General features: G+C 46.0%; 1 long non-coding RNA gene across 1 annotated transcript; it reads right to left on the bottom strand.

The window, feature by feature from the left end:
* Positions 1-22,586: 22,586 nt before the first annotated feature.
* LOC137549579 (uncharacterized) lies at positions 22,587-99,183 on the bottom strand. Its single transcript, XR_011026832.1, has 3 exons — positions 98,884-99,183; positions 86,697-86,788; positions 22,587-22,797 (listed from the first exon to the last, which is right to left on the bottom strand). It is a non-coding gene; the product is annotated as an uncharacterized lncRNA (long non-coding RNA).
* Between the last annotated feature and the right edge of the window lie 44,996 nt (positions 99,184-144,179).

The raw sequence follows: 144,179 nt of genomic DNA, 5'->3' as shown, positions 1-144,179 counted from the left end.
TTAAAACCGGCGCCCAGAAGGGACTTTTAAAACCGGTATCAATGAGTGACAATTAAAGCCGGCGCCCAGAAAGGACTATTAAAGCCGGCGCCCAGAAGGGACTTTTAAAACCGGCATCCATGAGTGACTATTAAAACCGGCGCCCAGCAGGGACTTTTAAAACCGGTATCCATGAGTGACAATTAAAACCGGCGCCCAGAAGGGACTTTTAAAACCGGTATCCATGAGTGACAATTAAAACCGGCGCCCAGAAGGGACTTTTAAAACCGGTATCCATGAGTGACAATTAAAGCCGGCGCCCAGAAGGGACTTTTAAAGCCGGTGCCCAGAAGGGACTTTTAATGCCGGCGCCCAGAAGGGACTTTTAAAACCGGCGCCCAGAAGGGACTGTAAAAACCGGCATCTATGAGTGACAATTAAAACCGGCGCCCAGAAGGGACTTTTAAAGCCGGCGCCCAGAAGGGACTTTTAAAGCCGGCGCCTAGAAGGGACTTTTAAAGCCGGCGCCCAGAAGGGACTTTTAAAACCGGTATCCTTGAGTGACAATTAAAGCCGGCGCCCAGAAGCGACTTTTAAAACCGGTATCCATGAGTGACAATTAAAGCCGGCGCCCAGAAGGGACTTTTAAAGCCGGCGCACAGAAGGGACCTTTAAAGACGGCGCCCAGAAGGGACTGTTAAAGCCGGCGCCCAGAAGGGACTTTTAAAACCGGTATCCATGAGTGACTTTGAAAGCCGGCGCCCACAAGGGACTTTTAAAACCGGCATCCATGAGTGACTATTAAAACCGGCGCCCAGCAGGGACTTTAAAAACCGGCATCCATGAGTGACAATTAAAACCGGCGCCCAGAAGGGACTTTTAAAGCCGGCGCCCAGAAGGGACTTTTAAAGCCGGCGCCCAGAAGGGACTTTTAAAGCCGGCGCCCAGAAGGGACTTTTAAAGCCGGCGCCCAGAAGGGACTTTTAAAGCCGGCGCCCAGAAGGGACTTTTAAAGCCGGCGCCCAGAAGGGACTTTTAAAGCCGGCGCCCAGAAGGGACTTTTAAAGCCGGCGCCCAGAAGGGACTTTTAATGCCGGCGCCCAGAAGGGACTTTTAAAGCCGGCGCCCAGAAGGGCCTTTTAAAACCGGCGCCCACAAGGGACTTTTAAAGCCGGCGCCCAGCAGGGACTTTTAAAACCGGTATCCATGAGTGACAATTAAAACCGGCGCCCAGAAGGGACTTTTAAAACCGGTATCCATGAGTGACAAAGCCGGCGCCCAGAAGGGACTTTTAAAGCCGGCGCCCAGAAAGGGACTTTTAAAGCCGGCGCCCAGAAGGGACTTTTAAAGCCGGCGCCCAGAAGGGACTTTTAAAGCCGGCGCCCAGAAGGGCCTTTTAAAACCGGCATCCATGAGTGACTATTAAAACCGGCGCCCAGCAGGGACTTTTAAAACCGGTATCCATGAGTGACAATTAAAACCGGCGCCCAGAAGGGACTTTTAAAACCGGTATCCATGAGTGACAATTAAAACCGGCGCCCAGAAGGGACTTTTAAAACCGGTATCCATGAGTGACAATTAAAGCCGGCGCCCAGAAAGGACTATTAAAGCCGGCGCCCAGAAGGGACTTTTAAAACCGGCATCCATGAGTGACTATTAAAACCGGCGCCCAGCAGGGACTTTTAAAACCGGTATCCATGAGTGACAATTAAAACCGGCGCCCAGAAGGGACTTTTAAAACCGGTATCCATGAGTGACAATTAAAACCGGCGCCCAGAAGGGACTTTTAAAACCGGTATCCATGAGTGACAATTAAAGCCGGCGCCCAGAAGGGACTTTTAAAGCCGGTGCCCAGAAGGGACTTTTAATGCCGGCGCCCAGAAGGGACTGTAAAAACCGGCATCTATGAGTGACAATTAAAACCGGCGCCCAGAAGGGACTTTTAAAGCCGGCGCCCAGAAGGGACTTTTAAAGCCGGCGCCTAGAAGGGACTTTTAAAGCCGGCGCCCAGAAGGGACTTTTAAAGCCGGCGCCCAGAAGGGACTTTTAAAACCGGCGCCCACAAGGGACTTTTAAAGCCGGCGCCCAGCAGGGACTTTTAAAACCAGCATCCATGAGTGACTATTAAAACCGGCGCCCAGAAGGGACTTTTAAAACCGGCGCCCAGAAGGGACTTTTAAAACCGGTATCCTTGAGTGACAATTAAAGCCGGCGCCCAGAAGCGACTTTTAAAACCGGTATCCATGAGTGACAATTAAAGCCGGCGCCCAGAAGGGACTTTTAAAGCCGGCGCACAGAAGGGACCTTTAAAGACGGCGCCCAGAAGGGACTGTTAAAGCCGGCGCCCAGAAGGGACTGTTAAAGCCGGCGCCCAGAAGGGACTTTTAAAACCGGTATCCATGAGTGACTTTGAAAGCCGGCGCCCACAAGGGACTTTTAAAACCGGCATCCATGAGTGACTATTAAAACCGGCGCCCAGCAGGGACTTTAAAAACCGGCATCCATGAGTGACAATTAAAACCGGCATCCATGAGTGACAACTAAAACCGGCGCCCAGAAGGGACTTTTCAAACCGGCATCCATAAGTGACTATTAAAACCGGCGCCTAGAAGGGACTTTTAAAACCGGCATCCATGAGTGACTATTGAAACCGGCGCCCAGAAGGGACTTTTAAAGCCGGCGCCCAGAAGGGACTTTTAAAGCCGGGCGCCCAGCAGGGACTTTTAAAACCGGCATCCATGAGTGACTATTAAAACCGGCGCCCAGCAGAGACTTTTACCGGCATCCATGAGTGACAATTAAAAACGGCGCCCAGAAGGGACTTTTAAAACAGGTATCCATGAGTGACAATAAAAACCGGCGCCCAGAAGGGACTTTTAAAACCGGTATCCATGAGTGACAATTAAAGCCGGCGCCCAGAAGGGACTTTTAAAGCTGGCGCCCAGAAGGGACCTTTAAAACCGGCATCCATGAGTGACTATTAAAACCGGCGCCCAGCAGGGACTTTTAAAACCGGTATCCATGAGTGACAATTAAAACCGGCGCCCAGAAGGGACTTTTAAAACCGGTATCCATGAGTGACAATTAAAACCGGTGCCCAGAAGGGACTTTTAAAACCGGTATCCATGAGTGACAATTAAAGCCGGCGCCCAGAAAGGACTTTTAAAGCCGGCGCCCAGAAGGGACTTTTAAAACCGGCATCCATGAGTGACTATTAAAGCCAGCGCCCAGCAGGGACTTTTAAAACCGGTATCCATGAGTGACAATTAAAACCGGCGCCCAGAAGGGACTTTTAAAACCGGCATCCATGAGTGACTATTAAAACCGGCGCCCAGCAGGGACTTTTAAAACCGGTATCCATGAGTGACAATTAAAGCCGGCGCCCAAAAAGGACTTTTAAAGCCGGCGCCCACAAGGGACTTTTAAAGCCGGCGCCCACAAGACACTTTTAAAGCCGGCGCCCACAAGGGACTTTTAAAGCCGGCGCCCACAAGGGACTTTTAAAGCCGGCGCCCACAAGGGACTTTTAAAGCCGGCGCCCACAAGGGACTTTTAAAGCCGGCGCCCACAAGGGACTTTTAAAGCCGGCGCCCACAAGGGACTTTTAAAGCCGGCGCCCAGCAGGGACTTTCAAAACCGGCATCCATGAGTGACTATTAAAACTGGCGCCCAGCAGGGACTTTAAAAACCGGCATCCATGAGTGACAATTAAAACCGGCGCCCAGAAGGGACTTTTAAAACCGGTATCCATGAGTGACAATTAAAGCCGGCGCCCAAAAGGGACTTTTAAAGCCGGCGCCCACAAGGGACTTTTAAAGCCGGCGCCCACAAGAGACTTTTAAAGCCGGCGCCCACAAGGGACTTTTAAAGCCGGCGCCCACAAGGGACTTTTAAAGCCGGCGCCCACAAGGGACTTTTAAAGCCGGCGCCCACAAGGGACTTTTAAAGCCGGCGCCCACAAGGGACTTTTAAAGCCGGCGCCCACAAGGGACTTTTAAAGCCGGCGCCCACAAGGGACTTTTAAAGCCGGCGCCCAGCAGGGACTTTCAAAACCGGCATCCATGAGTGACTATTAAAACTGGCGCCCAGCAGGGACTTTTAAAACCGGTATCCATGAGTGACTTTGAAAGCCGGCGCCCACAAGGGACTTTTAAAACCGGCATCCATGAGTGACTATTAAAACCGGCGCCCAGCAGGGACTTTAAAAACCGGCATCCATGAGTGACAATTAAAACCGGCATCCATGAGTGACAACTAAAACCGGCGCCCAGAAGGGACTTTTCAAACCGGCATCCATAAGTGAGTATTAAAACCGGCGCCTAGAAGGGACTTTTAAAACCGGCATCCATGAGTGACTATTGAAACCGGCGCCCAGAAGGGACTTTTAAAGCCGGCGCCCAGAAGGGACTTTTAAAGCCGGCGCCCAGCAGGGACTTTTAAAACCGGCATCCATGAGTGACTATTAAAACCGGCGCCCAGCAGAGACTTTTACCGGCATCCATGAGTGACAATTAAAAACGGCGCCCAGAAGGGACTTTTAAAACACGTATCCATGAGTGACAATAAAAACCGGCGCCCAGAAGGGACTTTTAAAACCGGTATCCATGAGTGACAATTAAAGCCGGCGCCCAGAAGGGACTTTTAAAGCTGGCGCCCAGAAGGGACCTTTAAAACCGGCATCCATGAGTGACTATTAAAACCGGCGCCCAGCAGGGACTTTTAAAACCGGTATCCATGAGTGACAATTAAAACCGGCGCCCAGAAGGGACTTTTAAAACCGGTATCCATGAGTGACAATTAAAACCGGTGCCCAGAAGGGACTTTTAAAACCGGTATCCATGAGTGACAATTAAAACCGGCACCCAGAAGGGACTTTTAAAACCGGCATCCATGAGGGACTATTAAAACCGGCGCCAAGCAGGGACTTTTAAAACCGGTATCCATGAGTGACAATTAAAACCGGCGCCCAGAAGGGACTTTTAAAACCGGTATCCATGAGTGACAATTAAAGCCGGCGCCAAGAAGGGACTTTTAAAACCGGCGCCCAGCAGGGACTTTTAAAACCGGTCTCCATGAGTGAAAATTAAAGCCGGCGCCCAGAAGGGACTTTTAAAGCAGGCGCCCAGAAGGGACTTTTAAAGCCGGCGCCCAGAAGGGACTTTTAAAGCCGGCGCCCAGAAGGGACTTTTAAAGCCGGCGCCCAGAAGGGACATTTAAAGCCGGCGCCCAGAAGGGACATTTAAAGCCGGCGCCCAGAAGGGACTTTTAAAGCCGGCGCCCAGAAGGGACTTTTAAAGCCGGCGCCCAGAAGGGACTTTTAAAGCCGGCGCCCAGAAGGGACTTTTAAAGCCGGCGCCCAGAAGGGACTTTTAAAGCCGGCGCCCACAAGGGACTTTTAAAACCGGCGCCCACAAGGGACTTTTAAAGCCGGCGCCCAGCAGGGACTTTTAAAACCAGCATCCATGAGTGACTATTAAAACCGGCATCCATGAGTGACTATTAAAACCGGCGCCCAGCAGGGACTTTTAAAACCAGCATCCATGAGTGACTATTAAAACCGGCATCCATGAGTGACAATTAAAACCGGCGCCTAGAAGGGACTTTTAAAACCGGTATCCATGAATGACAATTAAAGCCGGCGCCCAGAAGGGACTTTTAAAGCCGGCGCCCAGAAGGGACTTTTAAAGCCGGCGCCCACAAGGGACTTTTAAAGCCGGCGCCCACAAGGGACTTTTAAAGCCGGCGCCCACAAGGGACTTTTAAAGCCGGCGCCCACAAGGGACTTTTAAAGCCGGCGCCCACAAGAGACTTTTAAAGCCGGCGCCCACAAGGGACTTTTAAAGCCGGCGCCCACAAGGGACTTTTAAAGCCGGCGCCCACAAGGGACTTTTAAAGCCGGCGCCCACAAGGGACTTTTAAAGCCGGCGCCCACAAGGGACTTTTAAAGCCGGCGCCCACAAGGGACTTTTAAAGCCGGCGCCCACAAGGGACTTTTAAAGCCGGCGCCCACAAGGGACTTTTAAAGCCGGCGCCCACAAGGGACTTTTAAAGCCGGCGCCCAGCAGGGACTTTCAAAACCGGCATCCATGAGTGACTATAAAAACTGGCGCCCAGCAGGGACTTTAAAAACCGGCATCCATGAGTGACAATTAAAACCGGCGCCCAGAAGGGACTTTTAAAGCCGGCGCCCAGAAGGGACCTTTAAAGCCGGCGCCCAGAAGGGACTTTTAAAGCCGGCGCCCAGAAGGGACTTTTTAAACCCGCGCCCAGAAGGGACTTTTTAAACCGGCATCCATGAGTGACTATTAAAACCGGCATCCATGAGTGACTATTAAAACCGGCGCCCAGCAGGGACTTTTAAAACCAGCATCCATGAGTGACAATTAAAACCGGCGCCCAGAAGGGACTTTTAAAACCGGTATCCATGAATGACAATTGAAGCCGGCGCCCAGAAGGGACTTTTAAAACCGGCGCCCAGAAGGGACTTTTAAAGCCGGCGCCCAGAAGGGACTTTTAAAGCCGGCGCCCAGAAGGGACTTTTTAAACCTGCGCCCAGGAGGGACTTTTAAAACCGGTATCCATGAGTGAATTTTAAAGCCGGCGCCCAGAAGGGACTTTTAAAACCGGCATCCATGAGTGACTATTAAAACCGGCATCCATGAGTGACTATTAAAACCGGCGCCCAGCAGGGACTTTTAAAACCAGCATCCATGAGTGACAATTAAAACCGGCGCCCAGAAGGGACTTTTAAAACCGGTATCCATGAATGACAATTAAAGCCGGCGCCCAGAAGGGACTTTTAAAACCGGCGCCCAGAAGGGACTTTTAAAACCGGCGCCCAGAAGGGACTTTTAAAACCGGCGCCCAGAAGGGACTTTTAAAACCGGCGCCCAGAAGGGACTTTTAAAACCGGCGCCCAGAAGGGACTTTTAAAACCGGCGCCCAGAAGGGACTTTTAAAACCGGCGCCCAGAAGGGACTTTTAAAACCGGCGCCCAGAAGGGACTTTTAAAGCCGGCGCCCAGAAGGGACTTTTAAAGCCGGCGCCCAGAAGGGACTTTTAAAGCCGGCGCCCAGAAGGGACTTTTAAAGCCGGCGCCCAGAAGGGACTTTTAAAGCCGGCGCCCAGAAGGGACTTTTAAAGCCGGCGCCCAGAAGGGACTTTTAAAGCCGGCGCCCAGAAGGGACTTTTAAAGCCGGCGCCCAGAAGGGACTTTTAAAGCCGGCGCCCAGAAGGGACTTTTAAAGCCGGCGCCCAGAAGGGACTTTTAAAGCAGGCGCCCAGAAGGGACTTTTAAAACCGGCGCCCACAAGGGACTTTTAAAGCCGGCGCCCAGCAGGGACTTTTAAAACCAGCATCCATGAGTGACTATTAAAACCGGCATCCATGAGTGACTATTAAAACCGGCGCCCAGCAGGGACTTTTAAAACCAGCATCCATGAGTGACAATTAAAACCGGCGCCCAGAAGGGACTTTTAAAACCGGTATCCATGAATGACAATTAAAGCCGGCGCCCAGAAGGGACTTTTAAAGCCGGCGCCCAGAAGGGACTTTTAAAGCCGGCGCCCACAAGGGACTTTTAAAGCCGGCGCCCACAAGGGACTTTTAAAGCCGGCGCCCACAAGGGACTTTTAAAGCCGGCGCCCACAAGGGACTTTTAAAGCCGGCGCCCAGAAGGGACTTTTAAAGCCGGCGCCCAGAAGGGACTTTTAAAGCCGGCGCCCAGAAGGGACTTTTAAAGCCGGCGCCCACAAGGGACTTTTAAAGCCGGCGCCCACAAGGGACTTTTAAAGCCGGCGCCCACAAGGGACTTTTAAAGCCGGCGCCCACAAGGGACTTTTAAAGCCGGCGCCCACAAGGGACTTTTAAAGCCGGCGCTCACAAGGGACTTTTAAAGCCGGCGCCCAGCAGGGACTTTTAAAGCCGGCGCCCAGCAGGGACTTTCAAAACCGGCATCCATGAGTGACTATTAAAACTGGCGCCCAGCAGGGACTTTCAAAAACCGGCATCCATGAGTGACAATTAAAACCGGCGCCCAGAAGGGACTTTTAAAGCCGGCGCCCATAAGGGACCTTTAAAGCCGGCGCCCAGAAGGGACTTTTAAAGCCGGCGCCCAGAAGGGACTTTTAAAGCCGGCGCCCAGAAGGGACTTTTAAAGCCGGCGCCCAGAAGGGACTTTTAAAGCCGGCGCCCAGAAGGGACTTTTAAAGCCGGCGCCCAGAAGGGACTTTTAAAGCCGGCGCCCAGAAGGGACTTTTAAAACCGGCGCCCAGAAGGGACTTTTAAAACCGGCGCCCAGAAGGGACTTTTAAAACCGGCGCCCAGAAGGGACTTTTAAAGCCGGCGCCCAGAAGGAACTTTTAAAGCCGGCGCCCAGAAGGGACTTTTAATGCCGGCGCCCAGAAGGGACTTTTAAAACTGGCGCCTAGAAGGGACTGTTAAAGCCGGCGCCCAGAAGGGACTTTTAAAACCGGCGCCCGGAAGGGACTTTTAAAACCGGCATCCATGAGTGACTTTGAAAGCCGGCGCCCAGAAGGGACTTTTAAAGCCGGCGCCAAGAAGGGACTTTTAAAACCGGCGCCCAGCAGGGACTTTTAAAGCCGGCGCCCAGAAGGGACTTTTAAAGCCGGCGCCCAGAAGGGACTTTTAAAGCCGGCGCCCAGAAGGGACTTTTAAAGCGGGTGCCCAGAAGGGACTTTTAAAGCCGGCGCCCAGAAGGGACTTTTAAAGCCGGCGCCCAGAAGGGACTTTTAAAGCCGGCGCCCAGAAGGGACTTTTAAAGCCGGCGCCCAGAAGGGACTTTTAAAGCCAGCGCCCAGAAGGGACTTTTAAAGCCGGCGCCCAGAAGGGACTTTTAAAGCCGGCGCCCAGAAGGGACTTTTAAAACCGGCATCCATGAGTGACTATTGAAACCGGCGCCCAGCAGGGATTTTTAAAGCCAGCATCCATGAGTGACAATTAAAACCGGCGCCCAGAAGGGACACTTCTCACGTGTACCACTTTGTATTGGTCTTTCAAGTGGAATTATGTAGTATTGCAAGTAAACTGACCACATGTAGTTTAGATTATTTTGGAAGCCCCAAATACTACATAGAGATTGTCAAATTGGACAATATTCTATAATCAAGATTGCATGGCCATTTTTAGACTAGTGTGGACAATAAATATAACTTTGTAACCCGTGTCATCTCTCCGAACCATTACGTTTTAGCTGTGGTTTTAGCTGCCTATTTTAGAGGCATAATTATCTATATGCTGTACTAGTGTGTTTTAATTCAGAGTAAAGTCGGGACCAGATGACCAAGCAGACGGATTGAGGGGATCAGGTGTCTTGATTGTGCCTCCGGTTCATAAAAAGCATACAATTCAAGATAAGTAGAAAGGAGAGAATCCGTCCACCAATCTGCAGTTCCCAGTCAATCACCTTTATTGTATCCTCAATCCAACTGACATTGCATAGCCTATAATTGCATTTGTATACTATGTAATGTCAGTGAATCGGATTGAGAATGTAATAAAGGTTAATCAACTGGGAACTGCATATTGGTGCCTGGATTCTATCATTTCTACCTATCTTGAATTGTTTGTACTAGTGTGTGCAAAATCATTTTGGTGTGCATTGTATAAAGATAAATAAAAATGTCACCCCCCTTGCAAAGTTAGTGCTGACTTGTTCATCACTGCTGTGCACTTACCTCTATCTGCTGCACTCCTACCTTCGTGACTGTGATGTCCGTTTATACTGCAGCTGTCATACATTTAACAGTCCTAAAATTTCACCGACTGAAGGTAGCCACACACTAGGCAATCAGGTTGTACAATTTTATATATTCTTACCAACATCCAGGTACTAAAACAGGGGTAGAGAACCTATGGCTCGGGAGCCAGATTTGGCTCTTTTGATGGCTACATCTGGCTCACAGACAAATCATTAGGGGTTGATTCACTAAGGTACGCTGCTCAAGCAGCGCTGCTTAGTGTGGCAGCACAAGTAAAATTTTCAAAGTAGCTGTAGCGTGCACTATTAACTTACTCACGCTCCCCCCAAAACGAACGGCTACTCCAATTGTCCCTCTCTGGACCATGTCAGGTCCAGTGACTTTGTAGGACGAGATCCCCACACTTTGATTGGCCCAATAGGCTGTCTATCACTTGACAGGCAGCATACTGGGCCAAAGTACGGGGATCTCGTCCTACAAAGTGAATCAACCCCCAAGTCGGCTAGTTAATTGTACAAGCTGTTAGTCGGTATTTCTCCTCTCTGACTCTCGGGGAAATTGCTGATGTTGCTAAAACCCAAGACAAGCTGAAGATGTGTCTGACATTTCCGCTACCCGGCGGAGCAACTGTATACACATCACCATGGCAAAAAGAACGTGAGCCCTACTGTCCCAGTTTGAAACACATTGTATGGCTCTCACAGAATTACATTTTAAAATATGTGGCGTTTATAGCTCTTTCAGCCAAAAAGGTTCCTGACCACTGTACTATAACATCAATAGATTCACTGTGACTTGGATATATTTTTCAGCTATGTCCCTTATAATACATAACAGTGGTAGGATTGGTGGTTGATTGTACAGTCAGATTGTATTGTGTGTGAGCACCTTAACACTATGTGGCACTGATGCACTGCACACCCCTCTACTTCTTCCTGACACTTTAGCCTTCACAACCCAAAGCCCGGCTGAGAAGGCATAACAGTCAAAAAGATTGAGAGCAGTGTATTGGCTAGAGGTGGCAAGTTAACCAATTCATGCCAGAAGACTGTTCCCGTTCAAACTTTAGGCTGGTTTCACAGTGGGACGTTACAGGCGCACGTTAGAGCAGCCTGTAACGCACCCCACCGCACAGCAATGAAAAATCAATGGGCTGTTCACAGTGCCCACGTTGCGTTACTTAGTAACGCTGCGCCATAAGACAATGTACTGCATGCAGTGCTTTATAAGCGGCAGAGCCGCATTAGACTGCTTGCACATGCTCAGTAATGTTCGGGAGGAGCGGAGAGCGGCCAGGCACATGGCTAATTAATATTCACTGCACTCAGTGACGTGCAGTGTTTACTTCCTGGAGCGGCCGCTCTTTGCGGCGATTGGCCGGGCGGGACCACGTGATGCCGCATGCGTCCAAGAGTACGCATCACGGACGCCAGAGTGAGCTGCACAACGCGACTCACTCTGACGTCCACATCAGAGAGCACCAGGCGTTGCGTTAGGGGCACGTTATGCGACCATAACGTCCCCTAAAATGCAACGTCCTACTGTGAAACCAGCCTTAATGTACACCTTAACAGAGGGACATGGAGGCTGCCACATTTATTTCCTATTAAACAATACCAGCTGCCTGGCAATCCTGGCCATCTCTCTGGCTGCAGTAATGTCTGAATCCCACACCTGAAACAAACATGTAGCTCAGGGGTCAGGAACCTTTTTAGCTGAGAGAGCCATAAACGCCGCATATTTTAAAATGTAATTCTGTGAGGGCCATACAATACGTTTCAAACTGGCAAAGTGTGCACGCGCAGCAGAGGGCTCACATCCCTGTTGCCATGGTGATGTCTATACAGTTGATCCGCCGGGCAGCGGAAGTGTCAGCCACGTCTTTAGCTTCTCTTGGGTTTCAGCAACATCAGCAATTTCCCTGAAAGCCAGACAGGAAAAATACCAACTAACACCTTGTACAATAAGGTAGTTGATTTGGGAGTTGTGTTATGGAAAGAGAGGTGAGGCGAAGCCAGCACTGCAATTGGGATTTTTTATTGAAAAAGTGTGATAAAACCACTTACAGTCAGCATGCCGTCAGATGCAAACCGGGTGGAGTGGGCGCCAGGTCTTTGTCCCCCCTGCAGACGTCCGTTTCGCGCTAACAGCGCTTGTTCACCGTACAGCCTGTGCACACTATTTAAAGGGACCCACATCTTTACAGCCTATAGCTAATTACAGTCAAGTCCAGTCTCCTGCTGCAGTTCAAAAGAGTGCTGGTACTCCACTTTCCTTGCTTTGAACTGATTTGGGAGTTGATTCACTTTGTAGAACAAGATCCCTGCACTTTGGCCAAATAGGCTGCCTGTCAAGTGGCTAAAAAGTCTATGGCTAAAAAGTATTTGAGGCAGAGCATCAGCAGGACAGCTGGGCAATGTGCATTGTTTAAAAGTAAATAAATATATCAGTCTCCATATGCCTCTTACTCCTTATTGTTTAGTTATCTCATACGCAAACTCACATTTCAGCTCATACCTCCCCACAGGATAAAATGATCCCCTTAAATCATCTCTTTGAAATATTACCATTATGTATTTTTTTCCTTTAGACAAGATAATAAACCACACAACAAAGAAATAATTTCACAAATCAAATAAAATTAGCATACATAGTTTCAAAAATAATGAAAAGATTGTTTTAAAAAAATAGGGTAAATAGCTCCACATAATGGGATCGATTCAATAATGCATGAGAACTTATCACAGCAGTTATCATGCGAGCCACTGTGCACAAAGTTTTGCGGGTGAACGGCGTTACTCCGTGTGATACGCAAAGGTTTGTGCAAACGCACGTGATCGCACGCAAACCTTGACGTACCACGCAAAATAACGGCGTTTGCGCGCGGCGGCTCGTGTGATAACTGCTGTGATAGCAGTTGTCACGTATTCGTGAATCAAGCCTCATGTGTGATATTTGTTCTCAGCAATGGAACTGGAACAGGAACACTTGAAAGCCATTGCCTGTAATAAATTGGCTATGCAAAGAAAATAATAATCCAAACCCATTACCTCCTTAAAGGGAACCTAAACTGAGAAGGATGTGGATTTTTTCCTTTTAAAATATTACCAGTTGTCTGACTCTCCTGCTGATCATGTGTCTCTAGTCATTTTAGCCACAGCCCCTCAACAAGCATGCAAATAAGGTGCTCTGACTGAAGTCAGACTGGATTAGCTGCATGCTTGTTTCAGGTGTGTGATTCAGCCACTACTGCAGCAAGCCGATCAGCAGGACTGCCAGGTAACTGGTATTGTTTAAAAGGAAACATCCATATCCCTCTCAGTTAAGGTTCCCTTTAACCTCCTTGGCGTTCTATTAAGATCGCCAGGGCGGGAGGGTTTTTTTTAAATTAAAAAAAAAACTATTTCATGCAGCCAACTGAAAGTTGGCTGCATGAAAGCCCACTAGAGGGCGCTCCTGTAGCGTACTTCCGATCGCCTCCGGCGATCAGAATTAACAAGGAAGGCCGCAATGAGCAGCCTCCCTTGTTTCGCTTACCTCGTCGCCATAGCGACGAGCGGAGTGACGTCATCCGCCTCCGATCCAGCCCTTAGGGCTGGCCGGAACTGATTGGTCCAGCTGCGCAGGGCTCGGCGGCTGGGGGGACCCTCTTTCGCCGTTGTTTGCGGCGGATCGACGCAGAGCGGCGGCGATCAGGTAGCACACGCGGCTGGCAAAGTGCCGGCTGCGTGCTGCTTTTTACTTGATAAAAAATCGGCCCAGCAGGGCCTGGGCGGCGACCTCCGGCGGTAATGGACGTAACAATGCGTCCATACCGCTAAGGAGGTTAAGCTAGACCAAAGCAGTGTACACAACTTCAGTGTGACCCATAAAGAGAGTGCTTAATTATTTAGACTGCAGGCAAAAAGTGCTATACTCCCCAAAAATCTATAATATTACTATACAGTATAGTTATAAAACAGTGCAACTTCACTTATAGGGAGTTGGGCGTTTTTAAAAATAAAAAACAGATACTCACCTAAGGAGAGGGAAGGCTTAGGGTCCGATAAAGCATTCCCATTCTCCTCCCGGTGTCTGCATTCCCCCGCAGGCTCCCCCGTTAGCAGTCCACGACCAACTCACTTCCGGGTTGGGGAGAATTCGGCAGTCTTCGGAAGTACTTGGGCTTCCGAAGATGGGCCGCTCCGTAGTGCCCACGCCCAAGCACCTTCTCTCAAGAACTTGTACGTGCGTAGTACAGAGCTGCCAGTCTTTGGATTCCCGAGCGCTTCCGAAGACAGACGAAGTCTCCTGCGGAAGATTCAAATGGAGAAGCCTGCGGGGGAACGAAAAAACCGGAAGGAAAACAAGGAGGCTCTATAGGACCCAGAGCCTTCCTTTCCTAAGGTGAGTATCTTATTTCTAAAAACACTACAGATTAACTTTAAAAATAGATTTTCTATTTTTGCTTGTTTTAACAGAAATCATGTTACAGGAATACTAATGTAAACTAAACTATTGCAATACACCCGATCACTCCCTATCTGCGCCCAGTCCACTCCTGCGTCGATCACATCTGCATCCCTGCTCACCTGTCCCGCCGCTAGGTACAGCCTGAAGGCCAGCAGAAGCATGGGGCTCTCCATAGGCTGCAGGCGGCCAATTATCCTCAACAGGGACAATTTTTATTGGTCCAACATGAACCAATGAGAATTCTCCCTGTTGCTGAGGATTCCTTGGTCTTTTGCAGCCCAATGAAGATCCCCTGGCCACAGGGCTGTTTAGATAGGACAGAGCAGCGAGGGAAGGGCGACGGGACACGTGAATATGACGTCACGGTAAAATGGGCGATGCAGATGTGACGAGTAGCCTAGTGAGAAAGGACAGTGTCCATTATCATAGGCTTTCATTGGAAACCTTTTCCTGGCCGGTAAATGCGCCAAGTTGGGGCTCTGCTTTCCGTCTCGCGTTCTGCGGCACACAGATCAGTGTAGTAAATCAAGTGTGAACCGGCCCTTGCCTGGCTGTTGTGCCAATCCTCTATCTTTCCATGTTTTCTGAATAAGGAAAACTCTTTCCAAGTATGCAGTTTAGGTCTTAAAGGATCATTCCAGTGAAAAAAGTAGGCAGTTAAAATCTGACAGAACTAACAGGTTTTGAAATACTCTGAGGGATTCTCAGGATTTTGTTTGTTTTCTAAGGGCTCATTCCCACTATGTGCTGCGCCGTCAGTTTTGACGCAACGCACATAGTGTACGATCCACATGGCAACATGAAAGTCCATAGACTTTCATGTTACCATTCACACTACAGGTGTGCGTTCCCATGCGTTACGATGTAACGCTTCTGGGGACATAAAATCGCACAACGAACACGTTTCCCGATGGGTACGGCTGCCGGCGTCTGCACTCTAGCGCTCCCCGACGTGCATTCCATGCGTTGACTGTGCGATGGCAACGCAAGCACGAAGTCGTGTTCGTGCTTGCGTTGTGTAGTGTGAATGAGCCCTAAAGCATTCACTAAATAGCAGTTTAACTGCCAACATAGTAAGATGCCAGCCAGGCCTCCTATATGTCTGCACACTATTTTGTCAGTTAGACTTAGCAACTGCCCTTCAGGAAATGCTGTTGAAAACAAACGAAAAAAAACTATGAGAATCAATGTTGCTAACTCATACCTTTAAATACGGACACTTATGAATTATATATGTCTTGCGGCTAGTTAGATGCAGTTTAGGCACAGATTATCTGTGAGAAACCCCAGAACCTGTATAACTTAGATGTGTCAGTATTTAAAGGGACACTTAAGTAAAAGAAAAAATGAGTTTTACTCACCTGGGGCTTCCAATAGCCCCCTGCAGCTGTCCGGTGCCCTCGCCATCTCCCTCCGATCCACCTGGCCCCGCCGGCAGCCACTTCCTGTTTCGGTGACAGGAGCTGACAGGCTGGGGACGCGAGTGATTCTTCGCGTTCCCAGACACATTAGCACCCTCTATGCTGCTATATGGTATATGATATATGCTATAGCAGCATAGATGGCGCTATTGTGGCAAGGAACGCGAAGAATCACTCGCGTCCCCAGCCTGTCAGCTCCTGTCACCGAAACAGGAAGTGGCTGCCGGCGGGGCCAGGAGGATCGGAGGGAGATGGCGAGGGCACCGGACAGCTGCAGGGGGCTATTGGAAGCCCCAGGTGAGTAAAACTCATTTTTTTTTGTTTGACTTAAGTGTCCCTTTAAAGGGATGAGTTGGCAACCCTGCTGAGAATCCCCCATGAAGAGATGGACTAGTATACAGCTTGACGGTTCTGACTGGTTACCTGCTTACTTTTCTCTAGAGTGGTCCTTTAAGACTAAAAGGCGGTAATGTGGGTGCCGTCATAGACCACAATGTTAACTGTAGCTATAGCAGCACCCAGTGTGTAATCAGTATTGGCCACGGTGCAAGTCACTTTAAAGCACACCTGAAGTGAGGAATATGGGGGCTGACATTTATTTCTTTTCAAAACGATGCAAACTGCCTGTCGGTCCTATTCATCTGCCTGTAAGCTCTGGTCAACACTGAAAATCGCTGCAAACTAATTGCAATTTTGAGGATATAGCCTTTGCGATTCTTATTCAAGTTAACGAGAATGACTGCAAATTGTTACATGCAGCGTTTTTAAAAACACAAACGCAGCTTAAATGCAGCCAGTGTGGATCAGCCCTAACACTTTTAGCCATAAACCCTGATCAGGGACCCAGATCAGGTGGTTTTGACACTAATGTGACCAGCTAAGGTTTGTGAATCTTAGAAGATGAAAAAAGACACAGGGACACCGGGAGCCCGATATCGTGTAATATCGTCTGGTAGGAGTTGAAGATGTATATATTGAAGTACAGATATACTCACAAGTGTGGGTTGCAATCCAAGCAACCACTGTTTTGCGCAGGTGAGGAAGTACCGTCCTCACTCGGCCTTTGAGTAGTGGGTCGGGTGGTCGCAGCTCCAAAAATAAAAACTTTTGTCTTTACCTCAACTGAGGTTCGAGACTAAGTAGTCCCTTCTATGAGGGGGCTACTCTGACTATAGGAGGAAGGGGTTGGAGGCACCCAAGATATGAATGCTATTATAAATAGGTAAGAGGTTCTTACCTTAAGAGATTCATGCAATTTTTTTCGTATAAAATAGTAGACTTTAATATGCACATTCAAACAACGCGTTTCGCAGATACAATCCGCTTCATCATGTCAAATTACAGTGCCTTCAAAGAAAATTTGACAGGAGCTCAGACACAAATATATAAATACACCATCAGCGTAGAGGCACCCGCGAATAAATGATGGCCTTTTTGGGTTTATATAATTATCCCTTTTATAGTTATTCCTTTTATGAACTTTTACCTTTCAGGGATGGTATATTCCAATTGAAACACGTTTGTTTAACCACTTCCCGACCGCCGTATAGACAATTGGCGGCCGGGAAGTGGACCCCGCAAGGACCGCCGTATTGACAAATGGTGGCGGTCCTTTTACGGGCATGGGCAGCGCGTTCGCGTCATTCGTGACGCGATCGGCCACTGACGACTGGCTCCGCCCACCTCGCGCTGTAACCCGCCGCCCGTTCGGAAGCGCCGGCGGGTTACTAGCACCCGGATCGCTGCATACAAAGTGTATAATACACTTTGTAATGTTTACAAAGTGTATTATACAGGCTGCCTCCTGCCCTGGTGGTCCCAGTGTCCGAGGGACCACCAGGGCAGGCTGCAGCCACCCTAGGCTGCACCCAAGCACACCGATCCCCCCCCCCCCGCCCCAGATCGCCCAAAGCACCCCTCAGACCCCCCCCTGCCCACCCCCCAGGCCCCTGTTTGCACCCAATCACCCCCCTAATCACCCATCAATCACTCCCTGTCACTATCTGTCAACGCTATTTTTTTTAATCCCCCCCTGCCCCCTCCTGATAACCCCCTACCCCTCAGATTCTCCCCAGACCCCCCCCCCTGCGTGTACTGTATGCATCTATCCCCCTGATCACCTGTCAATCACCCGTCAATTACCCGTCAATCACCCATCAATCACTTCCTGTCACTGCCACCCATCAATCACCCCCTGTCACTGCCACCCATCAATCAGCCCCTAACCTGCCCCTTGCGGGCAATCTGATTACCCACCCACACCAATAGATCGCCCGCAGATCGGACGTCAGATCACCTCCCAAGTGCAGTGTTTACATTTGTTCTCTACCCTAAACACCCACTAATTACCCATCAATCACCCCGTCACTGCTAGCTATCAGATTAGACCCCTATCTGCCCCTAGGGCACTCAATCACCCGCCCACACCCTCAGAACGCCCTCAGACCCCAGCCCTGATCACCTCGCCAGTGCATTGCTTGCATCTATTCCCCCCTCTAATCACACCTTGAGACACCCATCAATCACCTCCTGTCACCCCCTAGCACACCTACCCATCAGATCAGGCCCTAATTTGCCCCGTGTGGGCTCCTGATCACTCGGCCAAACCCTCAGATCCCCCTCAGACCCCCTTCCGATCACCTCCCCAGTGCATTGATTGCATCTATTTTCCCCTCTAACCAGCCCCTGAAACACCCATCAATCACCTCCTGTCACCCCTCTAGCACTCCTATCCATCAGATCAGGCCCAATACAACCTGTCATCTAAAAGGCCACCCTGCTTATGACCGGTTCCACAAAATTCGCCCCCTCATAGACCACCTGTCATCAAAATTTGCAGATGCTTATACCCCTGAACAGTCATTTTTGAGACATTTGGTTTCCAGACTACTCACGGTTTTGGGCCCGTAAAATGCCAGGGCGGTATAGGAACCCCAGAAACGGACCCCATTTTAGAAAAAAAGACACCCCAATGTATTCTGTTAGGTGTATGACGAGTTCATAGAAGATTATATTTTTTGTCAAAAGTTAGCGGAAATTGATTTTTATTGTTTTTTTTTTTTTCACAAAGTGTCATTTTTTCACTAACAGGTTTATGGCGAGTTCATAGAAGATTTTATTTTTTGTCACAAGTTAGTGAAAAATGACACTTTGTGAAAAAAAAACAATAAAAATCAATTTCCGCTAACTTTTGACAAAAAATAAAATCTTCTATGAACTCGCCATACACCTAACGGAATACCTTGGGGTGTCTTCTTTCTAAAATGGGGTCACTTTTTTAAAGGCCCTAAACCGTGAGGAGTAGTCTAGAAAACAAATGCCTCAAAATGACCTGTGAATAGGACGCTGGGCCCCTTAGCGCACCTAGGCTGCAAAAAAGTGTCACGCAGTAGTATAATGTGTTTTGGGGTGTATTTTTACACATACCCATGCTGGGTGGGAGAAATCTCTCTGTAAATGGACAATTGTGTGTAAAAAAAAAATCAAACAATTGTCATTTACAGAGATATTTCTTCCACCCAGCATGGGTATGTGTAAAAATAAACCCCAAAACACATTATACTACTTCTCCTGAGTACGGCGGTACCACATGTGTGGCACTTTTTTACACCCTAAGTACGCTAAGGGGCCCAAAGTCCAATGAGCACCTTTAGGATTTCACAGGCCATTTTGCAACATTTGGTTTCAAGACTACTCCTCACGGTTTAGGGCCCCTAAAATGCCAGGGCAGTATAGGAACCCCACAAATGACCCCATTCTAGAAAGAAGACACCCAAAGGTATTCCATTAGGAGTATGGTGAGTTCATAGAAGATTTTATTTTTTGTCAAGAGTTAGCGGAAAATGACACTTTGTGAAAAAAAACAATTAAAATCAATTTCCGCTAACTTGTGACAAAAAAATAAAAACTTCTATGAACTCACCATACTCCTGACGGAATACCTTGGGGTGTCTTCTTTCTAAAATGGGGTCATTAGTGGGGTTCCTATACTGCCCTGGCATTTTAGGGGCCCTAAACCGTGAGGAGTAGTCTTGAAACAAAAATGACCTGTGAAATCCTAAAGGTACTCATTGGACTTTGGGCCCCTTAGCGCAGTTAGGGTACAAAAAAGTGCCACACGTGGTATCGCCGTACTCAGGAGAAGTAGTATAATGTGTTTTGGGGTGTATTTTTACACATACCCATGCTGAGTGGGAGAAATAGCTCTGTAAATGGACAATTGTGTGTAAAAAAAAAAATCAAAAAATTGTCATTTACAGAGATATTTCTCCCACCCAGCATGGGTATGTGTATAAATACACCCCAAAACACATACTACTTCTCCTGAGTACGGCAATACCACATGTGTTGCACTTTTTTGCGCTAAGGGGCCCAAAGTCCAATGAGCACCTTTAGGCTTTACAGGGGTGCTTACAATTTAGCACCCCCCAAAATGTCAGGACAGTAAACACACCCCACAAATGACCCCATTTTGGAAAGTAGACACTTCAAGGTATTCAGAGTGGGGCATGGTGAGTCCGTGGCAGATTTCATTTTTTTTTGTCGCAAGTTAGAAGAAATGGAAACTTTTTTTTTTTTTGTCACAAAGTGTCATTTTCCGCTTACTTGTGACAAAAAATAATATCTTCTATGAACTCACTATGCCTCTCAGTGAATACTTTGGGATGTCTTCTTTCCAAAATGGGGTCATTTGGGGGGTATTTATACTATCCTGGAATTCTAGCCCCTCATGAAACATGTCAGGTGCTCAGAAAAGTAAGAGATGCTGGAAAATGGGAAAATTCACTTTTTGCACCATAGTTTGTAAACGCTATAACTTTTACCCAATAAATATAGGCTGAATGGGTTATTTTTTTTATTAAAAACGTGATTGTCCACATTTTTCGCGCTGCATGTATACAGAAATTTTACTTTATTTGAAAAATGTCAGCACAGAAAGTTAAAAAAATCATTTTTTTGACAAAATTCATGTCTTTTTTGATGAATATAATAAAAAGTAAAAATCGCAGCAGCAATCAAATAGCACCAAAAGAAAGCTTTATTAGTGACAAGAAAAGGAGCCAAAATTCATTTAGGTGGTAGGTTGTATGAGCGAGCAATAAACCGTGAAAGCTGCAGTGGTCTGAATGGAAAACGTGCCTGGTCCTTAAGGGGGGTAAAGCCTACGGTCCTCAAGTTGTTAACATTTGTAAACGATATTTTATGCTGTGTATTTATATATTTGTGTCTGAGCTCCTGTCAAATTTTCTTTGAAGGCACTGTAATTTGACCTGATGAAGCGGATTGTATCCACGAAACGCGTTGTCTGAAAGTGCATATTAAAGTCTACTATTTTATACGGAAAAAAAAAATCGCATGAACTTCTTAAGGTAAGAACCTCTTACCTATTTATAATAATAGCATTTATATCTTGGGCACCTCCAACCCCTTCCTCCAGCTAAGGTTTGTGCTTCTTTCAAGAGTACAATTCAGTCACCACTGCAAGCCAAAGAGATCAGCAGGACTGCCAGGGAACTGATATGGTATAGAAGAAAATATGGCTACCCCTACATGCCTTTAACCCCCCCTGGCGGTCTAAAAAATTCCGCCAGGAGGCAGCGCAGCAGTTTTTGTTTTTTTTAAATCATGCCTACTGGTACTGATTGGCCAGGCAGCGCACTGGGTCTGGGGAGGGGGGGGGGGGGGGGGCGACAGATAGCGGCGATCGAGCGCGGGGCGGCGGCGATCGGTGTGCTGACGCATCTAGCGAAGTGCTAGCTGCGTGCAGCAAAAAAAAAAATTAAGCAAATCGGCCCAGCAGGGCCTGAGAAAACCTCCTGAGCGGCTTACTCCTACGTTCGGGGTTACCGCCAAGGAGGTTAACATCAAGTTTCATTTAAAAGATTCCAGAGCTGAATGAAAAGGCAAAAAAAAGGGGGAGCAGGCAAGTATATGGAGTAGTCCTGACGCCCACCTCTCCCGTTTTTCCTCCATCCCCCTTTTATTCTGCAAATGCCCCCTGCTGCCACTTCCTGCACAGGCACTGGCCCAGCTGTGCGCATCCTTGATCACGAGTCCGTGGCTGAAAGCACTCTGCACATGCACACAATGTCACAAGTACGTTTTGCGCATGCGCAGAGCACTCCTGGCCACGGGAACACAATCAAGGACGCGCGCGCTGACGGGCCAGCGCAGTAATGCCCGACCGACCAGGAAGTAGGTGCGTGGGGCATTTGTAGAAGAAAGGAGGAGGACAGAGAAGGCAGAGTGGTGGGCATCAGGACTATGCCATATACATGCCTGCTCCCACCGTTTTTGCCTTTTCAGTCTGGTGTACTTTAACAGTAGAAAAGAGTTTGCAATTTTAATATCAGTGAGAAGTTTAAAAGAGGTATATTATAAGAGTGACAAGGACCAAGAGCTTGTAATTGACATCAATAAGCCATGCATACGACAAAAGACTACAGTCTATTATATTGTTAAAACAAGCCTGAAGAACTTACACATACTATCAGAGGGTGAATCAAAGCAGAAGACTTTAAAAAATGATTATGTCAGTGACTGATGAGGTGTAAAAAAAAAAAAAAAAAGGCTTGCAATCTTTTAAGAGTAAGGGGAGGTGAGCAACATTTAATAAAATACTAATTTTCTGTGTTAATGCAAACTTGAGAAATGCAAGCAGCTTGAAATTGCGTCAATAAAATGCAGCTGGCCTAATGCTAAGTTGCATGTAATTTGTGGCAAATTTGCCTTTGCTCGATCATTTAACACGTCTGATCATCTTATAGGTGCCTATACATCTAGTGATGTACGGGCAGATCAACTAAAACCAGGGTTGCCACCTCGTCCCTTTAAATACCGGCAAATGTAAGTTATAAAGGTTCTTGGGCTACTAACACAATCCATGTCTAAACTGCATCTAACTAGCCACAAGGCATGTATAAATCATGTGTCAGTATTTAAAGGCATGAGGTGGCAACCCTAAGACAGATCTCTCTCTGATCGGAGAGGGATCCAACGGCTACACATACACCGCAGGCAGACATCTGATCAATTTCAGCAAGAAATCTCTTGTAAAACTGCCTTGTGATGTCACATCCACTGCTTCAAAATGTCAATGCCCGTGCATTATAATCTCACCTGTTCCTGCTGCCATGACTGTCCACCTGCTCCTGGTCTCCTCCATTCTCTCCCCCGAGTGCCACAAGCAAGCATGACTGCATCTCATCCCAAAATGTCATATGCTCCTTTAAGAAAGAGATGGAGGACTGTTAACATTCACCTGTAACAACTTAAAAATACAGAATTCTTTACTTAGCAAGCAAACGAGGAAATCCAGTGAAGCACATGTATTACATATAAGGCCCGGTTCACACTGCCTTTTTAAGCCAAACGGATCCAGTACAGCGGATCTGGTCTCCGCTTCACCGGATCTGGATGGCTTGTGCCCACTGGCAATTGGATCTGTGAAAATGGATCTGATCACCAAATATTCGGATCGGTTTTCATGCCGTTTGCCAGGTGAGGGAGGGTGCAGCAGCTGGGTGGGTGGGTGAGCAAGCGTTATAAAATACCTGAAGCAGACAGTAGAGAGGGTTTCAGGCTTCCATCTTCTTCTGCGTCATGTGGTCAAATGCCACGGAAAAAAGACAGAAGCCTGAAACCGTCTCTACCGCCGGCTTCAGGAATCTGTACGTTTTAACCCTCGCTCATCCACCCATCCGAAGGCCTGGTTCACATCCCCTCATATCCCCCCTCCCCCCACCAGACCACCCACCCACCGTGAATTATGCCCCTTAACGGTCCGTTTCTTCACTAGTGTGAAGAAACGTTCTGTTCTCCCATTACCCCCAATGCAGAGCTTAAACCTTCCATTCCCGGTCCAGAAAAATAGGTTCTGCAGCATTTTTGGGTCCGTTCTACAGGATGTAGGTAACGGATCCATTCAAGCAGATGGATGAGAACGGATTCATAGGTTAGCATTGTATTCATTCGCATCCGTTCCGTTTGTACAGTATCTGTTCGCTTTTTAACACTAATATGAACCGGGCCTAAGAGGTAGATCATGAAATGCAGATATTGTCCACAATCGAAAAAATAGATATATATCACAAGTACAGATATTCCCAATGTCAAGCAGAAAACACCAATTAAGGGCAAAATATCATTGATATACAACTAACAGCGGCAGGCAGATAACAATGGCCTTCATATTAGTGTGGAGGGTACGGTATAACACGGTATAACACCATGCAGCATCCACACTGCATGCAGTGCTTTGCTACAAAATGTATGTGTTAACAGGGGAGCAGGAAAAAATGTCGCACAGCTCCACCAGAACATTATGGCGCCGTCAATTCAATGTAAAACGCTAATTAGCGTTTTGAAATTGTAACAGTGTTTAGTGCAGCGGTATAGGACTTAACTGAGGTTATATTTTGTGCAAGATGCAGTTCGAATCTAGTCAATGATCATTTTTTTTTAATTATTTTAATTTGATTCATGCGCTGCTATCTGAGCATTAATAAAAGATTAGTTTAACCTTTTCGGGACCGCCTCTATGAGATCCTACGCCGCACTTGTGGCTGTTCTAGCCTGATGCGGCGTAGGATCTACGCCGGCCCGCAATTTCCGCTCCCGACGCGATCGTGCGCACTCGGAGGAGGAGATTTAGGGCCTGTACACACTGCTGCGCTTGCGCTGCGCTTTTCAAATCGCATGCGCTTTTTAATCGCAAGGTCTTTTGAAAAATAATGAAAATCGCGGAGACCTGTACACACTGCTGCGATGCGCTTTTCCTATTCTCATGAAGGCTTGCGCTTTTAAAAATCGCATGCGATTTTAAAAGCGCAGCAGTGTGTACAGGCCCTAAGCTGTCATAAGACAGCCGACATCTCCCCCGAGTGATCAGCAGCCATCACGTATGGCTGCTGATCACATGATCACTACGATCGCCGTCGGATCGTAGTGATCAGTTTGACAGCTGTGGTGGCAGGGGGGAGAAAGAAGAGGATCCACTCACCTCCCTGCCGTTCCAGCGACGATCGGCGCCCCCTCCGCTCTGGTCGGCATCTCCGCTCCGTCTGACGTCATCAAGCCGCGACCCGGAACTGATCGTCAGACAGAACAGAGATGCTGGCTGGAGAAGAGGGTTCTGTGCGGCTTATCGCTGGAGCCTGGAAGGTAAGTGAAGGCTGCTGGCAGGAGGGGGGGGGCCAGGCCACCATGGGGGGACACAAATCCAGGCAGCCACAGACGGGATCCGGCCGCCTGACCCCCCCAAGCGCGCGCACCCCCTTCCCGCGCAAAATGCCTGGTCCTTAAGGGGGGAGGGGGGGGGGGTAGGTGACCGGTCCCGAAAAGGTTAAAAAAAATACTTTTTACGAAGTCAAAGTTTTGTGTTTTTAATATCCCTGCTGCATAACATACAGTATGCAAAGAAAGTGGGAAGGCAGAATAAAGATGAGTTTGCAGCCAGTAACTCAGTGTCTCCTCCTTGCATACGATATTCAGCTGGGATATCAATAACACAAAACGTTTACTTCATAAAAAAGTATATTTCAACTAATCTTTTATCAATGCACAAATAGCAGTGGTATCTCTATCAATTAAAGAAAAGAAAAAAAAGTAGCGTGCACTGATTCGAACCTGCAAAATTTCCTTTAAAGACCCGTACTTTACCAGTAGGCTATCATTTCTTCTTGTAAACCTGGCTTAACAATGCTTAGACATCCTTTTATAACTCTATGCTGAAAAGCATCATCTACTGGTTATAAATTTGACTATAATACCACAGGCTTATTAAAACGGAAAATTACGTTAAGTCTAAAACGCTAAATAGCGTTTTAAGGGGCATTCCAAACCGTGCGCCATTTTTTCCAGGCGCCGCTTTTGACTGTATGCATTAACAGTGACAGCAAAGCATACTTTTTGATTGTAAGCTTCACTGTATCCAAAGCAACCTGCGGTGACTGCCCTGCACCGCTTTCCCATGGGTGCTGTCACAGGGAAGGCAATGGCAATCCCTAGCCTAAAACTGAATACACAAATAGGAACTGTTCAGTACAAACAATTTCAATGACAAGCACATGAAGGTACTTTCTAGTGGAAAGGCAAAAAGGAAAGGGTAGAATTGTAGTGAAAGGCTTCCTCAGGCCCCTGCAGTACTCGCACCTGATCATTTCACCTGTATGGCCCCCTTTTATGTTCTTCCATCTTCATCTCCCCTGATGCTCGTTCTGTGACCCAGCATCAAGCTCGTACTCAAATAATATGTCACCAGGTCATTGAGAAGAGACATCAGGGAAGTGAAGATGGAAGGATCATGCTGGCTGGACAGGAGTGGCGAGCGCACTGCACTGTGAGTACTCTGTATGGGCACCGAGGGAGCAATATTAACTGGGTGGGGTGAACTGGGGGTCCATCACTGGCTCTGGGACCCCAGACAATTACATATTGCCATTCCCCATCTCCTTTCCTGTGAGATCTTCCGTCCAGACTGATAGATCAATTTCGGAGCAAAATTTATCAAACTTACGATCAGGTGGACATGTTGGGGCATCGATCCCCAGCAGATTCAATTACAGTGATTGAATCTGCCAGGGAAAAGAGATTAGTGTATGGGTACCTTAAAGGGGCACTACAGCAAAAAACTAAAATTTAAAATATGTACAAACATATACAAATAAAAAGTACATTTTTTTCCCAGAGTAAAATGAGCCATAAATTACTTTTCTCCTATGTTGCTGTCACTTACAGTGGGTAGTACAAAATCTGACAGAAGTGACAGGTTTTGGACTAGTCCATCTCTTTATAGGGGATTTTCAGGGATATATTTATTTTCAAAAGCACTCAGTGAATGGCAGTTGCTCTGTCCAACTGCCAAAAAAACTGTGTAGGGAGCAGGGAAGCTGGCCAGCATCATTGTTTAAATCCTTTTTCAGGAATATCTTTATAAAGAATAAAAGCCTTGCTGAGAATCCCCTATGAAGAGATAGACTAGTCCAAAACCTGTCACTTCTGTCAGATTCCTACTGCCTACTGTAAGTGACAGCAACATAGGAGAAAAGTAATTTATGGCTCATTTTACTCTGGAAAAAACGTACTTTTTATTTGTCTATGTTTGCACATATTTTAAATTTTACAATTTTTCGCCGTAGTGCCCCTTTAAGACAAGCAGTTAACTGACAAAAAACAATGACAGATAATTCTAAAAGGAAGTAAATACCAATACACATCACAGCACTATTACCAATGACAAGCAGGCGCAAAGGAAGTAACGCAGATTTACCAATGACAAGCAGGCTGCAAAGGAACACCAACATTACAGTGACAAGCAACCAGCAAAGGCGTGCATATACAGTAGCAAGAACAAGTATATGAACCCTTTTGGAATTCTATGGATTTCTGCACAAATTAGTCATAAAATGTGATCTGATCATCTAAGTCACAATAGACAATCACAGTCTGCTTAAACTAATACACACAAATAATTAAATAGTTTATATATAAGGAGTTCAGCGCTACACCACAACCCAACTGGATTCCAAAAGAGTCCAAAAACAGCCGAAAATGGCGTGCACTACCACTTTCTCCTCAGCTCAGGACGCCGCTAACATGTAAGGCGGGTTACTGATGCGGAAACCGCTGAACCACGAGGGCAGAGCGGCGTCCTGAGCTGAGGAGATAGTGGTAGTGCACGCCATTTTCGGCTACAGCAGAAGGACTACAAGTGCCAGCCGGGCCCAACAGAACGGGGGAAAGAAGAAAATTTGTAAGTGCAAATCTGTTTTATATATAAATAAATGTCACTGGTTTTACACTATGTGAGGCATTTGCTTTGAGGTAATTTCTGTATGGAGATCGGCTTTTAACCACCCTGGCGTTCTATTAAGATCGCCAGGGCGGCTGCGGGAGGGTTTTTTTTAAATAAAAAAAAAAACTATTTCATGCAGCCAACTGAAAGTTGGCTGCATGAAAGTCCACTAGAGGGCGCTCCGGAGGCGTTCTTCTGATCGCCTCCGGCGGCCAGAAGTGACACGGAAGGCCACAATGAGCGGCCTTCCGTGTTTTGCTTACTTCGTCGCCATGGCGACGAGCGGAGTGACGTCATGGACGTCAGCCGACGTCCTGACGTCAGCCGCCTCCGATCCAGCCCTTAGCGCTGGCCGGAACTATTTGTTCCGGCTGCGCAGGGCTCAGGCGGCTGGGGGGACCCTCTTTCGCCGCTGCTAGCGGCGGATCGCCGCAGAGCAGCGGCGATCAGGCAGCACACGCGGCTGACAAAGTGCCGGCTGCGTGTGCTGCTTTTTATATCATCAAAATCGGCCCAGCAGGGCCTGAGCGGCAGCCATCGGCGGTGATGCTAAGATGGTTAATGTGAAGGGGAAGACAAAGGGAATCTGGAATCTGGTGGTGACATACAGCAGATCGCTGTGGTGGGGGACGGCCCGAAGTGTCCCAAAGCGCTATTAGACCTGAGAGAAGGTATTTTTTTCTGGTGAGTGTCTGTTCACCGGGTGCTGGAGGAGGATAGAGGAAGTTAAGAAGCTGTCATACTGTGACCCCTCTGCAGATGTGGACTATACTTTTGCTGTCTCTTTATGTGGATGTTGCTCATATAGATAAGTTATGTAGCGCCGCCTTCTTTTTGTGTACAAATAATTAAATGTTTCAATGGTAGCAATGAAATAATTATCAGGCACTGATGTGATATGCTGGCCACACAACTAGCCATATATGCGATTCAATAAATTCATCAAATGAAAATTGGTGCCGTAACAAGCCTGCTCGATCAAGGACTTCACTGATTTTGGGTTGAAAAATCTCAGTCCGACATAGTTGATCGAGTGTGTGATGATAATGGCGTGCGACATTGCGATGACCAACGAAGACGGCGGACCCTGGCTGCCGTTTCCCAAATATAAATCTGACCCGTGCCCATGCAATGTGAACCTCACCTGCCTCAGCTGCTGCGACTCGATCTCCATTGTCTCCCCTGAGTGCCGCCAGCCGTGTGTGTGACATCACACGCAACGCCACGCTGTAGCTGCGTGTGACCACAGTGGTCAGGGAGGCAGCAGAGGAGACCGGGAAAAGCTGGACAATGACGGCAGCTGGAGCAGGTGAGATGCATGGGCACCAAAGGGGCACATGAACATTTGAGGAGACAGCAGAGGAGGTTGATAGGCAGCAGATGCAGCATCACGTCATAAGGTGGATTCCCCAGATATTCACTCTGATATTCATCGGGAATCGGCCTGCAGTGTATGGGCAGCCAATAGATAGTCACGAGAGATGATCAACAATGTGTTCATTTTTCAACTCCTATAGCAAAGTGCATGATGTTTAGAATTCAGCGACTGTGGTAACAACTGCATTTGATATGCCAGATTGCAAGATTAATAAAAATTGCAAAACATGCAACAAACACAGAAGTTTGTGACGGTGACTGCAGGCAGCAATAGTGGATGGCAAGTAGCGAGGGTTCCAAAATCTACTGACATAGGTTAGGTTTATCATGAAAACTGTCAGCAGCGTACTGACACGGTGACTGCAGATGTGAGAACGGGTATAAAGGTGGCCACATGACACCCATCAAAAAAATCTACAGGGTATGACATTTCTATGGATACACCATTTTATGTGAATGGTGAAGTTAACAAACAAAACCACCGCTATTGGTCGGACACTAACTCACATTGGATAGATCCCTCCAAGACTGTTGGAACAAAAACATTGATGGTATGGTGTGGTATATGGGGTGTATCCATAGATAAGGTGTATACATATAAATGGCCCACCCTGTACAATATATCCTACACCATTCAATATTCAGACAAATATACCATAATTTCCACCACAGCCAATAGACAAATCTAAAAAATAAGGAAAATTCAGATTGCTCAGTTCAAAAAAAAAATGTAATAGTTACATACAACTGATTGTTTTTAAATAGAAAAAACATTAACACATTGCCATGGCAATAGCTGATGCATCATTCAGAAATACACCTGAACTGCGCGGCTGCCACAAGCCAAAAAATGATGACATCAGTAACTGACAGAATTTTGGGGCAGTATCGTCAACACATTCCGCGCTATAAAGGCACTGCAGGGACACATAGGTAATTGTATAAATATATCCATTTATTTAAAAAAAAAAAAAACCGGTGAGGGAAACTATATTAAATATTCTTGTATGAAGCAATAGGTACAAGCGTTTTCAAATCCAGTTTCCTCTCCCATTAAGATCCATAAGATCCACAACTTGCAAAAAAAATTTATAGAAAAAACAGCATCTCGTGAAAATTTTAGTGATATCAGCAGGTAGTGATGACACAGTCATACAGCATTAACGACCAGACAGTGGCAGGCAAGTAGTGATACACTAAAGGTGGCCATACATCAGGCAACTTGGCAGCCGATTGACCATCCAATACGATTATTATAATCGAATTGGATGAAAATCGTTGCCGTCAAGTGCATGCCCGACCATAAACAAATATTGAATCAGAAAGTCAATCGGCCCACAAAATAACCTGATTTATGGCCACCTTAACATGTAATAACAGAAGGCAGATGGTGACATTGACGGCAGTAATAGGAGGGTATTAGCAGGACAATATTTGTAAACAAACTGCAAACCAGAGTGTCTTCATGTGCTTCAATAATTTTGATTTACAGCCTGCAAAACATTATATGAAACATGGTTCACACTACATCTAAAATTCTAAAACCAATGCTTAAACATGTGAGCTCTACTGGTTTCCCACTGTCCTCATCATGGTACAACACCGCCTTGATCGCCCAGCACTTTTGTTCTCTCCACAAGGCCACACACATTACAATCTTTACAGCAAAACATTCAAAATGTTTGGGGGAACTTGTTTAATCATGTTCCTTTCTCTTTACTCACAAATTCAATGTGTGTGGCCTTGTGGAGAGAACAAAAGTATTCTCCAATGCTAAGGGTACCAGGTCTTTTGAGATTAGGGATAATATGAATTGTAATTCAGAAAGAGTGGTGTACTGTATTAAATGCCCGTGCAATTTACTGTATATCGGGAAAATGAAACGACGTTTGGGCACCCGCATTGGGGAGCATGTGAAAAATATAGAAAAGGCAGAGAAAGATAGCCCGCTGGGGACACATTTTGCACGTTTCCACAATAGAGATCCCACAACGCTAAGATTTAAAGGTATTATAAAACAAAAATTGTCCCATAGAGGAGGAGATATTGAAAACTATCTATACAAAATTGAAGCAACCTAGATCTACCGTCTGGGGACTAGAATACCAGACGGCTTGAACTCAGACTTAAATATGGTGTATTTTTTTGAAATAAGGATGGGGATATAGTGAAAAACAGGAGAAAATGGGCTTACTATATATTGCTGAGAAAAAGGACTTGATATGCTGGGGGGAAAGTTAAGTTGTCTGATGCCCTTAGTTCAGCTGAAACAAAGATGGTATCTTGTGAAACAGGGAGGAGCCAGGAAGCCGTGAATAATGGCCTCTATAAGGAGGCATTGCTGCAGTTAGAGCCATACCCCACACACTTTGAGAAAGCCCCGTGGGCGGGGCGAAACGCATCAGTGGGCGGGGTTAGGCTGACGCATGTGAGCGCTCACTACCCGGGACGCCGGGCTGCACCAACTACCTCCGCATGAGAGATGCTATGTGACCGGAGCAGGAAGCGTGGGAGGTGATGCGACATTAGCATCGGGCGGCTGTAGCCAAGGAAAAGCCCTGAGCGTAGCTCCCTCTGAAACCCGCAGAGTCTGCAGGAAAGGTCGTGAGTAATACAATAGCACATGGGAACCATTACACACGGAAGTATACAGTGCAATAGAGAATGTGATAGATTCCGCTGAGCTGTGTGAGAAGTAATGGACTGTAATCTTACGCTGGCTAGCATAGTGAACTGCAATTGGGAAATCTGACTTGCGGAAACGTGGAGATGCAAAAAGAAAGTGATTGAAGTTACTTAAGTGGCTATATCCCCATTGTAATGCAGGCTTGATAGGTCAATTAAATCAGAGGAAAGCTAAGGACTAGCTGGTCGCAGCAGAAGAAGAATCAAGTGTCATCTTGCAGCGGCAGTGCACTGCAGCTGGAGTGTGGATGAGGAGGCCTCTTGGTGTGCGCTGGGTGGAGGGCCCACATATGTCCAGACATGATTGGATACACCGATTGATTAGCATAGGCTTTATGCTGGGCGATCAAGGCGGTGTGGTACCATGATGGGGACAGTGGAAAACCAGTAGAGCTTACATGTTTAAGCATTGGTTTTAGAATTTTAGATGTAGTGTGAACCATGTTTCGTATAATGTTTTGCAGGCTGTAAATCAAAATTATTGAAGCACATGAAGACACTCTGGTTTGCAGTTTGTTTACGAATATTGTTCAGGGTACCTGAGTGTCTCCCCACATGGGTGGTGCGCAATTCAACATGAGGCCACCAAAAATTGTTTGGTAATTGATATTAACAGGACAAGCTAATACTAATGATTTGCCAAAATAAGTGACATGCCAAAACTACCACATAAAAAGCAAACACCAAGAGTAATTATCAATGTGGCATTAATTTTACACAAGTCTTATTGCCCATATAATCAACCATATCTCAACCACCTATAAGTAAAAGTGTTTTCTGGTACATACCTATAATCTATCACACTGAACTTCACTCAAAATTACCAAATGTATTCTGTATTAGGGCCTATTTCCACTACATGCGGATTCTGGATGCAGAAAACTGACTCCAATAAACGCCTATGGGAAACCTTAACCTGCATCAGAAAAATTGCGTTTAGTGGAAACAGGTACATAGACATTTATTGGAGTCAGTTTTTCTGCATCCAGAATCCGCGTGTAGTGGAAATAGGCCCTAACAGGGCTGTGGAATCGGTACAGGATTCCACCGACTCAGACTCAAATTTGCATATGATTGAAAGTATGTAGCATGAAATGCACCTCTTTACTGCCAACGCTTAGGAATTTTAAAATACAACTGAAGTGAGAAGGATATTTATTCATATTTATTCCCTTTTAAACAATACCAGTTTCCTAGCTAGCACGCTGATCTTCTGCCTCTAATACTTTTAGTCATAGACTAAAACTAGTCCTTGGTAAGAGTACTTGCAGAAGACAGGAACAAAGAACATATATCAGGCCCTAGGCAATGTGACTGTGTGTACATGTAAGTGATGTGCAGGTACTCTGCAGGAGAATTAGGCTATTCTTCCTCTATTAGACATTCTTCATGTACAATCTGAACCAGGTTTATGGGTGACAGGCAACACCTCTGTGTTCAATGTGCACAACATTCTCAGTGGATTCCCTGCAGTGCATATGTAGAGTATAGTACTACTGTGTAACAAAGTAAACCTGAGACAGATGAAATGAAAGTTTTATACATACATGGGGCTTTCTCCAGCCCCCTTCAGGCTAATCAGTCCCTCGCTGTCCTCCTCCGTCACCTGGATTTTCTGCCATGGTTCCAGAGACTGTGAGCCAGTCGGGCGTAGTGCGCATGCACACACTCCGCCACTGGGAGCGTACTACACCTGCGCAGCACTATTGCGCAGGTGCAGAATGTTCCTGGCAGTAGGAGCGGCCGGACTGCGCTGACTGGCTAAATTGCCGGGACTCATAGCAGAAGATCCAGGTGGCGGAGGACGACAGCGACTGGATTAGCCTGATGGGAGCTGGAGGTAGCCCCAGGTATGTATAAAATTTCTCTTTTCATCCGTCTCGGTACCCTTTAATTCGTAGTCCTCAAACCAAATTTTAACATATCAAATTATTTACAAAGATTTTTTATTTTTATTTTATATTATGTTGTTTTATGTTAGAGTCAAATCGATTTAAACCTGTGTGCAGCAAACTATCTTGCTCATATCAAAGCCAACAAAAGTCTCACGGTGTCTTTTCAGACCTTACTACAGCCAATCAGTCTTATACAGTGTTATTAGACTGAAACCAGAAAAGTCAAACGGCACTATTCGTGGGATCGCTGCTTCATCTATACAAAATTCAAATGATGTACAATGCTGAGCTGCGCAGGAATTACGGAATTACGCTATGGGCAACAAACTTTGTGTTTTGTAGGGGCCTGTGGGGAGCCCCACAAAGTTTGTTGCCCATAGCGTAATTCCAGAACAAATTTCCACAAACACCCTGGTGACAGTGAGAAAGTGCAGCATGCGTGACTCCTCTCCCCAGTTTAGTTTGCACTCACCAGATTATAGTAGGGGACTGTGGACAGCTCTGCATTGTACATCATATCAAATTATTTGATTTCATGAGTAAAGGGAGTGCATACATTTGCATAAACCAGAATAAACGCAGATTTCCGTCTCCTTGACCATCTCTATTAGTGACACAGCTACACATCAGGCTTTATTCTTACAGCATAGATGTTATTTAGAGGTATATATATATTACAGATTCCTGTGTACACATCATATATACTGTACAGTCACAATCAGATATGTTTATGACTTTAAAAATATGGGGACTACTTTATTGACAATCATAAAACATTCCCATCCAGGACTCGACCCACAAACAGAGCTGTGCTTAGTTCACAAAAATGAAATAAACCAATCAAAACATAGTTACCTGTGCTGCTTCAATAAAGTAGTCAATCAACAATGCAGGGTAGTTCACCAGCCTCAGGATGTTACCATGCAGATCTCGGGGAGTCCTACTGGGATGAGGGGTCCATCACACCTCTCAATTTCAAAGTCCACAATCATAAAACATTCCCATCCAGGACTCGACCCACAAACAGATGTGATCTTAATCACTGGTATTTATTCCATTTTTGCAGAAATATGTACAGTATAACAAAACAGCACGACGTTTCGGGCATAGGCCCTTTATCAAGTGCTCAAACTTCTGATATGAGCAATGCAACATATAGAGACACAATTTAACACACCACACCCAGCAATTGGGGGGCGGGTACATACTTAGTTACTAGTTAACCCTTTAAAGGGTAAAGAGCTGCTACCTGTTAAAGGAAACATCTGAGACTAAAGTCTTCATTCAAGCCACCAGGTGATTGAGTCCCCAAACACTCCATCCAGTAGGCCTCACGTCTAAGGAGCATGTTTCTGTGGGACTTGCCCTCCTGGAAGGATTCAACTTCCAATATCTGCCATCTTAGTTGGCTCACGCTATGTCTTGACTCAACAAAATGTCGCGCCAGGGGGGACACTGTATTTATATCCTCTCCCCTATCCCTGGCTTTCTTCAAGACCTGGATGTTACTTTTGTGTTCATTGAGCCTAATCTTAATTTCCCTTGTAGACTGACCCACGTACCCCAGGCCACAGGGGCACTTGATGTAATAAACTACCCCCTTAGTGTCGCATGTGGCAAAATCTCTCAGTGTGATGGATGCTCCTGTACGGGGATGATGAACCTCTGGGCCCTTAATGATGTTATTACAATGCTGGCAGTGGAGGCACGGAAATGTACCTGTCTTAGGGGGACCCAGAAACCCAGGGCTGTGGAGTCGGTCCAAAAATCCACCGACTCCGACTCCTCAGTTTAGGATTCCACCGACTCGACTCCTCGACTCCGACTCCTCTAATTTGCATATTACAATTTTGTTGATTAAAAGTATGTAACATGAAATTCGTCTCTTAACTGCCAACGCTTAGGAATTTTACAAGACAACTGAAGTGAGAAGGATATGCAGACTACTATATTTATTCCCTTTAGACTAAAACTAGTCCTTGGTAAGAGTACTTGTAAAAGGTACAAACCGGAACAAAGAACATCTATCAGGCCCTAGGCAATGTAAGTGTGGGTACATGTAAGAATGATGTGCAGGTACTCTGCAGGGGAATGAGGAGATTGTAAACAGACAACACCTCTGTGTTCAATGTGCACAGCATTCTCAGTGGATTCCCTGCAGCTCTGTGGGGAGTGCATATGTAGAGTATAGTACTACTGTGTAACAAAGTAAACCTGAGACAGATGAAATTAAAGTTTTATACATACCTGGGGCTTCCTCCAGCCGCCTTCAGGATAATCAGTCCCTCGCTGTCCTCCTCCGCCACCTGGATCTTCTGCTATGAGTCCAGGTACTTGAGCCAGTCGGGCGTAGTGCGCATGCACACACTCCGCCGCCAGGAGCATACTACACCTGCGCAGCACTATTGCGCAGGTACAGAATGTTCCTGGCTCTGGGAGCGGCATGCGGCTGGACTGCGCTGACTGGCTGAATTACCAGGACTCATAGCAGAAGATCCGGGTGGTGGAGGACAGCGAGGGACTGATTAGCCTGAAGGGGGCTGGAGGAAGCCCCAGGTATGTATAAAACTTTACTTTTCATCCGTCTCAGTTACCCTTTAATTTGTAGTCACTAAACCAAATTTTAACAACATATCAAATTATTTGATTTCATCAGCAAAGGGAGTGCATACATTTGCATAAATCAGCATCAGTGCAGAATTATTTCCATCTCATTGACCATCTCTATTAGTGACACAGCTACACATCAGGCTTTATTCTTACAGCATAGATGTTATTTAGTATATATAAGAGATTCCTGTGTACACATCATATATACAGTCACAATCAGATATGATCATCTGACCTTAAAAATACGGGGACTGCTTTATTGAAGCAGCACAAGTAACTCATTTTGATTGGTTTATTTCATTTTTGTGGACTAAGCACAGCTATTACTGTATATATACTGTATATATACATTATTTTTAATGCCTATTATCTGAGAAATAGAACATTTTATCATATTTTCTATTTTAATTACAGTTACAAATTCATTAGGAGTCGGAGTCGGTGCATTTTTTCCCGACTCCGACTCCAGCCACCCAAAATTGCCCGACTCCACGACTCCGACTCCACGACTCCGACTCCACAGCCCTGCAGAAACCTCTACTCCATTTTAAATTTTAAGGTACCTACGGTAGCTAACATTGTGATGTCTGATTTTGTAATACAGTACATTCTGGGTGGGGGGGGGGCCCACTGGCATCCTGGGATACTGTAGATTTATAGAGGATTTATTTTTTGGTTGGACAGGAAGTGAGAGAGAATTGCGCATGTTTTTTGATGCCCTAAATCAGAAACACAGTACCTTAAAATGTAAAATGGAGTATGGTGACAGCAGCTTACACTTCCTTGACATTGAGATCAGGAAGGGAGAACATGGTTTCGAAACCGATCTTTATAGAAAAGAAACTGATAAGAATGGCTTTCTTTTGGCCAGCAGCTGTCACCCTAGGCCATTGGTGAATGGGCTCCCTAAGAGCCAATATATTAGGGCAAGGAGGATTACCTCCACGGATAATTTATGCCACAAACAGGCGCAGCTCCTTACTGAGGATTTCGTGAGTAGAGGGTACAGCAGGAAGCGATGTGAGGAATTAGCATTGGAGGTAGCAGGGATGACCAGAGAAATGTTGAGACAATATAAAACTGTTGAATGTGATCAAACAGATGAAGTAAATTTTATCACCACATATTGCAGAGAGTCGGCAATATTAAGAGACATAATGTTGAAATTCTGGCCGGTGATTGAGATGGATCCACAAATTGCTCCAATCTGTAGAGCCCCACCTAGATTTGTGTATAGGAAAGCAAAGTCACTAAGAGACCATTTGGTAAGGGCTGACATCGGTAGGACTGGGGGTGTAGTCCAGAGGTTTCTGGGTCCCCCTAAGACAGGTACATTTCCGTGCCTCCACTGCCAGCATTGTAATAACATCATTAAGGGCCCAGAGGTACATCATCCCCGTACAGGAGCATCCATCACACTGAGAGATTTTGCCAGATGTGACACTAAGGGGGTAGTTTATTACATCAAGTGCCCCTGTGGCCTGGGGTACGTGGGTCAGGCCACAAGGGAAATTAAGATTAGGCTCAATGAACACAAAAGTAACATCCAGGTCTTGAAGAAAGCCAGGGATAGGGGAGAGGATATAAACACAGTGTCCCCCCCTGGCGCGACATTTTGTTGAGTCAAGACATAGCGTGAGCCAACTAAGATGGCAGATATTGGAAGTTGTATCCTTCCAGGAGGGCAAGTCCCACAGAAACATGCTCCTTAGACGTGAGGCCTACTGGATGGAGTGTTTGGGGACTCAATCACCTGGTGGCTTGAATGAAGACTTTAGTCTCAGATGTTTCCTTTAACAGGTAGCAGCTCTTTACCCTTGAAAGGGTTAACTAGTAACTAAGTATGTACCCGCCCCCCAATTGCTGGGTGTGGTGTGTTAAATTGTGTCTCTATATGTTGCATTGCTCATATCAGAAGTTTGAGCACTTGATAAAGGGCCTATGCCCGAAACGTCGTGCTGTTTTGTTATACTGTACATATTTCTGCAAAAATGGAATAAATACCAGTGATTAAGATCACATCTGTTTGTGGGTCGAGTCCTGGATGGGAATGTTTTATGATTGTGGACTTTGAAATTGAGAGGGGTGATGGACCCCTCATCCCAGTAGGACTCCCCGAGATCTGCATGGTAACATCCTGAGGCTGGTGAACTACCCTGCATTGTTGATTGACTACTTTATTGAAGCAGCACAGGTAACTATGTTTTGATTGGTTTATTTCATTTTTGTGAACTAAGCACAGCTATTACTGTATATATAAATTATTTATGATGACTATTATCTGAGAAATAGAACATTTTATCATAATTTCTATTTTAATTACAGTTTAAATTCAATAGGAGTCGGAGTCGGTGCATTTTTTCCCAACTCCAGGCACCCAAAATTACCCCAACTCCACATCCCTGGTTCAATGTGCACAGCATTCTCTGTGAGGAGTGCATTTTCTCCCAACTCCAACTCTTTTGGCCAGCCTACGCTCATACATCCATGCAGCAATACCAGGGCTGTGGAGTCGGAGTCGAGGAGTTGGAGCAATTTTTGGGTACCTGGAGTCGGAGTCGAGAAAAAATGCACCGACCGACTCCTAGTGGGCTTGATTCACTAAGACAAATAGCATGTCTTATCAGAGATAACACGCCTTATCAAAGTTAACATGCCTTATCAGAGTAGCACAGCGAGCGCTACGAACCCACAGGGGCTCAGGGCAGGACGAGTGGAGCTCTCGTCATTGCCAATTAGCAGGCATAAGTTCCTAGCGCTCGCTATGCTACTCTGATAAGGCTAGTTAACTTTGATAAGGAGCGTTATCTCTGATAAGGCGTGTTAACTCGGATAAGGCATGCTATTTGTCTTAGTGAATCCAGCCCAGTGAATTTAAACTGTAATTAAAATAGAAAATATGATAAAATGTTCAATTTCTCAGATAATAATCATAAATTATATATACAGTAATAGCTGTGCTTAGACCGCAAAAATGAAATAAACCAATCAAAAATAGTTATTTGTGGTGCTTCAATAAAGCAGTCCACGTATTTTTAAAGTGAGATATACATATCTGATTGTGACTGTATATATGATGTGTACACAAGAATCTTTTATATATACTAAATAACATATGCTGTAAGAATAAAGCCTGATGTGTAGTTGTGTCACTAATAGAGATGGTCAATGAGATGCAATTAATTCTGCGTTGATGCTGGTTTATGCAAATTCATGCACCACTTTTGCTTATGAAATCAAATAATTTGATATGTTGTTGTAGGTATAGGTATAGATGTAGTACATTCCTGGTGGCGGAGTGTGTGCATGCGCACTGCGCTCGACTGGCTCAAGAGCCTGGACCCATAGCAGAAGATCAAGGTGGCAGAGGACAGCGAGGGACTGACTAGTTTGAAGGTGGCTGGAGGAAGCCCCAGCTATGTACAAAACTTTCATCTGTCTCAGGTTTACATTAAGTTACACAGTAGCACTATATGCTACATATGCACTCCTCACAGAGAATGTTGTGCACATTGAACCAGGGCTGTGGAGTCGGAGTCGGGGTAATTTTGGGTGCCTGGAGTCGGAAAAAAATGCTTCGACTCCGACTCCTAATGAATTTAAACTGTAATTAAAATAGAAATTATGATAAAATGTTCTATTTCTAAGATAATAGTCATCATAAATAGTTTATACATACAGTAATAGCGGTGCTTAGTCCACACAAATGAAATAAACCAATCAAAATTAGTTACTTGTGCTGCTTCAATAAAGTAGTCCCCGTATTTTTAAAGTCAGATATACACATCTGATTGTGACTGTATATATGATGTGTACACAGGAATCTCATATATACGAAATAACATCTATACTGTAAGTATAAAGCCTGATGTGTAGCCGTGTAGCTAATAGAGATGGTCAATGAGATGGAAATAATTCTTCGTTGATTCTGAGTTATGCAAATGTACGCACTCTCTTTGCTCATTAAATCAAATAATTTGATATGTTATTAAAATTTGGTTTGGTGACTACGAATTAAATGGTACCCGAGAAGGATGAAAAGAAAAGTTTTATACATACCTGGGGCTTCCTCCAGCCCCCTTCAGGCTAATCAGTCCCTCGCTGTCCTCCTCCACCACCTGGATCTTCTGCTATGAGTACTGGTAATTCAGCCAGTCAGCGCAGTCCGGCCACATGCCGCTTCCACAACCAGGAGCGTTCTGCACCTGCGCAACAGTGCTGTGCAGGTGTAGTACGCTCCCGGCGGCGGAGTGTGTGCATGCGCACTACGCCGGACTGGCTCAAAGTACCTGGACTCATAGCAGAAGATCCAGGTGGCGGAGGAGGACAGCGAGGGACTGATTAACCTGAAGGGGGCTGGAGGAAGCCCCGTGTATGTATAAAACTTTCATTTCATCTGTCTCAGGTTTACTTTGTTACACAGTAGTACTATACTCTACATGTGCACTCTCCACAGAGCTGCAGGGAATCCACTGAGAATGTTGTGGACATTGAACACAGAGGAGTTGTCTATCACCCATAAACCTGGTTCAGATTGTGCATGAAGAATGTGTAATAGAGGAAGAATCTCCTTATTCCCCTGCAGAGTACCTGCACATCACTCTTACATGTCCCACAGTTACATTGCCTAGGGCCTGATAGATGTTCTTTGTTCCGGCCTGTACCTTTTACAAGTACTCTTACCAAGGACTAGTTTTAGTCTATGACTAAAGGGTATAAATATGGCAGTCTCCATATCCTTCTCACTTCAGTTGATTTTTAAAATTCCTAAGCGTTGGCAGTTAAGAGACGAATTTCATGTTACATACTTTCAATCAACAAGATTGTAATATGCAAATTAGAGGAGTCGGAGTCGAGGAGTCAGAGGAATCCTAAACTGAGGAGTCAGAGGATTTTTGTACCGACTCCACAGCCCTGCATTGAACACAGAGGTGTTGTCTATCACCCATAAACCTGGTTCAGATTGTACATGAAGAATGTGTAATAGAGGAAGAATCCCCTCATTCCCCTGCAGAGTACCTGCACATCACTCTTACATCTACCCACAGTTACATTGCCTAGGGCTTGATAGATGTTCTTTGTTCCTGTCTGTACCTTCTACAAGGACTATCAAGGACTAGTTTTAGGCCTCGTTCACATCTATGCAGCGCGGGTGGCCGTGCGATCAAAACGCAACGCATACGATCGCACGCCATCTGCACTGCTACCCGCTACACTGCTGATCCTATACATTGACAGTGAATGGGACGGCTCTGCGCTTGCGGGCAGAATACATGCAGCAGTATGCAAGCGCACCGTAGCGCATTGTACTGCTGTACTGCGCATTTGATGTGAACGGCAGAAGGGCTGTATATACCATTCTGACGTTCTTGCATGTTACCACATCATACGCACTTCCAAATGCGCATGGAAGCGCGGATGATGTGAACGAGGCCTAAGTCTATGACTAGAAGTATTAGAGGCAGAAGATCAGCTGCAGTGTTCTCCCCAGGATTTTTTTCCAGCCGGGTGGCATGAAAAAGTAGCCGGGTGGGGTGCGAGGTGGGAATGCTGGACCAGTGCAACTCTACCTACAGCATAAGGCCTCGTTCACATCATTTAGCGCAGATGGCTGTGCGATTGGAACGCAACGCGTCCGATCGCACGCCATCTGCGCTCTTATGCGCTGCAGATCCCATTCATTACAATGAATGGGATCTGCGCTGCGATTCCTAAAAATGCGTGCAGCACGCGATAGCGCAATCACGCTGCCATGCAGCGCATATGATGGGAACGGTAGAAGGGCTGTCTATGCCCTTCTACCGTTCTTGCGTGTCGCACACTATACGCGCTGCCAAAATGTGGACGGCAGCGCGTATAGTCTGAACGAGGCCTAAGAAGAGGATGAGGAGGCGAGCTGATGACAGCCGGTTGCTCACCAAAACTAGTTAGATGATGCACCCGTCTAAAAGAGCCTGGCGAGAACCCTGAATATGGGTGTTATAGTTGCTATTCATACTGGGGTGATTATTACATTAAATATGGGGGGGGGGGATAATTTCACGTTTCATACAGGGGTGTTGCATTTCATAGAGGGGGTGATTTTTGTTTATCATATGGTTGTGATTTGCTGCTCGGGTCAAGCGGTATTGCAGATAGTAAACAGGAGTCAGTATCATAGTAAATTATCTGCAATACCCCTCTACCCCAGCAGCAAATAACATCCATATGAAATAACATGCATGTGAACGCTGCAAGAATCACCCCCACACACTGTCTTTTCAAGGCACTTGCACATACCCTCAACACTTGATCTATGTTCCATTTTTACTATTTTTGCAGCAGCAGCAGCTTTTAACATACTTTGTCCAGCTAGTACAGCCAGGGCCGGATTTGTAATTTTTACTGCCCTAGGAAACTTTTCACAACTGATCTCTGGCAGATTAAATCACTGTGATTGGATCGGCCAGTTGCTAAAAATCAAGTAATGTATCACATCTTATGGGCAACCAAGCAGGCAGATGAGACAGACAGCATTCAGCAGCAGCCTCCATCCCCAGCAAGTCAGCTAATCCACATTGCAGCCATTGTTTGTTTTCACAGGTCCCCTATCTTGAAAGCTCGGTGTACTAAGCAGACTATGCATGATATCAGATAAGAAGTGAAGATTAGAAGATTTCTCACTCACACCAGAGGAAGGATGATTATCCACTCATGTGCAGTGCTTTGAACTTTTCCCGGCATCAGTGTGGCATGCTTCAGAGGATCTCGTGTTGCAGAGAAGCAGCCAGGAAACAGAGGGGGCGGGGCGTCAGAACTCCTTGCCGTGTACAGTATCTAGAGCTGAAGATTCATGCTGCCAGGGCACAGGAGAGACTCTGTGTGGAATGGATACGATCGCTAGGTGGAGGAGGGAGAGAGTGCAGCTTCAGGTTCTCTCCCAGCCGCCCTCAAGTAACTATGACAGGACTAGTTTCCCTGCACTCTGTAGTTGTAACTGGCGGCTGCCTCTGCTAGCTGAGCTGCCTGCAAGCTACCAGACACAGGCAACCAGCAAAGCGGGGCATAGAAGAGGCATTCAGTTATGGCGGTGATAGACAGTTACCCAGCCCTGCCCCTTACAACCCGCCCAGCCAATCACTATACAAGCAGGAGGTCACACAGGCAGATGAGCGCTCCTGCACTACAATGAATGTATAGCGAGAGCTGAGCACTGATTATAGCAGGCAATGGACCGCTCTGCCAGCGTGACATCAGCTGTAACAAGGTAGGCGGGCGGGATCTCAAACCAGCCGGGCGGCCCGCCCACTTAAAGAGCCCTGGGGAGAACACTGAGCTGGATAGCCAGGTAAATGGTATTGTTAAAAAGGGAATAAATATGGCAGCCTCCATATCCCTCAGTTCAGTAATCTTTTAAAATTCCTAAGCGCTGGCAGTTAAGAGATGCAATTTATGTTGCATACTTTCAATCAACAAGATTGTAGTATGCAAATTAGAGGAGTCAGAGTCGAGGAGTTGGTGGAATACTAACCTCAGGAGTCGGAGGATTTTTGTACCGACTCCACAGCCCTGAGCAATACACCAAAACACCAATTCAGAATTAACACTTCAGACCATAGACTGAATACTCATTTGTTGGATGAACACTCAACAAGCTGAAGCATTCTCCATGTAAATATGCTGCAAGCGTCATCTCAGACGGGGTAGTCATATACAAGCCTTGGTTGTCAACAAATGGTTCATGTACATCTGGGGGAAGGCCCAGGTAAGTATAAATGCTTGTGCTTTTTTTAACCTAATGCACACCAACATATTTCAAAATGGCAGGCAGACAGCAATGACCTGCCAATATTCCCAATGGCAGGCAGACATCAATGACCTGCCGACATTACCAATGGCAGGCAGACAGCAATGACTTACAATAAATTTCAAGCAACAAGCATACACCAACGATCTACAGATATTTCCAGTGGCAAGGCAACAGCAATGATAAACAGATCTTTCCAATAGCAAACAGACCAATGAGACTTACTAAGCAACAGCATGCAGAAAATACCAATGGGAAGCAGACAGCAAAGACTAACGTTTACAAGAAAACACTATCAACAAATGGCAATGGAATTCAGATGTTACCAAATACAAGCAACAGCCATCTCATCAAGCAGCGTAGCTATGATGCCATTACACAAGGTAATTTGTTTGATAATCCTATCACGATTGAGGCCAATTGTCTGTTTAAGAAGATTCGCAGAAACCCTGTATCAGCTGGGTTCTGGTGCATAGATCTTCTGCCTTTCAAAAGATTGGCCAGATATCGAAAAGGCAGAGGCTTTTTTTTCTGCAAGGTGTCAGGGCTACACGCTGAAACCCAGCTGATCTAGGGCTCCAGTGAAACTTATAAAGACGACTTGCCGGGCATTTTTACAACATTGGCAATGACAGGCCAAGATGGCTGATATCAGTAGAGTATCAGCTTCCTGGCCAGGATATTTTTGTTCCCAAAAGCAGATGCCATCTTAATAGAACTTTAAAATTCCTGAGCTTTGGCGGTGATGAAATGTCTTTTATGTTACAGGAGTCGGAGTTAAGGAGGTGGAGACGGAGTTAGTGCAATCAGACTGAGAAGGATGATTTTTGTACCGAATCCACAGCCCTGCTAAAGGCGGTGTCCAAATAACGGCTGCGGTAGTTGGACGGTCTATCAGAACACTGCTGTTAATCTGTTTGCTTAACCTCTCTAGCGGAACGATTCCTTTCTGATTTCAGGGTCTATAAGCAGTACAATTTTTTTCATTAATTTTTAGACCCTAAGAGCAAGAAAAAAATCTTACCCCTGGAGAGCCTGTAGTATCCCCTGCACTTAACTCACCTTCCTGGGATCCAGCGCTGCAGTTCTTGCTCCGTCCTCCGGGTGGCGCTGTAACCCTATGGTGAGATCGCCAGCTGTCATCATGACAGATGGTAATCTAACCAGAGGGATCCAGAGCCTCCGAGGATAAAAAGGAGAATCTGGATCCCAGGGGAGATGAGTTGAAACGCCAGCTGCACACTATGCTCTGCAGTAACCTCACAGCAGCTACCACGAGTCAGGCTTGGGGTTACTACTCTTAGCTGTGGTTTTCAGCCCCAAGCCTGACTCGGGGTCACCGTATTTAAGGAGGTTAATGTATGCAAATGCAGTTTGCTGTATTGTTTTTCTTCTGTAACTATTTTTTTTTATTTTTTGTTCAACTTTTACTCTACTCTGATCTGAGCCACGTATGTGCCAAAACCAACGCAGTCGGGCTTGGCCAATAAAAATAATTCTAATTCTGATATGGGTATTGGTGTCTATTGTACTTAATTCCAGCCCAGGTTGTTGGATCATTTAACCACTTAGGTCTATCTGGATGGATATATCCGTCCAGATAGCCTGCCCTGCTGCCTCCGAGCCGGGCACGCGATTGCCGCCTTCCGTTAGCCCAGGGATCAATGAATGGGAACACAATTCTCATTCGTTGATCTAAGCCCCCGTATGAAAGACTGACACCGTCCGCGAGACGGCTCCATTTTTCATAAATCTCCTTCTGCCTCATCTACGCTTTACTTGCGCTTGCGTATTACTACGCGTGTAAAGTAAACCCCAAGGGCATCTTGTGGCGAAATAGTAAAATTAAAATTAGTCCCTTACCGCCCACACTCCCAATAGCTACACAAAACTTTTTTTGTAAAATAAAAAATAAAAAAAAAAATACATAAATAGTTACCTTAGGGACTAAACTTTTGTAATATGTATGTAGTAAGGCATATTACTAATATTTTTTAAATTATGAGCTTGTAATAAGTGATGGACGCAAAACTGAAAAAAATGCACCTTTATTTCCAAATAAAATATCGGCGCCATACAGTGTGATAGGGACATAATTTAAAGGGAACCTTAACTGAACGGGGGGTATAGAGTTTTACTTACCTGGGGCTATTACCAGCCCCCTGCAGCAGTCCTGTGCCCTCGGCACCGCTCTGGAATCCTCTGGTCTCCCACTGTCACTTAGTTTCGTTTTTGACGACTCACCAGTCGCCGGCCGCCATGCGTATTATTGGACGCATTCACCAATGCAATTAGCGCTATTGCGGACCGCAACGCGTACAAAAGTACGCGTTGCCGCATATCTACGCGTGCGGAATGCGGCAACGCGTATTTTTGTACGCGTTGCGGTCCGCAATAGAATTAGTGAATGCGTCCAATAATACGCATAGCGGCCGGCGACTGGTGAGTCGTCAAAAACGAAACTAAGTGACAGCGGGGGACCAGAGGATTCCAGAGCGGCGCCGAGGGCACAGGACTGCTGCAGGGGGCTGGCAATAGCCCCAGGTAAGTAAAACTCTATACCCCCCGTTCAGTTAAGGTTCCCTTTAAAGACACTGAAGCGGGAAAAAAATATGATATAATGAATTGGTTGTGTACTATGAATAATTACTAGAAGTTTAGCAGCAAAGAAAATATTCTCATTTTTATTTTCAGGTATATAGTGTTTTTTCTAACATTGCATCATTCTATAATATGTGCAGATTACACAACATTCAGCATTCAAAATGATTCTTCCAGAGCAGTCTGTGAACTAATGACCTCTCCTCTAGCAGAGAAAAAGTAAATAGTTTAATAACACTTGAGATAATAAAAGTCAGATAACAGCCCACTCCACGACTTTGAAAGTCGCAGAGCTTAATTGCTTTTTTGCATAGAGATAACAACTGGAGTTTCTTAACTCTTCCTGTACTGGAAACCATTAGACTGATGTATCTGATCTTAATGTTTTATTTCTTAGCTGTACTACACATACAAATCATAATATCATAATTTTTTTTTCGCTTCAGTGTCTCTTTAAATGGTGTAATAACCGGGAGAAATGGGCAAACAAAATACATGGGTTTTATTCTCTGACCAGGTAAGCTAATGTTTGTTTAATTAACTTGCTCAAAAAAAGTTCCTTCAGGGATCAATGACAGCTACAGTATTCTCCCCAGAGCATATTAGCAGGGCACGCCGCCCGGGTAAGATTGGTCGGCCGCCCGGGTAAAATTCAGCCGCCCATGTGGTATAATGAGTCAGGTGTCCGTCCACAATAGACCCGATTGTGCCGTTTCATTATACATGCGCGCACACACTGTTCCCGGGTGGCTGAAGGCTTTCTTTCCTTCCGTCTCTGCATTTAGCAGTCAGCGTGTTTACTCATTGTTGCCTCCCTCCGACCAGTAATAACCAGAGGCAGCCGAGTGCTCCCCGCCCCTCACAACTCCGTGCAGCCAGTAGCAGAAGCAGCTGTCCCACCAGGGAGGAGAGATCATCCTTGCTTCACAGGCAGACTCGCAGAGCTGAAGAACGCATAGCAGGGGAAAGTGACACGGACAGCTTAGTCACTTACAAGTCACTCCAGCATGCCCAGTACAGAGGACCATCTAATTAACACTTTCAGCTTAAATAGGCACCCAGGTAATTACATTTCAGAAACGGCAAACAAACAAATGGCACATGGAGCACAGTATAAATCACTCAGCAATTCAAAGAGAGGTCACTAAAGGAATGTGGCACCTTAATGGGCTGAAATGTGTATTCAGGCAAAGAGAGTCAATATCAAAGTGCCAAATTATTCAGTGTTCACTAAAACTGACATAAGAATACCTATTTGAGCTAGGGAGGGAGGGGGGGGGGGAGAGAAGTCTGCATCTAGCAGTCTGCATCTGGTCCCTTTCTGTGGTTGCGCTACCCTCCAAAAGATCCCCAGCCCCAGTTGGTTGCAGGCTACTGTGCAAGCAAAGTCTCATCTGTGCACCTCTCTCACTCATGCTCCTGTAGTCTGAAGCATTCTGCGATTATGTAGTTTAAGTATGTGTGAACTGCGCAAGCACAGAATCATCCTGGCCTCTGAAGCACGACAGAGAGGAGCAGACGTATCCGTGACAAAAGTCGGGGATCTTTCACGGCGACAAGTGACACACTGGAGTAGATTACAACTACAGCAAGGGACCCGATTGCTGGAACAAGCCCCAGCTAAGTAAATCTACCCCCCATGAGCACCGCTCAAACTTATAAATCGCAGTGCTCATTTCTCACTGGCATGCATTGTTTTTTTCCAAATCACAACTGTCATGCGATCGTGCTCTTTTACCAGCAGCTATACCGTGCAATCACGGGTAGTGGGAATTGTAGGTAGTGTGATCGCAACGCGATTGCGATCACGCTTCCTAGTGGAAAAGGGCCCATACTTCTCCACCCGGCTACTTTTTCATGCCACCCGGCTGAAAAAAAATTCTGGGGAGAACACTGAGCTAGGTGTGAAAGCTTCCCAGCAGCAAACCCAAATGGTAAAGGTGTTGCTGGCTTCCTTTATGGGCAGGATAAAACCAGCCGGAGATCAGACTTCCTGACTCCGCTGGGGGCAGAGGGAAAATAAATGCAATGTATAATTTTTGTGTTTCTAAGGAATACCGTACCCAGGACCGTTATGGGAGTTATATCATTTGAGTAAAATTGAAATTGGATTGCCAAATCCTTCTGATGAAGACCGTCGTTTAACGGTTGAAACGCGTTAAGGTTGCATGACCATTGCTACACAGTGCTGAAAGATGCATATAAAGCAGTTCCTCGAGCAGCTCTAGGCTCCTCCGACCACTCTCTCATCCACCTGATCCCCACCTACAGGAGGCGCCTGGAGTCAGCGAAACCAGCGCTAAAGTCCACCAAGGTGTGGTCGGGGGAAGCCAAACTCCAACTTCAAGCCTGCTTCGACTGCACAGACTGGACAGCCCTGGAAGCACCGAACCTGGATGAGTGGGCGGACAATGTCTCCTCATACATCAGATTCTGTGAGGACTCCTGTATTCCATCCAGGTCCTTCAAGGTCTTTCCAAATAACAAACCGTGGTTCTCCAACAAACTACGGCAACTGAGGAGAAGCAAGGAAGCCGCGCACAAATCGGGCAACCAGGAGGACTTCAGGATGGCAAGAAACAAACTGAAGCATGAGCTGAGAGCCGCCAAGAGGGAGTATACAGAGAAGATGCATCACAACCTTCACTCAAATGACCCACGCACTGTCTGGAAGGGTCTAAAAGCTGCCACAAACTACAAGCCTCCCCCTCAACATGCGCCGCCTAGCACTGAGCTAGCCGAGAATCTCAGCAATTTCTATTGCAGGTTTGAGAACCAGGATGCACTGGGGGGGCTAGCAACACCTACAGACACTCAGTCCTCAGCTGCTGATGATAATGTCCGAGGACTGAGCACACCACCTCCAGCTGTGAGCGAGGCAGATGTCTTACGCCACCTGACAACTCTGAACGCCAGAAAAGCCTCCAGCCCTGACGGTGTGTCACCAGCCTGCCTAAAAACCTGTTCACGGCAGCTTGCTCCCATTCTTTCCTCCATCTACTCCAGGTCCCTCCAGGAAGGCAAAGTCCCTGTGTGTTTCAAAAGGTCCACCATCATCCCTGTCCCCAAGAAGCAGGGAATCTCGGACCTGAACAACTACAGGCCCGTGGCACTAACATCTGTCATCATGAAAACCTTTGAAAGGCTGGTCCTGTCCCACCTTAAGCTTTCTACCTCGGCCCTACTGGACCCGTTACAATTTGCGTATAGAGCGAACAGATCCACTGATGATGCCATCAACATCTGCCTGGAGCTTACAAACAACCACCTGGACAAACCAAACTCATACGTCAGAATCCTCCTGCTGGACTTTAGCTCAGCATTTAACACCATCTGCCCCCGCATACTCCAAAACAATCTCATGGCACTGAATGTCCATCCCTCCCTTCACGTATGGATTACAGACTTCCTGACCAACAGGTCCCAAGCTGTCAAACTGGGGGATATCGCCTCTCATCCTAGGACAACAAACACAGGGGCCCCACAAGGCTGTGTCCTGTCACCGATCCTGTTCTCCTTCTATACGAACAACTGCAGACCCTCTGCGGACTCGGTAAAAGTCATCAAATTCGCTGATGATACCACCATTGTGGGACTTATAACAAACAATGACGAGCAGTATTATCGCCGTGAGGTTGACAGAATTTGCCAGTGGTGTAAGGAGAACAGGCTGGTCCTCAATACAGCCAAGACTGTGGAGTTGATAGTGGACTTCAGGAAGCAGGCCCCCACCCCATCACCAATCTACATTGATGGCACAGAGGTTGAAAGAGTGGCTAGCGTCCGCCTTCTGGGCACCACCATCTCTAAGGACCTGAGATGGAAGGCAAACACTGCCTTGACTCAGAGGAAAGCCCAACACAGGCTCTTTTTCCTCCGACAACTGAAGAAGTTTGGCATGGCTCAGGAGCTGCTGACGAACTTCTACACAGCCACCATTGAGTCCGTCCTCTGCTCATCCATCCTAGTCTGGTACGCTGGCTCCTCCAACAACGACAGATACAAGCTCCAGAGGGTCACTAGATCGGCGGAGAGAATCATCGGTAGACCTCTCCCCTCTCTCGACCTCCTCCACAACTCCAGATTACGATCTAGAGCACTGAGGATTGCCAGCGACCCTTCACACCCGGGCCACCGCTTTTTCAGCCGGCTCCATTCAGGCCGCAGGTTGAGCCATTTACACCAGAACTTCGAGGCATAGAAACTCCTTCTTCCCCTCTGCCATCAACCTCCTGAACTCCCTTCAGGCCATCCCATCTCTAGCGCTGTTCCCCGCCTAATGTTGCAGTTGCTGACCTGATGGACTGTCTAGTGTAAAACTGTTTAAACCGCACCCTGCAGACTACCGTTATACCGCTGCACATCTAACTATTAATATGTACCACTGATTATGTTGTATGATTGTATGACTAAGCCCTTTTCTTATGTTGATACTACTTCTACTTCTCTCTCTGAGCAACTGAATGTGCCAAACCCAATTCCGGGCATGACCCAGTCGTGCTTGGCGATTAAAAGATTTCTGATTCTGATTCTGATTCATGTATATGAGTCTAAACGATCCGTTGCAGGTTGGGATCAATACAGCCGCATAGCTTCTGGAGAGAAAAAGATCCAACAACCTGAGAGTGGTGACGTCACCTGAACAAAGCACTGACCGGAACCAGCCGAGCGGAAGTCTAAAAAGCGGGACTCTGGGATTAACACATGACCAGGGAAACACGCGAGAGAACCGCCGGCAGAGGGAGGCAGGGCGAGGATCGGAGAAGTACTAAACTGTAAAGCCCCGCCTACACGACGCAATCCGGCGGCTCGATTAGCCGCCGGATCGCCTCTTCCGCATCCCCGCGCGTACCCGCTGCGTCCCTGCTCGCACGCGTGTGCGTCGGATTTGATCCGCCTTCGTCCACGCGCTGCGCCGCTTATCTTCCGCTCTATTCCTTGCCATTGTCCCCTCGTGGGGAACGAGCAGGGAATCGGTGGCGGCAAAATCGGACCTGACGGATCTTCTCAATCGAGCCGCATTAGCGGCTCGATTGATAAGGGACATTGCTGTCACATCGCTCCGTGTAGACGGAGCTTAAGACGCAAGATTATATTACAAAGATCCAGCGGTGAGTGTTTGGTCTTTTATAACAAGAGACTGGAATTGGAAAGTCCTCTAGTATCATGAGATGATCATACTAACTGTGAGTTCCATGGTGATATTGATTAACATCAGGATCTCTATGTGGAAGCAAGCTTGTTTGAATTAATTACAGAGAACTTGCATAACAGCAGGGGATTTTCTATTAGCCAAACCCTAACAGTGGGAAGACTAATACAAATACAAAAACAACCTTATCTCTAAGGAAACTATTCAATTTCTAGAAAACCCAACATTATAGATCAGAAGGGCCCTTCTGTGAGTGTATGGGGTGTGCTTGTGTGTGAGAGACAAGCAGGAACGGTATCTTGCATGCAACTCTGCATTTTATTAAATTGCTATTAAAAGTTCATAAATTTGTAACCATTGGGGTGTGTAGCGCATGTTTATAGATATATTAGTTAAATCATTTGATATGTGGTGTCTTGCGGAACATTTTGATACCAGTCTTGGGGGGCAAGGACAAGCCACGACAGTTATTAAACTTCTCTGGAACAGAACATAATACAGAAGCCAAAATTGATGTCATATGAACTGTCATATTCGAACGATTATGAATATGTCATCAGCTCAAATATGGTATTTATAGTTTCTGGCTTAACCTGCTGGGCGGTCTGGACGAGCTCAGCTCGTCCAGTACCGCCGGAGCCTGCCGCTCAGGCCCTGCTGGGCAGATTTGGCTCAAATAAAAAGCAGCACACGCAGCCGGCACTTTGCCAGCCGCGTGTGCTACCTGATCGCCGCTGCAGCGCGGCGATCCGCCGCAAGCAGCGGCGAAAGAGGGTCCCCCCAGCCGCCTGAGCCCAGCGTAGCCGGAACAAAAAGTTCCGGCCAGCGCTAAGGGCTGGATCGGAGGCGGCTGACGTCAGGACGTCGGCTGACGTCTATGACGTCACTCCGCTCGTCGCCATGGCGACGAGGTAAGCGAAACACGGAAGGCCGCTCATTGCGGCCTTCCGTGTTACTCCTGGTCGCCGGAGGCGATCAGAAGAACGCATCCGGAGCGCCCTCTAGTGGGCTTTCATGCAGCCAACTTTCAGTTGGCTGCATGAAATAGTTTTTTTTTTTATTAAAAAAAAAACCCTCCCGCAGCCTCCCTGGCGATCTTAATAGAACACCAGGGAGGTTAAAGTGGTCCAAAGTTAAACCTAAAAATCTCTTTCCCAGTAGATGAACTGTGATTGGTTGTAAACCGGAGAAGGGCAGGCTTGGTCCCACCCCAAAGCAAGCATCAATAAAACCAAGCTTCAGTCAGGGAGGAGCAGTTCTCCCTTGTGTATCACCACCTGATCAGGCCAGCCAGAGGACCATGTGGTTGGCGGCCATTTTCCAGGAACTGAAACAAAGGACTTTGACTTGCTTTTCCCAAAATGGACATATTTCCTCGCAACCTAAGTATTTGTTTATTTCTTTACTTTTTATTTTTTTACACTGGGTCACATGTCTCTTTAATGGTTGACTTTTATGATTTTCTGTATACATTAATTATTTATATTGCATTTATAATAAAAGACTTCTGAAAGTCACTTATTTCTTAGCTAAACCTACTATTTAGCCACACCGAACAAATTCTATCTTTCCGAAGAGCCGCTACTACTGTTCATATAGCCAGATAAAATAGAGTGTTTTAACCGTTTTTTTTTCAGAATCAGTCAGAGTGGGCTTCTCTTTCCCATTTAAAAAGAGATTGTGGCAGCCTAGTATTTGTGTTTTATAATTCGCATGCTTCCTTCTAGTCTGTCTGCTGCCGAATTCCAGCTGTTTCCGAGCACCGATTGCGCCCACGAGACTGAAGGCATTGTGCGGTCCGGCCACCAGGGGGCGTGTGACAACAACTGTAGTGGGAGGTATATGGAGGCTGCCACTTTTAATTACTTTTAAACAATACCAGTTGCCTGGCAGCTCTGCTGATCTATTTGGCTAAAGTAGTGTCTTAATCACACCACAAACAAGCATGCAGCTAATCTTGTCAGATCTGACAAAAATGTCAGAAACACCTGATCTGCTGTATGCTTGTTCAGGGTCTATGGCTAAATGTATTAGAGGCAGAGGATCAGCAGAATAGCAAGGCAACTGGTTCTGCTTAAAAGGAAATAAATATGGCAGCCTCTATATCCCTCTCACTACAGTTGTCCTTTAAACTCATAACTGTCCTGTTGTTCCTCTCCAGCCTTGTAAACCCTTAGTAAACCAGCTCTGTGTCTTTGACCAATGCTGTTACTGCAAGTACTTACCAATTTCCCTATTGCTCCACTCCTGCACTGTGTCTTTTCTGCTGCCTCGGCCTCACCTCCAATGACCTGCTTTCCAAGCACAGAGAATGTTCACTGGACCTGAACAATCCCCAATCCCTAGGCCCAGTACAGGAAAAAGTCCTGAATTCCCGGATGACAGTGTTGCTAACTAAACATCTAGCTTCTTCAACACTAACCTTATGTAGTCTGGTGAACCCTCAAAACAAACTAGTGATACCTAACTTACAAGCCTTACAAATTCTAATAGCTTAGACAAGAGGGTGCTGCACAAAGTAAGAGTATGAGGGTGCTGCAGCAAGTAAATTTATTCAGCAAAGCCTTACCTAAAGATCACTTTTTAGTGGGGCTGTTGACTCTTCCACTGGTGGTAGGCATCCATCCCAGTGTGTGGTATTTAAGTGATCACCTGGTCTTCACCAGAGGAATGGAGTGCTACTCTGGCAATGAATGACTTTGCAGTTATGACTTGTGAGCTTGATGAAAAGTCTGTACTGATGGCTGCACAGTATACAAATAAAAAGTTGGGGTTTGTAGCTGGCTGGATTAATTGAAATACAGGCAAATGTTTGGGGCTGCCAGTTGACAGAGATTGTTTGATATCCAAAGAAACATGGCTGATGAAGACAACGTCATAGTTCAGTGTCCATCAAGGAAGGAGGCAGGGGGTGGTCTGAGGCAAAGCCAGTATCACGGCTAGTGTCAGAACACTGAAGCAGATAAAAACCTATAGGTGGAGACATCTGTCAGCAGGGAGTTTAAATACCCTCCATTAGCCATCAGACATGCTTAGCGTGCCTGTGCTAATGCCAGGGAACGTGCACCTGCACATGGCCATAAGACAGCATATATTAGCTGGCCTTTGGAACGAGACACTGGTGGCCACATGAGTAGGATCAACTTTCTTGTAGGTTCCTGCAGACAACAATAGGAGAGAGCTGATGTGGGAAAGCTCTGTAGGAAAATCCTGACTGATCACATGTGTGATTTAGTGGTGTCAACAAATGGAAATTGTACACTCACCTAAAGGATTATTAGGAACACCTGTTCAATTTCTCATTAATGCAATTATCTAATCAACCAATCACATGGCAGTTGCTTCAATGCATTTAGGGGTGTGGTTCTGGTCAAGACAGTCTCCTGAACTCCAAACTGAATGTCAGAATGGGAAAGAAAGGTGATTTAAGCAATTTGGACTGTTGCATGGCTGTTGGTGCCAGATGGGCCGGTCTGAGCATTTCACAATCTGCTAAGTTACTGGGATTTTCACGCCAAACCATTTATAGAGTTTACTTTACAAAGAATGGTGTAAAAAGGTTAAAACATCAAGTATGCGGCAGTCCTGTGTGTGAAAATGCCTTGTTGATGCTAGAGGTCAGAGGAGAATGGGCCGACTGAATCAAGCTAATAGAAGAGCAACGTTGACTGAAATAACCATTCGTTACAACCGAGGTATGCAGCAAAGCATTTGTGAAGCCACAACACGCACAACCTTGAGGCGGATGGGCTACAACAGCAGGAGACCCCACCCGGTACCACTCATCTCTACTACAAGTAGGAAAACGAGGCTACAATTTGCACAAGCTCACCAAAATTGGACAGTTGAAGACTTAAAAAATGTTGCCTGGTCTGATGAGTCTCGATAGAGCCAGAATTTGGCGTAAACAGAATGAGAACACGGATCCATCATGCCTTGCTACCACTGTGCAGGCTGGTGGTGGTGGTGTAATGGTGTGGGGGATGGTTTTTTTGGCACACTTTAAGCCCCTTAGTGCCAATTGGGCATAGTTTAAATGCCACGGGCTACCTACTATTGTTTCTGACCAGGATAATGCACTATGTCACAAAGCTCGAAACCTTGCAAATTGGTTTCTTGAACATGACAATGAGTTCACTGTACTAAAATGCAGGGCTGTGGAGTCGGAGCAATTTTGGGTGCCTGGAGTCGGAGTCGGGAAAAAATGCACCGACTCAGACTCCTAATGAATTTGTAACTGTAATTAAAATAGAAAATATGATAAAATGTTCTATTTCTCAGATAATAGTAATTAAAAATAATGTATATATACAGTATATACAGTAATAGCTGTGTTCAGTCCACAAAAATGAAATAAACCAATCAAAATTAGTTACTTGTGCTGCTTCAATAAAGCAGTCCCCGTATTTTTAAAGTCAGATATACATATCTGATTGTGACTGTACAGTATATATGATGTGTACACAGAAATCTCTTATATATGTTACGGCCAGAACCCGAAGTCTGGCCACTTCAGTTTCTGGCCGGACAAATCTAGAAGTGGCCGGCTGATGCGGCCAATGTTCAAAATGAAGCTTCCCTGCGGACTTTGGCCGTCCAGAACGCGTTCTGGCTAAGTATGGCCGGCCAAGTCCCGAAGTCCACTCACCACTCCCCTGCTGCCTGCACTTCTCAGACCTCACATCAGGACGACCCGGACCGGAGAGGCAGAGCAGCGCGCACACGCGACCCGCAAGACGCATACACTTCCATGCTGAAGTGACGTCATTGCTCACTTCCGCATGTGAAGTGTATGGGTCAGGGCGGGTAGCGTGCGCGCTGCTCTGCACCTCTCCGCCGCTCTGGTCGCCCTGATCTGAGGTCAGCAAATAGCGCAGGCTGCCCCCCCCACCCGCCCCACAAGCCATGCAAAGCGCACAGCAAATCCCTCCAGCCATGCAAAGCACCCTGAAAAGCCCCCACCCCCACAGCCATGCAAAACTACCCCAGCCATGCACAGTGCCCAGCAAAGCCCCCCAGCCATGAAAAAAGCCCAGCAACCCCCCCCCCCCCTCCCCAGTCATGCAAAGCGCCCAGCAAATCCCTCCCCCCAGCCGTGCAAAGCACCCAGCAAATCCCCCCAGCCATGTAAATCGTCCAGCAAAGGCCCCCCTCCCTCCAGCCACGCATAGCGCCCAGCAAAGCACCCCCCAGCCATGCATCCCCCCTCATCTGTGACTAATCGCCACTGTAATTTGATCTCTCCCCTGTGTCACCAGACTGCCACAGCAGAGCAGCTAATTTAAAAGCACAGGATGTTAACAATATGTCAGCTCCCAAGAAAGCAGGATGTAAACACACTGCAGATTTATTGCAGGAACAGCTGTAACTAAGTTAAATGCTTTTCTTTAATAAAAAAAATTATGCTGTATCTTTAAGAGCAGAGAGGAAGTTCCCAGTGCCATTCATGATGCAGGACAGGACCCGGGATGCTCTGGGATTTGTGCGTTTTGGACTTTGGCCATTTCTAGAACTGGCCAGCCAATGTCAGAAATTCCCAGCATTTTGGACTTTGGCCGACGTCAAATCGGCCAGTTCTAGAAACGGCCGGCCAATTCTAGAATTGGCCGATTTCTGGTTTTGGCCGTAACATATATACGAAATAACATCTATGCTGTAAGTATAAAGCCTGATGTGTAGCCGTGTCACTAATAGAGATGGTCAATGAGATGGAAATAATTCTGCATTGATGCTGGTTTATGCAAATGTATGCACTCCCTTTGCTGATGAAATCAAATAATTTGATATTTTGTTAAAATTTGGTTTGGTGACTATGAATTAAAGGGTACCTGTGGAGAATTAAAAGAAAAGCTTTATACATACCTGGGGCTTCCTCCAGCCCCCTTCAGGCCATTCAGCCCCTCGCTGTCCTCCTCCGCCACCTGGATCTTCTGCTATGAGTCCAGGTAATTCAGCCAGTCAGAGCAGTCTGGCTACGTGCCGCTTCCACAGCCAGGAGCGTTCTGCACCTGCACAATAGTGCTGTGCAGGTGTAGTACACTCCCGGCGGTGGAGTGTGTGCATGCGCACTACACCAGACTGGCTCAAGTACCTGGACTCATAGCAGAAGATCCAGGTGGTGGAGGTGGACAGCGAGGGACTGATTAGCCTGAAAGGGGCTGGAGGAAGCCCCAGGTATGTATAAAACTTTAATTTCATCTGTCTCAGGTTTACTTTGTTACACAGTAGTACTATACTCTACATATTGGTATGCAGTACAGAGGCGCCAGCAGGATAAAAATTCATAAAACGTTAAAATTGCTGGGAGGAAGTGGTGGACTTGCCTCCCAAAAGCAAACCAGACTACCTGTTTTTAAATAAATAACACGTTTATTATACGATACCCCAGAAGGAAATGCAACGCGTTTCGCGGGTCAAGCCCGCTTCATCAGGCAAACAAGGGGTTAACTGTAAGTGAAAGACAAAAATAGTGGCAATAAACAATATTGGCTGGGATGAAGGCTATAAAGTTACTACAGGCTGTGTATAAAGTACAGACAATGTTGTTATTATATAGAATGCGCAAATTAGGATCAAAGAAGGTGCACACGTAGTCTGTGTATAGAAAATAAACTCCATCATATATACTACAAAGATACAAAAATTAAAACCACATAAGATGTACAAGTGGTCTGTGTGCATAGTATAGTATTTGGGGAAAAAGTATCTGAGGGATGTTAAGTGGGTGATACCAAGAGAAAGGGGGAATGGTAAGGGTAGTGGGGGGCAATGCAATAGGAGGGTAGCTGGAGTAATATTAAAAGTGATCAAAGTAAATAGATCAGTACGAGTGCAGACTGATGTGGTGTATATGAGTTAGAGGTAATATGTAGAGACAATATGTAGAGCGATAGTAATAGATGAATGCAAAAGTACGAGGGTAGGTAGAGGGAGGAGTACACTTCAATTGAAACACAATTTCCTATAAAAAGTATAAATTTTATTCGAATATTGCATCATAAAACATCACTTTCTATTCCAATCTAAAAGGGTGTACACCCAAGGGGGAGGGTGGCCGGCCCTAGCCTAACCGTCACTCAGTCATCCAAACCACCATACACACAGGGATAATTTTCCAATTGCGTACTAAGCCAATGCATAGATGTCCACAGGACTATGTAGGTGAAGGTGTAGGTTCCTCCAGTAATAGCATTTAGGCAAGCAATGAGAGTTCCAGTGTGTGTGGACAAGGAGAGAGTAATACATCCGCTTTAAGCCACAAGTAACAAGCACAGTCCGCAGACCTCAGACAGCAAGTAAAAGACCAGTAAAGCAAAGATAAGCAGCCAGCAGCAAAGCCATGCCTAGAGCCCACGATCATCAGATATACTCTACCCGTTCCATGCAGTTTCCGGGTGTCAAAGGTGATAACGTGATAAGGATGATTGACAGTGACAGTGACAGTGTTGGGGAGGATGATTGACATGTGGCGCCCACATCAGCGCGTCATTCCCCGGCGACCTGCATCTATCCCCAGTGAACTGTCAATCATCCTCCCCAACACGCCCACCAACAGCGGCTCCCATCCATGTATACAAACACACCCCTATTACGGAGGAACCCACCGTTCTCTGCATACCTCCATACTAACAATTACAGCCCCTAACACGCCCATTCTTTGGCTAGGACCTTTAACCCCGCCCACCCCACTCACCCACGCCCCCTCAATCAATTTTCCCTCCGTTACTACACATATAATAGCACACCAGTGCATATAACATGCCACTGAGGCGCTAACCCTGCTACTACAGATTCCCTGGTAAGTTCTGCTCATCTATTACTATCGCTCTACATATTGTCTCTACATATTACCTCTAACTCATATACACCACATCAGTCTGCACTCGTACTGATCTATTTACTTTGATCACTTTTAATATTACTCCAGCTACCCTCCTATTGCATTGCCCCCCACTACCCTTACCATTCCCCCTTTCTCTTGGTATCACCCACTTAACATCCCTCAGATACTTTTTCCCCAAATACTATACTATGCACACAGACCACTTGTACATCTTATGTGGTTTTAATTTTTGTATCTTTGTAGTATATATGATGGAGTTTATTTTCTATACACAGACTACGTGTGCACCTTCTTTGATCCTAATTTGCGCATTCTATATAATAACAACATTGTCTGTACTTTATACACAGCCTGTAGTAACTTTATAGCCTTCATCCCAGCCAATATTGTTTATTGCCACTATTTTTGTCTTTCACTTACAGTTAACCCCTTGTTTGCCTGATGAAGCGGGCTTGACCCGCGAAACGCGTTGCATTTCCTTCTGGGGTATCGTATAATAAACGTGTTATTTATTTAAAAACAGGTAGTCTGGTTTGCTTTTGGGAGGCAAGTCCACCACTTCCTCCCAGCAATTTTAACGTTTTTATGAATTTTTATCCTGCTGGCGCCTCTGTACTGCATACCAATACATTGCGTCCACTCCTGGTGGATGGGAGTGTTATCTCCACTTTCCTACTTCTACAGAGAGCGACTTCTTAGCCCTGAGTGAGGACAGGCTTAATCTCCTCACCTGCCTTTATAGTGGTTACCTGGACGGTAACCCATGTTTGTGAGTATAATTATTCTCACTTTACCATTTTATCAACATTCCTGACATACTACACTATATTGGGCTCTCGGTTTTTTTCTCTTTTTTTTCTTTTTTTCTTTTTTTCTCTTTATTTATACTCTACATATGTTCTCCCCACAGAGCTGCAGGGAATCCACTAAGAATGTTGTGCACATTGAACACAGAGGTGTTGTCGATCACCCATAAACCTTGGTCAGATTGTGCATGAAGAATGTGTAATAGAGGAAGAATCTCCTCATTCCCCTGCAGAGTACCTGCACCCCATTCTTACATGTACCCACAGTCACATTGCCTAGGGCCTGATCCATGTTCAAATGTGTAATTGAGGAAGAATCTCCTCATTCCCCTGCAGAGTACCTGCACATCACTCTTACATGTACCCACAGTTACATTGCCTAGGGCCTGATGGATGTTCTTTGTTCCGGTCTGTACCTTTTACAAGTACTCTTACCAAGGACTAGTTTTAGTCTAAAGGGAATAAATATAGTAGTCTACATATCCTTCTCACGTCAGTTGTCTTGTAAAATTCCTAAGCGTTGGCAAGTTAAGAGACGAATTTCACGTTACATACTGTTAAACAAAATTGTAATATGCAAATTAGAGGAGTCGGAGTAGAGGAGTCGGAGTAGAGGAGTCGGTGGAATCCTAAACTGAGGAGTCGGAGTCGGTGGATTTTTGGACCGACTCCACAGCCCTGCTAAAATGGCCCTCACAGTCACCAGATCTCAACCCAATAGAGCATCTTTGGGATATGATGGAACGGGAGCTTCATGCCCTGGAAGTCTATCCCACAAATCGCCATCAACTGTAAGATGCTATCCTATCAATATGGGTGTCACGAATGGTGTCAGCAAGTACAAAGATCTGATTCTTTGGTGATCTGCAGTATCACCAAACAATACAGATACTAGATCTGATTATAAGGTGATCTGCAGAATCACCAATAATGCAAACATAGCAACACTGAAGAATATCGTGATCAAGTCACACTTTATTGCACTGTGTGTAGTGATTGGTGCAAACAGTAAGTACTGATAGATAACACTACCTCACCAGAGGAGCTGGTGGGTGCTAACAGTACTGAGCTCCTCACCAGAGACAAGGGCTCTCTGGTGGGGATAGAATGGTCAGACTAATCGAGTTGGCAATAGGCAGGCAGATACAGTACAGAATCGTAAGGCAGAGGAGAATCGGTAGAACAGGCAAAAGTCGGCAACAATATCAGATGGGCTGAAGTACAGATTCACAGAGCAGAGAGAAATAACAGTTTCCAGGCAGAGTAGGCAACAAGATCAGATGGGCAAAGGTACAGAATCACTAAGAGTAAGAATAGTCAGAACGAGCCAGTCATAAACAAATAATACAGTAATAATGCACAACCCTAACACTGTGTGAAATCCCCGGTTTCCTCCCGGATCAAAGCACACCGGATCTAGCTAAGGTCTGAGCGCTAACACGAAGTGATCGCAACAGCAGACGGGTTGCCACTGAATCCGCCGCGCTTAAGAAGCGGAGGAGACCCTCGAGGCACGCCCTCCACCAATCAGCAGCGGCGAGCGTACCCTCTGACATCAGCACACCGGCCGGTCAGCTGACGCGCCTTCTCCTGGCATAATGATCCTGCCGGTGAGCACGCGCACGCGCTAATGCACCCCTGTGAGCAGCAGAGACACCCGTCCTCGGCGTGCTAGACGCCCGAGGTGCGAGGAGACTGGCAGGCAGAGAACCAGAAGTAGCTGCGGTGGTAATGCCATCCACCGCAGCTGACCTGTCGCTATTCATTACAGTACCCAGCCCCCTGAGGCGTGGACTCCGGACACGTACCACACGGTTTTTCAGGATGAAGTTTATGAAATTTCTGCCTCAATTCTTCAGCATGCATGCGATGAGCTGGCACCCAGGACCTCTCCTCAGGCCCAGACCCCTTCCAGTGAACCAGGTACTGTATAGAGTTGCGTACCTGACGAGAATCCAGAATCTGCTCAATCACCCACTCAAGGTCCTCATCAATTACCACGGGGGGGGGAGGAATCCATATGCACTGCTGGTTTCAAAAGTGATATATGAAAAGACTTTCCACATCTCATACTAGGTGGTAGAGCGATCACATAGGTCACATTATTAACTTTCTCGGATATGGGCCTATAAATCTAGGCCCTAACTTAACTGAAGGCTGTTTCAACGCAAGATGCCGTGTAGAAACCCACACCATATCCCCAGGAACAAATTCCCATTCTGCAGATCGCTTCTTATCAGCCTGTCTTTTTTGAGTCAAAAAAGCCTTTTCCTGGTTTCTCTTCACCATAATCCAGATCTCCCTGAAAGATTTCTGCCAATCTTCCATCGCAGGCAGAGAAGAGGACACTACTGGTAACGGGGAGAACTTAGGAGATCTCCCTGAGACCACCTGGAAAGGAGAAAATCCAGAAGAGGAACTTTTAAGATTATTATGTGCAAATTCCACATACGGCAGGAATTTTGCCCATTCCAACTGAGCATCAGCCACATAGCACCTAAGGAACTGCTCAAGTGACTGATTGACCCTTTCAGTTTGCCCATTGGTCTGTGGGTGGTAGCCTGAGGAAAATGACAAGTTCATTCCCAGATGACAAAATGCTCTCCAAAATCTGGATACGAATTGGACTCCCCTATCTGACACCACATTTTCTGGTATCCCATGTAACCGAAAAATGTGATGGATGAAGAGGTCTGCTAGTTCCTGAGCTGAGGGGAGTCCAGTGGGATAAAATGAGCCATTTTGCTGAACCTATCGACTACCACCCAGATGACCGTTTTACCCTCAGATCTAGGAAGTTCACACACAAAGTCCATGGACAGATGGGTCCATGGTTGCTCAGGTACCGGTAAAGACTGGAGAGTGCCCACCGGAGCTTGTCTGAAAGGTTTGTTTCTGGCACAAACTGAACAATCTCTGACAAACTCCTTACAATCTGATACCAGAGACGGCCACCAAACGCACCTAGCAAGCAAATCCTGTGTTCTAGCCACTTCAGGATGCCCTGCATTTTTATGTGCATGAAATAATTGTAGGATTTGCAAGCAAAAATGCAGAGGCAAGAACAGAACCCCATCTGGTTTCCCCTCAGGAATATCCTGTTGATAGGGACTCAATGTAGACAACCAATCCTCCCATGTGTCGGTGGCTACTACAACAACTTTCTCGGGCAGGATGCTCTCAGGGGCTGGTGGCTGTACTGTCTCAGGCTCAAAACATCTAGACAGGGCGTCTGCCTTGATGTTTTTACTTCCGGACTTGTAGGTAATGACAAATCTAAACCTTGAGAAAAATAAGGACCAACGAGCTTGTCGGGGACTAAGTCTCTTGGCCCCCTCGATATATTCTAAATTCTTGTAGTCAGTAAAGACCGTAATCGTATGCTCTGCCCCTTCGAGCCAATGGCTCCATTCCTCAAACGCGAGTTTGACCGCCAACAGCTCGCGGTTCCCAATATCATAATTTCTCTCGGCGAGAGAGAATTTCCGAGAGAAAAATGCACACGGATGCAATCTGCCTTGAAGACCAGAGTGTTAAGACAGTACAGCCTCAACCCCTACTTCAGATGCATCCACCTCCACGATAAAGGGGAGAAGGACATCCACATGCCGCAAAATGGGGGAGGAACAAAACAATTCTTTCAATGATGCAGACCAATTGTGAGTGTCTTCCCCCTTCTTGGTAAGCTCCGTGAGAGGTGACACCACAGAAGAAAACCCTTTGATAAACTTTCTATAATAGTTGCCGAAACCAAGGAACCTCTGGAGTGCCTTCAGCCCTAAAGGTTGTGGCCACTCCAGCACAGCAGATACTTTATTGGAGTCCATGGAGAGACCAGTGGTAGAAATGATATATCCCAAAAAGGGAACCTCTGAGACTCCATAGAGCCAAATGAATCCATGCCATGCACTGATGAGGATCAAACAATCCGAAACAGTCTGTATGCATGTTGATTTATTATGGCTCTGTACAAATTAACAAGCTGACACATCATTGCATTCCAGCGGTTCTGAAGGTGTGTTTAGCTTCTAAGGGTACAATGGTTAATTTTCATATATTCAGCAGTGTTGCTCTGGGAGACATCTCAAGCTCACTCCAACCTGAATATCACAAATTCTTTCTGTTTTAGGAAAGCAAACTTTTGTTTTTCTTAACATCTTAGTAAGGGGGCTTTTAGGACCATTGTAGTCCCTTACACACTCCAATGAGTTCTGGGTCACCATGAGCTTGCTGGTTAGTCTGTGCCTCTCGGATTCACAAGCCCTACTCCATAGAGACAAATTAATCCATGCCATGCACTGATCAGAATCAGAATCAACTTTATTCGCCAAGTACGGCGGGCACCGTACCCGGAATTTTTTGTGGACAAAAACGGCAATTGGCATACAGCATCAACAAGGTACAGATGGTACAGATACTAGTACAGATAATGGCTACACATATAATGGCTACACAGATAATGGTTACACAGACGGTCACAGCAGCAATATTACAGACATTTTTTTTTTTTTTATTTTTTTTTTTTTTGGGATGATTAGGGAGTGTCAGTTAGTAGTGCCTGAGTTGAGTAGGACAACCGCTTGGGGAAAGAAGGTGTTTTTATGCCTGGTGGTTTTGGTGAGAATAGACCTATAGCGGCGGCCTAAGGGAAGGGGGTCGAAGAAGCAACTGCCCGGGTGGGAGGGGTCTTGAGTGATCTTGTTTGCCCTGGACCTCATTCTAGCTGTATGAAGGATGTCCAGGGGTGACCCTATGATCTTCTCAGCAGCACTGATTACCCTCTGGAGTTTCTGCTTGTCCCTTGAGTTGGCCCCGGAGTACCAGACGATGATGGAGGAGCAAAGGAAGGACTCAATGGTGGCAGAGTAGAAGCTGATCATTAGCTCCTGCGGCATGCCAAACTTCCTCAGCTGCCTGAGAAAGAACAGTCTCTGCTGGGCTTTCTTTTGAGTTACAGAGGAGTTCACGTCCCACTTCAGGTTGTCCGTGATGGTGGTGCCAAGGAACCGAGCGCTGTGTACCCTGGAGACCTCAGTGCCATCAATCGAGACCGGACTGGGAGACGGAGCGTTTCTTCTAAAGTCCACAATTAGTTCCACAGTTTTTGCCGTATTTAGTACAAGTTTATTTTCCTTGCACCACCCGAGGATTCGCTCAATCTCCTTGCGATATTCATGCTCATCATTTCCATCTATGAGGCCTAGTATCGTGGTATCGTCGGCAAACTTGATGACCTTGACAGAGTCAGCAGATGAGATGCAGCTATTTGTGTACAGTGAGAAGAGAATCGGGGACAGCACACACCCTTGCGGGGCGCCAGTGTTGGTAATTCTGGCACTGGAAGAGCAGCCGCCAATCCTGACTACCTGCGACCTGTTAGTAAGGAAGTCTTTGATCCAGGAGCACAGATTGGGGTCAACACCGATTTGTACCAGGTTGTCCTACAGGATGTTCGGGCAAATGGTGTTAAAAGCGGAGCTGAAGTCCAGGAGCAGGATTCTGGCGTAGGAGTTGGGTTTATCCAGATGTTCCATGATGTGAGCTAGACTGATGTTAATAGCGTCTTCTACGGACCGGTTGGCCCTGTATGCAAATTGCAGGGGATCCATATTGGTGGCGGTGTGCCCCTTCAGATAAGAGAGTGCCAGCTGTTCGAAGGTTTTCATGATGATTGGAGTTAAGGCAACGGGTCTGTAGTTGTTTAGATCTGTGACACCTGGCTTCTTGGGGACCGGTATGATGTTAGCTTTCTTGAAGCAGGAAGGGACCTTGCACATTGTCAGGGATTTGCTGAAGATTGAAGTGAGGATCGGGGCTAGCTGGCTTGCACAGGTCTTCAGGCAGGTTGGGGATATGCCGTCCGGGCCTGAAGCATTTCTGGTGTTGAGCTTCTGGAGGTGCTGTAGTACGTCAGCCTCCCGAATGTTTACCGGTGTCTGGGGGGCAGTGGCAGCTTGGGGAGATGTGGCGGGAGGCTCCCTGGGTGAGGGAGTCACTGGGTGTGCCAGGTCCTTGGAGTGGGTGGGTTGGTGCTCGAACCTGCAATAGAATTTGTTGAGGTCCTCTGCTAGCGCGATGCTAGGAAGTGTGTGTTGGGGAGGAGGCTTGAAGTTGGTGGCTGCTCTGAGGCCTTTCCAGACGTCCCGTGTGTTGTTGGACTGAAGATCCTGTCTTAATTTGTTTGAGTAGTCCCGCTTTGCTGCTTTCAGCTCTCGATTCAGGGAGTTCCTTGCTTCCCTGAACTCCTCTGGGGTGCCGGATTTGTGCGATTCCTCTTATTTTCCGTAGGTGGCGTAGCCTACCGTTAAACCAGGGTTTATTGTTTGGGAAGACTTTGACGTTCGTCGTTGGGATGCATGTCTCCTCACAGAAGCGGATATAGGAGGTGACATTCTCCGTCCATTCATCTAGGCCGGGAGCCTCCAGGACCGACCAGTCAGTGCTGTCAAAGCAGGCTTGTAGTTGATCCTTAGCCTCCTCAGTCCACTTTTTGACTGACCTGACAGTCGGCTTGGAGGTTTGTAGGAGCCTTCTGTAGGTTGGGATCAGGTGAATCAGGCAGTGGTCGGAGTTGCCCAGGGCCGCCCTGCGGATAGCCTTGTACGCATCTTTGATGACCGTGTAGCAGTGATCCAGGATGTTTTGGTTCCTGGTGGGGCAGGTGATGTGTTGCTTGTATCGTGGCAGCTCCTGGCGCAGGTTCGCCTTATTAAAATCCCCTAAGACGATGAAGAGGGAGTCCGGGAGGGAAGTCTCCCACTGTGATATGATGTCGCTGATAGCGCGCAGGGCGTTCTTTGTGTCCGCATCTGGGGGGATGTAGACGCCTGCTAGGACGTAGGAGGTGAATTCCCTTGGTGAGTAGTGAGGCCTACAGTTGATAAGTAGAATCTCGGCATCCGGCAAGCAGCTCTTGTGCAGGATGGTTGTGTTTGAGCACCAATTGCCGTTGATGTAAAAGCAGATTCCGCCGCCCTTACTTTTCCCTGTGAGAGAGGGGTCACGGTCTGCTCGGAAAAGATTGAAGCCTGGTAGGTTGAGGGAGTTATCCGGGATGTTGTCGTTTAGCCAGGTTTCAGTGAAACAGAGAACCGGGGAGTTGCCTTCAATCGAGGGTTTGCTCCCAAGCAGTAGGAGCAACTCGTCTAGCTTGTTCGGCAGGGAGCGGACATTTGCTAATAGAATGGCTGGGATGGGAGACCGCAGGCCTTTCCTCTTAAGTCTAACCTGAGCGCCCGCCCTCCTGCCCCTAGGCCGGAATCCGCTGGTGCTGGTCCATTTGTCAATTTGGGACCAAACTATGTCCCAAATTGGCAGTACCTGAGCCTGTGTCTCCCATTCCAGGAGCTCTTCTCTGGTGTGGGAGATGGTGCTCTGCGAGGTAGGGGGAGCGGGACTGGCCATCAGGAGATTGGGCTGCGTGTCGACAGATTGCTACCTGTGCAGTGTGTGGTTACCCAGTTATTGGGCTAAGAGACAGTCCTTGTATGTATCAACAGTATGTGGCATGCAATTTAGGTGGGGAGCATTCAGCATCTCTCAGCAGGTATGCATGTAACAAAACAGTTTATGGCAAGCAGTTTAGATGGGGAGCATACAGCAAATCTCAGCAGCATTTCAGCAGTACTGATATAGTTCAAGAAAAATTGGCATCAGCCCTACTCACGGATTACTGTTCCAGCAGGACTTAGGTGAGGTAAGCAGGACTTGAGTGAGGCAAGCAATACTTAAGTGAGGCAGAGAGGCAGGATCGAGGGGTAGCAGTGCCGCACTGTGCAGTGTGGGGCAAGCAGGACTTAAGTGAGGCAGAGAGGCAGGATCGAGGAGTAGCAGTGCCGGGCTGTGGGGCTCCGTTGAAAAGGGGTAGGCTGCAGCGGGCCACGTGCGAGCCACGTGGGTGGGCAGCTCTCCGGAGGAGTCACTAGGGGTGAGCTGAGCCGCTGGCCAAGGCAGGTCTCTGGTAGCGTTCCGGGGGGCAGGTCTCTGGCAGAGTTCCAGGGCAGAGATAAGCTGCCGGTCGCCGGGGAAAGCAAGGCCCTTCTTTGATCGCTGCAGCGCTGCCACCGCTGCGTCTGCGCCGGGGAAAGCAAGGCCCTTCTTTGATCGCTGCAGCGCTGCCACCGCTGCGTCTGCGATGTTGGTGGGGGACTGGAAAAGTCAGTGGGTGGTCCCCTGGTGGCTACGGAGCTTCGCTTCGGAGTCAGCAGCAGGCTGCAGGGTCTTCCCGGTCGCCGGTGTCGGCGGGACCACGGGCAGTCGTGGGTGGTCTCCTGGTGGCAGGATCCCGGAGTCGGCGGCTGGATCTCCTCTCCGCTGCGGCCCGAGGGCAGCGGGCCTCCCGAGCCGGGGGACTGGCAGAGACAGCAGGTGATTACTCCATGCTCCTCTCCGGCTGGATGTCTAGCTGGTCCTGGAGGGCAGTGGTGGCTGGGCTGGTCTCCTGGCGGCAGGATCCCGGCTGGATCTCCTCTCCGCTGTGATCCGAGGCAGCGGATATATATACATGTATATTGCGCACCTAAAGTGGCTAAGACTGAGCTAAAACTAAAATTAAACTAAAGACTCAGCTAAAACTATGCTGGGAAACAAAACAAAACAAAAATCTAGGAATTGCCGGGAGCCGATGTGTCCGAGGCTGCCTCTCACGGCGCCATTGCTGAAAATGAGGATCAAACAATCCGAAACAGTCTGTATGCATGTTGGATTATTATGGCTCTGTGCAAATTAACAAGCTGACACATCATTGCATTCCAGCGGTTCTGGAGGTGTGTTTAGCTTCTAAGGGTACAATGGTTAATTTGCATATATTCAGCAGTATTGCTCTGGGAGACATCTCAAGCTCACTCCAACCTGGATTATCGCAAATTCTTTCTGTTTTAGGAAAGCAAACTTGTTTTTCTGAGACTTCGAAAAAGGCATTTTTGTAGTTTTGCATATAAGGAGTTCTGTCTCAGTTTCCTTAAAACATACTTTACATGCTCCCTGTGTTCAGCCAAATTAGGTGAGAAAATAAGTATATCGTCCAGATAAACGAGGACGAACCGCCCTAGGACCTCTCGGAAAACCTCATTGATCAACTCTTGGAAGACGGCGGGGCGTTACACAACCTGAAGGGCATAACTAGATACTCGTAGTGCCCGTCGGGTGTGTTGAACGCCGTCTTCCATTCGTCACCATCCCTTATGCATACCAGGTTGTATGCTCCTCTTAGGTCGACTTTAGAGAAAATACATGCATTAGTAACCTGGGAGAACAAGTCATCTATTAAAGGGAGTGGATAACGATTCTTTATAGTAATCTTGTTTAAACCTCTGTAATCAATACATGGCCGGAGCCCACCGTCCTTTTGCACAAAAAAGAAACCTGCTCCGGCCGGAGACTTTGAAGGACGGATAAACCCCTTGGCCAAATTTTCTTTAATGTAATCCTGCATAGCAAGTTTCTCAGGACCAGATAAGTTATACAAATGGCCTCTAGGGAGCATACAACCTGATAACTCAATAGCACAGTCAAAACTTCTATGCGGAGGAAGTTTATCTGCTGCTTTAGGACAAAAGAGGTCAATGAATTCAGTATAATGTGCTGGCAATCCTTCCATTTGAACCTTGGCAGCACAAACAGCAACTTTCTCCAAACAATGATGATGACAGTAGGTGGACCAGCTGAGGAGAATGTTTTTGCAGCCATGGCATACCAAGGATCACTGTGGAAGTGGCCATTTTGAGCACAAAGAATTGGATCTGTTCCTTATGTAGTACTCCCACCTGACATAACAAAAACAGAAGTCTGAGACAGAGGTAGTTTCCCCTGTAGTGGAGAGTCATCCACTGCAGTGACAAATATCTGCTGATTTAGAGAAACAATGGGCACCCCCAACCTCATAGCAAAATCATAATCTATGAAATTGGCTGCTGAACCTGAATCTATGAATGCCTGTGTGGAAAGAACTCGATTCTCCCAGGTGATAGAACACGGGAGAAGTAACCTATTCTCGTTTAGAGGTAAGACAGGCTCGGCTAGGGTAGAACCTCTAGCTACACCTAGGCGACAGAGTTTTCCGCCTTCTTGTGGCAATTCTGTACCACATGGCCCTTCTCCGCACAGTATAGGCAGAGCCCCTCCGTTCGTCTCCGATTTTTTTCTCTACCTCAGACAATTTGGAGTGTGCAATTTGCATTGGCTCGTCCTGAGACCGAGAAGGAGAGGTGCTAGAGACGGGCCTCCCCGTGAAACTACCACGGGTTTGTCTTTGATAGCGCACCCGGCGATCTATTTTCACAGCTAATGAGATCGCATCATCAATAGTCTTAGGTTCTGGATGACTTAACATAAGATCAGCAACCGCATCAGATAATCCAGTTAAGAAACAATCCAGTAAGGCAAACTGTCCCCATCTAGCTGACACAGCCCACCTTCTAAATTCTGCAGCATACGTTTCAACAGTGTTGTGCCCCTGTCTGAGGGTTTTGAGTTTCCTCTCAGCCGTAACTGCTAAATCTGGGCCGTCATATTAAATATCGCCATGGTTTTAAAAAATTCCTGAACAGAGGTCAAAGCCTCATGACCAGTAGGAAGACTGTAAGCCCACGTCTGCGAATCCCCAGATAATAAAGTTTTAATAAAAGTCACTCTATGACTCTGACCCTGATGACGTAGGTCATAACTCAAAATATGAAAGGCAGCGGTTTCTGAAATTCTGAAAGTCAGACCTATGCCCAGAAAACTTTTCGGGGAGAGGTATTCTGGGCTCTAAAACAACAGGGGATGGTGCTGGTGCATTAATTGCCTGAAGGGTGCGCACCATCTCAGACAACTGGTTGATCTGTGCCTGTTGAGCGTTAACCGTGTTAGTTAGGCCATTAATGGCCGTGGCTAAAAGTTCAACCTGACTGCACAGCGCATCCACAGACATTTTCAGGTCTGCTGTTCTGTCACGAATGGTGTCAGCAAGTACAAAGATCTGATTCTTTGGTAATCTGCAGTATAACCAAACAATACAGATACTAGATCTGATTATAAGGTGATCTGCAGAATCACCAATAATGCAAATATAGGAACACTGAAGAATATCATGATCAAGTCCCACTTTATTGCACTGTGTGTAGTGATTGGTGCAAACAGTAAGTACTGATAGATAACACTACCTCACCAGAGGAGCTGGTGGGTGCTAACAGTACTGAGCTCCTCACCAGAGACAAGGGCTCTCTGGTGGGGATAGAATGGTCAGACTAATCGAGTTGGCAATAGGCAGGCAGATACAGTACAGAATCGTAAGGCAGAGGAAAATCGGTAGAACAGGCAAAAGTCGGCAACAATATCAGATGGGCTGAAGTACAGATTCACAGAGCAGAGAGAGATGACAGTTTCCAGGCAGAGTAGGCAACAAGTTCAGATGGGCAAAGGTACAGAATCACTAAGAGTAAGAATAGTCAGAACGAGCCAGAGTCAAACAAATAATACAGTAATAATGCACAACCCTAACACTGTGTGAAATCCCCGGTTTCCTCCGGGATCAAAGCACACCGGATCTAGCTAAGGTCTGAGCGCTAACACGAAGTGATCGCAACAGCAGACGAGTTGCCACTGAATCCGCCGCGCTTAAGAAGCGGAGGAGACCCTCGAGGCACGCCCACCGCCCTCCACCAATCAGCAGCGGCGAGCGTACCCTCTGACGTCAGCCCACCAGTCGGTCAACTGACGCGCCTCCTCCTGGCATAAAGATCCTGCCGGTGAGCGCGCGCACGCGCTAATGCACCCCTGTGAGCAGCAGAGACACCCGTCCTCGGCGTGCTAGACGCCCGAGGTGCGAGGAGACTGGCAGGCAGAGAACCAGAAGTAGCTGCGGTGGTACTGCTATCCACCGCAGCTGACATGTCGCTATTCATTACAATGGGCCAACATTTCTAAAGAATGCTTTCAGCACCTTGTTGAATCATTGGCACGTAGAATATAGGCAGTTCTGAAGGCGAAAGGGGGTCAAACACTATATTAGTATAGTGTTCCCAATAATCCTTTAGGTGAGTGTATATAAACAACACAATGAACAATAACTCATGTTTGAATTTTTGTCGTTCGTTGGTGAAAAGAAAAAAATATTTAAACCCCTTTTACACTTACCTTGTTGCGTGTCTTCCACGTAACGCACCTCATCGCAATGACCATTGGTCAACAGAACATGTTACACTTCCTGCTATCCGATGCGCCGGAAGTGTTCTAACTTACTCAGAAGCTGCAGTGCATTATTGCGCACCTCTTGCAGCACTGGAGCCTATGAAAGTCAAGGGTTATTAACACTATAATGCTGAAAACTTTTCTTGTTTTGCAGTTACAGCCAGACTTAACGATGTGGTAGCTATTGACTTCTCACTGATAGCACCTCCAGCCGTGACACCTGATAATGTGTATATGGATATGAACGTACAGAGGCCCACTTGTCAAAGACTTTTGTTAGGATACCCACCTATGCAGAAGACCTGCAAGAGGAACTTCCGATAAGGGAAGAGAAGCAGAGGAATTTTGTGCAAAAATAAGGATTGTCCCTCCTACACTCTGAAATAAGATATAGTTTAGCATAGAATGGTGCTTGGACAGCGGTGTTTTACCCAAAACTTAGTCTATGAAGGTTACAGCCTCACTTCCTTTGTCTTTGCCTGCCTTAGGACTGGTACACACTTTCAACGCATGTCGTCTGTCGCGTTATCCCTAGGCTGGGCTCCACACACGTGTCAGCTGTGCAGCTGATGAGGCGCTGTGTTTCTATGCAGGGGGATGATGGAGGGACAATGAGCAACACATACATGACATCACGCGACGGGCAGATATAATGAGATCAGCAGGTGAATAGGAATCGCTAATGCTGAGTAAATCCGCCCAGTGGATTGTTCGCTGGCTGGGCATCAGAGGTCGTCGGGTGCCATACACACGCCTGATTGTCCAATGAGGTGGTTGTTATACGCTGCCTCAGTCGACTTGTCATGCGTGTGTACAGAGCTTTATAGAAAATATTAAATGCAGACATCTGTAGATTCCAAAATTTCTATAACACCATCCACAACTTTTGTCCACCGGGTGAAATTTTTGGAATCCATCATAATTCCTCTCCACAGCCAATGCCTCCTCCCCACCCCTGATGACCAGAACTTGATGATCTACATTGACTGTGTCTCTGAATTCTTTTTTCATTCAGCTGGTTTTGATTATCAGTCATCTGAAATGCTTGTCTTCAATGTGACCGACGACATGGCAAGAGAAAAAAAAATCAGCTAAAAAATACTGTGGTAACAATTGTATTCAGCGGTTCTTTTCTGTCACAGAGGGATAAAAACAACTGAATGCTTTTGAATCTGAAAATACCATGTTCATTTATCTAATAATTAAAATTGCTAATATGCATTGCATGAAATAGATAAGGGTGTTCTTCAGGCAGGGTTGACGCTACCATATAGGGAAAGGGGCAATTCCCCCAGGGCCCCCGAGCGCTGCCATGCTCCTCCAGATCTCCCCCTGACTTGTGCTCCCTGGGGCCGCTGTACTGTTTCTGCAGCATTGCAACTCACCTGTCCTGGCGTGCTGCTCTGTCCATGCTCCCCGGTCTTCATCCCTGTTGGCTGCCCCTTCTCCATGACCCGTCGGCTGTCATTACATAATATGCACTGGGAAAGGGAGAAGAGGCATCTCTGTGAGAATGAAGATGATAGCGCACAAACTAATGGAGCAGCGCGACTGGACAGGTGAGTTTCTATTCTGCAAAGAAATGGTGCAGGAGCCCAGGGGAGCACAGTACAGTTGAGGGGAGATCTGCGGGAGGCCCGGCAGCTAGCTCGGGTGCCCTGGCCGATGAATTTCCTGCAGGGGGGTGGTCTACTTATATGCCGCTTGCCTGATTTTCATACAATAAAAATGTTAAGACATTGCAAGCTTTTTCCTAGTATACTTCAGGTTTTATACTGTATTCCACACAAAATTATTTTACATTTCGCAAAAAATTGAGAAGGGTAAAACCTCTGGGAGGTTCCTACTGCTATCAGTGCTCCCCTCAGTTCATGTTCTGGTGACATCCTGGGGTCTAGGACAAGAAGTGAACGAGAACAAGTAAAACAGCCATAGAAAAATGACGCAGGTTCTAATTCTTCCCCACCCTGCTGCAAATGGCTTCACCATCAGGGGCGTAATTAGAGGGGAGCAGGGCTGTGGGTGCTCAAACATCTAACCTTCCCTTCCTCTGATACAGGGGACTATACTTTCGGCCAGGTGTTTTTATGGCTACACTTGTTATGGGTGTGAAAATTGTGATGGCCACACTTGTTTTATGACCCTTGTGAGATGGGCCCCAAGGCCATGCAGGGTATTAATGGGAGGTAAGGGAAGGAGTGTGAACATGGAGGAGGCCCCATCAAAATTTCAGTGGGGGCCCTATGCATTATAGTTACACCACTATTCACCATTGCTGTATCTGCCATTGATTTGCTTTCACTTCCTTTTCCACTGACCATCTTCAGCTGAAAGAGGAAGTGAGAGGTGGAGTGAGAAAACTCGATATTGGGTGTTTGTCCTGCTATGCCTCTAGTCCTAACTAACCTCTGGCAGAGGAGCAGCAGTGAAAGAATAGCCTTTAGTGTTCCTTTATCTGTCCCTCAGTAACAGTTGCTGTGCAAGTAAATTAATTTCAAAAATTTCTAAAAAGCAAAATGGAAGCCCTTCTTGGTACTACGACAGTACATTCTGCAGCTCTGCCCAGCAAGGCGAGATGACATAGTGCAATAAATTTTATTTAGTAGGACAGTGATTGGTTTAAGTGCAGGAGACATTTCTTCAGGTTTACTTTAAAGAGGACCTGACCCTTGCACAGGACAGAAAGAAAACAGAGAAATCCACCCTGTATGTATTTAGAGAGTTTAGCCTGTCTATTTCTCCCTCATCTGTGATTTCTGTCATAAGTGTAATTTGATCTCTCAGCCGTGTCAGCTCGGGAATCAGCAGAGCAGCTAATTTGTAACACACAGGAAGTTAACCCTATGTCTGATTCCATGAAAGTAGGAAGTAGACACACTGCAGATTTATTGCAGGATTTGAATCAGCTGTGAGGGCTCATTCACACTAGAGGCGTTTTTCTCTTTTTTTTTTAAAGTGCTGGCGCTTTTTTCAAAATCTCCCTGAAAGCGCTTACACCATGAATCTCTATGAGAGAGTTCACTTCTGAGCAGTACGTTTCCAATTCGCTCAGAAAAGCAGTGCTTGGGCCATTTTTGAGGCTTTCCGCTTCAATGGAAGGTATAGGGAAAACACAAAATGCTCACAAAATCGCTTTGTTAAGAATAAACACATTGTAATTATTCTTTTCGGTTCGAAGAGTTCACTTCCTGACTTGGTCAGGAAGTGAAAATCCGCAATCTCTCGGCAAAACCGCTTAGAAAACAATTTTTTTTAAAAACAAAACAGCACGCAGGTAATCACTTTAAAAAAAAAACAACAACAAAACTGGCCAAGGTGGACGGCCACATGAACGGAACGCAATGTGAACAAAGCCTAACAAAAATGTTTTTCTTCAAAGGTTATTATGCTGAAGCTTATCTTTTTTGAGCAGAAAGGAAGTTCGGAGTTCAGGTCCGCTTTAAGTTCTAGGGACAACTAAGTTCAAGAACCAACAAAGGCCCCTTTCCTACAGGAGGCTGAAGATGCTTGGTAGCACTCGGCACAGGTGTGCAAAAGGTGCCCCTCCCCCATGGAATCAAATCTGGGTATAGCTGTGGCCGTGCACAAATGTGCCATGTTGCAGGTGTTACCCGACAGGTAATGCCACCTGGACTTACAAGCGCTACCAGTCAAGTTGTATGTAATTGCAGCCAGAAGGCATTTGCGGCCCACAGTCAGGAATCTGCTCAACACAATATGCACGCAGTTCAACCGCCTCCAGGAAAGAGGCAGGCAGATTATCCATTTAGATGTTACCCACAGTATTAGAGAGGTAATTATAACACAATTGTAACATGATATTTAGATATTCACTGTATTCAAGAGTCCTTGCAATACTTATTTGGTTGTCCTCTCTCCTTATAATCAAAAAAACAATGTATTCGTGCGCTCACTTAATTAGTGTCCCAGTGTTACTAATGACATTAACCAGTCTATTACTTAACCAGCAAACGAGTTCTCTGGATCGCAGCGTCAATCATCAAGCATAAGATGTATTTCAATAAATTTCCACCACGACACTGCGCTCACAGCTTCAAAGAAAGGGGGAAACAAGAAAACATAGCATAATACTGTTTGGACTTATATCTCCTTCCCAAACACCATGTGCTCTAGATAATGTCCTAGTGTGTCCCCACCGGCATGCAGGGTCTCACAGGTCCTCACCATATAGCGTGGCCGCCAATTAACAGACAGCTATACACATCTAGTACTATCACCAGGTGTCACAGTGCTCTTCCTGCTATCCAGATATCCCAAACACCAGTACACGTGGACTCTCACCTATTCACATTGCCATCCACATTAAAAGACAGCAAATTCGCTTATTGCATCACCTCAACAGTCGTCTCCCCGCAGATGGATCCACATCAGAGCAGATAGTCCATATCACCTATCAAACTGAAAGGCCTCTCATAGCGTAAACACGTACTTTTATTTTAAAAAATTAAAACAAAGTGCACTCACATGATCCAAAGTTTAACAAGCATAGCATAAAATCAATGTCCTCCACGCCAGCTCTCTCCACACCCGTAGCTCCGCCCTACGCGTTTCGTGCATGCGCACTCATCAGGGGCTGGAGGTGTGTGCAAGGCCAGCATGTTATACCGTGTCCTGACTTCCATTCTACTCCAATCGGCATGACTTCCCATCCCCAAGATGGCCACTACCCAGTTTCCGCCCTTCTCCCACGAATGCGCAATAGCGCTAGGACCCTTACCCTATCGCTCTATGCCACATCAGATTGGGCGGGGCTTACAGCCGCCCACAGCGGACCGCTCGCTCATGGCATAGCAGATCCGTATACTCGGACGGCGGACTCCGTCATAAGCGGCGCCCCGCCCACCAGCATCATGTCATGGCATATATGTTGCACGCCCACCAAAATATTCCACCTAGCTGATTGGTCGCCCGTCAAGAACAACCAGCTGATTGGCTGGCAGGAAAAGGAGGTCTAATGGCTACCATATTCGTTACATCAGAGTTACATCACATAAGCCACTCCTCAAGCCCCCGGTGAGCCACCCACATCAGTACCCGTCGGCATTTAACCATAATTACAGCATTAGACATACAAGATAGACAATGGCAGGCTAACCATATCATTTAAAAAATTCACATTATTAAAATCAACCCCTGCAATATATCACATTGGGCTCTATTCATAAAACCTTCCCGCAAGTTTTCCGCTCAAAACAGCGGATTTTCCCGTCCATTTAGCAAAGTGGGCATTCAAAAAAGCTGTTCCCGCATGAAAATCTACAATCCCCCAGCAGAGCGAGAAATTTCCGCCTTCTCCAGTGTTTTTCTAGATTTATCTAGAAAAAAGTAACAAAATGGCCATTCATAAAGATTTGAGGAAGCGGTATGTGGACGGGAAATACCGCTTCCTCTGATTTTGCGGATTACATACAAGTGAATGGGACAGACCTCCCAGAGAGAGCAGTGCACGGAGGGACTCTGCTGGCTGAAGTGTTTCCGCATGCCTTCCGACAGCTTACCGCCAGCTTTCAGCGGGAGATCTCCGCTCTTGCATCGCAGCTTTCAAGATTTCTTTGAATGACCACCCAGAAGTGTAAAATACCGCTGCGGTATTTTCCCTCCAGGAGTTTTCTCGCAACAACTTTTTTATGAATAGAGCCCATTGAGATCGGCCCAGACGGAAAAAACGTCTGTAACCATACATTGGCAGATAACAGTCACAGTATCCAAATCAATTAATAATTGTATCCAGCATGAACCCCACCCACCCATTACCCCATAATTGTATACAGGACCACCCTCCCCCTCCCCATTCCCCCAAAAAGAACATCCACACCAATCCCATCAGAACTTCACATCCCAGCGAGATGCATGCCTGTCCCCAAAAAGGGGGGCACACATGCATCTCATCATCAGTCATTGGAAATAAAGCAATTTAGGTCAAACTCAACATTCAACCCCCCAGGTTGTAATGATTTTAATTCATATATCCATCTCGATTCCATCCTGGACTACTCCCTCACCTTATTGCACCCCCGCCACTGAGCCCGCAATCAATCCCACAAAAACTCATCCCCATCGGATCACACCCATGGTTTTCAGCAAAGTGTTTGGATAGATTATGTCCAATATTGCCTTTTTTAATATTTCGTACGTGCTCCCCAATGCGTTCTTTCAGCCTCCTAGTGGTCCTTCCAATGTATTGGTATCCACACGGGCACCAACACATATAGACAACATGACTCGTGTTACAAGTTATACAATACCTGATTTTATATCCTTTCTTATTGACCTTTCCCACAAAGGCCCCTCCCCTCACTGATCGTGCCTCTCTGCATCCAACACAATCCCGGCAGGGGAAAAAACCCTTATTCCCCGCCAGATCTCCCCTATTAATCTTTGGTCCATCGATAAAGCTTGGAACCAGGATTTGTTGCAGATTCTTGGCCCTTCTGTACACAAAACGTGGTTGTGCCGGTATCACCTTACCCAGAACCCTGTCCGCTTTGAGCACATTCCAATGTTTCTTAAACACTTTTTCAACCTCATTGTACCTGCAGTTATAATCCAACATAATTGCATAATCATATTTACTATCCCAGTTGTTTCTTCTACCACCCCCCCCCCCCCCCCCCCCCCTCACCATATCACCCCATCCTGCCTTTCAGTGGCATCCCGTATCTGCATCAGTGTTGTCCTGTCATAACCCTTCTCTACAAATCTCTCAATAAGCATATCTGTTTGCTCTCTGTAATCAGTCACCTCCGTGCAGTTTCGCCGAATTCTGTGCATCTGCCCTTTAGGTATATTCGTCAGCCATTTTTTATGGTGGCAGCTAGAATATGGAATGTATCCATTCCTGTCTGTTTTCTTGAAATGTGTTCTCATCTGCAATCTGTCCCCCTTCTTATATAGATCTAAATCCAGGAAGCAAATTTTATTCAGATCGAACTCCGCAGTGAGCCTAATCCCCCTCTGATTACAATTGAGCCACTGGATATAGTCTTCCAACTGCTTTTGGCCTCCTCTCCAGATAATACACAGGTCGTCAATATACCGAAACCAGTGCTTAACTGGACTGCTCTTATCATCACATAGTACACCCCGTTCCCATTCGTCCATAAAGATATTTGCCAGGCTCGGAGCGAACTTCGCCCCCATCGCGCATCCCGTAATCTGCCGGAAGAAATCCCCTGCATACCAAAAGTAGTTATGGCGTAACACGAACTCCAATAGTTCTAAAATAAATAGAATTTGCTCCCCCCTCAAGATCCCCTCACTCTCCAGGGCCTTTTTCACTGCTCACATTCCTTGGTCATGTGGTATTATAGTGTACAATGACGCTACATCGGCTGTCACTAAGATATCGTTTTCTTCTAACACTAACTTCTCCACCTCTTGCACCATCTGCTTTGTGTCTTTGATCAGATACGGGAGTCCACTCACCACAGGCTGTAAAAACCTATCGATATATTCCCCCACCCTCTGGTTTATGGATTCAATCCCACTAATGATGGGCCGTCCTGGGGGTTTCTCAAGATCTTTGTGAATCTTTGGATTCTGATAGATTACAGGCACTCGGGGCACATCAATCACAAGGTATCTAAATTCTGCATCATCAATTATCCCATGTTCCAGCCCTTTTCTTAAAATGTTCCTTAATATCCCCTTGTACTGAGTCGTCGGATCTCCCCTTAATTTCTCATGAGTGAGGCTATCCTCCACTATCCTGTCCAGTTCTTCAACATATTGATCCTTCCTCATGACAACTACCCCACCCCCCTTATCAGCAGGTCTAATCAGGAGATCTTTTCTTTCTGCCAGTTTTAATGCTGTTATCAATTCCCCATCCTTACGCTGTTCGTCCAAGCCCTCTAGATCTGATACCACCAATCTCTTAAAAGTTTCCACCGTATGGCCTACATTATTCACATTGGGGTTAAAGAGAGATTTGTTCCTCAATCCGGTGTGTACATACTCCGGTACCGGTTTTGTCCTATTGTCCAGACCTTCCCGAGTTAGAAAGTATTTTTTAATGTTCAACTTCCTGACATATTTCTGAATATTTATATACGTACCAAATTTGTCAAGCCCCTGTTTCGGGGCATATTTCAAACCTTTATCCAGAATGGCCACCTCCTCTGGCTTGAGCTGGACCTGACTGATATTAAAAATTCCCTTTCCCCTCATCTCCTTCTTTTTTCTTCTCCCCCCTCTGCACCCTCAGAGAGAACCTGGAAGGGGGAGTGGCCAGACAGGACCCCAGCAGGCATATTACCGGTCCCCAGCAGCTGCTGAAAGATGGCAGGAGGGGAGCCCTGGATTGTATAGATCGGTTATAAATAGGCGTGGAAGATTTGGTGGATATCGGGGAGAGGGGAGACACTATGAAGGTGGTACCCAAAGGGGTTTCTATAACCAGCCAAGAACCCCAGGATACAGAGCAGGTGGGGTGGGCCCAAGACCCAAGAGGGAATGGAGACCACCAAACAGACAGCCTGATATACCAAGCCATGTAACCACCCAGAATCGATATGATCCCCTGAACGATGTTGGTGATGATTTTTTTTGGGAAAATCTGGGACGAAGTGAGGAGGAAGAGAGAGGGGGAGGGGGGGTGTGGATTCAGGGGGTGGAGGGAGAAAGAGAGGAATAGAAGAGGGTGCAGAATGGGGAGAAGAAAAAAGGAGATGAGGGGAAAGGGAATTTTTAATATCAGTCAGGTCCAGCTCAAGCCAGAGGAGGTGGCCATTCTGGATAAAGGTTTGAAATATGCCCCGAAACAGGGGCTTGACAAATTTGGTACGTATATAAATATTCAGAAATATGTCAGGAAGTTGAACATTAAAAAATACTTTCTAACTCGGGAAGGTCTGGACAATAGGACAAAACCGGTACCGGAGTATGTACACACCGGATTGAGGAACAAATCTCTCTTTAACCCCAATGTGAATAATGTAGGCCATACGGTGGAAACTTTTAAGAGATTGGTGGTATCAGATCTAGAGGGCTTGGACGAACAGCGTAAGGATGGGGAATTGATAACAGCATTAAAACTGGCAGAAAGAAAAGATCTCCTGATTAGACCTGCTGATAAGGGGGGTGGGGTAGTTGTCATGAGGAAGGATCAATATGTTGAAGAACTGGACAGGATAGTGGAGGATAGCCTCACTCATGAGAAATTAAGGGGAGATCCGACGACTCAGTACAAGGGGATATTAAGGAACATTTTAAGAAAAGGGCTGGAACATGGGATAATTGATGATGCAGAATTTAGATACCTTGTGATTGATGTGCCCCGAGTGCCTGTAATCTATCAGAATCCAAAGATTCACAAAGATCTTGAGAAACCCCCAGGACGGCCCATCATTAGTGGGATTGAATCCATAAACCAGAGGGTGGGGGAATATATCGATAGGTTTTTACAGCCTGTGGTGAGTGGACTCCCGTATCTGATCAAAGACACAAAGCAGATGGTGCAAGAGGTGGAGAAGTTAGTGTTAGAAGAAAACGATATCTTAGTGACAGCCGATGTAGCGTCATTGTACACTATAATACCACATGACCAAGGAATGTGAGCAGTGAAAAAGGCCCTGGAGAGTGAGGGGATCTTGAGGGGGGAGCAAATTCTATTTATTTTAGAACTATTGGAGTTCGTGTTACGCCATAACTACTTTTGGTATGCAGGGGATTTCTTCCGGCAGATTACGGGATGCGCGATGGGGGCGAAGTTCGCTCCGAGCCTGGCAAATATCTTTATGGACGAATGGGAACGGGGTGTACTATGTGATGATAAGAGCAGTCCAGTTAAGCACTGGTTTCGGTATATTGACGACCTGTGTATTATCTGGAGAGGAGGCCAAAAGCAGTTGGAAGACTATATCCAGTGGCTCAATTGTAATCAGAGGGGGATTAGGCTCACTGCGGAGTTCGATCTGAATAAAATTTGCTTCCTGGATTTAGATCTATATAAGAAGGGGGACAGATTGCAGATGAGAACACATTTCAAGAAAACAGACAGGAATGGATACATTCCATATTCTAGCTGCCACCATAAAAAATGGCTGACGAATATACCTAAAGGGCAGATGCACAGAATTCGGCGAAACTGCACGGAGGTGACTGATTACAGAGAGCAAACAGATATGCTTATTGAGAGATTTGTAGAGAAGGGTTATGACAGGACAACACTGATGCAGATACGGGATGCCACTGAAAGGCAGGATGGGGTGATATGGTGAGGGGGGGGGGGGGGGGGGGGTGGTAGAAGAAACAACTGGGATAGTAAATATGATTATGCAATTATGTTGGATTATAACTGCAGGTACAATGAGGTTGAAAAAGTGTTTAAGAAACATTGGAATGTGCTCAAAGCGGACAGGGTTCTGGGTAAGGTGATACCGGCACAACCACGTTTTGTGTACAGAAGGGCCAAGAATCTGCAACAAATCCTGGTTCCAAGCTTTATCGATGGACCAAAGATTAATAGGGGAGATCTGGCGGGGAATAAGGGTTTTTTCCCCTGCCGGGATTGTGTTGGATGCAGAGAGGCACGATCAGTGAGGGGAGGGGCCTTTGTGGGAAAGGTCAATAAGAAAGGATATAAAATCAGGTATTGTATAACTTGTAACACGAGTCATGTTGTCTATATGTGTTGGTGCCCGTGTGGATACCAATACATTGGAAGGACCACTAGGAGGCTGAAAGAACGCATTGGGGAGCACGTACGAAATATTAAAAAAGGCAATATTGGACATAATCTATCCAAACACTTTGCTGAAAACCATGGGTGTGATCCGATGGGGATGAGTTTTTGTGGGATTGATTGCGGGCTCAGTGGCGGGGGTGCAATAAGGTGAGGGAGTAGTCCAGGATGGAATCGAGATGGATATATGAATTAAAATCATTACAACCTGGGGGGTTGAATGTTGAGTTTGACCTAAATTGCTTTATTTCCAATGACTGATGATGAGATGCATGTGTGCCCCCCTTTTTGGGGACAGGCATGCATCTCGCTGGGATGTGAAGTTCTGATGGGATTGGTGTGGATGTTCTTTTTGGGGGAATGGGGAGGGGGAGGGTGGTCCTGTATACAATTATGGGGTAATGGGTGGGTGGGGTTCATGCTGGATACAATTATTAATTGATTTGGATACTGTGACTGTTATCTGCCAATGTATGGTTACAGACGTTTTTTCCGTCTGGGCCGATCTCAATGGGCTCTATTCATAAAAAAGTTGTTGCGAGAAAACTCCTGGAGGGAAAATACCGCAGCGGTATTTTACACTTCTGGGTGGTCATTCAAAGAAATCTTGAAAGCTGCGATGCAAGAGCGGAGATCTCCCGCTGAAAGCTGGCGGTAAGCTGTCGGAAGGCATGCGGAAACACTTCAGCCAGCAGAGTCCCTCCGTGCACTGCTCTCTCTGGGAGGTCTGTCCCATTCACTTGTATGTAATCCGCAAAATCAGAGGAAGCGGTATTTCCCGTCCACATACCGCTTCCTCTAATCTTTATGAATGGCCATTTTGTTACTTTTTTCTAGATAAATCTAGAAAAACACTGGAGAAGGCGGAAATTTCTCGCTCTGCTGGGGGATTGTAGATTTTCATGCGGGAACAGCTTTTTTGAATGCCCACTTTGCTAAATGGACGGGAAAATCCGCTGTTTTGAGCGGAAAACTTGCGGGAAGGTTTTATGAATAGAGCCCAATGTGATATATTGCAGGGGTTGATTTTAATAATGTGAATTTTTTAAATGATATGGTTAGCCTGCCATTGTCTATCTTGTATGTCTAATGCTGTAATTATGGTTAAATGCCGACGGGTACTGATGTGGGTGGCTCACCGGGGGCTTGAGGAGTGGCTTATGTGATGTAACTCTGATGTAACGAATATGGTAGCCATTAGACCTCCTTTTCCTGCCAGCCAATCAGCTGGTTGTTCTTGACGGGCGACCAATCAGCTAGGTGGAATATTTTGGTGGGCGTGCAACATATATGCCATGACATGATGCTGGTGGGCGGGGCGCCGCTTATGACGGAGTCCGCCGTCCGAGTATACGGATCTGCTATGCCATGAGCGAGCGGTCCGCTGTGGGCGGCTGTAAGCCCCGCCCAATCTGATGTGGCATAGAGCGATAGGGTAAGGGTCCTAGCGCTATTGCGCATTCGTGGGAGAAGGGCGGAAACTGGGTAGTGGCCATCTTGGGGATGGGAAGTCATGCCGATTGGAGTAGAATGGAAGTCAGGACACGGTATAACATGCTGGCCTTGCACACACCTCCAGCCCCTGATGAGTGCGCATGCACGAAACGCGTAGGGCGGAGCTACGGGTGTGGAGAGAGCTGGCGTGGAGGACATTGATTTTATGCTATGCTTGTTAAACTTTGGATCATGTGAGTGCACTTTGTTTTAATTTTTTAAAATAAAAGTACGTGTTTACGCTATGAGAGGCCTTTCAGTTTGATAGGTGATATGGACTATCTGCTCTGATGTGGATCCATCTGCGGGGAGACGACTGTTGAGGTGATGCAATAAGCGAATTTGCTGTCTTTTAATGTGGATGGCAATGTGAATAGGTGAGAGTCCACGTGTACTGGTGTTTGGGATATCTGGATAGCAGGAAGAGCACTGTGACACCTGGTGATAGTACTAGATGTGTATAGCTGTCTGTGATTTGGCGGCCACGCTATATGGTGAGGACCTGTGAGACCCTGCATGCCGGTGGGGACACACTAGGACATTGGCCTCAATTCACTAAGATCATGCTGGAGATAATAAAGCAAGAGAAAACTTACCTCCACTAGTAAGAGAGTTATCTTATCTCTTCATTCCTTACGTTACCTCTTCTGTAGTTAATTTACCTCCTCTGTAGTTTTTTCCACACACAGTTAATGAACAGCCTGTCTTTAACTCTGGAGTTATTTTAAGGATTAAAGAGTTAATTTAAAGACAGAAGAGTTAACTTTAGGTTTGCCTGAGGTAAAAGGTTTCCTGAATACTACATGCCTTATCACCACGGTAACAACTCTAGAAGAGTTATTAAAGACAGGAGATAAGCTTAGTGAATTGAGGCCATTATCTAGAGCACATGGTGTTTGGGAAGGAGATATAAGTCCAAACAGTATTATGCTATGTTTTCTTGTTTCCCCCTTTCTTTGAGTGGCAACTTTGGAACAAGATAACTCTGAAGCTCTCTCCTTATAGTTTACTAAGGGCTCTCCAGTGAGTCTGAACATCTCTTCTCTTCCAATAATGATACCGCCAGTAAAGACAGATCCTCTAGTCAGTGTTCTCCCCAGTCTCTTTTAGCCGGGTGCTTCACCCAGCTAGATTTGGTGACCACCCGGCTTTCATCGGCTCACCTCCTCACCGCCTCCTATGCTGTAAGCAGAGTTGCCCTGCATTTTCCTCTTACCCCACCCGGCTGCTTTTACATGCCACCCGGCTGGAAAAAAAATTCTGGGGAGAACACTGCTCTAGTGTACATAAAATAAGATGCTAAAAATGTATTGCATGCATTTTTTGGAACTAGCACAAAAGGAAGCACCCAAGTCACCACCCAATAAAGGGAATGTATCCCTATAGCTAGCACTGGAGACAGGCAACTCACAGCATATGAAGACATTGGGCCATTGTGGCATACCTCCGAATGTCCCCCCAGCATACGCACAGCTGTGGTGCTTCTGTCTCTTACCGATTGCGGCTCCTCACCGCAAAGGTTCCTCTGCAGCTTGACAGCCGCAGTCTCATCTCTATTACCCGTGTAGTGGTGCATGTAATGAGAGGTGCCACTAGATGGGGTCAGGGATCAGACTGCGGCTATTAAGCTGCAGGGGAACCTTTGCCGTGAGAAGCCGTAATCGGTGAGTGACAGAAGCGCCACAGCTGTGCATCTGCTGGGGTGATACTGGAAAGCATGCCACAATGCTGAAGAGAGGTATGCAGAGGTTAACACAGCCTCCACAGCTACGGCAACTTATCAGCAGCACTCTGCACATGGCAGGGGGAGGGGACACAGTGCGGACACTGACCACTGTATAAAAGAAACGATACCGCTGTGCAAATGCAGCTGAAGCTTTCATGTTGCAATGGGGATGATCACTCAGTGCTTATGACTCTAGTACAAGCATAGACCCTCACTTTTGGCCCACTTTTTGTTCTAGAAAACTCAGCTTACACTCGAGTGTATACAGTACTTTACTTTTATCTTGTGGCACTTTAATAGTCTTAGCAACTGCAAATCTTAGAGACACTGGGCATTGTTGAAGTTGCATGCCAGCCACATGAAATTTAGTGCACATATGTCTGCCATGTAACAACTCAGCTGGCAATGCTTGTGTAGTTGCATGTGCAGATGCTCTGCAAACATGTAAGAACTCTGTGGTAAAAGCTTGCCAAGATTTACCTGTACGATTTGCAGTCTGAAGAACTTCTGATGAATCTTTGGTTTGTATATCCAGCACACATTCTGTCAGGCTGGAACAGGAATCAACAATCCTAGAACAGTATAGATAGATCCCGTGAAATCATGCAGTATCACTGTAGTATCTCAATAATATCACAGCACCATCTACAGACCAGAAGCCTAAACACCAGAACTCAGTTAACCAAAGTCTCAAGCAAGCAGAAAAAAAATCCTGGCCTTGCAGGATGCATTCATCTAGTTTCACACTTCTATAGAGAGGCATAAACCTGTGTAACTAAGTTAAGTCTGCCCTTTGTCTTAATTTGGTTTTTTATTCATGTATTTCAATATTAATGCAGAGTTTAGGGTCTTGTACTGTTTTTTAGCTAGACCTGTTTTTATTATTCAGTCTCAAGCAACCAGAAACTACACTTATCTGGCATCAGCTAATCCTTGTTGTTGCTGGATAATGGGGGTTTTACTGTATTTAATATTTGTGCGAATATCCAAGAGATCTGTTTTGAATATAAGTTCCATAAATAATTTTGATAGGAGGCAGAAAGATCACTGGATCGCTCAGTGTTCTCACCAGGCTCTTTTAGCCGGGCGCGCCACCCGGCTAGATTTTGTGACCACACGGCTGTCATCAGCTCAGCTCCTCACCTCCTCCTATGCTGTAAGCACAGTTGCCCTGCATTTTCAACTCGCCCCACCCGGCTACTTTTTCATGCCACCCGGCTACTATTTCATGCCACCCGGCTGGAAAAAAATTCTGGGGAGAACACGGTCTCTTCTGCTGGATGTTCAGAGTTTGGCAGATTCTTTTCCAACCAGATCTCTTCTCTTCACATCCACAATGTCACCATATAAGTTAGGGTGCATACACATATTCAATTTAGATTGGCCAATGACTTGCCAATTTTACTACTTCCATGTAGTATGAGAGTTTACCTACACAATCTGTTCATAGTATTCCAAATCATTTTGCTCTCCTACTACATGAAGGTGGTAAAATTGGCCAATCATTAGCAAATCTAAATTGTATGTGCCTGTAGTGTAGGGCTGCACGATTTTAGGGGGAAATCGAAATTGCGATTTTTCTCTCAGAAATCGCAATTTCGATTTCCTCCTGATTTTTTTTTTAAATCCTGTTTTTTGCACTTTGGGGCAGCGGGGGGGGAGGGGGGGGGTTTTGTGTGTGTACACGGTCCGGAATGCCCGTCCGCACTGCCCGGTCCGCTGTCTGTAACTTGCTTCTGGCCCCGCTGTGCGCGGATTGGCCAGAAGCAGTGAATATGTATAAGTGTTAATGAGCGGGGGGGGGGGGGCGGATCCACTCGAGCGAGCGGCGGGCACATACAGCATTACTAATCACTGGCTAGCGATGGAATCACGGCAGCGGTAGGCGGAGCTGTATGCTCTGTACAGCTCCGCCTACCGCTGCCATCATTCCATCGCTAGCCAGTGATTAGTAATGCTGTATGTGCCCGGCTGCTCTTTCGAGTGGATCCGCCCCCCGCTCATTAACACTTATACATATTCACTGCTTCTGGCCAATCCACGCACAGCGGGTCCAGAAGCAGTGATCCTCAACACTAGCAGCTAAACTAACAACATTAAGCTCGACTGAGATTTTCAGCTTGTGCTGCAAGGAGGGCACGTCTGAGTCAAGCGCAGATAGTACCAGTCTGGTACTATCTGCGCTTGACTCAGACGTGCCCTCCTTGCAGCACAAGCTGAAAATCTCAGTCGAGCTTAATGTTGTTAGTTAAAGGAAAGGTTCAGGGAGGGTGGGTAAAAAATCAAAATCAATTTCCACTTACCTGGGGCTTCCTCCAGCCCGTGGCAGGCAGGAGGTGCCCTCGCCACCGCTCCGCAGGCTCCCGGTGGTCTCCGGTGGCGCACCCGACCTGGCCAGGCCGGCTGCCAGGTCGGGCTCTTCTGCGCTCCAAGGCCCGGAACTTCTGCGTCCCACGCCGGCGCTCTGACGTCATCGGACGTCCTCCGGGCTCTACTGCGCCTGGCCAGGACGGGCGCGCCACCGGAGACCACCGGGAGCCTGCGGAGCGGTGGCGAGGGCACCTCCTGCCTGCCACGGGCTGGAGGAAGCCCCAGGTAAGTGGAAATTGATTTTGATTTTTTACCCACCCTCCCTGAACCTTCCCTTTAAGCTGCTAGTGTTGAGGATCACTGCTTCTGGCCCCGCTGTGCGCGGATTGGCCAGAAGCAGTGAATATGTATAAGTGTTAATGAGCGGGGGGGGGGGGGGGGGGGCGGATCCACTCGAGAGCGCGGCCGGGCACATACAGCATTACTAATCACTGGCTAGCGATGGAATGATGGCAGCGGTAGGCGGAGCTGTACAGAGCATACAGCTCCGCCTACCGCTGCCGTGATTCCATCGCTAGCCAGTGATTAGTAATGCTGTATGTGCCCGCCGCTCGCTCGAGTGGATCCGCCCCCCCCCCCCCCCCGCTCATTAACACTTATACATATTCACTGCTTCTGGCCAATCCGCGCACAGCGGGGCCAGAAGCAAGTTACAAACAGCGGACCGAAAAACCGAAGGTACTGACGATCAGCAGATCGTCTTGCCACGAACCGCGGTTTCGGTTTTGAACCGAAAAACCGTGCAGCCCTACTGTAGTGAGGCTTAATATCATCAGCCTACAGCTGCAGAGGAAAAGCCAGCAAGAGCAGTCATCTGACCATTTATAGGCAAGAGAAAAAAAAGTTTAACTGGGGCTTCTTGCAGCCCCCTGGACTCATCCTGTACCCACAACGTCCGCCCTAGTCCTTCCAGCAACCCCGCAAAGCTGGCCGGCCACGCACCGCCTCACCGCGCTTCCACGGCTGGAAGCATTCTGCACACCGCCACACCGCGCTTACACGGCTGGAAGCATTCTGCACATGCACAAAACGTGAAAACTGCTACTGCGCATATGCAGATCACTGCCGGCCTTGGGAGTGCAATCAGGGTGCACGCGGCTCAGAGTCACAAATGTGGTGACTGGCCCAATTTGCGGGAGTCGCCACTGCTTGCCGGAGGGACTAGGGCTGACATTGTGAGCACAGGATGAATCCAGGAGGCTGCAAGAAGCCCCAGGTAAGTTATACTCATTTTTTATTTTGCCTTAAGTAACCCTTTAAGCTCTGATCAAATTTCAGTTTTGAAGTGTAACTTCACTTTTGCTATCAAGAAGCAATCTGTGTTGGGGGAATACCTGTTGTCTTCTGATTCATTCATAGCATTCATGTAGGCACAATCATTTTAATGAAAATTATGTTTCTTTTTTATTAAATCCTGATGTAAAGAAGAAGCCCACACTCTCCTGTAGTGCAACTAGCTCATAAGGGCCTTTCAATAAGACTGATGTAGAGGAACACAGTGACAATGGGAGCCTAAAGGCTCGTACACACGCCTAACTGCAGCCAACGATGGGTCCGTCGGCACCTCCCACTGGGCGGGTTTTCAGCAGACAGTACAGCGTGTGTACAGTCTGTCGGTGGACTGATAAGGCTGTTTCTGAACGATCCGCCGGGCAGATCGTTCAGAAACAGCCTTATCAGTCCGCTGACAGACTGTACACACGCCGTACTGTCTGCTGAAAACCCGCCCAGCGGGAGGTGCCGACGGACCCGTCATTGGCTGCAGTCAGGCGTGTGTAAGAGTCTTAAATGGTGCAGTATGTCACAGATTAGTTGGTAAAAACGAAAAGCAAATTGTGGTACTCACAAAGGAAGGTTGCATAAGGGGCAACCAACCACTGAATGCAGATGGAGATATATAAACCTGACTCCATTCTGGTCTCCAGCTGGAAATGTATGTGGTCGCAATCTTAAAACAGCAAAGGCCCTACTGGCAGCACACCACTAGGTACCAAGGTCAACAGGCTAGTTGAAGGGTTCTAGGGTGATGTAACACCCATCAGTAATGATGGTAAACCCCACTTGCTATAATTACAAAAGGACGATCTTACTGAAAGCACAAAGGGAGTAAGAGGTGCCCCATGGTAGGTAAAACTGGGTGTAAAACAACTAAAAATAGAAAAAAGGGGCTTATCTCAATAACAACATATTAATATATAAATGTTAAAAAGAAACAAAAAGCACTTTGAGGGTCTGGGCCCACTTCCTTAGGCCAAATACAATGCCAAAAGTGTGTGTTCAGCCAAAAACAAAAGCGCTTTGTTCTTGGTTCATTACACACTTTTAAAGCTGTATTTGGCCTAAGAAAGTGACCCACGAAACGGCGTAGGCCTTCGAAACGCATTTCCTGTGTTTATTAACATTCATACGCATATGAACTTGTCGTTATTGTGGTGGCCACCTCTTTTTTTCTATTTTTAGTTGTTTTTAAACATCTTTACAGCTGTTTCCAACTGCCAAAAAACATGCAGCAGCTACATCACCTGCCAACAGTAAAAATGTTCACTGGAGTTCCTCCTTAACCGTCCCTCTGAGGGGCTCACAATCAAATCCCTACCAAAGTCCTACTGTCTATGTATGTATTGCGTATGTATCGTAGTCTAGGGCCAATTTAGGGGGAAGCCAATTAACTTATCTGTATGTTTTTGGGATGTGGGAGGAAACCGGAGTACTCGGAGGAAACCCACACAGACACGGGGAAAACATACAAACTCCTTGCAGATGTTGACCTGGCTGGGATTCAAACCGGGGACCCAGCGATGCAAGGCAAGAGCGCTAACCACTACGCCACCGTGCTGCCCATCCTATTGAGGCTTCCCCCGTCCTCCTCGGTCCCACGGCAGCAGAAATAAAGCTCCCCGAACAGCGGGGTTTTTAAATATTTGCCTTCCCGGCTCCAGCGCAGGATCGGCTTTCTGCTCGGAGATAGGCGGAAATAGCCAATCGCTGTCGGGACGCTCTACTGCGCAGGCGCAAGTCTCCTGCACAGTAGAGCGAACCCGACGAAGATTGGCTATTTTCGCAGAAAGCCGCAACAGCACCCCCGCTGGAGTCAGGAAAGGTAAATAAATCAGGGCTTGTCGAGAGAGGATTCTGGGACACTTCGGGGGAGCCAGCGCTGGACTGCCTGCAGCTACAGGGGAGGGGGAAGCCTCATTGGGACCCTGAGGCTTCCCCTTCCCGTGGTGAGTACCCCACAGGGGAACTTTTTTTGTTCCAGGTTCTCTTTATGGTAAGTAGTAAGTAGGGTATTGTACTGTTTTTTTTAGCTATGTATAGACACTGTGGTTGTGGCACACCTTACCCCTTAAGATGTGGGTGCATAGCCTAGATCCTAGGTTCTCAACATGCGGTACGCATACCCCAGGGGGTACTTCTGATGGTTCCAGGGGGTACTCAGGCTTGATAAACTTAACCAAGAATAACAAATTTAGAGTTGTAGAGAATTATAAATCCTATACAAACAGCAACAAATTAGTATTTTATCTAATTAAAAGCAACAGTAAATGCTTGGAAATTGTTTACAACCAATTATCATGTACTATGATTAAATATATATTTGTTAAGGGGTACTTGTGATAATGTTTACTATGCCAGGGGGTACTTGGTGAGTACAAGGTTTTATAAAGGGTACATACCAATAAAATGTTGAGAAACACTGGCCTAGATGGTGCTAAGCCCAAGCACCACAAAAGTCAGTAGTTCAATGAAGTTTTAGGCTAGCACACCACGCTTGAACGCGTTCAAGCGTCCGCACTACAGGTTGGCATAGCAACACGTGGGGCGGATGTGACGTTTTGGACGCGTCGGACCCAGCGGAAGTGATGCAGGATGCGACGAGGTGAATGGGGAGTGCTCGGTAACGGCTGTAATAGCCGTGGTGCGGACTTGGGAACCTATCAGGTTCAAATGGGCAGAAGTTTCCGCCCACTCGGCAACGGATTGACAGCATCAATTTCGGTGAGATCAGTAGTGCAATAAGCATTTTATCATATATGTTAGTGAGAAGAAGGTCCCCAGTGTTCTCCCCAGAAATTTTTCCCAGCCGGGTGGCATGAAAAAGTAGCCGGGTGGCGAAGGGGGGGCGGGGAATGCAGGGCCAGTGCAACTCTGCTTACAAAATAAAAGGAGGATGAGGAGGCAAGCCGATGTACCTGCTAAGTACACACAATGCAATTTTCTGACAGATTTACTGTCAGATCGACAATTTCCAACATGTCCGATCTGATTTCCGATTTTCTGTTCACTTCTATAGGAAATTGTGCAGAAATCAGATCAGACATGTTGGGAATAATCGATCTGACAGTAAATCTGTCAGATAAGTGCATTGTGTGTACCTAGCATTAGCATCGTTTCAGATTAAGGAGCCCAGGTCCCTTTTTAAGCCGACCTGAACTTAGAACTTCCTCTATGCTCTAAAAGATGCGCAACAGCATAATTTAGCAAGGAACCTTTAAATAAGAATTTTTGTTACAGCTGATGCAAATCCTAAAATAAATCTGCAGTTTCTAGTTCCTGCTTTCTTGGAAGCAGACAGGGTTTACATCCAGTGCTTTCAAATGAGCATATCTGCCCCATCTGAAAAAGCAGTCATGTGACACAGGAAGAGATCCAATTACTCAGGCTTATTTCTCTAAATACAGGGTGCATTTCTCGGTTTTTCTTCTGTCCTGTGCAAGAGTTCAGGTCCACTAACTTCCCACAGAGTGAAGGGGGAGGGGGAGCACATCACTACGGACAGATACAAGCTGGGGCCTGAGGGAGATGCAGACACAGCAGGAGAGGAGTGCACTAGAGATGGGAAGTTCGGATCTTTTCAATGATCCGGATGATTCGAATCGGATCATTGAAGAGATCCGGATCTTTGATCCGAATCTCGGATCATTTTACTACCGGAAGCATTCGGGGGTGAAATGAACAGCAGGACAGGTCTGTGGACAGGAGAAGGGGAGGGAGTGGACACACAGAGAAGGGGAGAAGATGGACAGAGGGCAGGGAGTGGACAGGGAAGGGAGGAGGGACGAGCAGAGAGCAGAAATGTTTGCACGTAATACCCACATGCTGAAGTCATATGCTTTACATATATTTCACCTATATGTTCATCTGTACACTTTGAAAGAAAAGGTCGCACAGTGAAAGAAAGCATTCCCAGAAGTGAAGTGCAGCTGTTTAGTGCCGAGTGCAGGAGGATTATATTGCCTTTCAATCACACTGTCTGCAAAGTTACTGAGCTGTGCTGAGCCAAAAGCTTCCCATGTGTTCACTGTGCAGCACTATGGAACAGACAGCCTGTAATGAGCAGCACATTATAGCCAGTATGTGTGCTCTACACATATCTGGCAGTGGCACCCATGTCCCCTCTCTCTCATCTACCTGTCCCTGCAAGGCTGCCTCCCTTCCAACAGAGCGCTCCATCTCTGCTCTGCTTCCAAGACCCCGCTGCGAGGGGGCGTGTCGCTCCTGGCCCCGCCCCTTTTGCGATCCGAATCACTCATTTTGATGATTCGGATGATCGACTCAAAATAGATTCGGATCAAAGATCCGAATCGTTCATGATCCGGACAACACTAGAGTGCACAGGAAGCTGCCTTACAGCCTGTCACTGAACATGCTCTGCATGGCTGCGTCTCCTCTGCCCCCAAACTAAAAGTGAAAAAAACATGCAGAGCTCTGAAGGGGCATCACTTCTCCTGCTCCGTGTCTCCCCCCAGCTGGATTAGACCAGCAGCTGCTGTTTTCATTCTCTGGCATGTTTACCTGCAGTCTGGGGGAGGAAGGAGAGAATTGATTAGCAGCTCTGCGGCTGTCCTGGACTGCTGGACCCACGTGGCTCTCATCTCACTCCTGCAGGCTGCTGATAATGCCCAGGAATGTGTGTGTGTGCTTGGCTGCCACTCTCTTCTCATTGACAAGAGAGAGAGGCCGCCATTACATAGATCCTACTTCTCGTGGAGGGCGGCCGCGGGAGGGAGAATGGAAGCAGGAGTCCCGCCCCTTACAACCCACCCAGCCAATCCCTGTGTCATCAGAAAGCCTGCCCAGCCAATCCCTGCCTCACCAGAAAGCTCGGGGTGACAGGCAGAGGAGCGCTCCTGCAGTTTTACAGCCTCAGCTTTCGCTATTGAGCATGCGAGAGCTGGCGCTGATTGAAAGAAGGTAATGGAGCGCTTCTATGTGCAGTTTTAAAAGGTCCAGCGCTGAAGCTAGGCAAGCACATGACAACAGGCGGGCGGGGTTTCAAATCAGCGGCCCGCCCACCTAATTAGCCCTGGGGAGAACACTGGGTCCCACAGTATATGTAATGCATAGGCAATATGACGAGCAGGATGGTGCATAGATTCCTGTGTGTATTATATGAAATGTGACTTTGTTTACATATGTAAATGCCAGTGATGTAGACAGCTGAAGGGGAGCGAGTATGTTCTTGATTGTCATGGGTGGATACCTACCCTAAGGTATATATGTTCTGAGCACTTTTTGGTGTATTGTTTGTCTGCACATTCTGAAGAAGGAGACCCGCCGTGGCTCCGAAACAATTGTCACTCTTGTGTTGATGGAGCAATAAAGGAGAACGATTGCTTTTTGAAGCAGGTGTGCTAGCCTAAAACTTCATTGAACTACTGTTTTTTTTAGCTAGACCCGTTTTTATTATTCAGTCTCAAGCAACCAGAAACTACACTTATCTGGCATCAGCCATTCCTCATTGTTGCTGGATAATGGGGGTTTTACCGTATTTAATATTTGTGCGAATATCCAAGAGATCTGTTTTGAATACAAGTTCCATAAATAATTTTGAGTGGAGGCAGAAAGATCACTGGATCTCTTCTGCTGGATGTTCAGAGTTTGGCAGCTTTTTTTCAAACCAGATCTCTTCTCTTCACATCCACAATGTCACCATATAAGTTAGGGTGCATACACACATTCAATTTAGATTGGCCAATGACTTGCCAATTTTACTACTTCCGTGTAATATAAGAGTTTACCTACACAATCTGTTTATGTACAATGTTCATAGTATTCAAAATCATTTTGCCCTCCTACTATATGAAGGTGGTAAAATTGGCCAATCATTAGCAAATCTAAATTGGATTTGTGTATGTGCCCGTAGTGAGGCTTAAAGGGAACCAGAGACGTTGGGGGGAAGCTTTTATACATACCTGGGGCTTCCTCCAGCCCCATACGCACGGATCGCTCCCACGCCGCCGTCCTCTGCTGCCTGGATCCGCCGGTACCGGGTCCCATCATTGCTGCGAGTCGGCCGGCAGACGCGGCCAAATGTCCGCATCACACGGGGCTCCCTCCATACACATACGCATGAGGCTGCCTACTGCGCAGCCTCATGCGTACGAGTATGGAGGGAGCCCCTGTGGTCTGCCGGAAGTGACGGGACCCGGTACCGCCGATCCAGGAAGCGGAGTATGGCGGCGTGGGAGCGATACAGGCTTATGGGGCTGGAATAAGCCCCAGGTATGTATAAAATCTTGTTCTATTTTTTCTTGCCGTTCCTCTCTGGTTCCCTTTAATATCATCAGCCTAAAGCTGGAGAGGCGGAGTCAGCAAAAGCAGTCATCTGACCATACCGTACAGGACATTTTAAGGTAAAATTAAAAGAAAAAACTATTTAACATACCTGCTGCTTCTTGCAGCCCCCTGGACTCATCCTGTGCCCACAACGTCCGCCCTAGTCCTTCCAGCAACCCCCACAAAGCTGGCCGGCCACGCACCGCCTCACCGCGCTCCCACGGCTGGAAGCATTCTGAACATGCACAATATGTGAAAACCACTACTGCGCATACACAGATTGTTCCCGGCCTTGGAAGTGCAATCCGGGTGCACGCGGCTCAGGGCCACAAATGCAGAAACTGGCCCAATTTGCGGGGGTCGCCACTGCTTGCCGGAGAGACTACTATGGACGTTGTGAGCACAGGATGAATCCAGCAGGCTGCAAAAAGCCCCAGGTAAGTTACATTTATTTTTAAAGGGATACTGTAGGGGGGTCGGGGGAAAATGAGCTGAACTTACCCGGGGCTTCTAAAGGTCCCCCGCAAACATCCTGTGTTGGCGCAGCCACTCACCGATGCTCCGGCCCCGCCTCCGGTTCACTTCTGGAATTTCAGACTCTAAAGTCAGAAAACCCCTGCGCCTGCGTTGCCGTGTCCTTGATCCCGCTGATGTCATCAAGAGTGCACAGCGCAGGCCCAGTATGGTCTGTGTCTGCGCAGTACACTCCTGGTGACATCAGCGGGAGCGAGGACACGGGCGTGCAGGCGCAGTGGTTTTCTGACTTTAAAGTCAGAAATTCCAGAAGTGAACTGGAGGCGGGGCCAGAGCATCGGTGAGTGGCTGCGCCAACACAGGATGTCTGCGGGGGACCGTTAGAAGCCCCGGGTAAGTTCAGCTCATTTTCCCCCGACCCCCCTACAGTATCCCTTTAAAGCTCTGAAAGGTTTTGATCTTTGAAGTTTAACTTAACTTTTACTATCAAGAAGCAATTTGTGTTGTGGGCATACCTGTTGTCCTCTGGTTCATTCATAGCATTCATGTAGGCACAATCATTTTAATGAAAATTAAGTTTCCTTTTAATGAAATCCTGATGTAAAGAAGAAGCCCACACTCTCCTGTAATTCAACTAGCTGATGAGGGCCTTTCAGCAGGGCTATATTTAGGGTTTGGGCTCCCCTAGGCACCCCAGACCTATGACGCCCCTCCCCCCAAATGAGATTGGGGGCGCGCAAAGCGGCCCACGGCAATAAAATGTGTGTGGCCACAGAAAAAAAACACATTAGCCAGATGTTCTCTCGCACAAAATAGTGGTAGGTATTAGATTGTGAGCTCCTCTGAGAAAAGTCAGTAACATGACTATCTTCTCTGCAAAATGCTGCAGAAGATGCCAGTTCTATATTAATACATAATAATAATAATATGGTAGGACATTAGACTATGGCAGGATTAGATTGTGAGCTCCTCAGAGGACAGTCAGTGACATGACTACGTACTCTGTGAAATACTGCTGAAGATGTTAGTACAATATAGTACAGTAGTATGGCAGCACCCTGGCGTAGTGGTTAGCACTCTCTTGCAGCGCTGGGTTCCCGCTTCGAATCCCAGCCAGGTCAACATCTGCAAGGAGTTTGTATGTTCTCCCCGTGTCTGTGTGGGCTTCCTCCGGGCACTCCAGTTTCCTCCCACATCCCAATAACAAACGATACAGATAAGTTAATTGGCTTCCCCTACAAATTGGCCCTAGACTATGATACATACATACACATATGACTATGGTAGAGATTAGATTGCGAGCCCCTCTGAGGGACAGTTAGTGACAAGACAATACATACTCTGTACAGCGCTGCGTAATATGTTGGCGCTATATAAATAATACAAGTACAGTATAAGTAGCCAGGTCTATTGGTGTCCCCAGTAGCCAGGTCTATAGGTATCCCCAGTTTAGGTAGTAGTCAGGGGTGTAAGTAGAAATCACTGGGCCCCCTTTCGAAAATTTGGATGGGCCGCCCCCCGTAGGTGCAAATAATCGTAATAGGGCAGTGTTTCACCTTAAAATCATCACAATGACGGCAGCATAACAGAATAAAATAATTGGAATGTGGTCAGCATAACAGCATAAAATAAACGTAATGTTGGCATCATTTCAGCATAAAATAATCGCGATGTGGGCAGCATAACAGTATAAAATAATCACAATGTGGGCGTCATTCCAGCAGAAAGAAAGAAAAAAAAAATCGCAATGTAGGCAGAATTTCCCGAGAAAATACTCGCAATGTGGGCCGCATAACAGCAAAAATAATAGTAATGTGGGCAGCATAACAGCATAAAATAACCGCAATGTGGGCATCATTTCAGCAGAAAATACTCGCTAAGTACATAGCTCCCAACTGTCCCTTTTTAGGAAGGACAGTCCATTTTTGGGAGCCTTGTCCCTCTGTCACCCTCATTTGTCCCTCTTTCAGGACTTTGTCCCTCTTTCTATGTAAATATATATATTTCTATACTAAAAATGTTTGATTGACTCTAAACTTTATTTCCAACCTTTAAATTGATAAATTACTAATTTTAAAATGTTACTATGAAGGAAAATGAACCAGGATCGAAAGGACCATTGTGGTTTCAATTATAAAACAACATATGTTTTTTATGAAATCTTTATGGTATGTGTGACTAGAGGCGTGGCCAGGGTCGTGGCAGGGGCGTGGCTTAAGTGTCCCTTTTTCTCATCTTAAAAAGTTGGGAGGTATGAATGTACCTGGCGGCTGGGCGAGCAGGCAGCCACTGGGCTGGGTGGCTGGCCAAGCTTCCTGGGCTGGGTAGCTGGGCTGCAGCGGCACCGGCGACTCGAGTCTCGTGGAGCGTCTTCTTCACGTGTCTCCCGCCCTCCTCACGCGCTGATCCCGGCGACTCGAGTGTCGTGAAGCGGCTTCTTCACGTGTCTCCCGCCCTCCTCACACGCTGATCCCGGCGACTCGAGTGTGGTGGAGCGGCTTCTTCACGTGTCTCCCGCCCTCCTCACGCTGATCCCGGCGACTCAAGTCTCTCGGAGCGGCTTCTTCACGTCTCTCCCCTCCCGCCCTCTTCCCGCTCTGGTCCAAATCGGGGTGGGCGGAGCATAAAAGGGCAGAGTCCGGCGACAGAGCGCATGATGCGTATCCAATCCATTCCAGGCCAAACTATTATGGATGGTGGCGGGGGAGCTGCGCAAACGGTGAAGTCATGAAGAAACACAACTGCTGGCTGCAGTGAAGCTCTAACACAAACACAAATAATTATATAATTATTTTACAAAATGTCAGAAGGGGTAAACGGGATTAAATTAAGATATCAAACAGTGGCCATCCGCCCCCCCCCCCCCCCCCCCCCAGGAACCCGCCGAAGGCACCGGGCCTCAGGGGCCTGCCTTTCAGTAGATGGGAAGTCTGGATCTTTTCAATAATTCGAATCGGATCATTGAAAAGATCCGGATCTTTGATCCGAATCTCGAATCATTTTACTAGGGAAGCATTCGGGGGTGAAATGACAAGCAGGACAGGACTTTCCCTGCAGTGGACAGAGAAGCGGAGGGGGGTGGACAGACAGAGAAGGGGGGATGGTGGACAAAGAAGGGCAGGGAGTGAACAGAGGAGGAGGTGAACGAAGAGGGGTGAGCTGAAATGTTTTTTTGCACACATTACCCACATGTCGGAGCAGTGCTTTTCAGCGCTGCTAGATTTGGGCGCAGCCAGCGCTGCCATAGTCTGTAATGGGAATCAGTCTATAGCAGCGCTCAGTGAGTAACATCGGCTCTGTCAGAAGAGGGAGCCGAAGTTGCTTAAAAACACAATAATTCGGCCTCCAGCAATCGCTGGAAGCCGAATTATTTCATTCCCCCACTATCCATGGCGGCCTGGAGGGGGAATAGTAATTAAATCGGAGCGGAATTGTGCAGAAGCAGGATCAGCCATATAGCGCTGTATCCTGCGCTCAAGTCTACCGGCGCCGATTTCAAATGTACTCCCCACATGTTGCAATCATATGCTTTAAATATATTTCACCAATATGTTCATCTGTATACTCTGAATGCAAACGTCTCACAGTGAAAGAAAGCATCCCCCTTTTCTCACCTGAACACTCATCATAAATGTAGGGAGAAGTGAAGTGCAGCTGTTTAGAGCAGAGTGCAGGAGGATCACAGTGCCTGCCCTGTCATTCTAGCCCAGCACGCTGTCAGCAGAGTTACTGAGCTGTGCTTCTGAGCCAAAAGTTTCCCATTTGTTCACAACTACGGAACAGACAGACGAAAATCAGCAGCACATTGCAGCCAGTACGTGTGCTCCACACATATCTGGCAGTGGCACCCATGTCCCCTCTCTTATCTACCTGTCCCCTGCAAGGCTGTCTCCCCTCCAACTGAGCGATCAATCTCTGCTTTGCTTCCAGGACCCCGCTGCCCACTGAGAGAGGGGGGGGGGGGGGGCGTGCCGCTCCTGGCTCCACCCCTTTTCCAATCCGACTCGTTCATTTTGATGATTCGGTTGATTCGACTCACAAAAGAGATTCGGATCAAAGATCCAAATCGTTCATGATCCGGACAACACTAGTAAGACTGTGATGTAGAAGAATAAAGAGCCAAATGGTGCAGTATGTTACAGGTTGGTTGGTAAAAACGAAAAGCAAATTGTGGTACTCACAAAGGAAGGTTGAATAAGTGGCAACCAACCACTGAATGCAGATAGAGATATACAAACCCAACCAGGGGAGGACTGGGACCTTTTGGCCTGGGGGGAAACACAAACTAGAGGCCCGTTTCACGGCATCCCCAGCCCAAATCCATATCTTTGTGTGCAAATCTAATAATGGTATCATGTATCGTTAGTGGCCACCTTTAGTCCCTCCTGTCACCTCGATGCCCTGCAGCTAACAGTCACACACAATTTAACATTGGCCTGCTATCACAGGTAGTTTTAAGTGTACCAGAGATGACACGTAACATTGATTTTTTTTTCATATCCGGGGCTCCCTCCAGCCCCATAAGCACGTGCGAGTTCCGCGCTGTCCTTCCGCGGTGTGCCATTCAGCAATCAGCCCAGTAACTGGTTCAGTCGGGGTCTTCTGCGCAGTTACAGTGGCTCATTACCTCTGAATGGAGGCACGCGGGAGGACAGCGGGGGACTCAAACGTGCTTATGGGGCTGTAGGAATCCCCAGGTAAGTAAAAAAATCTTTGTTATGTGCCGTCTCTCGTTTCCTTTAAAGAGAACCCGAGGTGGGATTATATTATGCTAGTGTGGCACAGAGGCTGGTTGTGCACACTAACACCAGCCTCTGTTGCCCCATGGTGTGCCTCAAAGACCCCCCTGCGCGCCGCTATACCCCCGCAGTGCTGGCGACACGCAGCGTGTCGCCAGCACAATGTTTATCTAAGCGTTGTCTGTCAGCGCCGCTCATCCACCTCCTCCGTATCGGCGCTACCTGCCGCGTCACTTCCCTCCAATCAGCGGGAGGGAAGGGACACAGACGGGTAGCGCCGATAAGAAGGAGGGGGGGAGCAGCGCTGACAGACAGCGCTTAGGTAAACATTGTTGCCAGCACTGCGGGGGTATAGCGGCGCGCAGTGGGGGTCTTTGAGGCACACCATGGGGCAACAGAGGCTGGTGTTAGTGTGCACAACCAGCCTCTGTGCCCCACTAGCATAATATAATCCCACCTCGGGTACCTGATAGTGGCATATCCTTTGTGATGACTAACAGCACTCCCTTCCCACACACACAAACTACATACCTGATGCCTAACCCCCTTTCTCCACACAATCTACCTGTCTGTGTCTGATGCCTAACCTTAAACAACCCCCCCCCCCCACACACACACACACACACACACACACACACTACCTACCTGATGCCTAACCCCCCCTCCTGACCACCGATACTAACTACCAGTCTGACACCTAACACCACCCCTCTCCAACTACCTGCCTGATGCTGAACTGCCTGCCAGTGCCTCCCCCCTCCCCTGCTGCCAATCACATATCACACCGCAAGAAAAAAAAGTTCCCTCAGGCCAGGGTCAGAATTGCATTATGTGGGGACAGGGGACTGGGGTGATTATCAGAGGGCTCAGGGCAGAGCAAACACTGGGCAATAAAGTGAATAAGTGACAACAAGAACAAGTACAAAAACAACATTTATCAAAACCTCCTCTGGTGAGTGGCGATCTGGACCTGACCTCCTCTCCTCCTCAGCTTAGCTAGGTAGGTACTAGGTGGCGTCTCCCTCTCCCAGTCAGCCAGAACTCCGATCCTCCAGCCGGCCCCAGCCCCAGCAGAAGGCTCACCGCTCACTCTGACAGGCGGCAGGCACAGGTTGCCTCTCAGCAGATGAGTGAGCTGAGCGTCAATGGCTCCAGGTGGGGGGCGGAGTCAAGTTAACCAGCCGAGTCACGACCAAATAGCGTGAATACCACGCTGCCTGCAGTGTACGCAGGTGACACAGCCACGCACCAGGGCACGCCACAGCCGCCTCAGCTCCCCTGATTGGATACTTCAATTAGAAGGGGAAGATGGAGGCAGACCGTCCGGCCCGTAAGTCTGTCTGACTCTGTTACGGGGTGGGCCGGGCAGGGGGCTGGCTTAGTGGGTTTTGAAATTTGAAGTGAGCGGCCGGCAAACATTGCGCGAGGCTGCGCGCACAGCTCAGTACTGACTGAGTCACTCACTGCAGACCTGCGGTCTGCGCACCTGTCCTGCCGGCCCTAATTATTTAAGATTCGGGCAGCCCCCCCGCCCCAGTCCGCGCCTGAACCCAACTCCATTCAAGTGTCCAGCTGGAAATGTATGTGGTCGCAATCTTGGAAAAAAAACAACAAAGGTCCTATTGGCAGCACACCACTAGGTACCAAGGTCCACCCCTCCAAAGGAGGGTGAAAGCACAAGATGCCAATGGTCGATAAAACTGGATTTAAAATAACTAAAAATAGAAAAAAGAGGTGACTTACCTCAATAACAACATATGTATGTTAATAAGCACAAATAATGTGTTTCGTGGGTCTGTGCCCAGTTCCTCAGGCCAAATACAGTGCCACAAGTGTGTAATGAAGCAAGAACAAAAGCGCTTTGTTCTTGGCTCATTACACACTTTTGGCACTGTATTTGGCCTAAGAAAGTGGGAGTAGACCCACGAAACGCACTCCCTGTGCTTATTACATTCATATTCATATGAACTTGAGGTAAGCTACTTCCTTTTTTATTTTTAGTTGTTTTTAAACCAGTCTTAATTAACATCGGGCACCTCTTACTCCCTTTGTGCTTTCAGTAAGATCATCCTTTTGTAATAATAGCAAGTGGAGTTTACCATCATTACTGATGGGTGTTACGTCACCCTAGAACCCATCAACTAGCCTGTTGCTCCTTGAAAGTGCAGACTTCCACATTACAGGGACATTTAGTGAACTAGGTCGGTATCTAAAAGTCCCCTTCACCAGTTTACAATATGGAGTAGTAGTCAAATACAACACAATAAAATTGTTAATGTATATTTGTATAAGTAATTTGTGGTAAAGTCTTAGTTTTGCTTATGAAAATACTTATGCTTGTTTGTTTCTAGCTAAACAAAATGTACACATTATGCTGATGAAGCTGATACTAACATCGCCCTCTCCACCATCTGTGAACATCACCCCTGGGAATGTGAGCCTGGCACTGGAGCTGGAGGTCCAAGCCTATGCCACACTGCCAAACTCATCCATGGCTCCTCTCTTCCTGCTCAAGCTGGTCAGTTATGTCCTGTATTAGAGATGACTAGACAGCCAGCCACTGTTGATTCATTGACTGGTAGCTGATTAACTAGAGAACTGATTCCCATCCCGTGTGCCACGACACATTCATGTGTCACGGCAGCATTGGGTATGTATCGCCACTCGCCAGCAAAATCTGTCTCTCCTCGCTTCTCCCCGCCTCCACTTTATCTGTAGTTAGAGCAGGGCTACAAGAAAATGTCCACCGATGTCCACAAATGCGGGCATTGGCGGCCATTTTTTTGTAGCCCTCCTTTAACTACAGACAGAGCAAAGGCGGTGAGAAGCGGGGAGAGAAGAGTGACGTCAGCGGGGAGAGAAGAGTGACGTCAGCGCTGGTTCACGTGGAGCTGGTGAGTGAGTCACCGTCACAAGCACATGCTACTGGGGGCACCTATAGATGACTGCCTATATTTTTAATTTATACATATGTGATGTGTCACGGAGATCTGAGCGTTTATTGTGAGGTTTTGATTGGTTCCAGTAAAATAAACAGCAGGAGGCTTCATTTACCCTGAAAATTGCAATACAATTCTAATTTTTACTGGATGCTGGCAGCACAAGAATAAAATGCAGAAAAAAGTCAGCATGCATTTAATCAAAAATCGGAATCGCATGTAAATTTGAATCGAAATCAGAATCACAACCGCATGTAGTATAAAAGAGCACAGAAGTACATTTGATCAGCCCAGTTCCAGTCTGCATATTATTTCCATTAGGCCTTATTCCCACTTTACCACTGCTTGTGTTGCTCTACAATGCAGTGCAGATCCCATTCATTTATAAAGAATGGGATTGCACTAATTTGTGCACAAAAATGCATGCAACCATGCCTGGTGTTACCCCATACAATGCGCAACACATAAGCGGGAATATAGGACATTGCAGTCTATGTACTTCTGATGTCCTTGTGTATCGCACATGTGAAAATGTGCATAGCAATGCAGAAGTGGTGGGAACAAGGTCCAAAACATTCCTGAGCAGGCTTACCGCGATATTAACTTGCATCACTCTCTTATTACTTCCACTTAAGGGGAGTGAATGGGGTGGGAAAAAGTGGGAATGGGAATAATAAGTAACTGTGGTATTCACTGCAAGTGCAGTGGATCTGTGTGTCACTGTGGGGGCTGGTCTTTCAAAGAGCAAAAGGGCAATGCAGGGCAAAAGGGATAAATGGTAATTGAGTGATTGCCAAGTTCAAATCTAAACACTACCTCCATGGAGTCTGTATATTCTCTCTTTATTTGTGTGGGTTTCCTCTGGGCACATCGGTTTCCTCCTATAATAATGAAGACATACTGGTAGCTTCATTAGTTTTCTCCCCGATTAGCCCTTGACCATTGTCAGAATGTTGGACTATGATTATGGTAGGGACATTACACTGTAAGCTCCTCTGAATCAGACTCACATTTATGCGCCAAGCACGACTAGGTCGTGCCCGAAATTGGGCTGGGCACAACAGAACTTAAAAGAAGCACATTCAATTTACAGCAAGATAAACTCAATTGCGCATACAGCACCAATTACAAAAATAGCAGAGAACACATGTTGACCACAATATGGAAAATTTACACCAATGTGAACATGGTTTGTTGGAACAGCAACAAGGCCTAATGGGTGAAGAAAATGGGTATTGGCGGAGGGGAGTAAGGTGGGAAGGGGGGGGGGAGGAAGAAGGTGTGAATAAAGTTCAGAAATTTGACAGCCGAGAGGGAAAAAACTGTATCTATGCCTTGAGGTCCTGTTGGAGATGGACCAAAACCTCTAGCCTGATGGGAGCTGACTGAAGAAACGGTGGCCTGGGTGTGAGGGATCATTGGCAATCCTCAGTGCTTTGAATCGCAGTCTGGAGTTGTAGAGGAGGTCCAGAGGGAGAAGGGTTTTCCCAATTATCCTTTCCGCTGATCTGATGACCCTCTGTAGTTTGTGTCTGTCGCTGGTGGAGAAGCCACCATACCAGACCAGGTTGGAAGAACAGAGGACAGACTCAATACTGGTCGAGTAGAAGCCTGTCAGAAGCTCCTTGGCCATACAAACGTATTCAATTGTTAGAGGAAGAATAGTCTCTGCTGGGCTTTCCTCTGGGGAAGGGCAGCAATAGCCTTCCAGCTCAGGTCGTTGGAGATGGTTGGGCCTAGGAGGGGGACGCATGGTACTCTTTAAACTTGATGACTCAGAGTCATCAATGTAGATTGGATGTGGGGGCGTGCTTCCTAAAGTCAACAATCATCTCAACAGTTTTGGCAGTGTTGAGGACCAGTCTGTTGTCCCTGCACCTGTGGCATATTCTATCAACCTGCTGGCAGTTGGCCAGCTCATTATTTTTGGAAATGAGGCCAACTACAGTGGTGTCATCCGCAAATTTGATGACATTGACAGAGTTTGCAGTGGATCTGCAGTTAGTTCTATATAGGGAGAATGGGATCAGTGACACGACGCAGCCTTGTGGAGCCCTTGGGCCTGATTCACAAAGCGGTGCTAACAGTTAGCACGCTGGTGAAAAGCCCTTTATCACGCCTAAACTCAGTTTAGGCATGATAAGTTTAGGTGTGATAAGTTTAGGCATGATAAGTTTAGGTGTGATAAGTTTAGGCATGATAAGTTTAAGCACCAACTGCGTTAGCACCGCAGTGCACAGCTGATCAAAAGTTTTGCGCTAGCAAAGTCTGGTGCACTTTGCATAAAGTTTAATGGCGCTGCTTTGCGTGCGGGACTTTGCACGCTATCTACACTTATCTAAACTTAGCATGCCTAAACTTATCACACCTAAACTTATCACACCTAAACTTATCACGCCTAAACTGGCTTTTCACCAGCGTGGTGCAATGGTTATCACGCCTAAAGTGTCTAACTGGGTTAGCACCGCTTTGTGAATCGAGCCCCTTGTGTTTGTGACCCTTGGTTGTGAGGAGATAGCGTCCAGCTTGATGACCTGGGATCTGCTTGTGAGGAAGTCCATGATCCACAGCTGTAGGGTAGGGGATAATGTGTAGCACTTCCTCTTAGCTGTCAATAGTTTGACGTGCCAGGCCAAGATCCAGCAGCACTCCGGATCACACTGCATGAAGTAGAGAAGCAGCCGGCACCATCCAGTTCAGTAATGCTCTTTTATTGAAGTAAAAACATCTCAGCAGATAACAGCGACGTTTCGAGGAAACCACCTCTTTATCAAGCTCATGCTGAAAGTATGTCACATATAAATCATTCGAACACAGGTTTATATACTAAGCATGATTATGCAGCAGCCAATCATATACAATTACCCTTCTGCCCAATCATAATAGTTCGTGAGTTGCCGGACCTGATGGGGAACTTAAAGGTTGCTGCCTCATAGGTACATTCAAATGGAGTCCCTCCCATCCCCAAACACCCACCTTGGTAAACCGCCGCTGCCCCTTCTGCCCGTCAATCACCACCATCTCCTCCCATCCATCCGCCCATAGCGGACCTGACAGGGGACTAGGTGGGGTAGACGCCTGTGCGTTCGCGCTCATGCGCGGACACTATGCGTCCAGTCGGGCACATGGTGACGTAGGCGGTTTGAATAGCCGCCATACGTCACACGTTGGTAGGCGGGGCAGCGGTGGCAACCAATAGGAGCGCTCCGAGTTCAATGCGTCACACAGTACGCATGTATGGCGTCCATGCGGCACATAATGTGCCGCATGGACGCCATACATGCGTACTGTGTGACGCATTGAACTCGGAGCGCTCCTATTGGTTGCCACCGCTGCCCCGCCTACCAACGTGTGACGTATGGCGGCTATTCAAACCGCCTACGTCACCATCTGCCCGTCTGGACGCATAGTGTCCGCGCATGAGCGCGGACGCACAGGCGTCTACCCCACCTAGTCCCCTGTCAGGTCCGCTATGGGCGGATGGATGGGAAGAGATGGTGGTGATTGACGGGCAGAAGGGGCAGCGGCGGTTTACCAAGGTGGGTGTTTGGGGATGGGAAGGACTCAATTTGAATGTACCTATGAGGCAGCAACCTTTAAGTTCCCCATCAGGTCTGGCAACTCACGGACTATTATGATTGGGCAGAAGGGTAATTGTATATGATTGGCTGCTGCATAATCATGCTTAGTATATAAACCTGTGTTCGAACGATTTATATGTGACATACTTTCAGCATGAGCTTGATAAAGAGGTGGTTTCCTCGAAACGTCGCTGTTATCTGCTGAGATGTTTTTACTTCAATAAAAGAGCATTACTGAACTGGATGGTGCCGGCTGCTTCTCAGCTGTAGGGTAGGGTGGACCTCGTGTGCTGCTAGGTTTTCCTGAAGTATTTGAGGGCTGATGGTATTAAAAGCAGAGCTAAAGTCAAGGAGGAGGATACTGACGTATGAGTCCAGCCTATCCAGGTGATCAATGATGAGCTCCAGGCAGATGTTAATGGACCTATTTGCTCTGTACGCTAACGGAAACAGATCCAGTATGGACAATGTGTAGAGCTTAAGGAGGGGCAGGACTGCAAAGAGTCTGCCAGAATCTGTGCCTTCAGACAACCTACAAGCTGCCCTTACAGCTATATTCAATGAACTGTTAGGCATGACCAAAGAAACTCCCATAGAGTTTTTCAGGGCACACAAGACCCTTAGGCCACATGGCAGCGAGGAAGACCGTCCGAGAGATTTAGTAAGCTGCTTACTGTCCTTCCAACTAAAAGAAGAAACAATGAGGGTAGTCAGGTCTCAAGTAGATATAGTCTTTAACCCCCCCTGGCGGTAATCCTGACCTCTGCTTTGTGAGCTAGGAGCGGTAAGCCCATGCTCAGGTCAGGCTGGGAAAAAAAGCTGCGTGTGCAGCCGTGCACTGACGTCTGCCTGGATTTTGACTACTCTCTGCCTGCTGTATTTGTACAGTTTTACCATTTTTTAAGTTTTTTTCATAAATGTTAATTCAACAAGTTTGTGTTCAAGTCTTATATTTATATGCAGAATGTCTACCAGGCTTTTATTCTGGCATGTTTTGGGGAGTTATGACTTGGAGGCCTAAAATTCTTGAAAAAAAATGTACCGCTTTTGACTCTAATGACACTACTATTTGTCTGTGTCAAATATCCTTATCATACTGGCAAACAGTGAACTGGTATGAGGAATTTAATTTAAAAGAGACAGCAACAGAGGTATGTGTAACAAGGGAGGAGATCTCCAGAAAACTATTGCGGTCAGTCAGGAACACAAGATCTATCTCCCGCTACCCGAAAAGCCTCTCACCCTCTGAAGAAGAAGAACGCTCCTGAAAATATGCCAGGGTTGAAACCATCTGTGAAATTGGCCTTCAGCACCCCTATATGAGATGCTAAAACCTCACAATTTACTTTCACCCTTTATACCCATCTTCCTTCATCCCCCCCACCCCTTCTAGCCCCCAGCCCCTTCCCTTTCTTTTCACTTCTTCTTCAAGTGGAAATTACCTGAGCACTCAAAAGTAATATTTGCAGCTCACTTTATGCCAAAGCAAAACAATCCAGTCAGTAGCCACCACTGCACAGTCTTGCAACGAACAGTACCACGTTCATTCCCTTTTAGCGATGAGTTGCTTACACGGACATGCTACCCAGGAGATTATCTTTATGCCATCTTCCAAGATATCTTCCAGAGGAGGCAAGGGACTGGTATACGAGATGCAATGCATCTCATTTCTACAATCTTACTTTACCCTCTAAAGACTGTCTTAAATATCATTCTGACCTTGATAGCTAGGTAAATCCTAGCAAATCTTTTCAAACATTGTTTGAAGGGTCAAGTAAATACGGCGACGTGGATGCAACAAGCTCGCAGATACTAGCAACACTGCCTAAATCTCTGCATCCAGTGACTTATTTTTTTTTTCTGTTATGTATCGAGTTGTACAATTATAACCTACATTAGCTGGAGAAGGCACACGCATTTAAATCCAATCTTGCTGTAGAACTCAGCTCCAGCTATGCTAGTGGGTGTTTAACTCTCCAAAAAAAACTAGAACAAGCATGACACGTGGCAAAGGCTTCTTTAACTCACACTACAGGCTCGCCGCCCTCCTCCGCTTCTTTATTGGAAACCCCAATGACCGAGTGGCAACTGCAAAATCAGCAGGACAACATACTAATATGCAGGGCCGCCATCAGAAATTTTGGGGCCCCTCACACATGATCAGACCTGGACCCCCCCCCCCTCCCTGGGCCCACCCAGTGGTTGCTGTGCCCGCCAACTAGCCACCCCACCTCCATGTCCGTGCGTGAAGTGCGCTGCGGTGAAAAATGTGCATGCCTCCAACACTGAAGAAAGCTACATGCACAGCGATGATGCGGCAGAAAGTGGGCGTGGCCATGGCATGTTGTGGGTGGAGCCAAATACTAGCATAATACAGGTAGTCCCCGGTTAACAAATTAGATAGGGACTTGTAGTTCCGCTCTTATCCTTTATCCGTTCTCTTTTGTCCCCCTCTTTTCTTTCTGTGCCTCTTTTGTCCCCCCCTGTCTCACCTCAGTTTGTGCCTCTTTTGTGTCCCTCTGTGTGACCTCATGTTCCCATCCCTTTTCTCCCTGTGCCTCTTTTGTCTGCCACTGTTCCCCCTGTGCCTCTTTCATCCCCCTGTGTTACCTCTTGTCCAGTGGCGTAGCTAAGGAGCTGTGGGCCCCGATGCAAGTTTTACATGGGGCCCCCCAAGCACTCTATACATAACAATTGATACGGCGCACCAAAACCTGCCAATGGCAACTACAGTGTCAGAGGTGCAAGAAGAGGCTGGGAAACAGTTTGTTAGTGATTACTACTATTCACAGCATCTATAGAAATGATTATTATGAGCACAGGACCAATAGAGAGGTAATAAAGTAGATGAGGGAGAGCCCTTCGGGGGCCCCTCTGGCCCAAGGGCCCCGATGCGGTCGCTACCTCTGCACCCCCTATTGCTACGCCCCTGCTCTTGTCCCCTTCTGTATTAGCTTGTCCCCCTGCCCTAGCCAGGTATAGGTGCCCCCAGTATAGGTAGCAAGCTATAGGCGCCCCAGTATAAGTAGCCAAGTATAGGTGGTGCCCAAGTAAAGGTAGCCAGGTACAGGTGGTGCCCTCAGTATAGGTAGCCAAGTATAGGTGGTGCCCCAGTATAGGTAGCCAAGTATAGGTGGTGCCCCAGTATAGGTAGCTAAGTATAGGTGGTGCCCCAGTATAGGTAGCCAAGTATAGGTGGTGCCCCAGTATAGGTAGCTAGGTATAGGTAGTTCCAGCCCCAGTATAGGTAGCCAAGTATAGGTGGAGCCCCAGTATAGGTAGCCAAGTATAGGTGGTGCCTCAGTATAGGTATCCAGTTATAGGTGGTGCCCCAGTATAGGTAGCTAGGTATAGGTAGTTCCAGCCCCAGTATAGGTAGCCAGGTATAGGTGGTGGCCCAGTATAGGTAGCCTGTAGCCAGATATAGGTGGTGCCCCAGTATAGATCATACTGCTCCCCACGTTCAAGCGCTGATGTCACTCTTCTATCAGTGCTGGAACGTGATGTGCTGGTTAGTGAGCCAAAGACCCACAGCCAGCACATGTGGCCTTTCCTGCACTTTGGGGGGCCCAGGGCCCCCAGAAGCCCTGGGCCCCTCACTGCAGTGTCAGTTGTCCCCCCTGATGGCTGCCCTGCTAATATGATAGAAGGAAAGGCTTATAGCCATCCCTAGTATGCTGCATGGGCCTTCACACATTGCCCTGTAGGAGGAGGAGATGGAATACACAATGGTATGTAGCTAATTAATACTCCTCTACAGACTAATTTTTCCTCAAGTATGACAACCCTGATTATCTGGTTAAATGTTTCTATTAACAACACCTGACAATGTTCCCTTAAATACTAGGTTCGCTGATCAGCCCGATACACGGGGTAGGGAGCAGCTGGCCTGTTGATCACACTCATGTTCCACATAGGGCTCTATTCACAAAACCATGTGCGGTAACTCTTTTTTGGGTGAAAAATTAACTCCAGTGATAATTCACTAAAAATAGTGAAAATAATGAGTATTCACTAAAAATGTACCAAGTGTGATAAATGTTTGATAAAAGTGCGGTAAAACAGGTGATAAAACTGTCAGTAATATGTACGTAAATAAAGCTTTTTTGACCACTGTAGGGCAACCCATATACTTGCCACCCATTACACAGAGACGACCCAGGAAAGCCTGTCACATTTAAAGTGGGACCTCAACTCTTGCGCAGGACAGAATGAAAACCTATATAAATGGTATATATAATTTAGCCTGTCTAATTCCCCCTCATCTGTGAATAAGCACAACTGTAATTTGAGCTCTCAGCTGTGCCAGCTGGCGGCCTCAGCAGAGCAGCTAATGTATAAACACAGAATGTTAACCCTATGTCTGCTTCCATGAAAGCAGGAAGTACACACACTGGAGATTTTTTTGTTAGATTTGTATCAGCTGTAACAAAAAATGTTTTTCTTTAAAGGTTATTATGCTGTTGCTTATCTTTTAGAGCAGAGATTAATTTCCTCCTCGGCATCTATAAAATCATCTAAAAGACTGTACGAGGTCTGAAAGTGTGCCTTGAGATTAGACACACTAGTCTTTTCTGCCTTCTATGTAAAATTGACATAAACTCGAGCAAAGAAAGCTCAAAAGGCTCCATCCTAAAGGCCAAAAGCAGAGAAGTGATAATTATCACCTACCATTTGTAGGTGATAAAAAAAATCCTTAATTAACACCAACTTTTCAATTGAGAATCTCAAATTGGAGATAAATGTAGAGGTAATTACCACACCTTTACCTTACTTTTACCGCATGAGGTAATTTAGGGAGAAAAAAAATTGTGAATTTCAAAATGGAGATATTTTGGTCGGTGTTTATCACTACCTAATTTAACTCATGCGGTAACTCATTGTGAATAGAGCCCAATTATCTCTATGATGCAGGTGCCCGACTCTGCACGAAGTAGCATGTTTGCATTGCATATTAAGCAGGAGAGGGGCGGGGGAGAGGCGCAGATCCGCAGCTGACAGACGCGCATGAGGCAGGGCTGCAACTCATAGCCCTGCCTCACACGGAAGCGCTCCCCGGATCGCCCTCCGGGGAGTTAGGGGGGTTTTAGATAGCTTACAGCCGCGGGAATGCAGCGGTTTAGGTAGGATTAAGGTATTAAACAGGATGGTTAAATAAAAAAAGGATTTTAAAGAGGCTTCAGAGTCTCTTTAAGTGAACATCTGTGGTTATCCACAATGCACCAGTACTGAATACGCAAATTATCTCCGGTCCCTTTTAGTCCCCTATACTTTCCTTTTAGTTTTGGGTTACCCTGAGCTGCTTGGTTACACTGTTGCAATTGAATGTTGTCAAAGCACCTCAGGCCTGTTCATCACCAGCTGTTGCTTTTCCCATGACACCTCTCCCAACCCCCATCATCCCACTCTCCCCATCTATCCTTACAACACTCATGTAACCTTTCCTCTTACTACTCCCTCTAATCTTCCCTCACAAATGCCATCTAACTATCAATCCTCATCACTCCTTTTCCCACCCCTCCATGTCATCTGTATTTATTCTTACTTTACCAGCTTCCCACCCCTCACCTATCCTCCTTCTCCCTGATTTGACCAGTAGTGATGGTCTTTTTCTTTTCTGTTCTTGGTAACCTCTGCTTATCACATTCGTGCAGAATGCAATAATCTCTCTTGGTCCTATACTATGCTATGTGTTTGTTAGTGTGATGGCAAAGTTACATTTAGTTTTACTGACTGGAGTAGAAATGCAATCACACAAAAAACGTAGCAGGCACTGTGCTGGCGAATCAGCGAGAAATGGATTGTGTCAATGGAAACAGTGTGTGGTGAATTGCATGTACCTGATGACGTCCTTACAATCAGCAAACCCCATGCTTTAAAAATATTGAATAGGAGTGCAGTAGAAAGAGGCCCAAATACTCAGAAACAGGTTGTTTTGCCGCAGCAAATTTGGGAACTGGCACGTAGCTATAACATAACTGATGTCAATACCCAAGAGGTTTACAGGCAAAAGTGCTTGTCAGTAAAGAGGGTGTTTGATTTGGATGTCGACCCTCAGCCATAACATTCCTGAAGCTGGCTCACAGATAATAATTGACCCTAGTGGTTAGATCCGCTGCCAGTGGTGAAGATGAACAAAGGTGAGTATATCAGTTGGTGGTTTGGGGTAAGAATCCCTCAGTCCCTTTCAATATGAATAAGCCCTTCCAGTCATATATATTTAATCTAAAAAGGTGGCATTACATGTCCATAGACTATACAGCACTTGTTCTCTCTGTGTAGACCTGCACCACCTGAAAATATTACAGAATGCTGTTGCAAGGCTGTTAACTTGCCAACCCCGCCATTGCCACATAACACCAACCCTTCGCTCACTCCTGTGGCCACTGATAAAATGGAAACTCCTGTTTAGGACTGGCTTATTGGCATTCAAATCCTTGCACAATCTGGGCCCTGAATACCTGAATGAATTGTTGCACCTGCATCACACCTCCCATAATCTTAGATCAAAAGGAGCTAATAACTTGGTTATCCCCAGACTCCACCTTAAAAACTTTGGAGATAGAACCTTCTGTCATGCTGCACCCAAAATTTGGAACTCCCTGCCACACCCGATCAGGACATCTCAATCACTGTAAACATTAAAGTCCAAACTAAAAAGCCAATTGTTTAGTCTGGCATTTATGAACATATGACTTTTTCCTCTGTAACACAGTCCAGCCTGCAACCCTGTATTGATCTGAGACATATCTATGATTCCTGATTTTATTTGTTTCCTATGGGAGAAAAACACTTTACAAATGAGGAGTAGACTACACGGGAGGCAAGTATGACCTGTGTATGGTTATTTTGGCTTTTTATTTTCAGTTCTGGTTCTCTTTAAAATCATTGTCCAGTGATATATTAGGACCAGTGAATATACAATACAGTACAATAGTTACATAGTTACATAATTATTTTGGTTGAAAAAAGACATACGTCCATCGAGTTCAACCAGTACAAAGTACAACTCCAGGCTGCTCCCTCACATATCCCTGTTGATCCAGAGGAAGGCGAAAAAACCCTTACAAGGCATGGCTAATTGGACCATGCCTTGTAAGGGTTTTTTCGCCTTCCTCTGGATCAACAGGGATATGTGAGGGAGAAGGCTGGAGTTGTACTTTGTACTGGTTGAACTCGATGGACGTATGTCTTTTTTCAACCAAAATAACTATGTAACTATTGTACTGTATTGTATATTCACTGGTCCTAATATATCACTGGACAATGATTTTAAAGAGAACCTGAACTGAAAATAAAAAGCCAAAATAACCATACACAGGTCATACTTGCCTCCCGTGTAGTCTACTCCTCAATCTATTTATCCTCTCCTGCATCCTTTGTTCACTGTGATAAAATGGCCATTACCCCATAACAGCTTCCTGGTCAGCACACTGTTAAACTGTAATATCACCCACTTGAGCCTTAGGGAAACATGGACATTACCTTGTACATTCAGTTGTAACTGACAGCTGCTGATATATAACTGACAGCAACTGGTATATTTCAGTTCTGAGAAAATATTGTCAAAACTGGAAGGGATCACTGTAAGAAGAAAATGGTGAGCTTCTGAGAGGAACTGACAGTAAGGTTAGAATGTAATATTCATTTGCAGCTACATCATGTGTTTATTTTAATTAATTTTACTCACTTCAGGTTCCCTTTAATGTCAATGAGTTCCTTATTGAATATATTATTAAAAGTAATTTACATTATGACTAGTGTATATAATGACTTATAGGGAGAATAAGTGCTGTCTGTAATGAAGCCTAAGGACATATTATTATTTAAAAACCACTTAAGGATCAGGGGATTTTCCTATAATCGGTGCTGCGTGGGCTCTCCAGCCCGCGGCACCGATCAGGATTGAGCCAGGGCAACCAGACTTCTCCCCTTTTTTGCCCCACTAGGGGGATGTCCTGCTGGGAGGGTCTGATCGCCGCCGGCTATTTCTGCTTAGCGGGGGGGGGGCTCCTCAAAGCCCCCCTCCGCAGCGATTTCCGCCCTCTCTGCCCTTCCCTCCCTCTCCCTCTTGCTATGGGCTGCGCAGGACAGATAGCCGTCCTGCGCCGCCTAGGATAGGCTTCAGCCTATCAGATGCCGGCGATCCCCGGCCAATCAGAGCCCGGGAATCGCCGATCTCCTTTACGGCGCTGCTGCGCAGCAGCGCCGTATGATGTAAACAGCCGGGATTTCTCCCCCGCGTGTTTACATTTAGCCTGCGAGCCGCGATCGGAGGCTCGCAGGCTGTTCACGGAGACACCCTCCGTGAACTGACATGGAACGGCCGCTCCATGGAAACATCACTTCGACCTGCCGACGCCTATCGGCGTTAGGCGGTCGTTAAGTGGTTTAAAGGGCATAGTCACTATGAAAGTGGGCAGAGATGTGCACACTGCTACCCCGCCATTAACCAGCTTTCCCCTTCACCCATATTATTAATGTTGCCTGCACACAATGCAGCACCATAAAGAAGTGCAAGTGTTTGCATTTTGAAGTGGTGGAGATGAGTGTACTCATTCATTTGTATTGAATGGCTCCTCTCCACTGCAACCGGGAGCTTTGCTGAGTGGTGTGCACCTCTTGGCATCCCTGAGTGTATGAATGAGCCCTAAAAGTATGTGTAGATAAAGCTTTTATGCCCAGAATGATTGTTTGTAATTGGTTCTGATGTAAGTTTTATGTCTGTACTGGCATCCCACCATCTTCTGCGTTTGACCTAATTCACTAGACAAGCAGTTGGACAGGAAGGTTAACTCTGCCTGATTGTTTTGCTCTCAGGCTTCCCCTGCCTCTCCCCTCCTCTGCCTTTCCATAATACGCTACATGCTGTTTGGCCAAGGGAACAAGAATGTTGGATAAAATCCCCCAAAATAGTTTCAGGCAGAAATGGAGCATGTCTGTATGTGGTTTAAATCCTAAAACATTATTTAAAAAAAAAAAATCCTATTCTGTGGAGGTTATTTTAGCAGAGGCAATCAAGTAAAAAAAAGTAAAAAAAAAATCATGCTTCATCATTCCTAGTCCCGGACCACATTTCCCTCCTTAGCAAAGGTTTGTCGTTTTCCCCAGTTAGTAGTGGGGATGAGTTTAATATACAGAAGGATTTTCAGATGTATGTGAGACGGGTTAATCTTTGTGAGATGTATGAAAAACCGGACCCGATGGGTGAGTATGGAGATCAGGACCCTGAATTAATTGAGGCTAGAGGGGGTAACTTTTTGAGTGTGAGCGACCGGAATGCCCTCCGTATTTTGGAGGAGCTTGGGGATTTGGGTAAGGAGAATCCCGCAGAGGAGAGATCTCTAGAGGGCAGTGAGGAAATCCAGCATGTGAAGGTTCATGTGGGCTCTACCTACATGCCCTCCCCTTACCACAACCAAACATTGGGTATCTTTTCTGATTTGGTAACACAGGACATTAAAAAACTACAATGGTCTTCCCCAAAGGTCAGAGATAATCTGACAAAGGGTGAACGGAGCACCCTGGAAGAACTAAAGGCAGCTGATGATATATGCATCAGGCCTAGTGACAAGGGGGGAAATGTGGTCCTGTGGTCCAAAGAGGAATATATACTTGAGGCCAACCGACAACTATCCGATGAAAACACCTATCAGAAGTTGAATTATGCGCCATATGAACGTATCATGGAAGGTTTACGCAATTTGGTTGATGATGCTGGGGAAATGGGGGTATTGGATGGGGGGGAAACCCAATACCTGAAGGTACAATGTTGTTGGATCCCTGTCCTTTACCTAATCCCCAAGATCCATAAAAATGAGAACAAACCCCCAGGACGCCCCATTGTAAGTGCTATTGGGGGACCTACGGAAAGGATTGGAAAATGGCTTGATGAAAAACTGAAGGGTATAATGATGTCGCTCCCCTCTTTTGTTCAGGAGTCCACTGATGTCTTGCGGCTCCTGGGAGAACTGGAGTTGGGCCCCGATGACATCCTTGTGGGCATCGATGTGGAGAGTTTATACACGTCGATCCCCCACGAGGTTGGCATCGGGGCCACCCGGTTTTTCCTGGATGACATAAACCCTGAGGCCCATCTCCACAACTCTTTCGTAGTGGACGCACTTCGCTTTGTCCTTGAGCACAATTGTTTTGTTTTTGGTGGCTCCCACTATAGGCAGGTGCGGGGCACGTCCATGGGTGCGGCCTGCGCACCTGCCTATGCCTGTCTTCATCTAGGCCAGTGGGAGCGCTAGGATGTGTACCCCCTCCCGGAATTCGAGAAACATGTCCATCTATGGATCCGTTTTATTGATGATGTGCTGGCTGTGTGGAGGGGTACTGAGAAGGAACTTGACTCATTCATGAGTCAATTAAATAGAAATGACCGGAACATCTCGCTCACGTACATGACGAGTAGGTCCGATATTATGTTCCTGGACCTGCATATCTGGAGGGAGGATGTTGGTGTGAGAACCACGACCTTCCGGAAGCCAACAGCGGGTAATACAGTCCTCCACGCAGCCAGCCATCATCCTCGTCATCTTAAAAGCGGTATACCATATAGCCAGTTTCTGCGTTTACGCAGAAACTGCTCTAATGAGCAGGATTTTGAGATTGAATCTCTGGCCATGTATGATCGGTTCCGGGAGAGGGGCTACCAACATGAAGTATTGTGCTCGGGATTTAGGCGAGCTAGAGAGCGCCCAAGGGAGGAGTTGTTGTTGGGGGGCGGGGGAAAAAGGAGAACACAGAGACAATTGAGAGAGAGTAAACTCCCCCGATTTATAACCCCGTACAATTCCAACTGGGAAAAGATTCGTGAAATATTGTCCAAACACTGGCCGGTGTTACAGACTGACCCAAAACTAAAACAGATAGTGGGAGATAGACCTATGTTGGTAGCTAAAAGGGCACCCAGCTTGAGAGATGCTCTGGTCCACTCCGACGTTACCCCAAAAGGAAAAACAACCTGGCTGAATAAAAGTAAGGGGGTTGGAATGTACCGGTGTGGTAATTGTGTGGCGTGTGAAAGGATGACATCTACAAAAGTTTTCCATGACTCTCAGAGGAGGAAGGAATGGAGGATAAAAAGTTTTATAAACTGTAATACCGAATGGGTTATTTATAGGTTGGAGTGCCCCTGTCACAAACTCTACGTAGGACTAACCACTAGGAAACTAAAAACTTGTGTGATGGAACATGTTTCAAACATATGCAGTGGACTACAGAAAAATGGTGAATATAAGAGTGCAGTAGCTGAACATTTTTGCCTTGAACATGGGGGGGACCCAAGTGGTCTCACTGCAATGGGAATTGTCCAAGTACCAGTGGATAGGAGAGGGGGAGATCGGTTGAGGAGATTGAAACAACTTGAGAGTAGGTGGATCTACTAACTAGGAGCCCTGAATCCAGATGGAATGAATAGTGAATTGGACTTTGCTCCGTTTCTACCCCAATAATTAATGAGAGATAACATACTCACCTTGAGGGAGTGCAGCTAAATGATGAGAACAAACGGAAGTTAAAACCTATTGGCCAAGCTGGATGAGAAGTGTGCACCGCTGATATCTGTGGGTTTGCCATGGGGAAGCGTGCGGACATATATATAAAAAAGAGGCTTCCATGATAGCTTATGCAGCAATGCCCCTGCTGTGGTCGCTTTAGAAACACGTAAGATGTGCTCTGTTTACATGCAGTGTTTATGCTAGTTGCCATGGGAATGGTCCGAGCAGCAAGGAAGGAGATATGAGGAAACTCCACGCCCTGCAGGTCCAATGGGAATAAAGGTGGCAGTTCGGCCAATCACCAGCCACGCACATCCTGACGAAGCTCGCAAAGGGGCGGGCGCAACGCGTCGATGGGCGGGTGCAATTTCCGTAGCCTGTGAGCGCATACACGCAGCTGCAACACTGACTTTTTGAATGGCGGCTGGCGTCCGCTCCCTGCCACAACATATGCGGAACAGGTTGAGCTGACTTGCCGACCACCAAGTGCGGAGGCCTCACGCTTTCTGGCTGCTGTTGACCCTCATCTCTTGTGGGGGTCCTATTCAGAAGAGCCCGGTTTACTGGATGACTGGACGGAAGCATGCTGAAGTGGTGAGACATTTATACCTGCTGAAACTGTCATGTGCTTGCAAGCTGAAGATTAACCATTCACGCTTAATGCTGCTGCAATCCTCTCCCCCTCTCTGAAGAAAGGGACTTTGGTACCGGTACCAGAAGGGGTGTATGAGTGGTTATGCATGCATGGTGAGTGGGTGTTGTAGAGCGCTTTGTATGGCTACTTTTAATTGTTTTTAAAGCTGTCTTGCCACACATTTGCCAAATTCTAATAAAGTTCGATTTCTACTTTTGATACCCAAGAGGGACCTAGTTATTATTTATTCAAACAAGGGGACAAGAATGTTGGATAAAATCCCCCAAAATAGTTTCAGGCAGAAATGCAGCATGTCTGTATGTGGTTTAAATCCTAAAACATTATTTAAAAAAAAAAAAAAGCCTATTCTGTGGAGGTTATTTTAGCAGAGGCAATCAAGTAAAAAAAAGTAACAAAAAAAATCATGCTTCATCATTCCTAGTGCAAGAAATACAAATGTTGTATGCAAAGATTAACAGTGATAGCCTGCATACATTATCTGAATCAATATGTAACCCAGGGTTGGTATGTATGTGTATGTACAGGGAATGCATGCGTTTACAGCTCTTCTGGTTATCCAGAGGCAGCAATAATGAAATCAGTTACACGGGGAAGGAAAGAAAGGGAATAGAAAATATTAGGGATAGATGAACGCTAGACATGCATGGGAGTAGGCATGAGGTGGTTGGCAGGGATGTTGGATTTATGGTGCTGAGGGGCAGCCTTGGTTCCTGCATCACATAAAGGGGATTAGAGGAGAGGAAGGAGTGAAGTGGAGAAAGATTCCTGAGAGCACATTACATAGAATGCAAGACAGGCAGGGGTGGGGACAATGAAGCACACAGAAAGAAATGTAAGGGTTATAGACAGAAGGCTGGATGCATACGCTCAGTGAATTATAATACAAATCGCTGTTCCCTATTGCTTCATCATCATTACACCTGTGACTGGCACCACGACAATCACACTGCACGGAAATACAATAGCCAGAATCCCCAGCACTCTGTACACCCCAGAATTACACAGCTGACAGCTGCTGCTGATACACTAAATCACCAGAATTTGCAGAAAAGATCACACGCACAGGTATATTCAAGCCTAGTATAACAGAATACAAATGAGTTTCTTTTTGTACATTATTGCTAATAGTTAAATAGTTTGGTTGAAAAAAAGACATCCATCAAGTTCACTGTCTTGAACCCGTTCATATCCCTGTTGATCCAGTTGACTATAAAAATGTTTGTCACATTTCAGTAGCAACTGGCAATCCTTTTGGGTTTCTTTCTTCACTTCTGTCCTGGTGGTCATTGTTAGGGTGCATTTTGTACTAAAAGGATCACTATCGCAAAAAATTGTAAAATGTGAAATACAGCAAGTATTACAATTATAAATTATTATTATTATTATTTAGTATTTATATAAATACTAAATAATAATAATAATTATAAATCCGCACTCTGAGTTTATTGAGCAAGCCCCAGTACCAAAAGGATCCAACATTAAATGAAAAACTGAAATCCTGGACAAAACTGCATTTTACCAATCTAAGATTGCGCAGACCCGGGTCCTCATTCACCATACTGGGCTTTATTATAGAACCCAGATGGTCATATATGCAGCTTTAAAAGAGTCACTAACTATTATAGGAAGGTGGGGCACTTTATTGAATGTCATTTTTCCACATTAAGTTGTGTTGTGGAGTGTTGCTTTTGCTGTGCAATGCACATCCTTTTAGTGGTTTTATGATTCTTGTCTCAGTGTTTGAATAAAATTATTTGATGTAATACTATGGTGGTGCAGCCCAATTTTGCCCAGGATTTCTGTTTTTCATTTAGGCCTCTTTCACAGTGGGACGTTGCGTTTGATGCGACGCTAAAGTCGCACAACGTTCCCCTAACGCAGCACATGTAGGTTATAAAATTGGACGTTATTTTGCACTGCGTTATGTGTCTCTTGGTGCACCGTATTCGTCGCATACTGATGGAACGAAAACGGCGCATGCGTTACATTTAAAAAAAAAAAACATTACTGAGCATGTGCAACACACATAACGCAGCAAATGTATTGCTAAACGCACAGCATGCAGCACTCTCTAAATATTGCTACACGTTACACACAACGCAACGTGTGCACTGTGAATGTCGCACAGACTTTGTATTGCTGTGCGTTAGTCTGCGTTATAAAATTTTCTAACGTGCGACTTTAACGTCGCACTGTGAAAGAGGCCTTAATGTTAAAATTTGAAATACATGCGTAGACATACTTATAAGATGTACATTTGTCCCAGATTAAAATACATAATAAATGTTTCCTATGTCGTTGTCACTTACAATAGGCAGGAAAAATCTGACAAATCTGATAGATTTTGGACTACTCCATTTCCTCAGGGGGGATTTTCAGTACTTCCTTTATTATTTATAAAAGCACTCCCTGGAAAGGACCTATACAAAAATGCTGGCTGGCCTCCCAACTCATTTGTGCACTATTTTGGCAGTTGAACTGTGCAACTGCTGTTTAGTAAGTGCTTTTGAAAATAAAGAAAATTCTGAGAATCCCCCATGAGAAGATGGACTAGTTCAAAACCTGTCATGTAAGGAGGAGTGATACTCAGAATGAAAATAAACTTTTATAGATAGAGCAGTCTTAATTAATCACTCCCTACCTGTCATACAAGAATCCTGTAAGGAAACGTAACGATAATGCAAAGATTAAAATGTAAAGAAAACCCAAGTTTTTAACATTGAGATCATGAATAATGTGTATTAATGATAAATTTGCAACTTATTCCAGGCAGTTTATCTATGAATAGAATAATCAAGTGAGCAGGCAGGGAAATTAAGCAGGACTGACTCTCGAATAGCTGTTCAATCAATTCTTAGGCCTTGTTCACATCTAAAATCGAAATTGCAAACGCAATCGTTTTGCGATTTTGTACGCTTTTTTTGCACCTCCTGGCACTTGCCTGCGTGCTGTGATTTTAGGCAGGCGTTTTGTAACCTTTTTGGAGGGGCGATTTGCAATTTTTAGCTTGTTTTTGGCCAGATTTAAAGAGCCCCTTACCTAAATAATAAAAAATAGTATAATTAATATTGTAATGAGTGTAGTGGGCAGGATATATACGGGGAGTGGTACCTGCAATGTTTTGGGGGTTGTAGAGAAGAGTGTAGCTATGGAGGAAGAGTTGGTGTTCTTCTTGTCTGCTGATTCTTTTTGGAGGGCAAGGCCCATGCCTCCTCATTCCTGGGTGCATCCCATCAATGTGAGTCCAAATTGGAAAGTACAATTCCAGTATATAGAGTAATAATTAAAGGCTAATTCTGTAAAACCATTTCATAAGAGTAATATCCTTATAGGATTTTTTATTTCCACCTTATCTTTATGTAATAGCATGTGTAAGTTAGATTTTGGTCCTTCAAAGCCATTGTATCTTTCAATATGTTAATTATCTAAAATCTACAAAAATGAGACCCCAATGTCTTTAGCAAAAGCTATAGGCTACCAATTAGCGCCATTATACCCTAACTTCTAAATATATTTTAGTAACATTTTTATGCCCTTTCAACAATGCATCAAACAGTAGTTGTAACCTTATGATTGAACAAAGTCAGAGTCATTTAGTGTTTTAACTTTGTATAATTTCTGTTTCTGTCAGTAATTGACACAATCATTTTTTTCCCCCAAAAACTTATTTGATTTGAAAAATTGTCCCATAGGTCATCTGTCATCACTGAAGTATGTAGCTATATTAGCCCACACCAGATTGGTCTTGGAGGTGTCCTTGTAGTCTGGATGCTTCTTGTCGTATAATTCCAGAAGGTCCTGGATCTTGGTGGTCAGCTCCTCCGTTTAAAACCAGCTTTTGCCACTCATCTTTGCTTTTTTTTTTGCTGCGTTATGCCTCAGTGCAAACAGGAAGTGCAGGGTTACCCAGAAACACTTCACATTTAAATATTGCCAGAAGAAAGCACACAAATCGTTTTTGTGAGTGTTTAGCGTTCTTACTATCCCTTCCATTAGACCAAAATCGCCCCAAAAATGGTACAGGCACCGCTTTGCGGCGCACAAAGCAGATGAAACGCGCTGATATGAACCTTCTCACAGAGATTCACTGCACAAGCGTTTTGTGGGTGATTTTCAAAATCGCCTGCGCTTGAAAAAAGGCTTAAAATGCCCTAGATGTGAACAAGCTCTCAATCAGATTTTCTGCTGATAGATGATGGAGATTAAGTTATAAAAGGAAAGCGTTGATTGCTTTGCTAGATCAGACTGTGATTGACCGATGTATGATTGGCTTCATTTAACGGAATGGATGCACTAAAGAAGAAGAAGAATTAGTTGGTATGGGTCAGCTGTTCCATTCTATCTTTGTCCATCCACTGCGGAAAAATCCTGCTGCATGCTTTTGTCTGCATAGCAGATTGCGTTGATATTTACCAAAAGACTAGAGCGCCTCTGCTTTGGAGAGGCAGCAGACACTGCCACAGAGTTCTGAGCGCTACTTTATGTCTAGGATGAACTCAACTTTCATTTTTATTACTATATAAAGCTTATGTGTCAACCTTTGAGAAATATCAGGAAAATATATTGACACTTTCTGAAAAGTGTGATAAGCATTAAAAACTGCTAAAATCAGCAAATGGCAGAAATGCTGAATTCATAATTTCCTTGGAAAGTTAGCACAGGTTTTTATGACTTCCACCTTTCGGCTCAGACCAAATGTTGAAGTCAAATCGATTTTTCATAAAGCAAAAGTCTTGTCCCAGATGTGTCAAGCTGTGTGACCATCCTGATCTAGAATTACTAGCTTCAGCTCATTGTGTGCCAGCTTTCCATCTAATATATCATTCACTCCGTGCAGATAGCGGGCCTTCCCTAGAGGAATAGTGACCTAAGGAAGAAAGGAGAGAGCACACTAACATTACACGTTTAATGTTACTTATAAAAGGAACCGTAGGCATTTCACAGCACAAATGCCATCACATGCAAAGGAAGGCTACTGCACAAATGCACATGGATGCTGTGTAACAGAACCCCAGGTGAAATAAATCTGTAAAATAAGAGAGATTTCATGTACCCTCTAGATTGTAAGCCTTCAGGCAGGGCCCTCCTCCTTATGTTTCTTACCTGTTCACGCACCTCCATCACCGTAAATTCATCCTATGGATCTGAGTGAACTCTTGAGTGAACTTGACTTGCCTAATCTCCATGCTCCCATCCAGTGACTGACTAAGCATTACCATGTACTCATACTGTGCTGCGTGATCTGGTTTGCATGTATTCCTGTATTGTCTTATTGCTGTATGTCACCCCTAAATATTTTCTATAACCTTAACCAATGTACAGCGCTGCATAATATGTTGCCGCTTTATAAATACAATAAATAAATAATAAATAAATAAATGTACCCCATTGTGCTGACTTACAGAAAACAACACAGTTGACAGTTGGCTCTGGAGTTGTGCAGAGGTGAGATATACTTCTACAGGATTATAATCACATTACACCTAATAACATACTGCTGACTCCATGAAGCCCTGATGGAGAGTGTCTACATGCTGTTTGGTGCAGTCAGCACATTCATTTGGGCCTACACAGCAGAAAGACATGTTATATCCTGTGCTGGCCTCTGCTCCTGAAGTCAGACAGAATAGGAAGGGGCGGATTTTTCCATAAGGCACCGTAGGCACGTGCCTACATGTGCTTTATGTGGGAGAGTCGCTCCCCTCCTCAGATCCCCCCCCCCCACACACACACACAGACACACACACATACATGGCACGAGATCGCCGCCCACCATTCTGAGCTCTCTCTTGCATGTACTACAGTAATTTTGCACTATATAAATACATCAGTTGTTAGGACATTATTATGGTAGGGAATAGATTGTGAGCACTTTTGAGGACAGTCCATAACAGGGATATGGACACATGCGGCGCACCTATCGTGCCGCAGCAAAAAACTTGGGTGTCACCATGCACTGGAATATGGGAGTGGTCATGATGGGTCATTGGCAGACCCAAAAATACACAAAATAAGTAGCGGTGCTATTGACAGAGAGAGTGGGTCAGACCAGATAAACTTTAGATAAAATAATCAAGTAGTTACATGCCTCATGATAATTCATCTAGTAGTCAAATGCCGCTAAATAAAAATATTACGTAGTCACACACCTCCAGATTAAATAATTAAGTAGCCAGGTGCCTTACAATAAACAAAATAAATAGCCAGGTGCGTCAAAATAAAATAATTTAGTAGCCAAAGTGGGCCCTGAATACATCAATTAAGTAGCAATGTTCCCCAGAAAACAGAATTAAGTAGCCATGTGCCCATATATATCAGTATTAGGTAGCCTGATACTGGTGCTGGCTGGGAAGGGCTGGGTGATACTGCCAGCAATGCAGGATGGCCTTAGAGTATGCAGAGCCTGAGGCAAGTGTCATATGAAGGGCCTAGAGCCTGAGTATAGTTGCCACAGTATAGGTAGCCAGCTATAAGTGTCCCCAGTATAGGTAGTTAGATATAGGTGCTCCCAGTATAGGTAGCAAGTTATAGGTGTCCCCATTATAGGTAGTTAGCTATAGGTGCCCCCAATATAGGTAGCACGTTATAGATGTTCCCAGTATAGGTACTTAGCTATAGGTGTCACCAGGGATAGGTAGTTAGATATAGGTGCTCCCAGTATAGGTAGCAAGTTATAGGTGTCCCCATTATAGGTAGTTAGCTATAGGTGCCCCCAATACAGGTAGCAAGTTATAGGTGTCCCCAGTATAGGCAGCCAGGTCTATAGGTATCCCAAGTATAGGTAGCCAGGTCTATAGGTGTCACCAGATTAGGTAGCCAGGTCTATAGGTGTCCCCAGCATAGGTAGCCAGGTCTATAGGTGTCCCAGATTAAGTAACCAGGTCTATAGGTGTCCCCAGTATAGGTATCTAGGTCTATAGGTGTCCCCAGTTTTGTTAGACAGGTCTATAGGTGTCCCCAGTTTAGTCAGGTCTATAGGTGTCCCCAGTTTAGTCAGGTCTATATGTGTCCCCAGTTTAGTTAGCCAGGTCTAAGCAGTCCTCAGTATAGGTAGCCAGGTCTATAGGTGTCCCGAGTTTAGGTAGCCAGGTTTATAAGTGTTCCTAGTGTAGGTAGCCAGGTCTATAGGTGTCCCAGATTAGGTAGCCAGGTCTATAGGTGTCTCCAGTATTGGCAGCCAGGTCTATAGGTAGCCAGGTCTATAGGTGTCCCCAGATTAGGTTGCCAGGTCTATAGGTGTCCACAGTTTAGGTAACCAGGTCTATAGGTGCCCCCACGTTAGTTAGCCAGATCTGTAGGTGTCCCCAATTTAGTCAGGTCTATAGGTGTCACTAGTTTAGTTAGCCAGTTAGCCAGGTCTATAGGTGTCCCCAGACTAGGTAGCCAGGTCTATAGGTGTCCCCAGTTTAGTTAGCCAGGTCTATAGGTGCCCCCAGACTAGGTAGCCAGGTCTACAGGTGTCCCCAGTTTAGTTAGCCAGGTCTATAGTAGTCCCCAGACTAGGTAGCCAGGTCTATAGCTGTCCCCTGTAGCCTGGAAGGGGGAGCAGTGGGCACAGAGCAGCAGGGAGGGGGGGCAGTCCCTCCCCTCACCTGAGGCCAGCCCTTCCACACTCCCCACTCCAGACCAGAATATAGTGCAGGCAGCAGCAGCGAGCGGGGAACAACTTACTTCTTCCTGGTTCCAGGTTCCCAGCTTTGCGTGCCGCTGCTCTGGTCTGGTCTTTTTTGCTGTCCAATCACGCTCTTACAGGAAGCACAGTGAGAGCGTGATTGGACAGTAGAGAAGACCAGAGCAGCAGCACGCGGAGCTGGAACCAGGAAGTAGTAAGTTGTTCAGTTCCCTGCTTGCTGCCGCTGCGGTGCACTCTGGTCTGGAGGAGGAAGCATGGAAGGGGGGGGGGGGGGAGGGTGAGGGAGTGGGGGAGACTGCCAGCCCTCCCTGCTGCTCTGTGCCCAACGCTGCTCCTCCTTCCTGCACTGTACCCCCTCCTGCAGTGCTCGGTGCCCTCGGGGACACTAATAGGAGGCCTACCGGGGAAAATCCCGAGCTCCCACCAGCCCTATCCGACCCTGCTAATCCTTGTCTCATGTCACTAAGGATGATTTGAGCCAGTGTTTAGTGTGTAAGATTCTAAAGACATTGACATTAGGCAGGAATTAGAGTTAATAATATTTTGTGGGTGTGGCCTGTGTTCAAAGGCGAAGCTTAGGGTGCCAGAACGCCTGTGCCTACAGGTTGTAAATCTGATCCTGAGAATAGGGGATTCATGGCTCCTGTTAATAACTAGTTTTATGCCACTTAGAAACTATTTCTATCTTTACTGAACCTTACGGTGCAGTTGCACATCTAGTTAATGGCAAACATTTGGCCTTGAAATCTTAGTTCTGAAAAGCTGCCGACAGACACAGATGAGAAAATGAACAAAATATGTTCCGCTAATTTTATTATTCAAATGTAGTCGATTTCTTTATGGAATTCTATTTGCAGATGTGAAAACACTGTGAATCTGCTTGTATCTTTAAAGAAGATTCAGCAGCATGGCTGAGATGAGAGGAGGTTTTGTTTCTTATACATAGCTGTTCATCAGCCATTGCTCCATCTGCTTGTTTGAATAGACAGTCTGGCCAATATTTCCTTGTGTACACTTTCTGCGTGTGACGTCTGGCAGCACAACTGATATGATTCACTACCCACAACTGATCAACTAAATGGATTCAAAGATGCCACAAATCAGAAACAGCGGTGCCTTTGCTGGTACATGCATCTGCTGGTTGGGCGATGTATGCCAGACAGGTGTGTATAAGAAACATACTTGCACTACTTTCACTCATTCTGCCAATTGGCGGTGGGTAGAGCTCTCCCTTAAGAATCTTATATGGATCATAAGTCACCTAATTTGCCTGGGTAAATGTTTAAGTCTGTACTAGGCAAACAAATAGGTTCCTTAGTGAACAAGTCTTCAAACACTTGGCATGTACCCCACAATAGGGGGAGAATTTTGAAAAACTAATACTGCACACAAAAATGATTCTTCAAGTTCTCAATCATGCTTATGAAAAGTTTATTGATTATCAAAATACACAGTATTCCCATTAAAAAACCCTACCCCCCCCCCCCCCCCTAAAAATAACCTGCCTAGAAATTGGAGTGCTCCTCACATCCACTCCCCAAGCATACACAAAAGCACGGTCTCTGGCCTGATATGGTGCTGTTAGCTAATGTGTCAATGACAGGAAATCCTCATACAATCTATTAAGTTATTGGTGAGGTGGATCTTCAAATAAGGATAACATCCTTTAAATTGCACATAAATGGTGTACTGCTTTGATTACACTATCCTCCACGGATCTTAGTTACACAGTCCAATAGTAAATTTGCCTCTCAAAGTCCCTCCTGGGGCGTCACCCCATCGGCAGGTGCACTTGTAGCAAAATTTGCAACTTATATGTTTTAATTCATATTTTCACCTTCTTATGCTAGATAGTCAACACTGCATTATTTATTAATTTATTGTATTTATAAAGCGCCAACATATTACGCAGAGCTGAACATTAATTTAGGTTACAGTCAATATTTAGGGGTGACATACAACAATATGACAATACAGGAATACAAGAAAACCAGATCACGCAGTACAGTATGAGTACAAGGTAATGCTTAGTCAGTCACTGGATGGAGCATGGAGATTAGGCAAGTTAGGTTCACTCAAGTGCATAACATGGGTTCACAGTAATGGAGGTGCATTATCAGGTAGGACACAAAAGGAGGAGGACTCTGCCCAAAGACTTACAATCTAGAAGGAGAGGTAGAGACACGAAAGGTAGGGATAAAGAGATTGCTAGCTGACAATTTTCTTCAGACCCTAACTAATTGGTACTCCCTGGTTACACGGTAAGGGATTGTTTTTTCACTGTATGTAAACTTGCACTATGTCAGATGCTGACGTGTACCATAAACAATCCTGAGTGCGGCAACTGTCTCACTTGGCAATAATTCTGATTCTGATATAATGCTACCTAATAGTGGATCCCACCACAAGCAGATATAAAGGGGGGATGGAGGGAGTTTTTTCTGCACTCTATCTTGTCTGTGAGCCTGGAAGAGCAAAGTATGGCACAGTGAGAGATAGCAGAGTTGGGTCTGTTTTACCAACTTACAACAGTCAGACCTCTACCATAAATTGAAGTCCTTTTAAAACTACCTTCTTTTTTTCCTTCCAAACATGGTCATTTATCAATAACCTGCTCCAAGCAGGGCTGATGTACCACCGGGTTCCTCTGTCTCTAGTGGCTCTTACTACTTATGCTAATCAGCATCATCCCTGTTTGGAGCCCGGAAGATGAGTTTCCACTAACTGCTTCCCACATACATTTCAGCAATGGAGAAGGTGCATGGAGGGGGCCCAAGGAGAGGGAGGGAGGAGTTGGGAGTCACAGCACACCCCTGTTCACCCCTACTTCACTGTAATCCCCCAACCGGGGTTGGGGGCACCCATAGCTAGTTGCCTATACTGGGGGCACCCATGCCTGACTAGCTATACTCGGGCACCTATAGCTGATGTCATATACTGGGGCACCTATGGCTGGCTACCTATACTGTGGGCACCCATGTCTGGCTACCTATACCAGGGGAACCTATAACTGGTTATCTATACTGGAGGCACCTTTGCCTGGCTACTTATATTGGGGGCACCTATAGCTGGCTACCTATACTGGGGCACCTATACCTGGATACCTTTACTAGGGGGCTAAATAGCACATTGCAAATAATGTTCGAGCCGGGGGGCGCAATTTTTACACCCTCGCCCTGAGGAGCAATTTAGCCTACAAACTGCCCTGCCTTGAGCCAATCCAGAAGAAGCTTTTGTTGAAATTGTCTAGGTGGAGCGGATACGGCATCTAGTTCAAAAGGATGTATTATTCCTGCTACTAAAGATATGAGCGTAGACAGCCATTTATTTTGTAACTTTTTGGTGTTATTCTCATAAACAGACACCATTCTGTCACCACCGATAAGTAATTCAGTATGTTTGTAGTGGCATAATTTGACACTTGTCTTTGGAATATTTTGATACATTTGCATTCCCAGCAGGCATGAACAAGAGTTGTCTGATCTTCCTTACATCTTAGACATTCATGCAAATGTGACAAATGCATTGTGAAAGACCAAACTGGAGAAATGTATGCTTTGTAAGTCAAGTGGACAAACATTCCTCTATAACAAGACACAAAACATAATTCCAAACTTAGCTGTGGGTTTTTAAATTATGACTTGAGGATAACTGAGTTATTTTATCTATTTATGTCCCTCTTTAATATCTTTAATGTTAAAATGATAAAGTTAAAGACATATATTTAGTGGAATTGGTGTGTATTAATTTAAATTAATCTAATGGGATTAACCAGTCAAAATCCATGAGTCATTTTATTAGCTTTGTTAGATATTATGTTACCGGTGTAAATGTAAAAAAAAAAAAAAACAAGATCATTCAGCTCCGTGCTACAGTGCAGTGGCCAGCCATACATTTGTGCACTCAAAGTTTGTCGACAAGCCCTTGTTGATGAGAATCGGGGGGGGGGGGGGGGGAGGATGAGATGGACAAGAGAAGCCTTTTGCTTGTCCAGAGGCTTCCATTTACTGACCACTTTTTTCCCTTTAGGTTCCTTGTGGGCCAGGAATACTCAGAGTAAGGCTTCAACTCACCAAGAGCAGTCTGCTAAAAGAAATTAGGTCGTTATAGTACTGCATTCGGTATTTTACACTTTTTTTTTTCAATTCAATAAGATTTCCTCGCATGTGTTAGAGGTTTCGTAATATACCGTAATATAACAAAAAGGTTTTGCTTAAATTCACTAAGATCTTCTAGGTAATGAAGTCTCACCAGCTGTGGAGCAGGTCTGGTAGGAAGCTGTGAGTCTTCCCACAAGTGGTGTGCATAAGCCGTTGCTTTTCCTGTCCTGTGCTTCCCCGGTATCCCTTTAGATATGCATGCATGCTAACTAAAGACAGCTCTTCTGTGTATTAGTATATAGATATGAAGCCTTCTCAAATGTCTTCTTCTACTGCGCAGCTGTTCTCAATTCCTGCCCGTCAATGCATCGGATCAAATGGGGTGAGAAGCAGGACTGTGTGGCTTACCGTATTCGCTGTCTGCTACATCTGTCAACTTCACCACATGGAGATTGGTGTTTATCTCCAGCTCTGACCATTCGGGAACTTACAAACATTTTTACGTGATTTACAGAATACTTTTTAATCTTTGTGAATTTACATTTCTTGAGGAATTTGCTGTAGACGTTACTAATCTCCCTCACTAGTCTGTAATTTTACTTTTCAGTGCTGTAAGTGGCAAGATGATTGGTAATGCAGAAAACAGCTGTTTTCTGCATTACCAAATGCGGTAATGCTTAATGTATTGGGAAAGACTACATTTGAGAATACTTCAATTGCATAGTGCTGAAAAGTTAATAAGAAGTTAAGGAGAAGATGAAAAAGAATCTCCTAGGAGAAAACTTAGGATAAAAAGTGCATTGTCTCTTCTGTGGTGTACTCTTTATCCATTGCTACACAGTGTGAAGGGCCCTAATACAGAGTCTGAGCACAGTATGCTTTTTCCAATGCTTTTAATCTATATAACACACCTTCATAATATCATTTCAACGCTTGATAACAGCGCAGTTGGTTTCGGTAGACCAATTATGAAGGCTGGCAATGGATAGAGAAACATGCACACATGTGGTGTGTTTTCACTTCTATGTCACAGGCGGGCACGGCTTTAGGTATACAAAACAGCACACTGGTTTACTATTCCTGTAAACTGCTGCCCCTCATCTTATACTTAGGCAATTCTGGCAGAACTAAACTGAGGTATTGCAATGTGCAGTCCATCACCAAATAAATCAGTCTGAGGGTCAAGCTGGAGTGCATTGGGACAAACAGTCATGTATAAAAATATCCTGAGAATAGCACGATTTCTATCTTCACCCAGTGGTCTTGTGATGACCTTTGGGCTCTTCTTTCTTGATAGTCCTTTAGTGATGTAGCACCCCACAGTGCTTCATGGAAGTAGACATAAACCCATTACACCCACCCTACCCAAGACATAATATGCCTAATAATCCTAGCTACTGCACTTTATCTTAAATTCCTCAAATTATTCAATACAGCAGTAAGTAAGCATTCTTCCTCTGTTATGCACTTGGGGTACATACACAGTTACAAAAGCTGTCACCCAACATAGCATTTGTGATGGTTTCAGGTGACAGTTTAGGTTTGATTACAGTACACTTACCTGCCATGGAAGCTGTTCTGTTCAATGGGAAAGGTAGAATGGAGGACTAGCTGGAGATTCCCCTCTGCAGGGACTACAGTAGATTAAAATTAGCATCAGCTGCTGATGTAATCCAAAAATTGTTGGAACACCTGTATTCACACAACATTTTTGTCTGACACAATCATGAATGATCATTTGAGGTGAGAAAATTGTACCATGTACACATAGCGTTCCTTTCAGGAAGGCATAGCAAAACAAACTGCATGATTGTACACTTCTGAGTTCCATCCTAAACTACCAGTTCCCAAACTACCTGTCTTGCTTTACCAAACCAATCCTATCCCGGTTTCATAAAGCAATGCAGTCAACGCCGCTTCTTTTTATTAATCTCCCCTTCTATCTTCTATCTTGTCTTCCCGGGTCGATAAATCATCCCTAGAGCACTCTCCGGCTTCCATTTAATGAAATACAGCCAGGCCAACACAAGAAGGTACAGCTTGCTCATTACCCCTACCTTATGAAGCGATTATGCATAACAGAACCAAATGAGGTCCAGCTTCTGGTATATCATAATCACATTCCACTTACCTCTTTAACTTACTGACTGCTGGACTGTTCCTAACTAGACATATGGAGCTCAATGCAAACAAAGCTAGCCAACAATGGCAATATTACAATCAGCAATGGAATATTCAAAGCAGCCAGCCACACAAAACCATTTTAGTAATTTCGACCACAGTAAGTTTTCCCTGTACCTAACCCAAGCACCCTTTGAAAACACAATACAGTCTACCCAAACCTGAACCACAGATCATGTAACCCTCAGGTACCCGTTAACGCCTGACCCAATGCAAGTGGCTAACTTGGCCATCACTACCCCTCTCTCTAGCATTCCCCATAAGGAATTGTTGAGATCCAGATAGCCAGAGAGTGCAGTTTACTGGTTCAGGTGGCAGAGGAGAGGCTTATTCACATGAATTCTAGGTAAAGATAAAACTAAGGTATTTGCTTACTCAGTAAGGAGTACTTGGGCAACATACCTTAACATTGCAGGGAGGCCTACTGAGCATGGAGAAAAGCACTATACAAATGTTAGATATTCTTATGAATACAGTATTGATAATGTTCCCAATGTAAGTAGTCATATATTTTCCCATTATATATCAAATCAGTTAATAAACTAGTCCATCCATTTATCGGTATGTGTATTGAATACCATGAACTTTGCTTTCTTTGAATGTTTCATGAATCTGTTTAAAATACCTTGCTGCTTATTTTGCACAGTCATTTGTATCACATTGGTATATAGTCATTTGTACCACGTCAGTATTATTCTTCCTCCTGTAGACCTCTGTAAACCTGTGTGTGTCATCATTCTGTGTAGGTGCCCCTGTGGAACTCCCTCAGCATCTGCTGTATTAACGGGCTGCTGTAATCTTTGCTAATTAAATGCTGCATTGTCTTCTCCCTAATGTACTGATTATGATAAGAAATGTATTGAGAGCACGTATAAGCACAGTCAGTAACATAGCACTGTGCTCTGAGTTGATAAAGCACGGCGTAGGAGGAATATACAGTTTTCAATGGGAAGTAATAGCTATGCATTATGATTATTAAATGTGATCTGGAGAAATAACTAGGCTCCTGGAGTAAGTCTGCGGTGGTCTCTGCACATTGCAATGACTCATCCACCCCCAGACATTGTCATAAGAAAATGTATTTCTTAAGAGGTTTTCACGTTCATCCCTCAATTCCCCAAACTGCCTTGCAATCCACAAAAGTTATTGTTTTTTTTTTAAATAAAGAATTGTGGACAAAGGCCTGCAAATCATTTCTTGTATTTCCTTGTAGCACAGCTAAGCATCAAGAATCGTTGCTTTGTTGTGGAAATTAGAGATGCAGTATGTAGACCCATTAATCTACTTCTTTACAGATGGTGCAAGTTTTTGCTCTCACATTACTGACGGAATGCTGGCTTCTGGAAAACAACGTTACAATGAGATGTTGAGTTGCATGGAACCTGACAGCTTAAGACATGCAAATAAACTAGTAACCCCTGCAGCAATTGTGGCCAGGAAACTTATAGCAAAATCCTGGAAGAACCCCGAAGCTCCCAGTATGGAAGAGTGGATATGGATGATGTCAGATTTTCTGCAAGGTGGCGAGGGCTGTGTGGAAGATGCTGGCACCAACAAACAAATGGAGGAATGGAAAATTGCATGGGAAAATTGCATGGGAAAAAATAAGTAACATATAATATGAAGTTAAGTATTTGAAGTGGGAGGGATGAGGAGAAAGGAACCAAATAACCACTATATTACCAACTGAAATTGTAAGGATAAATGGATGGATGAATGTGCAGTTGCATGGATATATGTTGAAGTATAGAAGGCTCTTATATGAATGTGTATGAAAGTTGAAATAAGAGTAATTGCTTTGCTTCTCAGTTTAGATATGTGACCTGTTTGTGCATGCGGCCTGTCCCCCCCCCCCCCCGCCCCCCACTGGGCTCGGTCCGGCCCTGTTGGCTCATGCATGGAGGGCATGCACATAAAATAAGGGGGTAGTCGGAAAGGGATATTTAACCACTTAACATTAAGATGGGTAGGTGGAGGTTTTTTTTGTTGGTATTTGTATTTTGTTCTGTTTTTTCTCTTCCTTTCTTTCTTTCTTTCTTTTTTACTATAATTAATTTGATCTGAGCCACTGGGGAAATATTTGATATGTTGTGGTAATGATGGGGTGGGGGAAGGGGGGAGGAGAGGAAAGAAAATCAAACTATGATGCAGACCTGAGACCCACGTATGATGGCTTCACAGCTGTCACATGGTCATATCTGGGTCACATACCAGCTGAGTTTGAAAAAAAAACAAAAAAACAATGAGATGGGGGAAAAAGAAGCAAGCAGCCCTTAACTGTGAGCTAATTACAACAGCTGTCTCTGAACATTTACATTACGGCACTGCACAAATCCAAATTACATAAGGAGCCTGTGACCCAAATAAAGGTGACTCACTAGCTACATTTTGGTGGCATTTCTGATGTGATCACTTTTATTGAAACTACAAGTGATCTTTTGACTGTCGCTAGCTACATTTCTTATCAATGTTGGACAGTTTAGTGTTCACAACCATTTTTAACCAATATCAGGCACAGAATTAGCTTTTTCATAGCAGCAATCAGGGCTACTGCCCCAGACTCCCTAAGAACTGCAGGGTTCCCCAATTCAGGTGTCACAAGCATGCAAACCACCCAGCGAAGCAAAGTTGTAGTATGCATCTGTGACAGTGGTTACCAAACTTTTTTGGGTGAAGGCACCCTTGGTGGCTTCGAAATTTTTTCAAGGCACCCCTCGGCAAAAACAACTACCGAAATACCATTATGACCCTTATCAGGCGACCACCCACTCCAAGTAGCTAGTGATGCTTATTAGGCACAGCGATTCCTCTCATGTTCAACTTCACTTTTGGTTGCTGGGACTAAAGGTTAACTAGCAGGTAATGCAGCCACATTGTATATCAATGAGCAGTTGCATTACCTGATGGTATTGAATAAAGGATCGGGATGCGTGCCGAGGCACCCCTGAAAGGTGCCCGAGGCGCACCAGGGTGCCACGGCACCCAGTTTAAGAACCCCTGATCTATGACATTGTGCCTTTTCACCTCTATGGAGAAAGTGAGAAAGACATGGGGCCTTCCATTACAGGAGAACGCAGTATCATTCAGCTGGGAGAATCCAGCCAAGTGGAGAGCTATTCCAAGGAGCACAGCTCCTGGTTCAAAGGAGGGTCTGGCTGGATTTGTCTAACTCTCACTGGAGGGAGCCTGGTAATGGAATCTGGTAAATATACCAGAGGCTGCACTAAATATAGTATAGGGTATTATGGCTGCATTATATAAATTGGGGGCATTAGTGTGGCACTAAATGTGTGTTTGTTGGGGAGCATTATGGATATGCTGGCTATACTAGGAAGCATTATATATGATAGGGTACATTATGGATGACCTGTACATGCCCGGGGGCATCAGAACAATGTAACATATACTCCAGGACATGAGATAATGGAGGGCTTCTTTACTTCTTTACTTCACAAGGATACTGTCTGTAACATGGTCCTCCATTACCGTGCAGTCATCCCAGGCCACTGGCTAAAAGAATCCTTGTGGGACAATATCTGAGGATAAGACATAAGTGTACTAGTTACTGTACTAGTTACTGAGTTTAAAAGAATGCAGGGAAACTAAGGAATGATTTCCTACTACAGTAAATCTGGTCTTAAAGAGAGCCCGAGGTGGGCTCAAAATTATTCTAAACAAAGTAGGCTACCTGATCTGGGGGGGGGGGGGGGGGGGTCAGAGCGGATCAGGTAGCCAAAAAAACCGCAGCTCCCCGCTGCTCCTGTGAGCCGCACTGGCCCACTTTCACTTTCGTGACCTATAGGTCACGACGCTGCAAGCAGAGGGTGTGTGTCCCTCGCAGCGTGCAGGGAGGCGGGGTAGTGGCAGGGGGTGTGGCCAGGGAGAGAGCTCCCCAATTGCAGCTCTGGAAACCCTGCAGGGACCTCTGGCAGGCGTTTTGAACAGGCAATCCCTCTCCCTGTATTTACCTCCAAGATAGCAACAAATATTGTCACTAATCTCAGGGGGCTATAGTGCGGCAGTGTGGGGGGGGGGGCAGAGAGCGGAGGTGTGGGGACACAGAGGCATGTCATGAGGAAGAGAACATGCCTCTGCCCCCCATCTGCCCACCTCGGATTCTCTTTAAAAGGGCTTGTCACTGCAAGAAAAGGCCGAAGATCAGAATTGATTGCTTGCAAGCCAAATCAAACTTTTAGGAAACAAAACAAAATAAATAAATAGATTAAAAATGTAAAAGTCTTTTTCTTTGATTAGTATAGTTCATAATTCAGGTTACTTGATCTTAGTTCTCTGCCCATAACCAATAGCAAGAAAAAGAACAGTGGAGTACTGCTGATCAGCTCTCTTTCACAGAAAAGTCTGAGCTGTGCTTGGAGAATTTCATCCTGATTTATTACCCTTTGATGAACACACCATACATTTATTCCCATGGGAGACATTCTTTAAGATGCTGTGCACAGCATTGTAAAGAATTCCATGCTAACAATAATAGGAGATTAAGATTTAGAGGGATATATAAGCTGAATATTAGCCCTAGAAGGAGAGATTTTGATAAGATCCTACTCCAGATAGAGTGCATCTGGATCTATAAGGGTAATTCTTTGGTCCCCATGCGAATACACAAGGTGATTACAACAAGCGGAGGCAACCTTCCACAGACGCCCACGGAACATCCAAGCTGAGGAGCGGCAAGTACGGACCCCCCCACAGTGCACAGTGGATAGGGTTAGTGATGGTGGTGGTCACGGGGAGTCGGGGACACGTGAGTGTACAAATAGCAATGCTGGCCAGTGAAGATTATATGCCTGCCTAAAGAAAAGCAGTATATGGGGAGTTAACTTAGTGGAACTGTTAAGTAGTGGAATTCTCCATACGGAGAGATAGTACAACAAGCTTGATGGACTATTCAGATATAGGCAGTAACAGGTCTGGGTTTAGCTTTAGTTTAAGTTGGACATTAAGTGTATTAAGTGTATCATGTTTTAACATGGACAAACACAATTGTCAATTTGACATGCCCTATAGGTACTGTGTCAGGTCTTATAAGCCTGTTTATAAAAATTTAAATAAATACAAAAAAGGCACCATCTTATATTGGTGCCTTTTTAGCAGCAATATCCAACATTTGGATTTGATAGTCAGGTACTGTGGGGGTCCTTGCTGATCCCCCTCCACTTAAAACTATATATAAGTGGGGTGTAGCTATCCCACAGACTACGTGACAGGAATCACTGCTCGGGGTGGTATGGATCGGAGTCTGGCCGCTAGCTTATGATACAATGATTCACCCTAGCAGACTGCTCAGTAGTGCTGATCTCATATACACATCCCGTTGGGGAGGCTATTTACAAGGTGCTAAACATTGTGCATAGTGCTGTACATAGAAAACCCTTATGAGATCACATTTCACCACAAAGGCTTCTTCAGAAGGTGAAATACATATGTTACATAGTGCTATACATAATACACAATCACCACAGAATTAAAATAACAGCATGCCCCCCATATATCAATGCCCCTGTCAAAGCTGAGTGTGTTGCGTTCAGCTGTCATATTTATACCAAAGAGACAGGAAGGGGACGTTTTAGCCCACTAGGGCCACGCCTACCAGTATATTCACAGGCCCCAATGTGTATCCCGTGGATTACATCATAAAATACATGACGATCCCACGTCCTGTTTAGTACAATAATCCAAATCAGGGACTTAGAATATAAGTAAAGAACATGGGGCTGAGAATAACTGGAGCCGAATATTAGCAGGGGAAATCTGGGTACATTCTTCATTACTAGATAAATACAAGTAATTGAATCTCGCTCAATGGATGTATTCCAATATGTATTTATTACAACAGATATTACGAATATTTTGTTTTATTTAAAAAATATTTTATTTTCAGAATATTTACGGGTTCCCCTAGAAAGGGGAAAGATTCATAGTGACACTTAAAGACAACCATAATTCATAACGAGTGTAGGACCATGAATCAGGGACTGATAAGAGATATCCACATTATTCAATCAACACATATCACTGAGACCAAATAAAGTTCATTGTTCTAAAAAAAAAAAATCGCTGGAGGGGCGTTACTTGTCTCCTATCTATTAGGGACTTTAGAAAGCAAGCGAGGTTGAAATCCTCATTCAGTCCCTTTGGTGCGATGGTCTCTAAACGATAAATCCACTTGGATTCTAATTGGGTGAGTCTCTGATCAAAGTTCCCACCCCTGAAATCCTTTTTCCATGTCTGTATCCCCCAAAATTGGATATCAAAACGTTTTGCGGGATGAAATTGGTTCATATGTCTGGCAACAGAAGTTTCTCTTCTATGTTTGATGTCACCAACATGTTCTAAAACACGATCCTTTAATTGTCTCGTTGTTTTACCCACATACCATAGGTTGCACGGGCACCTTGCCCCATAAACTACCCCCTTGCTTTCACAGTTGATGAATGTTTGTATCTTAAACGTTCTACCATTCGTGGGGACAGTGAATTGTTTTATAGTTGGCATATATTTGCATGCTTTACATCGACTGCATCTAAAAGACCCCATCGGTTTTGGTGGTAGCCAGGTTTCTCTTGGGGCCGTACGTGGGGCATACGTGCTATGGACCAAAATATCTCTTAAATTAGGTGATCGTCTGTAGGTTATGGCTGGGGTATCTGGAAGGTACCTGGAAAGATCCTTGTCTTTTTGTAGAATGGGCCAATAATGTTTAATGATTTCAAAAACCTTGTGTGAGTCATTAGTGAAGGTCCCAATGAGACGAGGTGTTTTAGAACTTTCTCTTATAGTTGTTTGCTGTTCCTGTCTCAAACCTTTCTTGGTATCCCTTAGGGTCTCCTCCCGAGGGGTCTCACAAGCACGTTTGTATGCTCGTTCGACAACGCCATCAGGGAAACCTCTTTGTCTAAATCGCTGTCTGAGGAGTGAACATTCCTTTTCAAATGACTCTGACGTCGAACAGTTCCTCTTAGCCCGGAGAAACTGGCCAATCGGGATACTCTTACGTAGGGAACTTGGATGGGAACTTTCCCATCTTAGCAAAGAATTCGTTGATGTCGGTTTCCGAAAAATCTCAGTATGTATTTTGCAATTATCAATCGTGATTTTGAGGTCTAGAAAATTGATAGTGTTGGTATCAATCTCATAGGTAAAATGCATCCCTATCTGATTCAAATTCAATATCTCCACAAAATCTATGAACAACTCCCTCGGTCCGTCCCACAGTATGATAACGTCATCCATAAATCTCCCCCAATACAAGATGTGGGACGTAAAAAGGCGAGATCCTCAGAAAAAACATGCACATCTTCCCACCAGCCCAGGAACAGATTGGCATACGAGGGGGCACAAGCCGTCCCCATAGCACTGCCCCTGAGCTGGTGGTAGAAACGCCCCCCAAAGAGGAATGTATTATGTGTCAAGATGAATTCAAGGAGATCAAGTAGCAGATGGTTGTGCAATTCGAGATGTTTTCAGAAAATAGTGCACTGCTGCTAAGCCCAGTTTATGATCGATATTACTATATAGGGCCTCAACATCGAGGCTGGCCAGTACAGTGGTGGCTGGTACATCAATGTCCTGTAATTTAATTAGTAAATCTTTTGAATCTCTCAGATATGAGGGTAGGACCTCCACAAAGGGTCTTAAGAACCCATCCACATATTTACTCGTCTCATCTGTCAAGTTCCCACAGCCTGATACTATTGGTCTACCAGGGGGGGGGGGGGCACTCTTTCCTTATGTATCTTCGGCAATGCGTAAAAGACGGCTAGTCTTGGACATTTGGTGGAAGTCTCTAAGCGAGTGAAGTCGGTTGTATCTAAAGACCCCTGTGTAACAGCATCCTTTAATATTTTGACCAGACTTTCTGTGTGTTGTTTAATAGGATTGTTCCGAATGACGGCATATTGGGTTTCATTTCTCAAGATCGTTAGGCACATCTGCTCATATTAATCCCTGTCCATGACAACCACATTCCCACCCTTATCTGCTGGTTTTATTACAAGACTATCATTTTTTCTCAAAGTCTCCAGGGCTCTCCTCTCATCTTTATTCAAGTTATCATGTATGGGAGCAAGCATGGTATCATTTTCAAGTCTCCTGAGTGCTCTAGTCACCATGTCAACAAACGTGTAGATTTGGGGATACTGTGACAGAGAAGGACAAAATTTACTCTTAGATTTAGTGCCACTAGATGGTGTTAACGAGGGAGTACCACTCTCATTCTCGGTTAACAGTTCTTGTAGTGCTTCCAAGGCTTCTCTCTCCTGTCTATCTGTTGTTTTCTGTTTTGCCTCTTTTGTCTCAAACATCTTGACTAATGCCAGTTTTCTTGCAAAGAGGTTAACATCTTTGACCCAGTCAAATGCACAGAATTTACTTGTGGGTACAAAGGACAAACCTTTAGTTAACAGTGATTCTTCTACAGGTGATAGAGCATATGAGGATAAGTTTACTACCCTTAGTTGCGTGGTGGTCACCACTGATGTGTGTAACTCTTGTGGCCACCCCTTCTCTGCCCCGTGTACCCCCATTGGTTTCGATCTCTTAGGGTATGTTGCTCCTGTTTCGTTTTTATTTGTTGTGGGTCTACACATTGTGAATTGGGAGACGGTGGAGGTTGGTCTAAAAAAGACTGTTGTTTGTTGGGGTTTCTATTAGGTGGTCCTCTTGGGGGGTTTCGTGGACCCCGTGGGGGATGTTTTAACATGGAGATGGTGCAATAAAGGGATCATTTATATTCTGAAGAGGTGTTGTAAAAATAATTTGTAATACACTGCAATATAAATTAAATTGGTCACGTATACTTTGTTACATTCATGTATATTTATCAACAAGGCTGCGCTATCAATGTCCAAAATTAATATAAATTGTCCACCAATAGTCTCAATGGGGTCATGTACATACAATTGTGCAGATAAGCAATGGGATAGCTGTTTCACCTTTCCAGGTAAAGACTAATGTAAGGTTGCTGAACTGCGCTCTCCACTTAATCCAACAAATCATATGAATGCAAAAACAACTTCACATAGCGTAACTCCGTTACAACAGATACTCAGACACCCCTGCTTTAGTGAATAATGCTGCACACGTGAACACACTCTTTTCTTGGTTGCGCTCACCAAATATTAGCCACCTCAGATAACAGGTGGATCTAGCGTTCAGTTCAATAGCCCATGGCACTTGGCTTCAAATTTTCTTTAATTGATAAAAAAAACTTCATTCCATCTAAAATGGTACAAAAAAAACACACAATAGTGTAATTCTGTTAAGAAAATTCAAATCTGCCCGCGCACAAATTGCGCACTCACGTATGTATACTTGTGTGGTTGCACACCAACGTTTAGATGACAGCGGGGTCTGCAGGCATTAGGTAGATAAGCGGCGTCCCAGCTTTCCACACCTCTCCACGGCGTCCCGGCTCTCACCCGTGCGCTTAGCTTGTTCTCCCGAGTTTGCCATTGGCTATCGTAGATCGTCAGGGGAAAGAGTAAACCTAAGCTCTGATTCAATCTGATCCAATCAGAGCCCATCCATCCATAGCATTCTCAATAACACTTATTCTCTAAGAGTCCCTCAAAAAGGTCCTCATCCTCCAACACCCACAACCGCACTCTTATTAGACCTGACTGTGTCCCTCAGACCCTCAAAAATGTCCTTTCTCTTCCCACCCACCTCTATCACTTTTAGTATCCCTCATTATTTTTCCCACAATCCCTAACCTCTCTCTCTTCCCAACTACTATATATTATATTTGGGAGGATGCGGTCAGGGTTTTACATCACGTCCGTCATTCGCAATTACCATACGTCATTACTGCCGCACACCGGATCGAGATTTCTCAGCATGTGCGGTCGATACATGCGACCAATTTTATCCCTGAAATCGGTTGAATTGTCAATTGAGCATGCTCTTGATGGCACCAATTTTCATCAGATTCAATAAATATCGAATGTGATGGTCAATCGGCCCCAAAATTACCCCAAACTTATTTTGCAGCAGGTACAAAAACCCCAAACCTACAGCCCCCAAACCTATAGCCAATGTCAGCCGAAGAGATAGAACAGTGCTGTCCCAATTCGTGGACATAGAGGGCGAAACTATTGAGAGTCTTGGTCTGGAGCAGCAACGTCCTAGCTTTAAAGGGTGGCGCCATGTAGAGTGGAAAAGGTGGGCCTAGCAGAAGTAGTAAGAGTAGGGGGAGTGACACAGAAA

Source organism: Hyperolius riggenbachi, chromosome 1 (assembly GCF_040937935.1).
Source record: "Hyperolius riggenbachi isolate aHypRig1 chromosome 1, aHypRig1.pri, whole genome shotgun sequence".
Classification (NCBI taxonomy): Eukaryota; Metazoa; Chordata; class Amphibia; order Anura; family Hyperoliidae; genus Hyperolius; species Hyperolius riggenbachi.
Note: the sequence above shows the minus strand (reverse complement) of the source record. Positions and strands in the feature narration are given on the sequence as shown.